This window comes from Aethalodelphis obliquidens, unplaced genomic scaffold (genome assembly GCF_003676395.1).
Source record: "Aethalodelphis obliquidens isolate GAN/ISIS:26980383/991018 unplaced genomic scaffold, ASM367639v1 scaffold65, whole genome shotgun sequence".
Lineage (NCBI taxonomy): Eukaryota > Metazoa > Chordata > Mammalia > Artiodactyla > Delphinidae > Aethalodelphis > Aethalodelphis obliquidens.
In genome coordinates this window covers 5,394,900-5,516,795 of record NW_020838009.1, presented here as the reverse complement: position 1 = coordinate 5,516,795, position 121,896 = coordinate 5,394,900, and the positions used below count along the sequence as shown (strand labels likewise).

Genomic DNA, 121,896 nt, shown 5'->3' with positions numbered 1-121,896 from the left:
GAACCTGTGCCATCCATGTCAGGCGTGAGTGACGTTGCAGCTCGCCCTCCATCTCCTGTTGCTGACGATCCTTCAGCTCTACCATCTCCCACCTCCTCTCCCTCCTCCAGTCAACTCTTCTTGCCTGTTCACTAGATGTCAGCCCCTGCATGCCAGCTGTTGTACTGTGCTACGGTACTTTTCAAGGTACTGTGCTGTAAGAGTCAAAATGTTTTCTTTATTTTTTTTGTGTTTGTTTTTTTATGTATTGTTTGTGTGAAAAGTATTATAAACCTATGACAGTACAGTACTATATAGCTGATTGTGTTAGTTGGGTACCTAGGCTAACTCTGTTGGACTTAACGAACAAACTGGACTGATGAATGTGCTCTCGGAACGGAACTCGTTTGTATGTAGGGGACTTACTGTACTAGCTGCTCTAAGAAATAAACTCCACGATGTCAGTGGCCTAAAATAATAAAAGTTTTTATTAAAAAACCTTTTTCTTGGTCCACATGATGTTCCAGTGCAGGTGTTCAGGGTCAGCATGGTGACATGGTGGTTTAGGGACTCAGCATCCTTCCATCTTGTGGCTCCACCATCTCCCAGGGCCTTAGACCTAAAGGGGGGAGAAAGTGAAGAACACATACCTACTTCTTAACCACCTTGGCCTGAAAGTGCCACCTAGCACCCAAACCCTCTTCCAAACTTTATGAAGCAGAGCCTACCTCCCACCATAAAGCAAAAAATCAAGACTTGCCTTCTCAGACTTACTTGAGTCAAAAGCATGGGCACACAACCTAGGCTCTGGCACTCAGACATTTCTCACCCCCCGGACTTTGATTTGTAAGTTAACTCAAAGAAGCAGCAGCTGAGCAGAATCCGTTCAGGGGAGCGAGGCGGTGGCCGGTGTTGAGAGGCTGTGGTGGCAGCTGTCATAGCTGCAGTATCCACTATTCAGTGTCCGTGAGATCAGTGGCTCAAGACGCTGTGCCTGTGTCCTCTGGTGGCTGTTCTGTGGCTTGACCTTTGCCACTGTTCTCTGCTGTGTTGCCTGGTTGTCCTTTCAGAGATTCCATGAGCTCTTTAATATCTTTTTTTTTTTTGCCATGCGGCATGTGGGATCTTAGTTCCCCAACCAGGGATCGAACCCACGCCCCCTGCATTAGAAGCGCGAAGTCTCAACCGCTGGACCAGGGAAGTCTCTCTTTGGTATCTTTTTAAATGAAGGTTTTTTTCTGCATACATATGCCAGAGGTGTTTTCTGTGGCTTGCAGCTAGACACTGGGTCTCATACAGACTGCGTGGAAATGTGCAGATAGCAGTTTGGATACACAGGTGGAGAGCTCTTGGGAGATCTGGGCCAGAGATATCCGTGGAAGGGTGTGAAGACATAGGAGGGGATAAGATCGCTCTGGGAATCCGTGTCATGGCAATGGAAGAGGGCCTGGCCTGGAGACTTGACAAAGGAGCAGAGGAGAAGGGGCTCCCGAGGGAAATGCGAAGGAACCAAGTGTTCAGCTCTGTTCCTAGCGCACTGTGGCCCTGCTGGAGTTTGCTGTTTTGGGAAATCAATTCCTAGTCTGACAAAATGAATCACTTGATTTTTCAAGCCTTGTTCTTTTTCAGGTGATTTTCTGCTGATTTTTTTAAAATAAATTTATTTATTTTTGGCTGCGTTGGGTCTTCGTTGCTGTGCGCAGGCTTTCTCTAGTTGCGGCGAGCGGGAGCTACTCTTTGTTGCAGTGCACGGGCTTCTCATTGTGGTGGCTTCTCTTGTTGCAGAGATCGAACCCCTCTCCTCCTGTGCATTGGCAGGCAGATTCTTAACCACTGTGCCACCAGGGAAGTCCCTCTGCTGCTTCTTTAATGACGGTCTTCTTAAGGCCACCCCAGAAGACTTCTGCCATTATAATGATAATTACAACACCCACACATCCAGAGTGGTAATGTCAAATAGGTGGCATCTGTGATGCCCTTCAAATGCCAACAATCTCTGGTAATCACAACAGGCATTTCTGCCAGTCAACAACACTGTTTCCCGGTGAGCCCAGACACAGCCTCAGAATCCTTCTCAACCCACTTCTTCAGGCAGTGCTAATAAATTCATGGGAGTTGGCTCATGAGATGAAGCCTACTTGCTAGCTCAGGTCAATAGTTTTTCAGTGTACACAGTGTTTTTATATATTATTATCTTGTTTCCTTTTCTCAACAGCTTTATGAAGTAGTTGCTACCAGGCCTGTTTTATAGGTGAGAAAATTGCTGTCTCATGAAGTTAAATGACTTGCCCAAAATTACACATAGAAATCATGGGAGAGACAGGATTTGAACTCAGAGATCTTGATGTAAATCCTGAGGATGCCGATAAGGTATTCCTCAGCTGTGTGTCTTATGGGTTACAGGGATTTTTTTTTTTTAATGCATTTCAGGGGACAGAAAAAGTCAAGACCAGTTGCTAAGCCTCTTGAGCTGGCCCAGCAGAAAATAATGGCTCATCTAGCTGGGAAATGTGATCTTCTGCTAGATAAGCAGCTATAATCTTAAGTTGGATTTTGCGCAAATGTTAGGTTCTACGTTCTAAAAAGCCATGTATGTGCCAACAGAGGGTAGAGGACAGTAATCTTTAAATGTCCAGGAAGGTGGGGCTTGAGCATCTGGAAAACTGGATCATGGGGAGTACAGCCATAGCCACTGAGATTTAGGGACAGAGAATTTTGTCCAATAATTCACAGTTTTAAAACAGTAAGCATGCTCGGTGCTTTAAAAACATATACTAGGCCCAGTGAACGGTACCAGACCATGTGCGGTGGACACATGGATTAGTAGACACACACACCCATTCTAAATGAGAGGCCGGAGCTAAAAATGGCATTTCCCAGACTCCCCTGCCCCTAGAGTACAGGACGTGAATTACTTTCTACCAACCAGATGGCCGCGCATGTGACGTTGGATTATGTCAGAAGGAAAGTGGGACAGGGATTGTGGGAGAGGCGGTATGGATCTGGTGGCTGCTGGTGGTGGCTTCCTGATTTAGGAAGCAGCTCCTCGGAGATGCCTGCCTCTGAAGCTGCTTAGTCGTGCACGAGCGGAAGGTCCCATGGCTGCACGGTTCTGTGTTGTGGTCTGGGGAGCGCTTCCTGGAGCCTCCTGCTGGTGTCTGTTCCTTGAGACCCTCCACTGATTCTGTGATCTGTCTTTAACCCTGCGTAAAGCTTTCTGTTCAAACTAGCTGGGGTGGATTCTGTGGCCCATAACCTAGAATTCTGACCAACACCCCGCCACCCCCGGGAGGAGTGCATCTGTGGGTGGCTGGGTTCTTCCTGGTAACTCACAGGCCTTCCCACAGGCACCTTCTGCGCGTGGAGCAGGCGTGCTGCCCTCCCCAGAGCGTGTCACTGCTCTGGTTCCAGCTGAATGGGTGTCCTTTTCTGAAGCAGAAGCCCAGGTGCCCTGGGAGTTATACAAGCTTCTAGTTGGGAAGGTGGTTACTGGTCCTAATATCCCTGGTAGAAAGGAAACAAGAAGGAAGAAGTGTCTGTCCGGCTTCTAGAAAGAAAGCAGAGAGCTGTGCTCGTTCCTACTGTCCCATGGTTGGGTATAGAGTATGCGCGCGCGTGTGTGAGAATAACTGAAGGACCAGTCCTCTGGGGGAATTCCTTCAAATTAAATACTCAGCTTGCCCCTTGAATTTGTCACATCTCCTATTTGCTGTACTCTGATGCTCTGACCTCTTGGGGCCCAGCTGACTCTGGAGAGACTGCCCTTCCTGGGATTAGCCAGTTCCTAGAGATGTAAGCAACTCACCTGGGAGTGTACCTTTCAACTGCAAACCAACCAATCCAGATCCCACACCCCCAACTACCTCCTCTACTGGGCTCTTCTGCTCCAGCCATGATCTACCTGCCCTAATCACCCGAGGACCAAGGCCCCGCTAAGGCAACTAAGGACAGCCCCAAATATGCCCAGAATCCAATGAGATTATTCAAACTAACCAATCCTCAGCCTTCTTACCTTGCCTCACCTGTTACTTACTGAGGAAACCTCAGTGAAGGCTCTTGTCCACACTTCCCCCTCACTGCCTCTGACACCTGGCCGACACTGGGGCTTCCCTTTGTGCCCCCAGGGTTTGCCGTGCCCCCTTCTCTTGGGATCTGTGGGTTTAACAAACTATTTTTTCAGTGGTAGTCATCTCCTGATCTGTTGGCCTTGCCATACCTAAAAAAATAATAAAGCCTAGATTTTAAAAACACTTCTCTGCAGTACCTGATAGGCGGTTGGTAAGGTTAAGAGTAGAAGGGAAACTAAGAGACAGTAAGTTCTGTGGGGTTCATGAAGACTACTGACATTTTCACGGGTGGTCCAATGGGGAATCCATGGAACTGGAAGGAGCACGCTGGATTGGGTGTGTCTACTTGGCAGATACTCAGAAATGTAGTTTGCACTTTAGCTGTAATTTTATTTGTTGTCTTTCTGAACTCCATTTTGGATTTTGAATGAAGCAGTATGGAAGCAACCAGCAAAATAACTCATTTAAGTACATCTTTAAAAAAAAAAGCTAAGATAAAGAAAGACTTTGGGGGACTTCCCTGATGGCGCAGTGGTTAAGAACCCGCCTGCCAATGCAGGGGACACGGGTTCGAGCCCTGGTCCGGGAAGATCCCACATGCCGCGGAGCCACTAAGCCCGTGCGCCGCAACTGCTGAGCCTGCGCTCTAGAGCATGTGAGCCACAACTACTGGGCCCTCGCGCCACAACTGCTGAAGCCCATGCGCCTAGAGCCCGTGCTTTGCAACAAGAGAAGTCACAGCAATGAGAAGCCTGCGCATCACAACGAAGAGTAGCCCCCGCTCGCCACAACTAGAGAAAGCCCGCGTGCAGCAACGAAGACCCAACTCAGCCAAAAAAAATAATAATAAAATTCATTTAAAAAAAAAAAAAGACTTTGGAAAGGCTAAACCAAGCAAATTAGGACTTTGGAACAGTATTGGGGGATTAAGCTGAGAGGGTCAGCGCATGGTCAACATGTGATATCACATTTCCTACACAAGGAAGGTTGTCCAGTTCGTATACTTCATTTCAAGGAATGCAAGTAAGGATTGGCTTGAACTCCATGGAATTTCTAGTATGAAACTGTATTTATATTAAGTGGAAAGTAACTCTTTGCACATAAATTGGTATAATAAAAAGAACTACACGAAAATAAATAAATAAATACAAACACTCCTCTATTCATTCATCCATCCATTTAAAGAATATCTTCTTAGGCCTCTTAAGTGCCAATCACGATGCTTGGGCTCAAGAATCCACTGATAAGCAAATCAGATGCTGTTGTTGCCTTTGTTAAGTGTAATTAGGGCAACAGACATGAAACAAAGAGTCACATCAATCAATGTATAATTACAGAATATCACAAAATGTATGAAGAAAAAAATTACAGAGTATTACGTGAGCATCAAGGAGCAGGATGTGGCTTCTAAACTGAAACCTGAAGCACGGGCCAGGCGAAGAGTGGAGGAGAAGACCACGAAAGGAGAGGGAACAGCATGTGCAGAGACCCAGAGGCAGGAAAGAGGGTGTGTTTGAGGAGAGGAGAGAGGGTTAGGGTGGCCAAAGCGTCATGAGTGAGAAGAAGAAGGCATCAGATGGTTCCAGAGAGGCTGGCAGGACTAGATTCTGCAAAGCTTCAAAGGACAGCTTAAGGATTTCGGAGTTCTTCCTAAAAGTAATGACTTACCTTTGAAGGGTTTGGGGCAAAGAGTTATCTAATATACTATTTTTTTTTTTTTTTTTTTGCGGTACACGGGCCTCTCACCGCTGTGGCCTCTCCCGTTGCGGAGCACAGGCTCCGGACGCGCAGGCTTAGCGGCCATGGCTCATGGGCCCAGCCGCTCCGCGGCATGTGGGATCTTCCTGGACCGGGGCACGAACCCTTGTCCCCTGCATCGGCAGGCGGACTCTCAACCACTGCGCCACCAGGGAAGCCCTAGTTTACTTTTTTAACAGATCACTTGACTGCTTTGGATGGAGTGTAGGGAGGAAAAAATGGGAGCGGGAAGAAGAGTAGGGAGATACGTACAAAGATGCAGAGTGCCCTGAACTGGGGTGAGGACAGGAGAGATCAAGAAAAGGGAGGCATTTGAAATGTGCTTGGATGAGGATTGACAGGACTTGGTGATGGGTTGAAGGTGGGAGTGATGGAGAGCGGGAAGTGAGGCTGCAGCTCAGTCTAGACCTTGGCCTTCTGGGGCCGTCAGATCCTGAGCAGAAGGGAGGTGGGGCCTCTGACTCTCGGCCTAAACAGCCTGTTTCTCCCGTGTAACCAGCTCTACCCTTACGGGAGAACAGGCCCTGGAGAGCCCCAGGCCCAGCTCCCGAGTCCAGCTTCTCTTTCTGGGGCTCACACACCTGGCAGAGGTGTGAAAGCATCTATTGCTCCGCTTCCCTGCCTGTCTCTGGAACCTGTGCCACAAGAGGACTCGGACCAGGGACTTTACCTCTGCTGCCCTGACCGCAGCAGAACTGAAGTACCAGAGGGAAGAGGGAGCCGCAGGGTGATAGGACACACATGTTCTCCTCCCGACCCCCCACCCGCCAGATGCCTTAAAGGAGTCATCTGCCCTTTTGGAGGGGTGCGGGGCAGGGTAGAACAACTTTTCCGGGACTCATGAAACAGCTTTCCTCCCAGGGAGCACCATTCAAGTAATTGTGTTTTTTAAAAACTGACACCCCACCCCACCCCACCCCCGCCTACCAACTTTCCTACCCCCTGCCACCCCTGACTTGGAGAACTGGTTTTTCTGTTGCTAAAGAAACCAGATTGGCTGCTTTTTTAAAAAATCAAATGATCTGAGGTAAAATTTACATACAATAAAATGCACCCATTTTAAGTATACAATTTCATGTGGGGTTTTTTTGTTTTTCCGTTCAGTGGGTTTTTACAAGTTTTGAAACCCATGTAACCACCAGCCAGCACAATCAAGATACAGAATATTTCCGTCACCTCAAACAGTTCCCTTATGCCCCTGTGCAGTCAATTCCTGGACCCCAGCCCCAGGAAACCACTGATTTGCCTTCTCTGCCGTTATAAGATTAGTTTTGCCTGTTCAGGAATTTCCTGTGAAAGAATCAGATGGCACAGAAAATCGCACACAAAAAAGAATTTTTGTGTGTCTGTCTTCTTTTACTTAGCATAACGTTTTGAAAACGTTTCCCTGGTGTTGCACGTATTGGCAATCCGTTTTTATCGCTCATCAGTGTTCCATTGCATGGATGTTCCATTTCTTTTATCTGTTCCTCTGTTGATGGATATTTGGGTTGTTTCTGATTTGGGGCTGTTATGAATAAAGCTGCTGTGAACATTTGAGTACACGTCTTCGTGTGGATATAGTTTGATTTCTCTTGAGTGAAATACCAGACGGTGGAATTGTGAGGTTGTATGGTCAATTTGTGTTTAACTTTATAAGAAACTACCAAACTCTTTCCCAAAATGACCGTTCTGTTTTACAGTCCCACCAGGAGTGTATGAGGCCCCAACTTTTCTGTATCCTTGCCACATTTGGTGTTGTCAATCTTTCTTGTTTGTTTCTTTTTTTTTTTAACTTTTTCTTTTATATTGGAGTATAGTTGATTAACAAAGTTGTGTTAGTTTCAGGTGTACAGCAAAGTGATTCAGTTATACATATACATGTATCTATGCTTTTTTCAAAATCTTTTCCCATTTAGGTTGTTACGTAACATTGAGCAGAGTTCCCTGTGCTATACAGTAGGTCCTTGTTGGTTATCCATTTTAAATACAGCAGAGTGTACATGTCACTCCCAAACTCCCTAACTATCCCTTCCCCCCACCCTTCCCCCCGGTAACCATAAGTTCCTTCTCTAAGTCTGTTTCTGTTTTGTAAGTTCTTTTGTATCATTTCTTCTTAGATTCCACTTATAAGTGATATCATACGATATTTCTCTTTCTCTGACTTACTTCACTCAGTATGATAATCTCTAGGTCCATCCATGTTGCTGCAAATGGCATTATTTCATTCTTTTTAATGGCTGAGTAATATTCCATTGTATGTATGTACCACATCTTCTTTATCCATTCCTCTGTTGATGGACATTTAGGTTGCTTCCATGTCTTGGCTATTGTAAATAGTGCTGCAATGAACATAGGGGTGTGCATGTAACCTTTTGGACCATGTTTTTCTTTTTTGTTTCTTTTATTTCAGCCATTCTAGAGGATATTGAGAGGTAATCTCTCAACGTGTTTTATTTTCATTTTTCTTCTAGTTTTATTGAGGTACAGTGGACAAATTAGTAATATATTTAAAGTGTACAATGTGATCATTTGATATACATATATCTTGTGAAATAAATGAGTCCCACAATCAAGTTGATTAGCACCTCCATCACCTCACAGAGTTGTCTTTTTTTTTTTCTTTTTTGGTGAGAAGGCTTAAAATCTACTTTCAGCAACTTGCAAGTATAAAATATTGTAGTATCAACTGTAGTCACCATGTTATACGTTAGATCCCCAGAACTTATTCTTCTTATAACTGGAAGTTTGTAACCTTTGACAAACAAGTTTATCTCCCTGTTTTCCCCAGCTCCTGGCAACCACCAATCTACTCTCTGTTTCTATGAATTTGATTTTTTTTTTTTAGATTCCACATATAAGTGAGATCATACATTATTTGTTTTTCTCTGACTTATTTTACTTAGAATAATGCCCTCAAGACCTGTCCATGTGGTTGCAAAAGGCAGGATTTCCTTCCTTTTTTATGGCTGAATAACATTCCATTGTATGTATGTACCACATTTTCTTTATCCCTCAATGGACATTTCGATTGTTTCCGTGTCTTAGCGTTTGTGAATAAATAGTACAATGAACATGGGAGTGCAGATGTCTCTTCCACATAGTGATATCATTCCCTTTGGATATATACCCAGAAGTGGGATTGCTGGATCATATGGTAGTTCTATTTTTAAACTTTTTGAGGAACCTCCATACTGTTTTCCATAGTGACTGCACTAGTTTACATTCCCAGCAACAGTGTATGAGGGTTCCCTTTTCTCTGCATCCTTGCCAACTCTCTCAATGTGGTTTTAATTTGCATTTCCATACCAATTAATGATGTTGAGCTTCTGTTCATGTGCTAATTGGCCATTTATCCATTGTGAAATGCCTTTTTAAATCTTGTGCTCATTTTTAAAAGTTGTGCTGTCATTTTATGAGTTCTTTGTATATTCTGGATACAAGTCTTTTGTCAGATACATGTATTCTGTTTACTTTTTCTCCCAGTCTGCTATTTGTCATCTCATTTTCTTAATAATGTCCTTTGAAAATTTTAATTTTGGTGAAGCCCAGTTTCTCATTTTTTTTCTTTGTTTATGTGACTGGACGGCTTCCTTGTGAAGCAATCAGGATCTGCCTGATAGGAACTCTAGGCCTCTTGTAAGAAAAAAAATGAGAGAAAAAGGACTTTTGGTCTACAGGGATAAAGAAATGTGGGTGGGAATTTGGAGGATTCTGGGGGAGGAAGGAAGAATTATGAGGGAGGTTTCAGACGCCAGGACCTTGAACCAAGATAGAGGAAACAATAATAATAGTAGCTAGTATTTATTGAGTGTTTACTATGTTCCAGACCCTGTTGTAGGATCTTGTTTTAAAATTAATTTTGATTGGGGTATAGTTGCCTTACAATATTGTGTTACTTTCTTGCTGTACAGTAAAGTGAATCAATTATATGTATACATTTATCCCCTCTTTTTTAGATTTCCTTCCCATTTAGGTCACCACAGAGCACTGAGTATAGTTCCCTGTGCTATACAGCAGGTTCTCATTAGTTATCTATTTTATACATATTAGTGTATGTATGTCAATCCCAGTCTCCCAATTCATCCCACCGCCTCTCCCGCCTTGGTATCCATATGTTTGTTCTCTACATCTGTGTCTCTGTTTCTGTTTTGCAAATAAGTTCACCTGTACAATTTTTCCAGATTCCACATATAAGCGATATTATATGATATTTGTTTTTCTCTTTCTGCTTACTTCACATAATAATAGTACCTAGTATTTATTGAGTGCTTGCTGTGTTCCAGGCCCTGTTGTAAGATCTTCATGTGTATTAATCATGAAATCTTTACAACAACCCTGTAGAATACGTACTATTATTATCCCTATTTTACAGATAGATAGGGAAATTGAGTCACAAGGTAATTAAGTAACTTGCCCAGGATCGTGCAGCTAATAAGTAGCAGAGCCAGGATTTGAACCCATCCAGACTGGCCCATGGCTCTTAACCACCATGCTTTCCTATGACTGCTCAAGCAGGGCTGGTATAAGGCAAGTAGGCTGAAAAATTCTGCCACAGTGGTACTGTTTGAGTGTCCGTTGGTATCCTCACCAGAGTACCACCCAGGGTTCTGTATCAATGAGCTGCTCAGTCATCACATAAGGGAGGGAGCTGACCTAAATTTCTGGTTCCCCCAGATTCAAGGCAACATTTGGTGCCACACAAAAATAGAGGGTGGGGAGACCAAAGCCCTCTGATGCTGCTTGTTGACCTGCCCCCCGGGAGTGTTCTTGTGGGATTTTACCTCTCACCTCCCACATTCCGAAGTCCGTTCCCATCCTTGCTGGGGATCTCCCTCAGTCCCAGATATCCCCCCTCTGTTTGCATCTCCCGTCTCTACTTTCACCTCCAGCCTTTTTATACCATTTGGTCCATTGGCCCCATTTGTTCTCCAGTTCTGAGGGACCTCCTCCAGAATCCCACTACCCCCTGCTCACCCCCCACTGACTGGGGGCTGGGAGGAGTGGGGGAATGCGGGATATATTCTGTGCTTCCACTTCTGCAGGTGGAGTTCTGGCCACTCTTTATAAATATGTGAGAACATACAGTGTAAACATATTTTAAAAGATTACTTGAAGGACTTCCCTGGTGGCACAGTGGCTAAGAATCCGCCTGCCAACGCAGGGGACACGGGTTCAATCTGTGGTCTGGGAAGATCCCACATGCCGCGGAGCAGCTAAGCCTGTGCACCGCAACTACTGAGCCTGCGTTCTAGAACCCACGAGCCACAACTACTGAGCCCACGTGCCGCAACTACTGAAGCCCGCATACTCTAGGGCTTGTGCTCTGCAACAATAGAAGCCACTGCAGTGAGAAGCCTGCGCACTGCAATGCAGAGTAGCCCCCGCTCGCTGCAACTAGAGAAAGCCTGTGTGCAGTAACGAAGACCCAAGACAGCCAAAAAATAAAGATTACTTGAAGAGACACAATTTTTTCCCCACACTTTTTTTTTTTTTTTTTTTTTTTGCTGTACGCAGGCCTGTCACTGTTGTAGCCTCTCCCGTTGGGGAGCACAGGCTCCGGACGCGCAGGCTCAGCGGCCATGGCTCACGGGACCAGCCGCTTCGCGGCATGCAGGATCTTCCCGGACCGGGGCACGAACCCATGTCCCCTGCATTGGCAGGCGGACTCTCAACCACTGCGCCACCAGGGAAGCCCTCCCACACTTTTTTAAGCCGTGGGAAAAACCTGTATAGTTTGAGATTCTTATAGTATGAGGATAGTTTCTGGCTTCTTCAACCTAGAAAGAATAGCTGTGTCTAAGCATTTGCCGATAAATAGTTGACAATAAGAGAGACTAGAAAATGGGAACTGAAAAATTATACTGTATAATTAAAATATGGCTCTGTCCAAAGACCTGGGTTTAAAAAAAAAAGACTTTAAGAGGTCCAAATCCAGCAAACAGTTAGATGTAATGGAGCCTGAAGGGCTTAAAATGAGAGAGATGAGCTATTGAAAATATTAATGAATTCAAGGCTTTGATAAAGTTTGAAGCTAAGATGAACTTTTAATTGAACTCACCTTTGGTGAGGTTTAAGCGAGACCCCTAGGCCACTATAAGCCATATGTTTCATGAAGATTTATTCTTAATGGAAGAACTCTAACTCTCAATGCAGACACTTTTTTTTAATTTAATAGTTTTAAATTATATTCTTTTCATTGCATGGTAATTATACATGACCGAGTTTCATTTTGAGCCACTTAATGCCTCATCTTCCTAACTGTCATGCAAAATGTATTCGTGCATCACATTAGGATGGCCAGCTTTTGAACTATAGTTACCTCACCTCCGGGTTTTTTTTTTTGTGTGTGACGTGGTTGAATATGGAGCAATTAACTCCAGCTAGATGAAGTAGGTCAAAAGGGCCAAGAACCTGCAACTAGATGTGCCCATTGGGCTCTTGGTGTGGAAACCAGAGAGCACGTTGTCAAGAGGTGTGGATGGGTCCAGGTGAATGGTTGGCTTCTAGGAACAAGGGTATAGCATGGATGGAGGGATTCATATCCCTGTGTACATAATAACATGCCTCTCTCCCAACATTTCAATACCATTTACTCATGTCACCCCAATATCCTGACTTTCCAGAGCACGGAAGGAATGTATTGGCAAAATAATATAATTGGACATAAAACAAGATAGAGTATGTTATCGGCTATGAAGCTGGATTCCCATGTTTTCTTCTTCTGCTATAAGGTGAACGTCCCATTTTTGCCATTCAATCAGTATAAAGACTAAAAGCAAAGATGCACTCTGAGTATTAGCTTTTGCCCAGGAGGTCCTGCAAGAAGTGGCGGGAGGGGACTTCCCTGGTGGTCCAGTGGTTAAGACTACACACTCCCAATGCAGGGGGCCTGGGTTCCATCCCTAGTCAGGGAACTAGATCCCACATGCATGCTGCAACTAAGAGCCCTCATGCTGCAACTAAATACCCCGTGTGCTGCAACTAAGACCTGGCGCAGCCTAAATAAATAAATAAAAGAAATGGCAGGACTCCTCACCTCAGCACAGGGAATGGGACAGGAATGGGAAAGTAGGAGACGGCACGAGCTGGAGACCCAGGCAGAATCCACAGCTTCTCGGAGAGCTGAGGCCCAGGCAAAGAGATTCAGGTCCCTGTGACACGGGGACTCTGGGTTATACGATCAGCAGCCAGACTGCCTTGTTGCTGAAGGCCCTCAATGCCCCTGGGGCCCCCTAAGTCTTGTCTAGGAGCCTGGGGCAGATGGGAGTCAGAGAGCCACAGAGAGGAAAGGAGGAGAGCAGGGAGCATGACAGGTGCTGATGTGCTCACGAGGGACAGTCAACATGACATGGCTTCCTACCCATCTTCCTTAGCTCACCTTCAGCTGGCTTGAAGAATGTTTGTTTATACTTAGTTTCCTTACCCATCTAATGATGGGGAGAGGAGGCTTTCCAAGATTTCAGCCAATACAAGAACTTTGTAGCGAGGAGCTGGAAGTGCAAGGGAGTAGGGTGGGAGGAGGGATTGAGGAAATTCACCTGCATGGCCCCAGGCCGTGGGCACCTCTGTAAGACTCTTCACTGGTCCTTTTGACACCACCATCCACAGAGTAAAATCTCTGCGAACAGTCTGGCCTTCGCGTATTTTGTATTTTGTAGCAGCTGGGACCCGCCCCCCACCCCCACCCCGTGAGATCGCCTCATTCCACTAATGATTATAGTGGCTTAATTCTTCTGCCATCCTTGGGGCTCAGCCTCCGTAATGATGGGAAGTGGAGGCGTGGAGCCCGTCAGTCAGCGAAGTCTGCCGTGTTTGAGGAACCCTTGCCAGACGCAGAGTGCTCTCTAGGTTGTTGGGAACGGCAGGGGCAGGGGTGGCAAAGAAGCCAAAGTCTCCTCTTCGGGAGCCCCCTCCTTGGACCACAAGGCAAGCGTTGCACAGACTTGAGGAGTCTGATGTTGGTGCGTGGAGCACGTTATCATGCGCTGTGCCTCCTGAGTAAAGTTCCATGTCCTTACCATATTAAAAAAAAAAAAGCTTCACACTTACAGGAGGAGATAATGGAAGGAGATACTGCGTCCTCCAGGAGGTGGAGCTTTGTGCAGAATAGAGTCCCCTCCTCCCCGCAGCACACGCCAGGCTGGACCCCTTGCCCTCTTGGGTGAGTGGAGCACAGCCTCACAGGCTTACGTGGCGGCAGTATTCAGGGTCCTTCATCGTCTAGTCTCGAATTGTCCTTCTGGCTTCATCTGCCATTGCTCCCTTCTTTGTTGTGGGACCACCAGACAACCCTACTGCCCCACTATGGCGTGGGCTCTGCGGGCCCGTATCTTTCCGATGCTCTTCTCCCTTCTCTGCCTGGTGAAGTCCTCTATACTCTTTTTTCCCCGCAGTAATTTTTGTCTCATCTTAAAAATTATTGTGAAATGTGACACACACAGAAAAGTGTAAAAAACATAAATTCACAGCTCTGTGAATTATTATAAAGCAAATATCCAAGTAACAACACCCAGATCAAGAAAGAGAACATTCTCAGTCCGCCAGCGTTGCCTCCTCCCACTTCTACTCCCCTCCCCCAGAGGCTCTTCTAATTACAATCCTCTCTCTCCATCATTCTGATGTTTATGCAAACGTCCCTGCGTTTTCTTTTTTCTTTTCACCACATAGGAATGCAACCCTAAATTCTACCGTTTAGTTTTGCCTTTTTTGAACGCTGTATAAATGGAATCATACAGAATGTACTCTTGGTGTTTTCTTTGCCTCAATTTTGTCCTTGTGAAATTCATCCAGGTTGCTGTGCGTAGCTGTAGGTAGTTCACTTACAATGTTGTATAGATTTCCTTTGTATAAATACACCACAAATCATTTATCCACTCTGCTGTGATAGACATTTGGATTATTTCTAATTTTTGGTGATTATGAATAATGCTGCTGTGAACATTCTTTTGCATCTCTCCTGTTCTATATAGGCCTTCATTTCTGCTGGATACAAACCTTGGAGTGGAAGTTTTGGATCTTAGGATATGCATATTGTCAGCTTTAACAAATCCAGCAGACTGGTGATTGTATCAATTTATGTTCCCATCAGCAGTTTATGAGAGCAGTGGCTGCTTTATATCTGTACCAACACTTGGTATTGTTGGTCTTTTAAATTTTAGCCATTCTGGTGCGGGTAAATGGTTTTAATTTGCATTTCTCTGAAGATTAGTGAGATTGAACACCTTTATATCTATTTATTGGCCATTTAGTATTCTCTATTGCAAAGTTCTTATTCAAGTCTTTCACTAATTTTTTTACTGTGTACTCTTTCTTTCCTTATTCTGGAGATATATATATATATATGTATATGTATATATGTATACATATATATTTAAAATATACATGTATGTATATATGTGCCTTCATATACACATACCTATATATAAAATAAACACATAATAGAATACATGTATATTTTATTCACATATGTATGTATATACGTACATATATAAATGTATATAGTACATATATAAATGTATGTTAAATTATCTCTATATAATATGTACACATATACATATATGTATATATAATCAGTTCTTTATGTAACATGAATGTGATGCTTTTTGTCTGTTACATGTATTGCAAATCTCTCTACCACTCAGAGGCTTGTCATTCTCTTAACAGAATCCTTTGATAAAGAGAAGTTTTTAAATTTTATGTGGTCGAATTTATTAGTCTTTTCCTTACTGTTAGTGCTTTAATTTTCTACTTAGGAAATACTTGTCATGAATATGTTTTTTCTAGTATCTAGTAGGAACTTTAAACTATTTTAAATTGAGATATAACATGCATAAAGTATATAAAGGACTGGAGCTTAAGTGTACAGCTCAATGAATTTTTACAGATGTATATACCCATGTAACCACCACTCAGATCAGGATAGAAATTTACGGCAAACCAAAAGACTTTCCAGCGCCTTTTCCAATCACTTATAACCTCCTCCCTAAGAGAGCCACTGTTCTAAATCTGTTTATCTTTTCTCCTGTTGTTGGATATCTGAGTTGTTTCAGTTTTTGACTATTATAAATAAGTTGCTATGAACATTCTTATACACATTTTTTGTGGACATAGCACAGATTTCTGTTATATATAGATAGATACACACACACACACAGACACACACACACACACACAGACACACACACTTAGGAAAAGAATAGTCAGGTCATGGTGTTGACATATGTGTAGATATCACCAGACCTTTTCCAAAGTGATACACCAGCTTACACCCACAAAAGCAATGTAAGAGAGTACCAGTTGCTCCACATCCTCACCAACACTTGGTATTGTCATTCATTTTAATTTTAGCCATTCTTCTTCATGGCTAGTAGTATCATATTATAGTTGAATTCACATTTCCTTAACAAGTAACGATGTGGAATGCCTTTTTATATATTTATTGGTCATTTGTATATCCTCCTTTATGAAGTTCCTTATCAAATCCTTTGTCTATTAAAAAAAATTGGGTTGATTTTTTTTCTTATTGATTTGTGGAAGTTCTTTATATACTGTAGTTATGAGTCCTCTGTTGGGTATATGCTTTGCAAATATTTTTTTCCAGTCCATGGTTTGTCTTTCACTCTCTTAATAGTGCCTTTTAATTCAGAGAAGTTTTAAATTTTAATGAAGTATAATTTATCAATTATTTATTATGAATAGAGCTTTTTGTGTCCTGTTTAAGAACTATTTGCCTACCCTGAGGTCTTGAAAATATTCTCCTGTGTTTTCTTCTAGAAGCTTTATTATTTTACCTTTCACACTTAGGTTCATGATTCAGCTCAGATTACTTTTGTGTGTGATATGAGGTAAGAGTTAAAGTTCTCTTCCCCCCCCCCCCCATGTACAGTATCCACTTTACCCACTACTATTTAATGAAAAGATCATCTGTTCCCTCATTGAATTGTAAGTCAAGGGATTATATGTATGGGTTAATTTTTTCCAACTTTATTGAGGCATAATTGACAAATAAAAATTGCATGTATTTACAGTGTACAATGTGATGTCTTGATATATGTGTACATTGTGAAGTGATTACCACAATCAAGCTTATTAACATATCCATTACCTTCCATATTTAATCTTTTTTGTGGTAAGAACATTTAAGATCTACTCTCAGTAAATTTCAAGTATACAATACAATATTATTAACTATAGTCATTATGCCTACATTAGAACTTCAAAACTTAATCCTGCACACTGAAACTTTGTACACTTTGATGAGCATCTCCCCATTTCCCCCACCTACCCCAGCCCCTGGCAACAATCATTCTACTCTTTGTTTCTTATCTAAAAGACAGAAGATAGCAAGTGTTGGTAAGGACGTGGAGAAAAGGGAACTCTTGTACACTGTTGGTGGGAATGTAAATTGGTACAGCCATTATGGAAAACAGTATGGAGGTTCCTCAAAAAATTAAAAATAAAACTACCTTATGATCCAGCAATCCCACTTCTGGGGGGAATTTATATCCAAAGGAAATGAACTCAATATCTTGAAGAGATATCTGCACTCCCATGTTTATTGTAGCATTATTTACAATAGCCAAGACATGGAAACAACCTAAGTGTCCATCAGTGATGAATGGATAAGGAAAATATGGCATATGCATACAATGGAATATTATTCAGCCTTATAAAAGTAGGAAATCCTGTCATTTGTGACAACATGGATGAACCTGGAGGACATTATGCTAAATGAAATAAGCCAAGCACAGAGAGACAAATACTGCATGAACTCACTTATATGCAGAATCTAAAAAAGTCAAACTCATAGAAGCATAGGGATCTACTTCTAGACTCTATTCTGTTCTGTTGGTCTATTTCCCTATCCTTGTCCTAAAATCACACTGTCCTAAACTAATGTAGCTTTATAGTAAGGGTTGAAATGTGGTAATTCAAGTTTTCCAGCTTTTCTTTTTCAACATTGTCTTGGCTATTTAGGTCCTTTACATTTCCATACAAACATTTTGGAATCAACTTGTCAATTACTACAATAAGCAGTTGAAATTTTTTTCAAGATTACATTGAATAGACTTCTTTAACAGATAGTCTTCCAATCCATAAACACATTGTATCTCTCCATTTATTTAAGTTTTCTTCAGTTTCTCCTAATAATGTTTAATAGTTCTGCAGAGGTTTTGTACATCTTTTCTTAAATTATTGCTATATTGATATTTTTTAACGCTAATGCAGATCATGTCTTTTTAAAAGTCTCTTATTATGGAAATAATTTCAACATATGCAAAATAAACAGCACAGTTTAATGAACTCCCATCATACAGCTTTAATGCGACTCAACATCCTGCCTTTCTTGTTTCAAGTATACCTCTGCTCACCACCCACCTCCACTCAATTATCATTTTATTATAGTCTTTTATTCCTGATGTAAAATGTATATACATTGAAATGCACATGTCTCAGCAGTACAAATTTTACAAAGGGATATTCTTGTGTAAAACAGAGCCACGTCTAAATGTAGAACATTTCTACCCCAGAAAATTCCCTCATACCCTCTCCCAGTCAATCTTCCCCAGACTCCAGAGCAACCACTCTTGTGATATCTTTTTCACTTTAGAGTAGATCTGCCCATGTTAGAATCCCATATAAATGAAATTATACACTACAAACTCTTTTGTGTCCAGGTTCCTTCTCTCAGCAAATATCCGTTAAATTCCTCCACTTTGTTGCATGTACCAGTAGTTCATTACTTCTTATTGCTGATTAGTTTTACATTGTATGTATGGATAAACACTCTTTATACATTCTTCTGTTGATGGACATTTGGGTTGTTTCCCTTGTTTGGTTAGAATGGATAAAGCTGCTATGAACATTCTTGCACCAGCCTGTGACGTGGACATATGCTTTCATTTTTCTTGTGTCAATACCTGGGGGTGGAATTCCTGGGTCAAAGGGTTTCCCCTCCCTAACATTTTATTATGAAAAGTTTCAAGCATATGCAAAAATCAAAAGTCTTTTATAGTCAGTGAAAACTTGTGTATCCATCGAAACTTATATACCTATTCTACCATTAACTTTGTACTCTACCGGCTTTATCACATAACAATCCATCTTTTCATCACTCTATCCATTGATTAACCTATTTTATTTTAGTCAATTTTCAAGTTAACTGCAGACATCAGTACAGTCCTTCCGGATAGTTCAGCATACACATTATTGACTAGAATTTAATATTTGCTTATAGTTTTTCATTTGGATGTAAAATTTACAGTCAGTTAAGGGCACACGAGATTCTTCATGATGCATGTACGCTTGCTCAATTTTGATAATGCATATATCACCCGAACCCCTATCGAGATATAGAATATTGCCATCACCCCAGAATGTTCTCTTACAACCTTTGCATTCAGTCCCCACTTTTGTCCCTTAGAGACAACCACTTTTTTTTTCCACTGTAGCTTAGTTTTGACTGTTCAAGAATTTCATATAAATGGGATGATACAGTATTTACTTTTTTGTAAGGTTTTTTTTTCACTTAGCATAACGTTTCTGAGATCCATCCCTCTTGTTGCCCGTATCAGTAGTTCATTCTTTTTTATTATTATTATTACTGAGTAGTATTCCATTTATGTATGTACTACAGTTCGTTTTTACAGCATTCTGTTGATGGGCAACTGATCTGTTTCCAGATTGGGGCTATTATGTAAATTTCTGCTAAGAATATTCATTATAAAACTTTGTATAGAGCATGTATTTTCATTTTTCTTGAGTAAATTCCTGAGTAGAATTGGATGTCATATGGCAAGTGTACTTTTAACCCTAAAAGAAAATGCCAAACTGTTTTCCGAAGTGGTTGTACCATTTTACATTTCTACCAGCAAGTCATGAGAATTCCGGTTGCTTCACCTCCTCACCAACATTTGGTAAATGCTATGTTGTGTGTGTGTGGTAAAATATACGTAACATAAAATTTATTATTAGTTATATTTAATATATTCACAGTGCTGTGCAACCATCACTACTATTAAGTTCGAGAACATTTTCGTTACCCCAAAAGGAAATCCTGTACCCACGAAGCAGTCACTTTCCGTTCTCCCCTCCTTCCAGTCCCTGGCAGTCGCTAAAATGGACATACAATACGTGGCCCTTTTGTGCCTGACTTCTTTCACTCAGCATAATGTCTTCAAGGTTCATCATGTTGTAGCCCGTATCAATGCTTCGTTCCTTTGTGTGACTGAATAATATTCCATTATATGGATATACCACACGTTGTTTATCCATTCATCAGCTGATGGATGTTTGGATCGTTTCCACCCTTTGGCTATTGTGAATAGTGCTGCTATGTCCACATTTTTGTTTGCACACCTGTTTTCAGTTCTTTCAAGTATGTACCTAGAAGTGGAATCGCTTGGTCATGTAATAATTCTGTGTCAGCTGCAGGTATTTTTTTGTAGATATTCTTTATTAGATCAAGGAAATTCTATTACTAGTGTGTTACCTTTTTAAAATTCAAAATACATATTGTGTTTTATCAAAAGTTTTTCTACACTTCCTGACTTGATCCTACCATTTCCCTTTTTATGTCAATTTGGAAAATTATACTGAATAACTTTAAAAATACTAAACAACTTTTGAATTCTGGAGTCAGCCCAACTTTGTCATGATGTGCATACATCAGAAGAGCTTGTAGCATCTAAGCAGTACCACTGAGAACCAGTAACTGGCCCTGTGGGAGAAATGGCCCCAAATGCTGTCTTCCTATCTCACTCCTGCCTCGCTCCTGGTGAGCAGGTGTTCAGGTCGGCCTCAGGAGAGCTGGTCTAAATCACTTAGTGCACCATCACTGGACGTGGAGATCCTACTCCTATATATTCTTCAAAGTCTATGCAAATGCCATGGTAACAGGGAAGAGCCAAATCCGACTACATGTTGGATCTGTTTCTTCTACTTTAACCTTTGCTTTCTGCTGCTTTTGTTCACTAAAAGGATACATAATGGCCTGCCTCGGGGAACCCTGCCCCTCTGCCTGAATGTTAAACCAAAGTGCCTTTGTTCAGGGAAGCATCCTGACCCTGTCCACCTGTGGATGGCTGCAAGAAAGAAGAAATTAACACATCCTCTCCGGGAGGCTGGCCATTCCAGGGTATGTTTCAAAAACTCATGGCCTTTTTACTTTACTTCCTCATCTCCTCCCACTCTCTTTGCTGTAAAAGAAACTGGCATCCAAACCCCGAATAAAGTCATACTCCTTTGCCTCAACAGCTCATCTCCGATTAATTGGGCTGTCATGCGGCGATCAGAGTGAGCTTGGACTGGATAACACCATCTCCTCTTTAAAATCCTTCCCTATTTCATGTTCTGTGTGATCGCCCCTTCCCCTACTGTCTCTTTTGCCAGATTCTAAGCCCTTTGAAGGGAGGGGCACATCGTGGTTATCTTCAGGTTTCTAGTTCCTGTCATTATATAGTATGTGTTCCATGCATGTCTAGGGAATGAGTGAATAAATCTTTCAAGAGAAACATAAAGCAGAACAGAAAAAGCCCTAGAGGTCACCAGGTCTTGCAGTGAGCTTTTTTTTTTTTTAAAGCAACAGAACCCTTTTTCCAATTGAACTCCTATGCAGAGCCCACCACTAAGACATACAAATGGAGGTGCTCTGATGGAGGTGGGGGGCGTTGGGGGAAAGCATAGAGCTCGGATCCTTTTATTTATTTATTTGTAAAATTTTATATTTTGGCTCTGCAGCATACGGGCTCTTAGTTCCCCGACCAGGGGGATTGAACCCGCCCCCACCCCCCCTCCTCGCATTGGAAGCATGGAGTCTTAACTACTGGACAGCCAGGGTAGTCCCAGAGCCCGGATCCTGTAACTCCCCCTCTCCCCGCCAGGAGTCCTCCAGGCACATCTCTCCTGAGCTGTAGACCCGCTGGACCACCTCCCTAGAATATTCCGTCGGTGCCTCCAGCATGTCCTGGGCGGGTCTCATCCTCTCCACCGAACGTGCCCTCCTTCTTGGGTTTCTTACCTCAGCAAGTGTGTCCTTGTCCTCCTTAACGCCTCCAGCTTCCTCACTGCCTTGTTGCTAGTCACTATGGGTCTGCTTCTTGAATGCCTCTCATTCATCTTTTCCTCTCCATCCTCATGATCTCTACCTTAATTTGGGTCCCAAGCATGTCTCTCCTAGTTACACAAGCATTGCAGAATTACAAAAGCATCCCCCCCAGCCTCTATCATTTCCAATCCTCTCCCAGCCAAAGTCTCCTCTGTTCCTGAAATGTTCTTTCTCAAATGCACATCTGACTGAGTCAGTGCCTTGCTTTAAGCCCCACTATCCACAGGGTAAGTACTACTCCTGTTAGCCCCTGACCACGGCTCACCTTTCTTCCCCTGGTTGTTGGGCTCTGGTTTATATTGAAGTTGCAGTTACCCCGAACTTCTGTTCCCTTTCTCGCCCCATCTCTCCATGCCTCCTTCTCAGCCTGGCAAACTCCTACACATGCTAAAGCGTCAGCTCCGTTGTCATCTCGTCGGGAGGCTTTCCTTCTCACCCTGTGTTCCCCTGTATCAGAGCACTTGGCCCAGGGGATTACGATCATCGTGCACTTGGCCGTCTCCTTCACTAGACTGGGAACAGCTCAAGGGCCAACATCTTCCCTGCCAAATCTCCGGTGCCTACCAAAGGGCTGTCACAGACAAGGGATTTCTTAAAATACAAGGGACGTGTATTGCAAACAAAACAGACGTAGCCACACTGACTTGCAGGTGCTTCGCCATGAGGAGTTGCTATTGCCGCTTGCCAGGGGCCTCTGAGTTTTCTCAGTCCAGGCCAAACCTTTGGTAACGGGGACAGCAGCGCTTTCCACTCCGATATTAAACGGAGAGGCAAAGGCTTCTGTTCCTCTGCTGCAGTTCTACCTGGAAACACGAGGTGGCGCTCTGCGGAGGCCTACGGAGGTAGGTTCTGGGTGATCAGCCTGCCCAGCCCAGCAACAGGGGAGCCCCGATTATCCAGAATCAGTGGCAAGACTGACACTTCACCTGTTATGATGAATAGAGCTAACGGATGTTTGCATATATTCATCTATGTGCATATACGAATTTAAGAAAAACTTATAAGTAGCATTTTATCTACGTATGTTGGAATCAGTGCTGGGTTTTACTCCTGGCTCTGCTGCTTCTAGCTGCGTGAACTGTCAAGTTCTGGGTGTCAGATTCCTCCCCTGTGGAATAGAGATAATACTCTGTGAGCTTTAAACGAAATGACGTTTGCAAGGTTCCTGGCATCATTCCTGGCACATGCTAGATGGTTGAGGAATATTCATTTCCCCTTTTAAACGTTTTGTATCACCTTCTATGCCTCCTTGACACTGATTGCTTTCTATTTTTTTTTTATAGCTTCTGTACCTGTCTTGTTGCTACTTATTCTGGTCTGGGAACTCCCTGAGGGCAGGACTTGTCTGATTTTTGTTTAGCTTCAGCATCCAGCTCAGAGCTAGGTACCTAGCGGGTATTCAGTAAATATTCCATGAAAGGACGATGACTAAATACAGCAGTCCTCTCCTCATGCCCCCACCCCAGGGTCCTCTTCCTGGGCCAGATAAAAACCTAAGTTATTTAGGTCTAGGGTGGTGGCTGTTTCTGCATAAAACACACAATTGAGAAAATCTGGTAAAATCTGAGCTGTTACTTTTGCTGCCAGTGATCCCAGAGGCTTGTCTGCCTGCACGCGCCATCTGGAGAGTCTGGAAAGCCTGCCTGCAATCCTGTTAGAAAAGCGGCCCTTCTGGGCTGTGAAGAGGCGTGCAGCTCCTCAAGGTAGACACAGGATCACCTGTTGTGGGCAGAGCCAGCAGGCGGCACTTGCCACCCTGGCTTGGCAGGCAGAGAGGACACAGAGCCAGAGACGGTGGGTGGGCTGGGGTTCCTCTCCTTCTGTTTGGGGTTCTGTTTGAGTCCCAGTAATCCTGCCAGCCCTTCTATTCCTGGGGGAATAGGTCAGGCATCTCCCTGGGAGTCGTTTCCTAGGCCTGGGAGGAGCAGTACATTCCTTGGGGCTTGCCAGCCCAGCCAGGTTGGCAAAGGAGAGAGACCCCAAGTTCCTTCTGGCTGAGGGAAGAACTGAGCAGGTGACCCTAAACTACAAACAGTTCAGCAGGGAGGAGCTCCACTGGGAGCCTTCCTTAAAATCCCTAACTTGGCCAAGGATTTGAATTTTCCCCTGTTTGTGACTTTTTTCTTTATGTATGTGATAGTTCGTCTCTTAAGAAATGGGAAGTGGGAATAGAAGATTCTGGAAATTCCCCAAGCTTTTCTAATGCTGGAGCAGTATGGCTGTTGAAGCTCTCTGTTGCAGGGATGGAGATGGGGACAACAAAGATGACAATGGGAGGGAGTTTCCTTTGGAAGGTACCTTTTGTTAGGAATGGTTACTTCTTGAGGGTGCCAGAAAGTAAAGGTCACAAAGACCCTCAAATGCAATGGAGCTTCTATTAAAAAACAAAAAAACCCTTTTTTCAGCATGGAAAAAAAATGGTTTTTTTTTTGTTTTTTAGGCCACACCATGTGGGATGCGGGATCTTAGTTCCCCATCCAGGGATTGAACCCGTGCCCCCTGCATTGGAAGCACAGAGTCTTAACCACTGGATCGCCAAGGAAGTTGCAGCATGGAAAAACTTTAACATACACAAGATAAAGAGAATAGAGAGCCCCGACGTGCCCCTCACCCAGCTTCACAAATTTCCAACATTTTGCCCAGCTTGTTTCATCCTTTCCCAACTTTTTTTTCCTTTCTGTTAGGGTAGAAGCTACTCAACTTATTTTAGGAGGCTAATAAGCCCTTATAAGGATCTAAGATAAGGATCGAAGGACTTATGGAGCTGGGAGGGAATCTGGAAATGTTTTGGGGACTTCCCTGGTGGTCCAGTGGTTAAGACTCCGTGCTTCCAGTGCAGGGGGCACGGGTTCTATCCCTGGTCACAGAACTAAGAGCCTGCAATCCGCATGCCGCATGGCATGGCCAAAAAAAAAAAGAAAAAAAAAAAGTTTTGCTCCAGCTTTCTTAGGTTACAGGTGGAAAAACTGAAGCCGAATGAGGAAAATGGGACAAGAAACCAGGCCTCAGAACTCCCAGCATCATAGACTCTTCCAGCTCCAAGCAATGAAAGGCCACAGAACATTGCAGCAAAATCTCTTGTGTAGGAGGGAAAATGTTAGGAGAACTCCGAAAGACCCCACGCTCCTTAGAAGTGCAGTGAAGCGGCTCACACTGATACGGCGCTTCTGAGTTTGTGAAACACCTTCATTCTGATTAGTGCATTTGATCCCCCCAACATCTATGACGGTAGGTATTATCGTTGTAAACCCATAGGAAATTCTGGAAGGTAAAGGGATTTAAGTTAGTGGCAGAGCCAGGACTAGCACCCAGGTCTCAGAACGTCTTTTCCTGCCCAGGGCCTTTCTCTCAGCTGGGCTGTGTCCCCGCTGGAAGGGGGTGTGCTTTACTGCTGGGCCCCCTGCTCTCTGGACCCCGATGGCCTTGGGCCTCCAAGCGCTAATTACAGCCTCACCCTGAAGAAGAAAAACCACAGAGATGGTGGCTTTTGAAGGGAGGGATCTGTTCTCCTTTATAAGATCCGCTCATGGCTGGTGCCACTGTGGCTTCTGACTCAGACCAGGGTGCAGGGAGTTCCCCGTCAAGCAGGAGCATCTTCCTGCTTCCTGGTTTGGCTCAAGGTGATATAAGCAGAGCAAGGGGAAGAGCATTCCAGAAGGCTTTGGGCATGCGAGACTACAGGTTTGATCTGGAGTGAGTCTTCTCCCTCACTGCCAGTTGGGCAGCATCTTGAGGGGCAGGGGAGGGGTAGCACCATAGCCCTTCAGGTAAAGGGAGGACCCTTTCTGGGGGCTGAAAAAGTCAAGCCAGCCCTGTCTATACTGTCCTGCAAAAATATTGGGCTGGCCAAAAAGTTCGTTCAGGTGTTTCCGTAACCTCTTAAGGAAAACCCGAACAAACTTTTAGGCCAAGCAGATACTATAATACATTCACATGTGCTCTAAGCCCCAAATGCCTACCTTTCAAAGTCTTGGGGCACAAGCAGAGCCAGCAGAGGAGGACCCTTAGGGGGTGGAGGAGCCCTGTGCTGACTGAGGGCTTCCTGAGGGCAAAGTCCTGCGCAAAGTCCTTTCGTGCTGCTCTTTGCAGACGGGGAAGGCGAATCATCCTCAGAACACACCTGTTATTGCTAGTATTCAGTTAGGAGATGTCTCCGAGATCACGGAGTTGGAGAGTGGCCGAGCTGGGATCAGAGCTCTGTTCTCTCTGGTTCTTCCCACCCTTGCCACCTGGCCCCCGAAGGCAGAACGTAGATCCCCCTCCCTGTCTGCCTCAGCTCCCGGGGAACAAGGCTGTGCCACCACTGCTGCTTGAACATGTGCCCAGGGCTGCCGTCCTTGTCTGTCTCCTCCTGATGCTGTCTCCCGGGGCCCCGCTAGCACTCACACGGCCCTCTTGGCCCACCTGTCTCTGCCTCTGACCTCCATCACCACTTCTCTTAGGACAGCTTCTTCTCTGTTTATTTAGTTAGTTATTTATTTTTTTTTTGCAAAAGCTTTCTTTATGAACCACGTGACTCTGATTAAACCACTGAGATTCTTTAGGCCTCAGTTCCCTCTACCATCTGTAAAATGAGACGTTTGGACCTAAGGACACCTTTTCCAGTTCCCTTCCCTCTCTGCCATTCTGTGATTCTCAGAGAGAAGCCCCTCGCCTCTTCTCTGTTACTTTAGCCCAAAGTTTCACGTATATTTGCCAAGACTTTTAAATTACCAAGTGACAGATGCTCACTGAACGTGATAAATTGGATTATCGTTGCCAGTTGTTCACTCCTTCCCTGTAATGAAGTCATAAATCCACACCTTTTTTCCAGAAGGCTTTACAAAACTTCCCACTAGAGTAGGCAGAGTATATTTCCCTGCCTCGTTGGGATTTGGCTAAGCTAATAGAATGTTAGCAGATGTGACGTGAGTAGAGGTTTTATTTTATTTTATTTTTTAATTTTTATTGGAGTTTAGTTGCTTTACAATGTTGTGTTGGTTTCTGCTGTACAGCAAAAGTGAATGTCATACATATACATATATCCCCTTTTTTTAAGATTTCCTTCCCATTTAGGTCACCACAGAGCACTGAGTAGAGTTTCCTGTGCTATACAGCAGGTTCTCATTAGTTATCTATTTTATACATAGTAGTGTATATATGTCAATCCCATTCTCCCAATTCATTGCACTCCCCCTTAGCCCCTTGGTATCCATACATTTCTTCTCTATATCTGTGACTCTATTTCTGCTTTGCTAATAAGTTCATCTGTACCATTTTTCTAAATTCCACATATATGTGTTAATATACAATATTTGTTTTTCTCTTTCTGACTTACTTCACTCTGTGTGACAATCTCTAGGTCCATCCATGTCTCTGCAAATGAGACCGTTTCATTCCTTTTTATGCCTGAGTAATATTCCATTGTATATATGTACCACATCTTCATCCATTCATCTGTCAGTGGACATTTAGGTTGCTTCCATGTCCTGGCCACAGCTATATAGGACACACTTTTCTCATGACAGATAGCAGAAGCCCAAGAGGCCACACCAAACTCCGAAGCAAGTTTAAAACCTCTACTCGCTACAGCATTATTTACAATAGTATGTAGCTGCTGGTCCCAGAATAAGAGGCATGTGGAGCTAACGGGCATGTGGACTCCCCCCCTCAACACCTTGATGACACCATTTGAGCCCCCGAATCCAGCTATACCTGCACTAGATATATCAATAAAATTCTCTGTTTTGTTTAAGTCAGTGTTTAGTCAGCCATTGCTGTAATAATGCTGTGTAACAAACAATTCCCACATCTTAATGGCCAAAAAAGACAATTCTGTTGGTTGACGTAACTGAAAAGTCCAGCAGGGTATCTGGCACAGGTCTGGCTGGATGCAGGGGCTCAAATGGTGTCATTGAGGCTCTGTCACTCTCCAGATCTCAAACAGGCTTTCTCCACTCATTCGTGGATTCAATCAACAAATACTGATGGAGTGCCCACTATGTTCCAGATGCTGAGGTTACAGTGGTGAAAAGAGAGGCCTCTGCCCTTGGAATGCTTATGTTTTAGTGGGAGAGACAGACAATAAAAACGGAAGCAAACAAATAAGTAATCTAGTGCCAGGTAGTGATAAGAGCTATAAAGTAAATAAGGTGAGGAAGAAAACCATGCAAATACCTGGAGGGGAGGATTCCAAGTAGCACAGGACCATGAGTGCAAGGGCCCTGAGGGGCAGGATGTGCACAGTGTGTGCCAGGTGTGGTCGGAGTGAGCTGAGCAGTCGGAAGGGAGACCGGAACTAGGCAGGAAGGGGAGTGGCCAGATGGCCTGGACTATTGGAGGTATGGTACAGAGTTTAGAATCTTGTTCCGGTGTTAAAGGAAGCCGTAACAGGGTTTCAAACAGGAGAGTGTCATAAATTATAATACATGTGTATTTTAAACCTTGACCCTACATAAAACCTGTTAAAGTGCCAGTTGTTTTTTTTTTTTCAATACAAACTATTTAGTAAATAGACTTTAAAGTCTGCTTTGAAGTAATGAGGTTGATATCTTAAAATTCAATATGGTTTCATTTGCCTAATGGTAATCAAGTATTTAATCTTTAGTTTGAGGGTTAATCAAACTAGGTTATGGGTCTCCCCTCTTATAGCCAGGATTGCTGATGGTACAGTTACAGAAAAGTCATCAAAAGTCAGCCTGCTTGCAAAAGCCAAACACTGTCAACACTTTCCCAAAGTTTCATAACAATCTAGCTTTTGCCTTAGATACCTCATGTCCTAAGTGACACCACTAGTAACACCACAGGCTGGTTTCGAGGTAGTTTCAGAGATGCCAATAATGGACATTTTCCCCATTATGGTCAATTCATGGTCTAGCTTCTTAATACATTTAAAGTAGCTCTGTGTATGTGTGTGTGTGCATGCAGGTGAGAGGGAGTGGGGAAGGAAAAAGAGAATCAGTGAAATAAAAGCATGTCTTCTGTTATTTTATAAGGTAAAAGAATTATCTGTTGAACTTGACATCATTTTCATCTGCTCTTACTTTCCTACACTCCAAAAAGTTAGTCTTCTTTTCCAATGAACATATTCTTCGTAAAGTCAAATGAATATGATCCAGTAATTCCACTTATATTCCACTTTTGGATATACTATATCCAAAAGATTTGAAAGCAAGGATTCAAACAGATATTTATACACCAATATTCATAGTAGCATTATTGACAATAGCCAGAAAGTGGAAGCAACCTAACTGTCCATTGACAAGTGAATAAACAAAATGTGGTATGTACACGCAGTGGCATATTCAGCCCTAAAAAGAAAAGACATTCTGACACATACAACAACATGGATGAAACTTGAGGACATTACAGTAAGTGAAATAAGCCAGTCACAAAAGGACAAATATTGCATGATTCCACTTAGATGAGGCAATTCAAATTCATAGAAACAGGAAGTAGAGTTGTGGTTGCCAGGGTCTGGGCGGGGAGGGAAGACGGGTGTGGAGTTTTAGTTTGGGTTGATGGAAACATTCTGGTAACAATTGCACAATAATGTGAATGTTGTTAATACCACTGAACTGTATTCTTAAATATGGTTAAGATGATAAATTTTATGTTATGCGTGTTTTACCACATACACACGAAAGTCAAACGGATCTTCTGCTCCAAAATCTTTCTAAAACCCAGGTCTAGCATAAGTCTGTCTGCTACAGACGCCAGCTACTGCCTCATTAAAGTGCAGTTCACTCCAATAAACCTCAAGGCAAGGCCTCAGGAGCTCTCATTCCATCTTTTTTTTTTTTTTTTTTTTTTTGCGGTACACGGGCCTCTCACTGTTGTGGCCTCTCCCACTGCGGAGCACAGGCTCCGGACGCGCAGGCTCAGCGGCCACGGCTCACGGGCCCAGCCGCTCCGCAGCATGTGGGATCTTCCCGGACCGGGGCACGAACTCGCGTCTCCTGCATCGGCAGGCAGACTCTCAACCACTGCGCCACCAGGGATGCCCCTCTCATTCCATCTTAATAGCGCTGACAATTATTTCTTTGTATAAACAAGTGTTTAAATATTAGGTAAGCAAAGTCACTTGTGTAAACCTCATTGCTGCTAGGAAATTCACTGGAAGATGTGATCGCAGGCATGGATCCTCATTTCTTGAGGCGCAATGTTAGTGCAGAAGCTCCTCCACAGTCACAAAGGTACAACCCATTCTCCATGGCAGCTTCTTTGTCCCCAGCCAGGCCCAGATGGCCTTTTTACACAGGGCATCATTTCAGTAGCCTTGAAGAGTAAGGCCTCCTCTTTCCAATCTTTAATGCAAGTGTCAATTAGGAAAATCTACGTGTCAGAATGCAAGCTGTCCATGTCACTTTAAAAGCCATAGAAACACCACACTTCTGTAATTCATACTTTTGGTCTAAATCAGCACACCACATTTTTATATCCAGCTCCATCACTTGCTGCAATGAAAGCTGGAAACTCTGATACAAAAATCTCTCTCCACAGGCTTCAAGGTTTCTGGTGCTAAATGTCCTTGTAGAGAGCTACCTCCTCAAGGAGGTGTCTAAGAGGTTGCCTCGGCCTTCTGGTACCCCTGCCAGGTACCATGCTATTCGATGGGAAAGATGGTGCACAGCTGTGATTTTCTCTCAGAAGTTCATCTTCCACACAGGTGGCAGGTACTTTTGTTTCAGTGAACTCAAAAAACTCCTGGAAGATCTTCCTCTTGTTCTCACTTCTTATCTGCCAGGCTGAGCCTCTTCAAGGGAGAAAGGTGACCTGCTATAGCTGGTGGTTAGGTGATAGTGGCAAGCCTGGTGTGGACAGAGAGAGTGATGACTCGAGAGATGGTGGGGCGGGGGTGAGTGCAAAGTGAGTGAAGGGAACTGGTGGTGCTGAGAAGTATAGACTGCAGGGCAAGAGTGGAAGCAGAGACATCAGTTGGGGGACTGCTGTGTTTTTTAGGCAAGAAATGATGGAGGTTTGCACTAGGTTTGGTGGCAGTGGACGTGGTGAGACATGGTCAGATTGGGGAGATATTTTGAAGGTAGAGTTCTGAGGCTGTGCTGATACATTGGACGTGGAGTGTGTGGTCGAAAGAGAAGACAAGCATGGTCCCAAGTGTTCTGGACTGAGTGGATGGTGAGGCCGTTTGCTGAGATGAGGACTACAGCAGGAGGGGTAGGTTAGGGGGCATGTGGGAAACTCAAAACTTGATTCCAACATGATGATGTGAAATGCCTGTTAGATATTCAAGGGCAGATGTTAGGTAGGCAGTTGGGTATATGAGTCTGCAGTTCAGAGGAAAGGCATGCTGGAGAGATAGACTGGGTGGGAAGAAGAAGTCCCAGAATTCTACTTTCTGGGTCAGACCACACCACTCCACCCCTGCCACATCTACACTGAGAGGTGTGAAAGAGAGAGTCTGGAAGGCTCTTTGGTGCCCTCCACTTCCGCACTGGCCGGAGGGAAGACGGTCATGCCTCAACAAGGACAGTTGGGGTGGAATCGTGAGGATAAAGGGCTAGTTGGAGTGGGTTCAAGGGAGAATAGGATGGGAGGAAATGGAGACAGAAAGTATAGAAAATTCTTTTGAGGAGGAGAAAAATGTGGTAGTAATTGTAGGTAGACGGGAGTCAAGGGGGGCTTTTTTCTTTTTCCTTTAAGATGAGAGGAATTCCTAAATGTTGATCTTGCTGATGAGAATGATCCAGTAGGGAGGAATAGATTTGCCGGTTCAGGAGACTGTGGAGGTAACTGAGGGAGCAAATCCTAGGCAAGAAGGGGCAGGAGCTAGTGCCTTCACTGTCAGGGGGCAGAGGAAACAGGAGGAGAAGGCCAAGGACAGTCCTACCCAGACCACATGGAATCGTACCTCCAGCAAAGTGCAGTCCCATGAACTTCAAGAATGGAGGTCATGAGACCACCGTCCCATGCTGGGAAGGGAGAAACCCCTGACACTCACTATGCATCCACCTCGTGGCAGCCACTGTTCACCCCACTCTACTATGAACAGAGTTTCTCAGGAAACTTTAATCCTGACCGTTTTTCAAGAATGTTCTCAGTCGAGCCAAAGCCTGTTCTTCTCCTGATGGCACTGTGTTCGGGAAATACATTTGTTTTGAAGCCCTTCCACGAAACAACTCTAACTTTGACAAAAAGAAGAATTGACCGGAAGCATTCTGAGAGTCTCAGATACCTAAATGTGGGATGGAACGATTGCAACCAAGGACTGGAAGGCACTAGGACCCTCTCCCCACTCGTCAGCTCCCCTCCTTTCTGCACAGGGACTTCATTCACTTTTACCAACTGCCTTTCCAAAGAGAGAAGCATGGCCACTTCCCAGCCTCCTCTGGGAAGTCCTTTCTTTCTTCTCCAGACTGAACTTTGATGTCATTTAGTCTTGTGGCACTTATTCTGCATTTGAATTTTCTGGTGGTTTGTGTCATATCCCCTCACACCTGTGTTAATGAAACAAAACCCCTGCATACGCATCCCCGGACCCAGCGCAGGGCCAGGCGTGTGGTGGGCACTCAGTAAAGTTGGTTGAGCAGTTGGCCGAGTGAGCGGCTGTTGGCCGTCTGCACTTTGCTCTTTGGGGAAATCTGAATTCTTGCGTCTCCAACAGAGAATTGCCCTTAAGGGGCCCAGTTTCACTTGCTCTTACCGAGCACACTTCTGCTTCCTTCATTTGCCTTGTGTCTTATTGCCATTCCATTTAGGGCAGTGGAAAGTCCGAGGCCCTCTGCCCAAGTCACTTGAAGGTCCTATTCAAATAGGGTTTTCTCTTGTACTTCCCCCAAGATGACATTTGGGGAAAGAAGAGATAATTTTACTTTCGCTTTGCCAAGTAAAACTTAACCGAAATACTAATATAGCTTCAGCCACAGTATCAGTCTAATTGTGAAGTAGGCCGTTTGTCAAATACTCAACATTACTGGCCATGATAATAATAGGATCCAGTCAACATGTGTCTTGCACGTGTCAGTCCCTGTGCTGGGCCTGCTGAAGAAATCAAAGATGAAAAGGCAGCTCTCTTCCTAGGAGAGCTGCCAGCCAAGGGCACCAGACAGCACCACAGCTGCCGTATAAGACACGCCAGATGTGTTATTGCTCGGGCGCAGGGTCCCGTGGAAACACACACTGAGATCTCTCTCGGCTCAGGTGAGTAGGGAAGGTTTGGTTTGACTGGGCCTTGAAGATGGAGAAGGTTCGGCAACACACGGATGAAAGAGGAAAGCCGCTGCCGTGGGAGACAGCAGGAAGAACAAATTCCTGGAGCAAGGAGAGCACGCCACAGAGTCAGGGCAGGGGGCAGGACTGGGGTGAAGTGAGGTCGAGTCAGAGCACGAAGACCCTTCGAGGAGTTTGGGCTCCTCTTCAGAGACAGCAGGAAGCCCTTGGAGGATCCTGATCTGGGGAGCGGGATGAGCAGTGGGTATTCAAGTGAGATCCAGAGAGGGTGAGGAAAGATGGTCTGAGCACACACCTGTCCACACAGGTGTGCAGAAGGGATGAGGGACAAATCAGTGCAGGAGGACATGTTGCACTCAGACATTCTGTCTTATGTGGGCCCATTTATAATTGCCACCTCCCCCTGGCTTCAGCACCCCCTACTCTTTTTCCTCCTCCATCTCCTTTGTGGCCTCTATAACCTTAGTCAAAACCCCACCCCACAAGCCGCATCTGGTGATACCTCTCATCTTCCCTCCCTGCCTCTCAGCTCCCTTGGTCCACAGCTGGTTGTTCTCTCCAGGGCCCAGTTTCAGCCTTGTTCCCAAAGACAACAGGAGAACTGGGGGAAGTCCCACCTGCTTATATTGCTCCTAGGACTTCCTGGAAATTCGTCTCCTCCGATAGGAACCAAGCTCCCACCGGGAGCCCTGTCTCGCTGGGCTACTGGCTTTTCGTGACAGGGAGGGGACTTGCCTCCACTGTGTTTTCTGATTATCGAGGCTTGGCTCCACCAGACCAAGGGAGATGACGGGGCGGGGTGGGGGGGGCACCCAGGTGGCTTCTATTTTCCCCCCTCCCTTTTGTGTTACGATGGTGTTCCCATTGAAGACTGTTGCTCTCTGCAGAAAATTTGCCCCAGCCGGAGCCTTGGAAAAGGGAAGCAGTCATGATAAGCTCAGAGGAGCTAAAGAGTAAACCACGGTGGGAGTTCCCCTGGGCCACCTCCTCCGAAGCAGCCAAAAGCTAAGCAAGTTTCCGCCCAAGGTCTGCCTTTGGGGAAAAGAGAAGTTGACCTCGGCAGCCTCTCCCTGAGGTCATGCACGCAGTCCTCGAGCCAGTCATCAGCCAGGGTGGCCTCAGGCTTCTTCCCTCATATTCCCCATCAAAACTTAACCTTTGTCAGTCATTGCTTTCTGCTTCTTGGTCAGAGCAGGAGGTGGGCTCATGGCATGATGAGATCTCTGCCATCAGGAAGGAGATTAAATGAGGTCTTCTCCAGGCAATCGTGCCTCAACCCACTTAGAAGACTTCTGGCTTCCGAGGATCTAATCCAGAGGATTCTCAGCCCTGCAGTAACCTGATGGTTGTAGAGGTGGGCAGGATCACCCCGAAATTAGAATTGCCTCCCTGATTTTCCAATCCAAAGGATTGTATGAGGATGATATTGGTTACGTTGTACACGAACATGATTGTGTCTATAAGTGACTTTGCGTGTGAGTTGCACATTGTGGCAATTTTAAAACATGTCTGCAAATTCTTGACACTCTTCTTATCAAAAAAAGTGTCTGTGTTTCCTTTCCTTGAATTTGAGCAGGCATGTAATGGCTTCTACCACTAGAATATGATAGAAATGATACTCTGTGAGTTCTAAACTGGGTCATAAGAGACCACTCGGCTCCTACATTTGTCACTGGAATGCTTGCTCTTAGGATCTTCAGCCACCATGTGAGAAGTATGACCAATTTGAGATTGCCACACTGGAGAGACCACGCAGAGAGATCCTGAGACTACGCGAAGAGAGCTGCCTGGCCAAACCCAGCTGTTCTAGCCGCAGCTGTTGAGACATTCCAGCTAAACCCCAGACATCGTGGAGCAGAGACCAGTTATCCCTCCTGAGCCCGGCCCACGTTTCACATTCATGAGCAAAACAGATGATTATTGTCTGAAGCCACTAAGTGTTGGAAGCCGATTTGTTAGAAAGCATTTAGAAAGCAATAGACAACATACGTGTATGGATGTGGCAATTCATGTAAACACCATGGCTAGACACGAGGTTGTAGTTCACATATATGTTTGTGATAATAATTGCAACATTGCAGCCCCCAGTACTTTACAACTGGAAGAAGTTGTTAATTAGTTCTTAGGAGGCTTCATACTCTTCCTATTCTTATTTTCATGACAAACACTAGTAATTCCCTCAGCCCTAGCCAAGACGCCATGCTTCTTCAGTAGAAACTTCTGGCAAAATGAGTGCAGTATGGAGAACACTTTCATCAGGACATAGGTGCTTACTAGGTGTGCACAGATTTGGGAAATCATATTCTACTGTCAACCCCCCTCCCCTATCCATCTGCACCCCTCAGTCCACAGTAGATCAGTGTCATACGTGTGCACTTCCAGACTCTCAGAAGCTTGGCTCCATGGCCTTAGGATGGGTTCCAGGAAGGATCCCCATATTTGAAGCTATACCTCTGCAACTTCCTCTAATTATTCACTCTGCAGTTCCTTTGATGCAGTTCCCTATAATGTGGCATAGTTTCTTCTAGATTAAAAATTCTTTAGGGGCAGAAAGTTTTCTCCAGCATTTAACACAAACCCCAGTACTCAGTAGCAGCTTAGTGTGTGTTTATGGAATAATTAGGTACACATATGGTAGAGACATGGTTGGACACAGGGTCATGGTTGGACCTAGAGACTGTCATACAGAGTGAATTAAGTCAGAAAGAGAAAAACAAATATCATATAATACCACTTATATGTGGGATGTAGAGAAATGGTACAGATGAACCGGTTTGCAAGGCAGAAACAGAGGCACAGATGTAGAGAACAAGCGGATGGACACCAAGGGGAGAAAGGAGGGGGTGGGATGAATTGGGAGATTGGGACTGACATATATACACTAATATGTATAAAATAGATAACTAATGAGAACCTGCTGTATAGCACAGGGAACTCTACTTCACTTTGCTGTACAGTAGAAACTAACACAACATTGTAAAACAACTATACCTCAAAAAAAAAAATGTACACATATGGTTTCCAGACCCCACCCATTCTGGCTGACTCCGTCAGACTGTACTCAGGTGAACCCCTGATTTCATACAAAGCTCCTCATGGGGACAGAGCTGCTCAGGAGATAGGGAACCATGTGCTGGTCCTTAATGGCCTAGATACAGGACCCTGGTGAATGCAGACTCAGGTGACAGTGGCATTGAGAAAGGATACCTCCCTTTATCCCCCGCCTGGTTCCTGGTCAGCTACTTGTCTCTGTCCCACACTTTGCTCCACCGCAACACACCCCCACTCCAGTCTCTGCACTTTATATACAAATAATTCTTTTTGGAAAAGACTTTGTCTTTCTTCCACCTATCCTTGAAAAGTGAGTATTTGGAAATGCTCCAAGATAAACTAAAGCAGGCTACCATACTTCAGAATTTTTAAAATAATTCCTTTTCAGATCCAGAAGGTCAGGAATATAGAGCCTTTAACGTAGTTGGCCCCAGTTGTGACATCAGTGCATTTCATTTGTTCAACAAAGATCAACTACCTGGCTTCCCTGGGTCCAGGCTTCGACACTGGCAAGAGAGAGAAAAAAGGTAGACCCTGACCTTGGAAGGCTTAATTGCCACTCTTAAACCACATGCTTATACTACTTTTCCAGAAATGCTCATCACCATGGGAATGTAATGGTGGGAGAAAATAAATTTTCCCATCCCTGTGGTGGTTCTTACGATGCTTGGAGGAGAGAAAGCCGCCTGCCCTTGGCTTCCTGTGAACCCACAGGCATCCTCTAGGAGGGGAGGGGGCGACTTCCCCAGGGGACATCCTGGAGAAGTGGCTTGACCACGTGTCTGTACGCTCCCTTGTTCTATACAGGTCCCGTGTCAGTTTAGAACTCCACGGAGAAAATGCCAAGAGAGGATTAGATGTGTGAGAGATTTAGTGGGGGGAAATGCCTGTGGGGGGGGGACGGGGAGGGAGGTGGAAGAGGCTGGGAGAGCTGTCAGACCACAGCGCAGGGCTGACCTGGCAGAAGAAGAGCCAGGAGGAAGGAAGATTGGGCAAGAAGAGCCTCAGGCTGGAGTGCAGTCTAAGCAAGGCTTCACAAAGCTGATGGCAAGTCACTGAATCAAAGTCACCTTTCGAAGGAGGCTGACCTACAGGAATCGCTCTTCCTATTCCTGCCTTGCCCAGTCATTGACCTGGGACTGCCTGTGGGTAGCGCGGCCTCAGTGCAGAGGCGGGTAGGCAGTAGATTCAGGGCCCGGCACCTGGGGCCCTTAGTCAATTACATTCTCGTGGTATGAGGTCTGAGAGGTGCGTTTTCATGGCCCACAAGTTCCTATGAACCAGCACCTTAAGCACCATCTCTCCCTTCCTTCTCTGGAGATAATTCAGAACTACAAGTTAAATGGATTTTTTTTTTCCTATTTGCAGCTCTTCAGAGACACTGATGCAAAGAATCAAAGTTACTCCATAAGTGGATAGAAAACAAAAAAGTGAATTCCGTTTCTCAAGGGACCCTGCATTATCTCCTCTTTCTCCCACCCACTACTCCTGCCTACTAGCGAGACTGGCTCCTCAGTCGACAGTAAGACGCAGCCAGCAGACAGGGATATGGTTCCCTAACTGCCTTAATTGCCAGGTACTCTGGTGAAGAGACTTGAAATCCGCCCCCAAACCCCCAGTGCTCTTCTTAGCCAGTAATTTCACCACGTCTGCCAGCTGTTTCCCAGAATTGGTGCCAAAGCTAAATAAATGGCAGATTTGCATTTCACTTGAAACTGTGCACTTAGGAAGTTATGCCTTTCCCGGGAAGCCCGATTTCTCATTAGTCCGTAAAAGAATGATGGGGAACCAGGGCTGATTAGGCCCCCACACTGCACCAGGTGTGGTTGTAGGCGCTACAGGGGTCATCTGTTTCATACCTCACCCCTCTGAGGTCAATGTGTATGGTCGCATTTTACAAACCCGGGGCACATAGTAAGGGAGCAGGGATTTGGGGAGGACCGAGGCTGGGTCCTCTGACTCCAAGTCTAGTGTTCTTTCTGGCTCCTAATTTCTATCCACACATTGGACAATTTGGCTGACTTAAGAGGAATTAGAGGGGGACTTCCCTGGTGGTCCAGTGGGTAAGACTCTGAGCTCCCAATGCAGGGAGCCCAGGTTCGATCCCTGGTCCGGGAACTAGATCCTGCGTGCATTCCGCCAACTAAGAGTTTGCATGCCACAACTAAAGATCCCACGAGCCGCAGCTAAGAAGTCCGCATGCCGCATCTAAGACCCAGTGCAGCCTAAATAAATAATTTTTTTTTTTTTTAAAAAGAGGAATTAGAGGTATTGGCTTATAGCAGGTTTTTGTCTTCTATCAGAAGTTCTTGGGTTGTAAAGATTAACGTATTTGAATTACTGTGAGTAAAATGCTGTCAAGAGAGCTTGGAACACCGTGATCACACCTTTAGTGGCTGTGACCACAACTGCCACGAGGATGATGATCCACCTGAAAGTCTAGATCAGGAAATCTATCCTAGGTAAATTCCTTTGGGTTAAGGAGTCCTTTCTAATCAACCTCTTCTATAATCCTGGTGCTCGGGAGTAGAATATCAAGCTACTAATTTCCTAGTGTGACTTTTTAGAGGATCTCTTACATTTAGGGCAGCCATAGATACTAGACTGTTTTGACAGGAGACTGGACTTAGGAAATGAATAACAGAAAGGAAAGGGATGGAGAAGCTTGAACCCCTTTAGTTTTTTAAAATAAATTTATTTATTTTATTTATTCATTTTTGGCTGTGTTGGGTCTTCATTGCTGAGTGGGGGCTTTCTCTAGTTGTGGTGAGTGGGGTCTACTCTTTTTTGCGGTTCACCGGCTCTAGGCGTGTGGGCTTCAGTAGTTGCAGCACGCGGGCTCAGCAGTTGTGGCTCGCAGGCTTAGTTGCTCTGTGGCATGTTGGATCTTCCCGGACCAGGGATCAAACCCCTGTCCCCTGCATTGGCAGGCGTATTCTTAACCGCTGCACCACCAGGGAAGTTCCTAAAATGATCCATTTTAAAGTGAACAATTTAGTGACGTTTAGTATCTTCACAATGGTGTGCAGCCACCACCTCTATGTGGTTCCAAAACGTTTTCATCACAAAATAAAAGCCTGTACCTACTAAGCAGTTACTCCCCTCTCCTCTTAGCCTCCGGCAATCATCAAGTTGCTTTCTGTCTCTGGATTTACTTATTCTGGATATTTCACATAAATGGAATCATACAATATGTGACCTCTTACGTTTGGCTTCTTTCACTTGGCATCATGATTCTGAGGTTCATCCATGCTGTAACATGTATCCGTACTTCCTTTCTATGGCGGAATAATCTTCCACAATTTGTTTATCTCACCATCTGCAGATGGACATTTGGGTTGTTTCCACCTTTTGGCTATTTTAAGTGATGCTGCTGTGAACATTCGTGTGTAAGGATTTGTGTGAGTCCCTGTTTTCAGTTCTTTTGGGCATATACTTACAAGTGGAATTTCTGGGTCATAAGGTAATTCTACATTTACTTTCTTTTTTTTTTTTCTTTTTGGCCGCGCTGCACAGCATGTGGGATCTTAGTTCCCCAGCCAGGGGTGGAACCCGTGCCCCCAGCAGTGGAAGCGGAATCTTAACCACTCGAGTGCCAGGAAAGTCCCTATAGTATTTAACTTCTTGAGGAACTGCTAAACTTTTCACAGGGGTTGCACTGTTTTACAATCCTGCTAGCAGTGTATAAGGGTTCTAATTTCTCCACATCCTTGAATTTAAAACTTTAAATACTGCATTAGGGCTTCCCTGGTGGCGCAGTGGTTGAGAGTCCGCCTGCCGATGCAGGGGACACGGGTTCGTGCCCCCGTCCGGGAAGATCCCACATGCCGCGGAGCGGCTGGGCCCGTGAGCCATGGCCGCTGAGACTGCGCGTCCGGAGCCTGTGCTCCGCAATGGGAGAGGCCACAACAGTGAGAGGCCCGCGTGCCCCCCCCCAAAAAAAACCAACCAAAAAAACCTGCATTAATCACTTACAGGATGAGGAAGTGGCCTCTCTTTGAAACATTTTCTTCTTTCACATGTTAAACTTTCTCTTTCACACAGAGCCTACGTATGAAAGTGACAAGGAGGAAGGATACTATCAAGTGATGCAAACAGAAATTCCACCAGCCTCCAGATACCATGTGTCATATTACGCGAAGCTGCGTGAGTTTGTGCTTCAGACTGCCTTGGTCACTTCCAGGTGAACAAGCTCAAGACTTTGCTCTCCAGCAGGAAGAAGATGACCGACAGCGAGTTTGGCTATATTCACATGCTGGCCCAGGACTACCTGAAGTACGTCTTGCAGATACCGCAACCTGGATCTGGTCCAAGCAAAACATCCAGGGTGTTACAAGACGTTGCTTTCTCAGTCCAAAACGAAGTTGAAAAGAATTTGAAACCATGCTTGGACAATATTGATGTTGTGTCCATAGACACCGCCAGAACAATATTCAACCAAGTGATGGAAAGGGAATTTGAAGATGGCATCGTTAACTGGGGAAGGATTGTGACCATATTTGCATTTGAAGGCATTCTCATCAAGAAACTTCTAGGAAGGCGAATTGCCCCAGATGTGGACACTTACAAGGAGATTTCTTACTTTGTTGCAGAGTTCATAACCAAAAACACAGGAGAATGGATAAGGCAGAATGGAGGCTGGGTATGTGTGATGGAAATATTCTTCGTTGTTCTTTACTTTGAAATAGGAATTGACAGTTTCCTTGCTGATTAAAAAAAAAAAAAAACTACGTAAGGATTATATTTTCCTTGGGTAGTTTGTTTTAAAAGTTTTAAAATTTTAAAATAAAATTTCTAGCTCATTTCCAATGAATCTTAAAACTTTATAGTTGGAAAACTCTTGTGGTTTCAGTTTTTATTCCTAACCATGTAAATTGCAGGAGTGAGTTTTGGGGATTAATAAAAGATGCACCTCCCTAATGCATCTTTAGAGTCAGAGTCTAGTCTGAGACTTAGCTCTTGTTAGCGTTCTCATGACAATGTAGAATTAGTACAGAAAGAGTTGGTATTAGATGCTGTTATATTTAGATATTATGTTACAAAAGACAGGTGTAAATTTTTGCAAGTTCATTGCTTACAAATTGATTCTTTTTTCAGTTTTCTAATATGACAAATTCTGGCTGGTAAAGCTTGGTGACTAAAAAAAAAATAATGTACTGCACCACCAGCAAGAAACTATTCAAGAATCTCCAAATAAAAATTCACTTTATTATCAGTGTCTCAAAAAGCTAAGATCGTGCAGGGAGCCTATATTACAACTCATATTGATAAGGGGCCTTTCCCAGCTGGACCTATATGCTTTTCTTTATATCCCAATACACTGAATACTTATTTTTTACAGCACTTATGTCCTCTCTTCAACACAAACCCTGGCCTCCCCTCTTCCCAGAGCTATCCACTGGTATCAATTCTTTTACATGCAAAACATGCCTGTTGAACATATCCATAGAAAATATACTCAGCACTTCTTTGTAAAAACAATTGTTATAAATTATTAAATACTATGTAACAATACTAATATAATACTAAATAATTTATAGTATTTATAAATTATTTGTATAAATAGTACATGGTATTCTTTTTTTTTCATCCAAGGGCACTTTATTTTTTAAAATTTATTTATTTTTATTTATTTTTGGCTGTGTTAGGTCTCTGTTGCTGTGTGCAGGCTTTCTCTAGTTGGGGTGAGTGGGGGCTACTCTTCGTTGTGGTGTGTGGGCTTCTCATTGCAGTGGCTTCTCTTGTTGCAGAGCACGGGCTCTAGGCGCATGGGCTTCACTAGTTGTGGCACAGGGGTTCAGTAGTTGTGGCTCGCGGGCTCTAGAGCGCAGGCTCAGTAGCTGTGGTGCATGGGCTTAGTTGTTCCACGTTAATAAGTATTTAAAAGAGTACTACAGGGACTTCCCTGGCCGTCCAAGGTTAATGAAGACAACGAGCTTCCACTGTAGGGGGCTCAGTCGCAGCATATTCAAAAAAAAAAAAAAAAAAAGTACTACATACATATACGCTGTTGTATGTAAATGCTGTTGAATGGTTATTTCTAGCTGATGGATATTTATTTAGTTCCAGAGCTATCACAAACAATACTTCATTGAATATCTTTAATCATGTCTTCCCTTGTGTGTGTGTTTTTCTAGGATGGATATTGGGACATAGAATTGCTAGGTCATGGTGTAAACACTTTTTAAAATTTACTAGATTCTTGTCCTCCAAAGTGGTTCTACCAAGTCATGCTCCCGTCACAGCTTGTTCAAATATCCCACACTTCCTCCCTTCCTGGCTGACTAACATTAGGTTATAGTAGTCTGTCATAGTTTCCCTATTCCGCTGGCTTAAAAATATATACCTAATTTATCTTGTTTTAATTCTTGTTTCCTTGATTACTAGTGAGGTTAAACATCTTTTCATATTGAGCGTCTTTACATATGTTTATTGACCATTTGTAATTCTTATTCAGAGAACTGCCTATTTATATCCTTTGCTGTTTTCCTATTATTTTGTCTTTTTCTCACTGATTCGTAGGAATTCTTGGAATATTCTGGACACAAATTATTTTTATATATGTGGTAGATATCTTCTAATTTGTTGTCTTTTAAAACTATAGATGTCTTCGGTGCTTATGTCTTAAACGTTGATGAAATCTTTTACTTGATGTTTTTTGCATTTTGTTGAGGTCTTTCTGCATAACGTTAGGGCTTACTGCAGCCACTCCCCTTTCTCCATCACCTTTTCTTCCTGGAACTCAGCCTGACTTGGGGCTAGACAAAGCATGTGAGATATTTGGTCGTGTTTTTTTCTGGTTGCTGTGGAAAGCTATACTGAAGGACGGGTGGAAATTTCAGCTATTACGCTGTGTAGGTTTCAAGTGAAGGCAGAAGTTTGTTAGCACGGAGGCCCACGTATGAGCATACTAGTTTACAAGCTCTGCATGAGTTTGCACTGTATTTGGAACACCCAGAAAATGAATAAACGTTACTGAAAATTTTAACTTCTTAATAAATTTTGTAAGCTCCTGGAACTCATAATTGGTGGAGGGTGTGGAATTGTCTCTGAGAAAGTCTAGAAGTGTACTCATCTTTTGGGGGTGGTACAGGTGTAAGTGTGAGTGAGTATGGCAGGATATAAACACACATGTGCCCTCCCACACACACACATCAGCCTTCACCAAGTCCTTATGTAGGTTTTAAGCTCTTGACTTTTCCACTTGAACAGCTTAGACAGAATAGAAATGCCCTTTAAGATGTCATTTCAAAGCAACCTCAATAGTCCTTTCCCAGCTCATAGGAGACACTGAATCTGTTCAAGACGGGCAGTGCTTTTTTGAATCAGTACAGACCAGCATGGCAAACCAGTATCTTCTTTGTATACTGATGTGGACAAATCTGCTCGAATGAATGAACCTACTCTTGACTGACTTACTTCCAGGGAAAGGGTACAATCCCATGCCTGTGCTAGTGGAGTCAGGTGGCCCATAGGAAGAGAGGAAGATGAGGAGGCATTTTACAACGTCATCAAGAAGCAAGCACCAACGTCTGACTTTCTACCATCCTGGAAAACTCTCCAAAAAAATCACTGATCTCTTGTCCTGTCCACAGTCATTCATATGTGCTCGTCATTGGCTCCAGATTAAAGATGCATGCCTATAATGAGAGATGAGAGGGGCATTTCACCTACACCTAGAGAGTACCCATATTTAATTAAATTTTAAGTGTGCCCAGAGATTTTATGAAAACTTTTGGATCAAGAATGTGGTAGGTGAGGACAGCAGAGATAATAAGAGCACCAACTCTGAATCAGACGGACCTGAGTTCATTTCATGCTTACTACCTGTGTGACGTAAACAAGTTATTTAACTTCCCTAAACCTCATGTGTAAAATGGGGACACTATTGCCGTCTATCTCCCAGGACTGGTGTAAGGATTAAATCAATTAATATCATATATAAAGCACCCAGAACACAGTTTCTACAAATAAGAACTCAATACAAGCTTAGAGCTATTGTTATTAGTAGTAGTAGTATTGCCTAACTTCCCTGAATAGATTTAATCTCCAGAAATTATATCATCAACTATAGTTAGATATTAGCCACCATCTAAAACAGATGCCCTAAAGGTTAAAAAATAAGACCAGTGTATCAAAAATGGGGTCATAATCTCATAAATTAGATTATTTATGACATTAAGTGAGTTACTTTCCTTCCTTTCTTCCTCCCCTTTTTCCTTCCCTCCCTCCCTTTCTCCCTTCTTTTCTTTCTTTCCTTTTTTCTTTGCTGCTTCTCATCTCGCTTTCTATTCCTCTTCCACATTTACCGTTATTTCCTCCTGTCCCTCTGCCAATTTGACGTGCTGAAAACGAATAGGCTCTCATAGATCTCACAGGAGAGCTAGTGCTATTTGTTTTTTATCAGTCTTTGGCATTCATGAGGAAAGGCTGGTTCTTAAAAACCATTAGAATGTGCCTGGGATGAAATTCATCTCACCCCTTGGGATTGCCTTTCCTTTGCAGCTAGGTGGCTTTCTTACTTTTGCCCTCTTCAGTTAAGCATTCTCCTGTGCCTGTGCTGGTTGAGTGGAAAGGACACTCAGCCCTCAGCTCCACACGGGAGGAATCATGTCTACCTAATGCACCACCGAATACTGCATGCTTGGCCCAGGGCCTATGGTATAGAAGGTAGCCAACAAATATTTGTTGATGGAGTGATTGAATGAACTAGCATAGAAACTGAGATTTGAACTCTGGTTTTCCCATTCACTAGAAGTGTGATCTTGAGTGAGTTTCAGAAGTAACTTGAAACTCAGATTCCTAATGTAATAAATATAATAAATATTATATTATGTTATATGTAATATATAATGAAGACAGTAATACGTACCTTAGAAGGGAAGTTAAAAGATTAAAGGACATTTCTGTAAGAGTGCTTTGTAAACTGTCAGATATTAATACAACTATGAAGGTTATATGGGAAATTCCAGAAAGTTTAAATATGTAATTCTTAAAACTACTCTAATACCAAAAGAAAGCCCCTTTTGAAAGTAGGGATGTACAGTCAGAATTGGTGCTTTCCAAGTGACCAGTATATTAAAGTCTGAGTCATAAGAGTTAGGCAAAGTAGGTTGTATTTTTCTATGATCGTCTTGCTTTAAATAATGGTCTGGTGAAGGCAAATAAAAGGACACACAGGCATGTAGACGACTGACTAAGTATTCAATCCGGCAAAGGCATCTCCAAAAGGCGTAAAGATCTAGCAGCAATGAAATACAATCTCAAGAATTCTTACATATCCTTTGATTAAATAGATTTGGGGGCCAGATTCGTCTTGTATTTCTTTTGAATTTTAACTTGAGATTTAAAGATCATTTAATGAAAACTAAGGTGAAACGTAGTTCAAGTCTTCCTGTGGGTCCTTCAGGAAACCTAAGTTCAGCTCTCTAACTCTGGGAGTCACCCGGGACCCCTTTCCCTCATACCCTCTGTCCAACTCATCAGCAAATTCTGTTGGGGGCACCTTTGAAATACTGCATATCCAGTGCCTCCAGGCAACTTTCCTCTCTCACTTGACTATGTCAAGAGCCTCCTATCAGTGTCCCTACTTCCATGCTTGCCCTGCGATGGTCTGTTCTCCACATAGCAGTCAGAGTGATTTTTTAAACAACTTGCCTCACTTATTCCATGTTAACACTTTCAGTGTCTACAGAATATCCCTCCAGTTTTAGGCATCATAATTTACTTAAGCCACTCCCAACTGTTAGACATTTGGGTTGGTTTCTGTTTTCCCTTCTTAGAAATAATGCTTCAATACTGAACATGAAGATGGTTTTCCCCCCACATTTTAGAAGACCACCTCATGATCACTTTCTAACACTAGAATGATTGGTTCATATATGAGTATAATTACACTACTTATACATATTGGAATACATATTGCTTTCAGAAGGTTTGTATCAATGGGACAATGTCACAACTTTACCAGCATTGGGCGGAACCATTAGATATAATTTTGAGGGTTTAATAGGCTTAAGATAACAAGGTCAATTTAATAGGTCTAAAAAACAATAACATATATTAAAATGTGAATTTATTTAACTGCTAGTAATGTGGAATTTTTTCCCATATACTTTTTTAAAGACAATTCTATTTTTTTATACAGCAGGTTCTTATTAGTTATCTATTTTATACATATTAGTGTATATATGGCAATCCCAACCTCCCAATTCATCCCACCCCCTCTTCCCCCCATATACTTGTTAATGATTTATATTTCTCTTTTTAACAGCCTTTGCCTTTTTTTTTTTTTTTTTTTTTTTTTGGTACGCGGGCCTCTCACCGGCTGTGGCCTCTCCCGCCGCGGAGCACAGGCTCCGGACGCGCAGGCCCAGCGGCCACGGCCCACGGGCCCAGCCGCTCCGCAGCATGAGGTATCTTCCCGGACCGGGGCACGAACCCGCGATCCCTGCACCGGCAGGCGGACCCCCAAGCACCGCGCCACCAGGGAAGCCCAGCCTTTGCCTTTTTTAACTATTAAGGGCTTGATGATTTTTCTCTTACATTTCAACGAACTCTTTCATGGCAAATGTAAATAGTCTCCTGGTCTGTTGTTCTTATTTTAGTTTCTTATCGTTTTAAAAAAACTTTCATCTTCATATTGCTGAATTTGTCAGTTTTTTCCTTTGTTCACGCTTTAATATTTATTCATTTATTTATTTATTTTGGCTGCGCCTGGTCTTAGTTGTCGCATGCGGGTTTCTTAGTTGTGACATGCATGCGGGATCTAGTTCCCCGACCAGGGATCGAACCCGGGCCCCCTGCATTGGGAGCACGGAGTCTTACCACTGGACCACCAGGGAAGTCCCTCCTTTGTTCATGCTTTAGTTTAGAACTTTAATATATATGAGGATGACATATTATCTGCCTAATTGTAATAGATGGTGATCATTGTAACAATAATAAAAATCATTTTAGAGTGCCCCATTAACACGGGGTTTGTGAAAATTCTAGGAAGGCGAGCACTGAAGTGCATGCACACCTAGAATGTACGGGAAATGTGTGAGTGTGTAAGGGCAGGGGACAGAGGAAGAAGAGAAGGGGCAGTCTGTCTCCTCTGTTAGCATGTGACAGCATGCATCTCCCAGCATGACTCCACACTTCACACAGAGGCTTAGTGGATGCTGGCTTTCTTGCTGAGTCTTTTCAATGGAAAATCCACCTGACTGGTGTTTGTCTGCGCTGCCAGTGATGCTCAAAGACAATTCCAAGGCACTACAGAGTTCTCTGTCAAAGAAATATGCTTGGTTTACATTTTGATGTTAGTCACACTAGACTGTGAACTACTTGAAGGCATTTGTAACCCCCAGAAATGGAACTTGCTGGAGGTAGAGCAAATGTTTACAGGACGAACATTAAAAAAAAATTATTTTAACTATTTTCTAATCTTCTTGGTGGTGGTTTGAAAATTTACGGAGTGCAAAGAACGGTGTCTGCATCCCAGTAGAGGTCCAAGCACTAAGAAGTCAGGTAACCTTATGTAACTTATTTTTTTCTGGACCTCAGTTTCCTCATTTGTGAAAATAAGAGAGGGCATTAGGCCGGGTGATCTCATAGGTACTTTTCAGTGAGGATGCTCTATAAGAATAGATTATAAATTAATTACACACAGTGTCCGGTTTATACTCTTATTTTAAAAAAAAACATGTCTAATCAAAAAGAGAATGAACTGTAATGGAAACCACAATGTTCTCACAGGCTCAGAGGCACTGATTTAATCTCGCTTTCCTGTTGAGTCCTTATGACTCTCAGCACAATGGGGTTTACAAATATAAATGCATATTTCAATACCAGACATTTGAAAGAAAAAGAGGGAAAAAGAAGATAGATTTTCTGTCCTCTAGAGCTATGCCATCCAATAGAGCACTTGGCTGTCACTTGTGACCCTTGAACAGTTGCAGTGTGGCTGGTCTGAATTAAGAGATGCCCTAAGTACAAACACACATTGGGTTTTAAAGATTCAGTACAAAAAAAAGTAAAATATCTTGTTTCCATATTGATTACATATTGAAATCATAACAGTTTATTTATTTACTCATTCATTCATTCATTTATTTTTGGCTGTGAGGCAGGCATGCGGGATCCTAGTTTGGCAAGTAGGGATCGAACCCACGCCCCCTGCAGTGGAAGTGCAGAGTCTTAATCACTAGACCGCTAGGGAACTCCCCAAATCACAACATTTTAGATGAACTAAATATATTTGAAAAATTAATTTTGCCTCTTTTTACTTTTAAAAATGTGGCTACTGGGAATTCCCTGGTGACCCAGTGGTTAGGACTCTGCGCTTTCACTGCAGAAGGTGTGGGTTCAATCCCTGGTTGGGGAACTAAGATCCCGCAAAAAAAAAAAAAAAAAAAATGTGGCTACTAAAAAAAATTACATAGGAAGCTCGCACTATATTTTTATGGACAGCGCTGCTCTAGAGCAGTCTGGAATGGGAGATAGAGAATGATAATAGGATGAATAGAATAAAACTGGTGAAAGTACAGAGAAGATTGACTACCTGCATTATTTAAATGAAAGTTTCTTTGCTTTTCATTCCAGCAAACTTAGTCTCCACTAATTGTTAAAATGTTAAATTTGTTCTCTCATAGGAAAATGGCTTTGTAAAGAAGTTTGAACCCAAATCTGGCTGGCTGACTTTTCTGGAAGTTACAGGAAAGATCTGTGAAATATTATGTCTCCTGAAGCAGTACTATTGACCAAAAAGGACACTCCGTATTGTGAAATCTGCCTAATTTTCTTGAATCGTACAAGAAGCACTTGCCAACACTTACTTCTACTTCTAAACAAATAACTTTGATGATATAACTTGACATTCCAGAGTTATGGGAATTTTGTCCCCATTTTAATGAATAAATTGTATGTATTTGTTTCTATACGTAATTTGTGTCCTGCCTGCGGGTCCAACAAAAGGGTAAAGCTCAATACAGGGTACAGAGATTGAATTAAGAGAATGATGACCAGGAAGGTGATGTCTTCGGCAGATTTTCTTAAGGGTGTGTCCATTACCCAAAAATCATTTTCGGTGTCACCAGTCTAGACTGATGATGGGTGAGGTCTGCTTCCCATGTACCTCTGGGCTCCAAGCTTTCTGGAGTCCCCAGTGCCCCTAGATGCTTGCGTAGGGTTTTCCACCAATGCCCTCTCTGCCACACTTTAGAGTTGCCATGTAAAGTTGACGAATATGGCAACCAGATATGGAGGAGACTCCGGGATAGTCTGAACAAAGACAGGTAAACGATTCAACATTGGGCCACTGTTAAACTCTCTATTTAAAAATTTCACAAAGTAGAAAATTATGTCATTTATTAGCCCCTGTGTTCTGATTTTTAGGTCAGCAAATCTGGTTGCAATATGGGAGCACAGTACCCTGTTCTCGACTTTCCCACTCTTCCTTTTCCTCCCTCAATACAATATCTGCCCCACTGGGGCTTGCTTTTCCTTTCCTAGGAAGTTGTTGATTGATCCAATAAAGAAACCAGAGCGTTCCCTCCCCAGCAACCCCCTTCAGGCTATGGGCATTTTCACAGGGGCTTTCAGTTAATTCATGCTTTACCTCTCATAGTGATTCTTAACGGTGGGGATTAGGACTTTGGGGCAAGTCAGCAGGGAAATATTTTTGACAAAAGTAGCTTTGGTTACTTATCAAATCACATCTGAGAGGCAACTACCTAGGCCACCTGGGCTTGTGTCTGCAGGAGGCAGGGAGCATTTTCTTCTTCCTCCTTCAGCCAAGTGCCTCCCCTCCCCCTTCTGAAATGTGTTACGTTTTAATTCATTTTTGCATTAATCAGAGCTAAGTGGTGGGAATGAATAGTCACGAACGGACATAAACAGGAAGCATGTGTAAGGGTACTGCTACCTGGAATACACTTGCACAAGAAACCACAAACCCTGGCTTTTACACTGCCATGATCTATTTAACAAAGTGACACTGGGATATCACTCACCGTTTCTGTTTCTGGCTTGGTTGGTGACCTGGTCTTTCAAAGTGCAGCTCACTGTGTGTTCTGTTTAGCACTTTGCTTAAAAGAAAAAAGACTTTTATGAACCTCAACTCCTACCTCAAGCCAAACACAAAAATGAAAGTGAAAACAGATCACAGACCTAAATGTTAACTATAAAACTCCAAGAGGAAAACACAGGAGAAAATCTTCACAACCTTGGAGTAGGCAAAGATTTCTTAGCTACAACACAAAAAACCTGAACCAGAAAAGAAAAAAATGGTAATTTAGAAATCACCAAAATTTTTAAATTCTTTTAAAAAGACACAGTTAAGCACTCAAAGAGAGGGTATGTGAATTATATTTCAAGAAAGCTGTTTAAAAAAAAATCTCAAAGCAAGCCATGGAATGAGAGATAATATATGTCACATTATTATCTGACAAAGGACTTGTATCCAGAATAAATATAATACTCGTACAATTCGATAACAACAAGACCATCATCCTAATTTAAAAATTGGCAAAAGGGCTTCCCTGGTGGCGCAGTGGTTGAGAGTCCACCTGCCGATGCAGGGGACACGGGTTCGTGCCCCGGTCCAGGAAGATCCCACATGCTGCGGAGCGGCTGGGCCCGTGAGCCATGGCCGCTGAGCCTGAGCGTCCGGAGCCTGTGCTCTGCAACGGGAGAGGCCACAACAGTGAGAGGCCTGCGTACCGCAAAAAAAAAAATTGGCAAAAAATTGGAACACACAAAAGTAGATGGTCAACAGACATGGAAAAGATGCTGGACACCATTAATCATGAGGAAGATGCAAATTAAAACCACAATGAGACCACTGCACATCCTCCAGTATGGCTAAAATAAAAAAGACTAATAATACCACCCTTGAGGAAGATGTGGAATAACTGGAACTCTCATCCACCACTGGTGATAATGGTAAACTGTACAACTGCTTTGGAAAACAGATAGGCAACTTCTCATATAGTTAAACACATACTTGCTGTAGGACCCAGCAACTCCACTCTTAAGTATTTATTCAAAAGAAATAAAAACATAGGGACTTCCCTGGCGGAGCAGTGGTTAAGAAGCCACCTGCCAATGCAGGGGACATGGGTTCGAGCCTTGGTCCAGGAAGATCCCACATGCCACGGAGCAACTAAGCCCATGCGCCACAACTACTGAGCCTACGCTCCTGAGCCCGCGAGCCACAACTACTGAAGCCCGTGCGCCTAGAGTCTGTGCTCTGCAACAAGAGAAGCCACTGTAATGAGAAGCTAGCGCACTGCAACGAAGAGTAGCCTCCGTTCACTGCAATTAAAGAAAGCCCACATGCAGCAATGAAGACCCAACACAGCCAAAAATAAATAAATAAATAAATTTATTTTTTTAAAAATCACTTCCTTACTCTATGGCCCTACAATTTGTTCCAGGCCCATCTTGTTCCTGCCTCAACTCTAGAATCAAGAAGCCCTGGTTGTTTATCAGAGAATATTTAGAAATCAAGATCTGGATGCTATATTTCATTGCTACTGCAGTGTCACTGCTTCTGGCCCTCTCCCAAACAGAGCTAGGAAATATATGTGTGCTTTTAACATACATATCTCTATTTATTTCTGTATCTATCCATTTGTTTATATATTTAAAATCATGGGTTCATACTGACGCTTCGTTTTCTTTTGGAGTATAGTTGATTTACAATGTTGTGTTAGTTTCAATACTGACACTTCTAATTATCCAGCACCACAGGGTTCATTCCCCAATTCCCTTTCTTTATGTGTAACTTGTTTTTCCAACAAGGAGAAACCTGACTCATTATCCATAATATCTTTCCTTATTTGTTTAATTCTAGAATAAAGTCGCTTCACAATTGTTAATATACACCCCTGTGAAAAATAAACGTACTAACTTGAGTGCAATATTTGTATAAAGTTATTTTTGTCTTTGGCCTTACAGTATACAGTCAAAATACTGTTTTCCAAACTTACTTAACTTAGTTTTTTTTCTTCTCCACCCACTTGTTGTGGTTATGCTAATCACTGACAATACAGTTCAGTTTGTTTGTCCCTGCTTGTGTTCTATTTTGGCTTCTCTCCACACCCTTCTTGTATGTATATGTAGAACATTATAAGGGTTCCCATCTCCCCACACCCTTGTCAACATTTATCTCTTGTTTTTTTGACCATAGCTACCCTAGTAAGACGTGGTACCTCTCTGTGGTTTTGATTTGGATTTCTCTAATGACTAATGGTGATCTTTTTAAGTGCTTATTGGTCATTTGGATATCTGATGTGGAGAAATGTCTATTCAAGTCCTTTGCGCATTTTTAAATTGGATTATATATATATATTTTTTTAATTGTTGAGTTCTTTATATATTTTAGATACAAGTCCCTTGTCAGATATATGACTTGTGTGAATATTCTGTCCCAGTCTGTAGGCTGTCTTTTCATTTTCTTGATAGTGTCCTTTGATGCACAAATGTTTTTAATTTTGATGAAGTCCAATTTACTTTTCCTTTCTTGCTTGTGGTTTTGGTGTTATAAGAAACCACTGCCGAAGCCAAGGTGATGAAGATTTATGCCTATGTTTTCTTCCAAGAGTTTCATTTTAGCTCTTATATTTAGGTCTTTGATCTACTTAGAGTTAACTTTTGCATGTAGACATTTAGTTGTCCCAGCATCATTTGTTAGAAAAGACTATTCTTTACCTATAGAATTATCTTGGTACTTTTGTCAAAAAAAAAAAAAATCGACTATAAACGTAAAGGCTTATTTCTGGACTCTCAATTCTATGACATTCTCCTATCTATCTTTAAGCAAATACCATACTGTCTTGATTACTGTAACTTTGTAGTAACTTTTGAAGTTGGAAAGTGTGAGTTTTCCAACTCTGTTCTTCTTTTTCAAGGTTGTTTTGGTTATTCTGGGTTCCTTCCATTTCCATATGAATTTTAGGATTGGCTTATTGATTTCTGCAAAAAGGCCAAATTTGATAGGGACTGCATTGATTCTATAGATTAATTTGTGGAGTACTGCTATCTTAAAAATACGAAGTCTTCCGATCTATAAACATGAGCTGTCCTTTCACTTATACAGGTTTTCTTTCTTTCAACAATGCTATGTTGCTTTCAGAAGTTTAACTCTCCCTTTGTTAAATTTATTCCTAAGTATTTTATTTTTCTAATGCTCTTGTAAATGGAATTTTTTTTTAAATGTCAGATTATTCATTGTTAGCATATAGAAATCTGTATTAGAGTTCTTCAGAGAAACTGAACCAGTAGGATATATCTTATTATATATACCTGATAATATATCTCCTATTAATATTTCCTGATATATGTGTATGTGTGTGTGTATATATATATATGTATGTATTGATACAGAACAAATAGACAATATCTATCTATAAAGAGAATATAAAGAATTGGCTTATGTGATTATGGAGGCTAGTAAGTCTGTTCTATGTCTCCTTCTGTTCTTTCTATCCTATTCCACTGGTCCACTGTATATTCAAGTGGCAGTACCACACTGTTTATTTTCTCTAAACTTCCAACAATTTCAGTTTATTTTCTTTACCCACCGAATTATTAACTTTCTCACCTTTTCATCAGATTACTGAGCCTTTCTCCACGCCTAGTTATTCCCTTGAGCTACTATCCTCTCTCCTCCCAATCCAGGTCACATGCCCTGCAAGAGAAAAAAATTCTTGGTGTCTCCACTTCCTCAAGTCTTCAGTTTCTGAAAGAACAGAACTTTCTTTTTTTTTAAATTTAATTTTATTTTTTGGCCATGCGGCATGTGGGGTCTCAGTTCCCCCACCAGGGATGAACCCGCACCCCCTGCTTTGGAAGCGTTGTCTTAACCACTGGACCGCCAGGGAAGTCCCGAAACAGAACTTTCATAGTAGGAGCAAGTTCCAGTTATTCTACAGTGAAAATATTGTTGGACCTTGAGCCTGTAATGAACTAACTTTCAGTCCTGAGTTCTCCAGAGGTGAACAGAAGAGACATGCTGACAGTAAGAGAAAATCACTTGCTTCATCAAGCATCTGTCCCGCCCATCGGCAGTAAACCAGCTCCCTCCCAGCTACTGGAAAAGAAAAAGAGGAAGGCGTTATTACAGACAAAAAAAAGTCATCTTCCCTTTAGCTAACAGGTCTGTGTATCACGTAAATTTCTCTATTCGGCCTGCCTTTGCCTTTTCAGGCCCCAGAGAGCCCCAGTACTACAGGACACGTGGCACCCAGGGAATCCTGAGTCTTTATAGAACTCCTTCCAGTAGTACCGCCGGCCCAGGGAGGTCAGGCGTGCAGATCTGTCACGGCTGCCCTCGACTTGCTGGGGGAGGGGCGTACATTGACCGCGAAGGTTGCACGTAGTTCGGGTACCAAGGGCGGGAGGCGTGGTGCGTCCGGCGACCCGGAAGCGGGGGGCCAGCGGACCCGGCGGCCTGCAGACGGGACCTGGATCGCACCCGCGAGATGGCGGCGGCGGCGGCGGCCGTGAGCAGCGCCAAGCGGAGCCTGCGGGCCGAGCTGAAGCGGCGTCTGCGGGCGCTGAGCGCCGAGGAGCGGCTGCGCCAGTCCCGCCTCTTGGCCCAGAAGGTGGGAGAACGCGACAACAGCCACCGTAACGACGGACCCGGAAGCCTCCAGGCCTGCGGATTTGCGCAGGCGCAAGCCTCCGGCGCGCGCACGTCCGTCCGGCGCGCGCACGTCCGCCCCGGCGCGCGCACGTCCGTCCGGCGCGCGCACGGCCGCCCCGGCGCGCGCACGTCCTCTGAGGGCGCGCAGTGTTCCTCTGAGGGCGCGCAGTGTTCCCCTCAGCGCGCGCAAGTCCTGTTGTGGGTGTTGGAACGCTGTTGGGTTCAGTGTTCGCGCCGTGGAGAGTTATGGGGTTTGTGAGGGAGAGGATGGAAGTGGGTGACAGACTGCTGAGGTAAGAGCAGCGTGAGAGCAGAAAGATCTGGAGGGGGAGACGGGTGGACACCTGAGCGCCAGTGTGCCTTCAGTGAGTCTGAGAGTCTTAATGAATTACAGGGGACTTCCCCCCGGCGGTCCGGTGGTTAGGACTCAGCGCTCCCGCTGCAGGGGGCGGTTGGCTCCCTGGTCGGGGAACTAAGATCGCACATGCCACGCAGCGCGACCAAAAAAAAAAAAAAAAAAAAAATTAGAGTCCAGTCATTGCAGTAAAATGAACAGAGAAAGATGCAATTACTTCAGACGAGGGAGCCCAAAATGGGGTGCAGAGATGCTCAAGGATGGAAGCCCTTCACTGAGCCTGTGGAGGGCAGAGCCCTGTCTCCGTAGCCTCAGGGCCTAGCCTTCTCATCACTCAGTAGGTGAACATTAAATGCTTTTTTGAATTAATGAAAGAACTGATTCTCATACTTAGGCTGCCCAAGAAGATAGGAAGCAGAAGAGAGAAATTGGGGGAATGAGTCCAGTTTCGTGCCTGTTGGTTATAATACCTCGATTTTGTTACTTTCGCAGACTGACTTGTTATATACTACCTTGTAGTATAATACAAGTTCATGTAATGCCAGTTTTCGTATCAGTAAAATGGCAGACAGATCCTGTCCGGAAGGCACGTGTCTGGTAGACTGGTTTTTGTTGGACGCACGAAGGAAAAAAAATTGATGTCCCGTGAATAAGTAAATGTTAGTAATTCTAAGTCAAACTAATGATCCCTCTTCCCCAGCATCCTGTCTCTGACATAGATACCAATGTTATATTCGGAAATTAGCATGGGAGTTCTTTTCCTTGATGTCCCTTGAAATTAGATATGCCGTAAGAATTTCTTAATTATCCTTCACTAGTCTATCATCCATTAGTTTCTCAAATTCAAGGTTCCTATGGGTTAAAGCAAATACAAGCATTTCATTCCCCTCTCCATATACACAGGTGTGCGGGAGGGGATCTATGCAGATGTTAGCTTATTTATTCAAACTCAGTACTTTTAGCTATATGAGGAAGGCATTAGTTGCTTTAGTAGATGTAGAGAAGTATAGGATCTTATCCTTACTCTCTAGGTGCTTAAAGTTTAGCTAATTAATTCACATATATTGAACTCATACCGTGGGCCATACTTTGCTATGTAGTGGGTTGTAGGAATGAAAAAGATAGGCTTATTGGACTTCCCTCGTGGTCCAGTGGTTAAGACTCTGCGCTCCCAATGCAGGGGGCCCGGGTTCAATCACTGGTCAGGGAACTAGATCCTGCATGCTGCAACTAAGAGCCCATATGCCACAACTAAAAGATCCCACGTGCTGCAACTAAAGACCCAGCGCAGCCAAATAAATAAATATTAAGGTAGGATTGTTACTCTGAAGGAGCAGAGAGTCTTCAAGAGGAAACAGACATGTGAATAAAGAATTGCAGTGCTTTGAGATATAGGGTAAAGGTAAACACCAAAGCTGTAGAAACCTAGCTTAGGGGAGGGGGAATCAGAAGGCTTTCTTTCTATAGGGAGAAGTTTGAGAAATATTTTGTAGTACAAGATGAATTTTGTCAGGTGAAGGGAAGATAGGGTGGGTGAACATGTGCAGGAATATTTTGGCAAGAGAAGGAAAGACAATTTAACATGGGTTTTGGAACTCTTTAGCTCTGGATTTAATCTGGCTCCACTGTGTTTTAGCTGCATATGGCCTTGGACAAGTCCTCTAACCTTTCTGAGCCTCTGGTTCCTTATCTGTAAAAGGATAATGTCATCCTTGACATTATTTTGTCATCCTTGACACTATTTTGAAGGTTGAAGCAGTGTGTTAAGGGATGCATTGAGTGCTTCACATATTTTTGATATATCGTTTAGGAAGAGAATATTGGCAGCATTTTTGGAAAATGGGTTGGGGGTGGAAGAATGAGAAAAAAAATACGTGGAGACCAGTAAGGGGCTGTTGTGATAATTTGGGTGAGAGGTAATAAAGATGTAAACGAGGGCATGGGCAGTGAAGGTGAGGGGAAAAAGCAGGTGAATGGGAGACTATGTAGTGAGAATCAGCGGGACTTGGCAATTAACTGGATGGAGATGAGAGAGTACTGGAAAAGGGGAACCACCTATGATTCCAAACTTTAGAGCTGCGGATAAAGGGTTTTGAACATTACTAGCCACAAGGAAGGTAAGAGTTGGAGCAGATTTTGGAGGGGCATGGGGACAATAAAGATGAGTTCAGTTTGGTTTGTCTATAGTAGATTAGAATTAAAAAAAACTCCAGGTGGGAATAGTAGCCATATAGAGACAGAACCACTGATATCAGTAGATTGACAACTGAGAGCTGGCATCAGAGAGAGAAAAATTCAAAAGCAGACCCATGACTCCCAGTAATAAACAAATTTTATTCCATACAAATAAATGTACTCATGTAAGAAATCTGTTTCACAACCAGGTGTTTGACAACTCTTACTATATACAACAAACTTTAATATTTTCTATTGCATTTGCTGATTGTAACCTACTGTTGATTTCATGACCAACCAATGGATCAAGGCCCAAAATATCAACATACTGGGACTAGAACAATGTTTTGCCATAGTACATGTTCAATACAGTAAAGGTATTAAATGATGCCTTTCTCCCAATAATTTAAAAAAAGGCAAATTTATTCTTATTGACACAGCACTTTTTTAATAATTTACAAGTTTATCAGAAAAGTAATGTATGGTAAAGAAATGATACTTTATGCCATATCTTGACTCCTCAACAAATAAGTTGAGGAAATTAGTGCCAAGTACTCATTTTGTTTTCCATTCTATCTGCCAATTTGTGACACCTTTATCGTTATATTTACATTGCCAAGTTTTTATAATATTTGTGCTCTGTTCTGTAACTGTAATGAGTCTACTGAGCATTTTCTGTGCCTGATTTCCAAACTTGAAATTCAAGTAAATAGTATTTACAGTATTGTGGTTATATATATAGTGTTCACTACAGAACCAAATTGTATCATTGAATGTGTAAGAAAAGGATATACAATTCAATGTCACTAGACGTGTGTGGCTAGGAGGGGAATATTTCAAGTGTTAATATCAAATACTTTCTTATTTCTTATGCTTTATAATTGCTTGAAATTATGGCATTCTTAATTTTCCTATTTGGAGTATAAATTTCTAATTTAGCTCTCTGTTCAAGTTTCCGATTGTCTTTGTTTTTCCTTTTTGGCAAAATAAGAATATGCCTTATCAATAGATTCTTTTTCATTTTGTTTGTTAAAATAAATCCACTTTCTTCTTGAAAGCACTCTAGTCCACTGCTCCCTCTGGTCTGGTCGACTTTGAGTCTGTGCTATAGCCATTGCCCTGGGGTTCCTCTTTCTCTGCTTTTAAGTTAGGGCTGTTTTTTGAATCCAGTATCTTCTCTCTTAGACCTCTTCCTTCCTTCTTCTTTTTCTTTATTTTCTTTCTTTATTTTTGGCTGCGTTGGGTCTTCGTTGCTGTGTGCAGGCTTTATCTAGTTGTGGTGAGCGGGGGCTACTCTTTGTTGGGGTGCACGGGCTTCTCATTGTGGAGGCTTCTCTTGTTTCAGAGCACGGGCTCTAGGCGCGTGGACTTCAGTAGTTGTGGCTCGCGAGCTCTAGAGCGCAGGCTCAGTAGCTGTGCGCATGGGCTTAGTTGCTCTGCGGCATGTGGGATCTTCCCGGACCAGGGCTCGAACCTGTGTCCCCTGCATTGGCAGGCAGATTCTTAACCACTGAGCCACCAGGGAAGCCCCTTTTGTTGTTGTTGTTATCTTATTAGATTGTATTCTCAAGTAACTTTTGGGGAGAAAATATCTATGAGGGTAAACTCTTTAATACTTTATACATTAGGAAATGTTTTTACCTGATTGAGAGTTTGAATTTCAAGTTTAAAATTATTTTTCCTTGTTCTGCTCAGCATCCATGACCTCCATTCAATCTGAAGACTAGTATCTTTACCTATTATGTCTTTGATTACTTCTTTTCCTTTCTTCAATTCCTGTTAATCAAATAATAAAAATCCTAGATTGATCTTCTATGTCTCTTAATATTTTTTCTTATTTTCCCCACGTCTTTGTCTTTTCCCCCTACTTGAGGCTTTCTCCTGAATTGTTTTAATTTTGGTAATGTTAATTTTAATTTCCAGGTATTTTTTAATTCTCCGATTGCTTTCTTTCCAAAGCAGCCTGTTGTTGTTTTATAGATGCATCTATCTTCTTGAACTTGTCTGAGAAAACTAATTAGAATTTTTAAAAATCCATGTTCTCTGAATTATAATGATCTCACTTTCCTGCTGGATCACTCCACCCACCTCCTCTTTTATTTTCATTTATTTATTTATTTATTTTTATTGGAGTATAGTTGCTTTACACTGCTATGTCAGTTTCTGCTGTACAGCAGTGAATCAGCCATGCTTATACATATATCCTCTTTTTTGGATTTCCTTCCCATTTAGGTCACCACAGAGCACTGAGTAAAGTTCCCTGTGCTATATAGTAGGTTCACCTTAGTTATCTGTTGCATATATAGTAGTGTATATATGTCAACCCCAATCTCCCAATTCCTCGCACCCCCTCCCCCTTTCCCCCTTGGTATCCATATGTTTGTTCTCTACATCTGTGTCTCTGTTTCTGCTTTGCAAATAAGTTCATCTATACCATTTTTATAGATTCCACATACATGCATTAATTTGTTTTTCTCTTTTTGCCTTACTTTGTATGATAGTCTTTAGGTCCATCCACGTCTCTGCAAATGGCACAATTTCGTTCCTTTTTACGGTTGAGTAATATTCCATTGTATATATGTACCACATTTTCTTTATCCATTCCTCTGTTGATGGACATTTAGGTTGCTTCCATGTCCTGGCTCTTGTAAGTAGTGCTACAATGAACATTGGGGTGCATGTGTCTTTTTGAATTATGGTTTTCTCTGGGTATATGCCCAGGAGTGGGACTGCTGGATCATATAGTAGTTCTATTTTTAGTTTTTTAAGGTACTCTTCTCCATAGTGGCTGTATCAATTCCCCTTTTAAAAAATCCTTCTGATTTGTGTTTTGGCTTTCTAAAATGTTTGATGAACCATTACTGTCTGTACATATTTATGAAGGAAGGTGTGATAGCTAATGGGGATTTCCTTTGCTTTTTAGTCACTTTGGAATTCCATGGGAAGAATGGATTCTGTCTGACCTACACCCATGTTCCCCAAGTGTTGTGATCTGCTACTCTTTTGTCTGTAAATACTGTCCCACCCACTCTGTCTTGCAGAAACTAGTCAAATCTCTATCCTCTTGTTATCAGGGCTATCATGGCTTTCTTTTTTGTGTGCTTTTTTACTGTCATATAAGTGAGATTTGAGGAAGAAAGAAAGATAAGTGTGTATACATAGTCTCACACTGAATTTTAACTGATGTTTATTACTGCTTATTCAGCTTCTGATTTACTGTGTTCTGCTTTAAACAGAACAAGATAGACATTTAACTTTCCCAGAAAGTACTTGGGCGCCAAAAGCCTCAGATCTGCCCAACATCTGGGTTTCACAGTTCCATTTGCTTTGCCCACTTCAGGCCTGATAATAGCTATGTAACTGCTCGGAAAGGTAGAGATAACTTCCTTCATTAGCACTGGTTTGGTGTGCTCTATTTACTTAACTTCTGTGTCCCTTTTTATTAGGAATAACTTGACTTTCTGTGCCTGTGTCTTTCTGGCACTCATATTTATGTCACTTAAAAAAAAATAAATTTATTTATTTATTTTTGGCTGCGTTGGGTCTTTGTTGCTGCATGCGGGCTTTCTCTAGTTGTGGCGAGCTGGGGCTACTCTTTGTTGTGGTGCGTCAGCTTCTCATTGTGGTGGCTTCTCTTATTGCGGAGCACAGGCTCTAGGCACACGGGCTTCAGTAGTTGTGGCACATGGGCTCAGTTGTTGTGGCTCGCGGGCTCTAGAGCGCAGGCTCAGTAGTTGTGGTGCACAGGCTTAGTTGCTCTGTGGCATGTGGGATCTTCCCGGACCAGGGCTCGAACCCGTGTCCCCTGCATTGGCAGGTGGATTCTTAACCACTGCACTACCAGGAAAGCCCTATAAGTCACTTCTGCAGTAACTTTTCCTTCTTAGCTCGGAGAACGGGGAAGAACAGAAAAGGAAGAAAAAAAAAAGAGAACTAAGAGCTAACTTCTGAGACTGGGGAAGTTCTGAGATTATTAAAATTTCTAATGTGAGCAAAGCTCAGCCCGTTTCTTCTGCCTCATGAATGATTAAACTGAGTACAAAGGGAGTACTTTCCCTGGCGGTCCAGTGGTTAAGACTCCGTGCTTCCACTGCAGGGGTCACGGGTCCAATCCCTAGGCGGGGAACTAAGATCACGCACGCCAGTACGGCCAAAAAATTAATTAATTAATTAATTGAACTGAGAACAAAGGGATGCTTTCCCCCAGGTGCACCTTCTTTACAACATGGCGCTTGCTCTTAGAGGGCCTTTGCCTCTCCAGGATCCCCCTACCTTCCGTCTTTGTGAACATTTTAACATTCATTTGAACAGAAGAGCTTATAGCAGATGGGACGGAGGTGGGTAGAGCTAAGAGAACTGTATGGCATGTTGTCCGCCACGGGGAGTTTACAGACTGGCCAGGATGCTACATTTAGGGCACACCAAACAATTAATAATCAAATTATGACAACACATAATTGTTAGGTTGTATAGTGACTCTAAACATAGTAAGGGTTCTCTAGGAGTCAGGAAAAGTTAGGCCTTGAGTTGGGCTTAAATGGGTAGAATTTGGCAGGAGAGAAGCCTGACCATCCAGGGAGTAAAGAAGCTTGTGAGAGCTTCAGAGTTAAAATAAAGAAGAGACTCTCGGGGAAGTGGGTGACAGGATTGAAGTCTGCTAGAACGGGTAGATGGGGTTCAAGCTTGGAATTCCTGATGTAGACAGCAGGGCCTCACAGTGACTTTTTTTTTTTTTTTTTGGTGTACGCGGGCCTCTTACTGCTGTGGCCTCTCCCTTTGCAGAGCACAGGCTCCGGACGCGCAGGCTCAGCGGCCATGGCTCACGGGCCCAGCCGCTCCGCGGCATGTGGGATCTTCCCGGACGGGGGCACGAACCCGTGTCCCCTGCATCGGCAGGCGGACTCTCAACCACTGCGCCACCAGGGAAGCCCCTCACAGTGACTTTTTAATGAACTGTCACACTGCCAGAGTAGGTGTGCCAGAGAAGTGTAAAGGGATCAGAGAAGTAAGTGTTAGGTCCAGAAGTTCAAGTCAGGCTTCAGGATGCGTATTATTTGACCTATTATATACTAGTCTGCTGTTTTTGTTTGTTTGTTTTTGGATAAAGAGGTTGGAGAAGGCTGAGAGAAAAGGGAGAAAGCATTAAAACTGTTAAGGGGAGCCACTACTTTTTAAAAGTATAACCTTGGAAATTATAACCGCCATCATTTCCCATTTAGGTGTTTACCCATAGTCAATATCAAAAGTCCAAAAGAATCTCCATCTTTCTGAGCATGCAAGATGAAATTGAGACAGAAGAGATCATCAAGGACATTTTCCAACAAGGCAAAACCTGCTTTATCCCACGGTACCAGTTCCAGAGCAATCACATGGATATGGTGAAATTAGCATCGCCTGAGGAAATCTCTTCACTTCCCAAAACATCCTGGAATATTCATCAGCCCAGTGAGGTCGAGGTTCGGGAGGAGGCCTTGTCCACAGGTGAGTGTTATGGTATTAGAATCCGCACCTTAGGATGCTCTCAGGCTGTGATGGGTTGTTAGACCTCTGATCCGCTTGTTATGGTTGGGTCTATGGGGGTCACTTTTCCTACAGGGATGAATTTGTATTTCACTTATATTCCAAGACACCGACCTAACCTAGTTCAGGGTGCGATGCCCTCTGTAAACTGTGAAGTGTCAACTGTAATAGTAAGGTATTAAGGTATTGTTGCCTTTTCAGACTCCTGCCCTGACCTTGTGGGTTGGATTATACATTTTCCCTGAATAATATTGCATTTCCCATGGTTTCAGTTATGGTCTGTATGGTAATGAGTACCTTATTATTAATGCTATAAGCATTTATATCTCCAGCTCGGACCTGTCAACTACTTGGGTATCACGTGGTCATCTCCAACACAACATGTTCCAAACTGAATCATATTGCCTCATGCCCACTATCCTGTGTTTCTCTTAGTGTATAGTACCATCACCACCCAATTCACTGTGCCAGAAATCTCAAGATCATCCTTGACTCTTCTCTTTCCCTCATGTTCCATGTGTGCCCATTGCTGAGCCCTGGTGATTTTACTTACTGAGTTATTTATTGAACCTGTCCACTCCTCTCTAATCCCACTGCTACCACTGCAGTCTAAGCCACCATCTTCCCTTGCTTGGGTTATTATAACAGCCTCCTAACTCTTCTTCCTCTCCTCCCTCTCAATCTATTATCTATGTAGTAATTGAAACAAGATTTCTGAAATGCAAAGCTGACCATTTCTCTCCCCTGTTTAAAGTCTTTCAGTGACTTTCTGTTGCCCTTAGTTTGAATCAAACATTCCTTAACAAGGCTCTTCCTGATTTGGCCTTGCTATTCTTTCCATTTTTACATCTTTCTACTCCCTCACTTTATAGTCTGAGTTTCAGCCACTCTGAATCTCTCCCAGTTTCCCAACCCCATTTTTAAAAAATTGAAATATAGTTGATTGACAATATTGTGTTAACTTCAAGTGTATAGCAAAATGATTCAGTCATATATATATGTATATTTTCCATTATAGGTTATTATAAGATATTAAATATAGTTCCCTGTGCAGTACAGTAAATCCTCGTTGCTTATCTATTTTATACATTGTAATTTGTGTCTGTTAATCCCATACTCCTAATTTATCCGCCTTGGTAACCGTAAGTTTGTTTTCTATGTCTATGAGTCTGTTTCTGTTTTGTATATAGATTCATTTGTATTATTTTTTTAGATTCCACATACAAGTGACATCATATAATATTTGATATTATATCCATCCATGTTGCCACAAATAGCAACGTTTCATTCTTTTCTATGGCCAAGTAGTATTCCATTGTGTGTGTGTGTGTGTGTGTGTGTGTGTGTGTACACACACGTACACCACATCTTCTTAAACCAATCACGTGTTGATGGGCCCTTGGGTTGTTTCTATGTCTTGGCTATTGCACATAGCTTCTGTGAACACTGGAGTGTATGTATCTTTTCAAATTAGGCCAACCCCATTTTGCTTTTTCTACTGCTGGACCTTTATACGTGCTATTCCCTGGCCAACAGCCACTTGGGAGATTTAATCATTATCAAGCAGTCGAAGAGCTGGAAGCAAAACAAGCTAAGGTACTATTTTGTACTACAATGCCTCAAACATGTCTTAGAGGTATGTATTTTTGATTAAGACTTAAACAGTTGCAAAGAAATCCCAGTGAAGCTTTATGCAATCTTCTCTCAATTTCTGTTCCTTTTCATTTTTACAACATAACCTGTAAAATCAGTATGACAGCGTGGGAAGGGACAGAGTCAAGGTCTCATGGTAGTAGGGGGATTATTTACTTTGCTACCTTTTCTCCTATATTATACAGTCCTGTGCTTTGCTAGATGTTTAGACACCAAAAGTACACTCAGATCTACCTCCTAGACCAGATGAATGCCAACATTATAAAAATTTTAAGACAATGAAACATAAGGGAATGTAGTGTATCTTGGGAGGTAGCCCAGGCTTATAGATAAGGAAAGATAGGAATTGTAGGCTCTGGCATTGCTCACACTTCATCAGCTACTTCTCCAGACTCACGGGCTTATGGGTGGAGCCCAGGGCACTTTCCTAATTCTGGTTGACCATATTAACATCTCCTTCCATGCTTGCATCACTCTGTGATGTCCTGGCTAATTGAAATGCTACTTGGTATCCTCCAGTAACCAGTTTCTCCAGAGGCAGCCCATTGTCTTTGCAGAACAACTCTGCTCCTTGTAGAATATATTCCTTTGGTTGAGCTAAAATGTGTCACCCTGAACCTTCATGCATTAGTTCTATTTCTGTTTAAGTATGATAGCGGGGAAGAGTAAGGAAGAAGCATGATCTTTCCTCTTAATTTAGCTGTACTTCCTGGTTAGGATAAACTCAGTTCAAACAAGTGAGGTAAATCATTTATATATAGGTTTTAGCACATCATTTGGCACATAGGAGCTATTCAGTAAATGGTAACTGTTATTAATTTTAAACAAGGAAGGCAGGATTATTCATTATGCAGTCAACTCAATGCTACCTGAGTGTTTAACATTTTGATAATTTCCAACAAACATTTTCTGAACATCTACTTTGTATCAGACACTGTATTAGCTCTGGAACAATAAGGTCCTGGACTTCAAGGCGCTCACACTCTAGCTGGGGAGACAGAAAACATATGTAAGTAGAATGACTATCCCAACCTGTTGTATATATCAAATATAAGTCAAATGAAAAGAATATTAAGAATATAGAAGTTCAGGGCTTGGCCCTGAATGGAAAAAAGTTCACTCACAAAACTGCTTGTTCATTTTTTTTCTCCTCCATACCATTTATTCATGCTGTATTTGTGGGACGGGTTGCTTTTTCTCCCCATGTGTTTTTCTTTGCAGATGCTTGCAATTGGCATTGCAAAGGGTTAGGGAATTATACCTGTAGTTTCTTGCAATTGCAGCCTGGGAGCTAATGCTCTTTGCTGTTGTTTATAGAATGTTCGATTTGCAGTCTCTGCTGTTTGTTATCTCCCAGCATCACATTCTGCACCGTGGATTTTTGCTCACATCAGCAGTTTAGAATGTGGCATCTTCAGTGCTACAGCATAAATCTAGCTTCATCGTGTTTGTGACAAGCTGACTAGAGCTCAGATTGTTCCCAGTATAGCTTATGTAGCCTGCTTATCTTTCTGGTTCGCTCACGTTATGGCAGGTTAGAAAAAAGTGAGCTCTGGTGTCCTCAGTTGCAAATATAAGTTCGTAAGCAAAAATTTCACATGGGCTATTTTTGTATTATGTATATAGCAAAATAACAGAAGTGTAAAAGAAGTGGAGGGGCTGCCTCTTTACTGCATTTGTTCTCAAAGTGAGGGCGGCTTGGGCAATTAGATTAGCCAGCAGTCCTTCCACTGAAAGGCCATAATCTAATTCAAGGTGGCTTAAGCAAAAATAGGATTTTATTGGCCCAGAGACTGAAAAACCCGCAGCAGGGCTAGCTTTAGACATGGCCAGATCAGAGTCATTAGGATCTACTCTGTCTCTGCCTTTTGACTCCGCTTTCATCTATATTGGCTTCATTTCTTGGTGCCACAGGTGGCCGTGGTAGTTCCAGGTTCCACAGCATCTTTACTGCTAACAGTCCCAGCAGAAAAGAGCAAGTCTGTTTTCTAACGGTCCCAGTAAAGCCCTGGTCTTAACTCTTATTGACCCGAATTGGGTCAAGTGGCCATCCTGAAATCAATCACTGTGGCCAAGGACATGGACGAGGCTGAGTGACCTAGGCCTGGGTCTTACTTGTCCATCCCTGAGCCACACACTGTAACCAGGGAGAAAGGATGTGTTGACTGACTGGACACGGTCCTGTGCCCACCTGTGCGGCCCTACCCAAACCACTGAGCTGAGAGTGGGCTGGGAGCGATTCACCACAGGAAAACGAAGTACGGTTTCCAGAACAAGGGCAATGGATACCGGACAGTCCAAAATCAAATTCACCTATGCTGTCAATCATTTCTGAAATTCTATAGAATATAACAGGCTCTTTGCAGTCATAACTTTGTCAGAGCTGATTTTTTATTTTTGATCTTTCTGGAAGCTCTTTAGGAATTCATACCTATGTGTGGGTGCCTGACACATAACTGAAATAAATAAATGATCATAATGAAGACTTTCTAGTCCTCAACCAAAACATTTAAAAATGACTGAATGGGGCAGTGTCAAGGACAGAATCTTTGAACCTGACATGTGTAACATCCCTCTAGGTTGTTCATGATCAGTACTTTTGGGAGTGTTAGGATTGGTTTATTGAAGTCATTTCCATTAAATTGAGCTCCTTTCTTTCTTCAGTAGGGTTGCATGGCACCTGCAAGAATATAGTAAAGAGAGTGGGTATGAATTTCATCAAGGCATTTGGCAGAGTTGTGATATCCTTGAGGATAGGGTGGAAAAATTTGGGTTGGATCGTAATACTTTATTCAGAAGATATTTCGTGAGTGCTCGTCTGTGGGAGGCGTAATGGGGTATGCAGCGGGGAACAGGGTGGACCTGGTCCCTGCAGTTGTGGAGTTAACCAACCTGTTGTCCTCTGGAGGCAGGTTTGTGCCAGCATATCACAGGGCCCTCTCCTTTGTGCTGTCCTGTTCAGCTTTTTGTTGTCACTTAGATGTCCCACTGTCCCTGGATTTCAGCATGTCAAAATTCATTCTTATTGTGCTCTTTGTGTTTTTCACATTTCAGTTAGTAGCCAGTTTGTAAACATAGACTTATTCTTGTCTCTTTTCTACCCATCCAGTTATCAAGTATTACCAGGTTTTTCTTTGTAATGTTTTTATCACCTGTCTTTCTCTAATTCCAGTTTTAGAGGATCCTTTGTCTACAGTTTTGATTCTTCGTATCTGTTCCATTGGAATACACTTCCAGTTGGTTTTCTGGCCATATTGCCTTTCCTAAAGTACCTCTTTTTGTACAGGCCATCTACCCTGTTCAAGCCTTTCCCGGTACCCAGCATAGATCTGTGTGCCTGAGCAGACTGAGGTTCCTGCTAGCTAACTGTTGCCAGGAGAAGGGATACTGGATAACATGTAAACATTCAGGCCACTGTCTGGGCCGCTCTGTCTTTTTACCTTGACTCCTTCTTCCGCCTGGTGCAGTTCCTCTGCTTCAGCCAAAGTAGTCTGCTGGAAGACAGTATTTCGTAGCAATCGAGAACCCAGACTTGGGAATCAGGTAAGCCTGGATGTGAGTTCTACTTTTGCTACTTTCTAACTATGTGACTTTGGGGAGGTTGTTGAACTCCTCTGAGTGTCAGTCTTGTCACCTGTGAGTGGATGAAGCTACCTCACAGGTCTGTTATGAAGCTTGAATGAAAAGTGCTTGGCATATAGTAGGTGCCCAGTAAAGGGGCTCTTGTTGCTGATGTGGATTCTGTTGTTTTTGCAGTGGTTGAGTTGTCATCTGAGAACACACTATGTGCATTACTGTGAAATTTGGTTACACCTACTGTTTTTCAAGGCTAGAACGTCTTCGGTGTTCCTTCCAGGTGGTATCTTTTAGTCTAGCGCTTAATGTCATTGCCTTTTGAGTCAGACTGATCTGAATTTGAATCTAGGCTTTACCATTTGGGGAAATTACTCAACATCACAAAGTACACATTTTTCCCTATGAAATCAGGGATAGTTGCAGTGGCTACTCATTGTGCTGTTTAGAGGATAAAGTAAGATGATGTAGGTGAAGTGCCTTGTAGTGAACTGGCTCATGTAGTGAGGGATCAAGAACGGCAGTTACTGTCAACAACAAGCTGTTCTCACCTTCTCTAACCCTTCCTTGACTGCCTCCAATCCTCAAGTCCCTTTCTTCTCTAATTCTTACTCACCCAGCACTTAACATATATCCACCTGTTGTACAAATTCTCCTAGGGGGTATATTTCTTTTCTTTGCTGAGAGACTTTGCGGTATTGTGATTTATAATAAGAAATACATATTTGGTCTTCATCCCAGTTTCTGGCAGAACTCCTAAAATCTTTTGAATTTCCCAAGTAATAAGAGCCATAAAGGTGTCTTGATATTCATAGCACACCCCTTTCAACCAGACCTGAGTTTATGTTGATATGGTGACTTTGGAAAGCAACCAGGGGAATCAACTTTTGAATAGAGGGTTGGAATTTTTAGTCTCCCCACCTCACTGACTTCTGGAGAGGGGAGAGGGGCTGGATGTTGAATCAGTCACCAGTGACCAATGATTTAATCAATCATGCCTTTGCAGTGAAGCCTCTATAAAAATCCAAAGGATGGGGTTTGGAGAGCTTCCTGGCTGGCAAGCCTGTGGAGCTGCTGGATGCTGTGCTCCCTTTCCCTGTACCTTGCCTTGTATATCTCCTCCTGAGCTGTATCCTTGTACAGTCAACTGGTAATCTAGTTAGTAAAATGTTTCTCTGAGTCCTGTGAGCTGCTCTAGCAAATTAATCAAGTTAATCCAACCCAAGGAGGGAACCTCCGATGTATAGCCTGTAGGTCAGAAGTACAGGTAACAACCCGGACTTGCCATTGACATCTGGCATGGGGGTTGCAGGTAGGGCAGGCAGTCTTGTGGGACTGAGCCCTTACCCTGTAGGATCTGACACTGTCCCCAGGTGGATTGTGTCAGAATTGAGTTGAATTGTAGGACACCCAGCTGGATGTCAGAGAATTGCTTGGTGGCCCAGGAGAAAAGCATTGGAGACTTGGATTCTTTATTTATTTTTTCAATTAATTAATTAATTTTTATTTATTTATTTTTGGCTGCATTGGGTCTTCATTGCTGCACGCGGGTACTCTCTAGTTGCAGCAAGTGGAGCACAGGGCTCTAGGAGCTCAGGCTTCAGCGGTTGTGGCTTATGGGCTCTAGAGCATAGGCTCAGTAGTTGTGGCTTGCAGGCTGTAGAGCACAGGCTCACTAGTTGTGGCGCATGGGCTTAGTTGCTCCACGGCATGTGGGAGCCTCCTAGACTAGGGCTCGAACCCATGTACCCTGCATTGGCAGGCGGATTCTTAATCACTGCGCCATCAGGGAAGCCCCGACTTGGACTCTTTAAGAGCAGAGCCCTTCTCCTAAATCACCTGTACTCTTGGTGCCAGCATCATGTTTTTTTTGTTTTCTTATTTTTTAAAAAATATTTTATTTATTTATTTATTTGGTTGCGCCAGGTCTCAGTTGCAGCCGGCGGGCTCTTTTGTTGTGGCTTCATGCAAACTCTTAGTTGCGGCATACATGTGGGATCTAGTTCCCTGACCAGGGATCAAACCCGGGCCCCCTGCATTGGGAGTGCAGAGTCTTAACCACTGCGCCACCAGGGAAGTCCCCCAGCATCATGTTGTTCACATCAGACTTTCGGTGAAAGTGTCTTGAGGTAAAGCCAACACTATTATGAATTCAAAGAATGCTTATATAAATTTATGGATGATCAGTATTTTATAGTCATTAAAGGAAAGCTGGATTTAAAAAATAATAAGCATCTACCTAGGGGCACTTTAAAAAGTATATCAGAAATAGTTGTTTTATAAGATGCTGTGACACTTTTATTTGGTATTTGGGAATAAAGGGTTCACGTTAGACCTGGGCTGGAATAACCTTGCAGTTGACCTTCTCCCAGCACTCGCTTTGGGGAAGCTGTAGCGTTAAGATCCAGGTGGAATGTTGTACCTGCCGTGTCTGCTGTGTGCCGTTGCACCTGGGTTGGGAGCTATGAGTTGGTGCATAGGCCTTGGGTCTCTGAGTCTTGACCCATGTAAAAACCTGGTAGGAACTCACAGGTCTCAAGGGGACCTGCACACACCTTGGCTCTTGATGCACCCCATGTGGATGAGGGAGCAAAAGAAGCTGCATGCTGGGGTAGCTCCTGGGCCCAGGAGGAGGTGGAGATGCTGCTCTGTGTCCTTCTATAATGCCAAGTACGCACAGTCATACCTAGACTGAAGTCGGTTGCATCTCCTGAGTCAGCGTGCCCGGTGAAATGTGTAACAGCCTCTGGGTCCCTGCTGCGTTCATAATCCAGTCTGTGGGCATTAACGTACCACGTTCTTCTGCACACTCCACAGGCCTTCGCAGGAGTTTTGGGTGACCTCTCCCTCAGGACAGTTGAGAACGTTGCCTTCGGAGTTAGGCACTGGGGGAGGTGGAACAAACACTAATGGTCCTCGTTCCATCTTCCTTGTTTTCAGAGGGGATCATGGAAGCCCACAGAGGTCAAGTGACTTCCCCAAGTTCATACAGGCAGTTAATAACAATGCAGTGGTCACCCAGTTCTCCCGTTTTCCACTCCAGTGCCCTTTGAAGTGCCATTTCTTTTCTTAACACCTCATTCATTAACGTTGCTTTACCACCTGGACTTTCCTTCTCTCCTGACAGTATACTGCACCAGAACCATTATTCACGGAACAGGTACTGTTGGTAATTGTATGCATGGGAACATCGTCATATTTTCCCAAGGAAGAACTTGTGCTAAGTCACATGTATCTGAAAGTACACTGGTTGTGAAGTTAAGCTTTTTTTTCAGTCATTTTATATTCAAGTAAATGCACAGGAAGAACAGCCTAGGCATTCACTTGTAACAGGGCCTTTCATATGAATGATAAGTGTACACATGGTAGGCTTCCTTGGAGCTGTTCCAGGATTGTCTATTTTATCTTTTGCAGCAGCAACTTCAGACTATATTCTCATTTCCGAGAGTGGTGGTTTACTTTTTGTTAACTCCCAGCCCATTAAGATGAAAAGATACTTCCTTAGGGATTATGGCCTATTATTCTTGCCAAGATGCGTTAGTCTGCCAAATGTTCTGTTCAAACATAGTGATTCATTGAATGTACTGTGGAACACTTAAGTGTCATTAAAAGGGCTAACCTAGGTGACTTAAAACTCTCTACCTATAGAACTTCAGGTTTTTAAACTCCTTTTCCAATTCAGTTTTTATTTTATTACCTTTAATCGAGACATTAAAATGTCTATTAGGTTTATGTATGTTTCTGTATATGTTATATTGAGAGAAGAGGCAGAATTTTTAAAATTATTTATTTGGTTGCGCTAGGTCTTAGTTGCGGCACATGGGCTCCTTAGGTGTGGCAGGCGGGCTCCTCAGTTGCAACTCACAGGCTCCTTAGTTGCAGCTCGTGGGCTCCTTAGTTGTGGCTCGCAGGCTCCTTAGTTGTAGCATGTGAACTCTCAGTTGCAGCATGCATGTGGGATCTAGTTCTGTGACCAGGGATCGAACCCGGGCCCCCTGCATTGAGAGCACGGAGTCTTATCTACTGTGCCACCAAGGAAGTCCCGAGGCAGAATTTTTAAGAGGAGTTTGAATTAGAAAAAAATAAGTTGTTTTTAGTTGCGTCTTCTGATCCTTAAACCTCAAGTCGGAGTGGTGAAAACTGGTTTGTAAATAAATACCACCACGGGTGTCCGTGCCCCACTCCTGCTCTCTTCATCGGCAAGTCCTCTCTCCTTTTCTCTCACTCCGTCCTCAAGGGTTAATGGAACAGTTTTGGGGCTGTTGATGTCCTTTTTTTTTTTTAATATAAATTTATTTATTTATTTTTGGCTGTGTTGGGTCTTCATTGCAGCACACAGGCTTTCTCTAGTTGCGGTGAGCGGGTGAAAACAAAGTTTTCAAGTGGTGGAGTGATACAATCCAGGTGAGTTTTAAGGTCACTTTGGCAGGGACATGAGACAGAGAAGTCAAGTGTTTGGACAGGGGTGGCCAGTTAGGAGGTCACCACAATAACCTAAGATAGAGAATTCAGCCCTGACATTTGCCAAGTGGACAAAGGCAGAACTTCATTTCACCTTACTGGCCCAGCTTCCTTGAAATCATCTCTTGTCCTCATTTTTCAATGGAGAAAATTCCCTAAGTCACTTCCCTGGAAAGAAGAACAGGTTATAATTCATCATAAAGAAACATCCCAGTCTTGTGGACTTTCAAAATGCTTTTTTATTTTTTTTGATGTGGACCAATTTTAAAGTCTTTATTGAATTTGTTACACTATTGCTTCTGTTTTATGTTTTGGTTTTTTTGGCCACGAGGCACGTGGGATCTTAGCTCCCCAACCAGGGATCAAACCCACAGCGCCTGCACTGGAAGGCAAAGTCTTAACCACTGGACCGCCAGGGAAGTCCCCTCAGAATGCTTTAATGAAGAATTTTAAAGGGCTGTTTTCACTGCTGAAGGCATTTGAGGAAATAGATCCTCTGGGCTCCTGCCCATAAAACGGATAAGATGGAGGCTATCCCTAACCTGCGGTTAGACATTCTCTAAGACATCAACAGCCCCACGCTTCCCTGGTGGCGCAGTGGTTAAGAATCCGCCTGCCAATGCAGGGGACACAGGTTCGATCCCTGGTCCGGGAAGATCCCACATGCTGCAGAGCAACTAAGCCCGTGCACCACAACCACTGGAGCCTGCCCGCTTTAAGGCCCGTGTGCCACAACTACTGAGCCTGTGTGCTGCCACTACTGAAGCCTGCACGCCTAGAGCCCGTGCTCCGCAACAAGAGAATCCACTGCAATGAGAAGCCCGCACGCTGCAACGAAGAGTAGACCCTGCTCGTTGCAACTAGAGAAAGCCCGCGCGGAGCAACGAAGACCCAACCAGCCAAAAAAAAAAAAAATTCTATAAGCCTAATGATTGTATGTTGAATGAATGATTGATAGTAGCTGCAAAGAAATGCGAACATAATCTACCAATGTTTATTTTTTTATCCTCATCATCTATAAAATCAGGTATGTATTAACTAATTATCCACAAATAAGCAAGCAGAACAAGCCAATATTACTATTGGATGAAGTGGGCAGGGAGCTATGAGATGGAAATTGAACAGAAACAAAAAATGTCTTCCTAACTGCCCATCTCATTACTTTGGTTTAAAGCAAATACACATAATATATGTGTTCTTTGGGTGTAGTGATGCTGGAAGCCAGAATCACTTGTAAGAAGTCCTGGGATGAATTAGTTTATCTGATTGTCTAGACCATTTGTTTTCACACTTCAAGCCTGACTCATTGGGGCTTTTAAATTCAGTTTAGTAGCATTAAAAAACAAACAAACAAGAAAGACATAGAAAAAAACCTTTTATTTAAGTAAAGATTTGCATGTGTGTCTGTGTGTATCTGTGTATGTGTACATGCATGTGTATATGTCTGTGTCTATGTGTATATAAAATGGGTCACGGTGTTTTTCTTACTGTAGGTTCCAGAAAGTTTGAAAGCCACTGGTTTATGCATCTACTTCTCAAAAGGGGGTGTATCTTTTAGTTGGCCCCTGGTGGAATATCAGTGGACTCACTGAGCAATAGGACAAACAGTACATTTTCTTCAAGTGTTAATTTTACTTAAACATTTTGGTGAAAACAAATGCAAGTTTTGTTAATTTCTCTAACTTTTAACATGTTTTATATGCTTCAACACTATGTTTCTTAGCACTGAAGACTTCTTAACTATTGTGTTTAATTGTGGATTTTGTTAATGGATATAAACCAACCTTGTTTTTCCATGTAAAGCTCTATGTCTCGAATTCTACCTTATTATCAATTTTGCTACCTCTTTGTGTTTGAATATGCCTTTGACTTTCTCCTGAATCTTTGGTGCCATTGTCTGTGGGCATGCCTCTTGTAAATAGCATACAATTGGATTTTTGTTTTTACACCCAACTGGGAGTCGTCTTGTATCAGAAGGGTTCAGCCTGTCCTCTTTTTGGTGATAACTGGTGTGTTTGGCGTTCCCTTCTGTTACTTGTTATCTTGGTTTCTGTTTTTGGAAAAAGAATTTTTTTTGCCATTTCTTTTTCCTTTGTATCCTTTTTTCTCTTTAGTACTTCATAGTCAGGTATCCATTTCTATTACTGGTTACATTAACATGTTTTTGAACCTCAAATTCTCATTAGCATTATCAATATAGTATTGATTGACTTTTTTACTCCTGTAAAAGATAAGAAAGTGAATGTGCTTTTTTGTCCTAGATTTTAATAAACATAAACTAGGATTTAAAATCAATAATAATAATTTTAAAATGTGTATCTATTCTTTAAGGAATTTTTTGACATTTGATTATTTTCTTACTATATTTATTAGGAACAGTCATTTAAAGTCAACTCTAAATTTTCCTAGGTTCATGGTTCATTGCTTCTGCTTTTTAAATCATGTCTTCCTCATTCTTGACATGTATTTTTATTAATTTCTTGGTCAGATGGAGTATTCCTTTAAGTAATTTTTTTCAGTATGATCTGTGGGTGGCATATTTTTGGAATGCTTTTATTTATTTTATTTTTATTTATTTATTTTTTTTGCGGTACGCGGGCCTCTCACTGTTGTGGCCTCTCCCATTGTGGAGCACAGACTCTGGACGTACAGGCTCAGCGGCCATGGCTCACAGGCCTAGCCGCTCCGCAGCATGTGGGATCTTCCTGGACTGGGGCACGAACCCGTGTCCCCTGCATCGGTAAGCGGACTCTCAACCACTGTGCCACCAGGGAAGCCCTGGAATGCTTTTATTTTTGAGCCTGTGTTTGTATATGCAGTGAATTCTTGAATGGAGTAAGAATTCTTGGGTCACACTTTTTTTTTTTCACTCAAAATTCTAGACCAGGGGTTGGCAAACATTTTTTGTCAGGTGCCAGATAGTAAATATGTAGGCCGTGGGATCTCTGTAACAACAATTCAGCTGTGCTGTTGTAATATAAAATAGACAATATTTATATAGGGTATGGCAATGTTTCAGTAATACTTTATTTACAAAAACAGACAGCAGGCCAGATTTGGCCCTGGGGCTGTAATTTCTTGACCTGTTCCAGACAATTGATCCATTTTCTTGTGGTATTTAGCACTGTAGATGAGAAGTCTTGTGTCATATCCATTTTTTCCTTAGTAAGAAACTTGCTTTTTCGTTGCTTGGGTTCTTTTAGGAATTTTTATTATCTTTGAAATTTACAAATTTCATACTCATTAATTTTATGAATTCATTGATACTTAGTGGAATTCCCTGGTGGTCAAGTAGTTAGGACTCAGTGCTTTGATATTTATATTACCAAATAAACCAGCAACACTCCCCATTCTTTCATTTTTCATGAAAAGATCTACATTCTGAAAAACATACCTAGAAATATCTCTCTCCAAAGCCTTCAAAATACAAGTTATATTTCACTTTGAATCTAAGAAGATTATCTTCTGTGAAGAAAGTGTCTGCTCTATTCAGAAACCCAATAAAGAGCTCCTTCAATGATGACTCATTTTCACATCATAAAATTATAACTGGCAGAAAACTTATTATAACATATTGAAATGGGAGAGAAAAAGTTAATATAAAGTACAAACTATTACATATTTTGTCTTCCTCTCTAATCTCTTTTATTCAATTGAATTGAATACAGTTTCAGTGGAAATTCCTATTTAAGTTTAGAGTGCTTAAAAACAAGCTAGATACTTCGTTCTGCATGCAGCGCCTTGCTTATTGCTTTTATGTCTCCTGGCACTGCGCTACAAATCACAAAGCATTTAGGGAACATTCAGACCTCACTGAAATCATAAATCAAAAATTCCAGAGCGCCCCGTACTGACCTTGGATAGCTGATTACTGGGGCAGCTCGGAACACACACACACACTCTCTCTCTCTGTCTCTCCTCTCCTCCCCTCTTCTCTGTCCCACATACACTTGTACCAAAGCTTCAACATGTCTTCTCCTATGTTCTCACTAAATTGTAGGTCTGTGTGTTAACTGGAGATACGTCTCCAAGTTGAAGAGTTTGAAGACTTCTATGGATTTAAAATTTTGCCTCTTTAGTGCTGGTTCTTAATCTTCTTATTTAGAAACATAATTTTTAGATTGGACAAGTTACAAGTTCCATAGTGTGATAGAAGCTTTCATTAGAAAAAGTTCTTAGAACTTTCATTAGGTATGCCCCTCTCCCCACACTTGTTCTAGTTGCTCACTGGTAACTAGGTGTCTTTAATAAATGTGGTTGGAAAACTTCTGTTGGTTTTTCTGACCATCTTACTTTTTCCTACTCATTATACTTTTCACTAATCCACATTAAAAAAACTTAAGAAATATTTCTGAATTTGATGGTTATAACAAGCTTCAAGGGAAAAAGAGACTTAGCTGCAGTAAAAATGTAAAAAATTAATAAACACAAGCCTCAGTTAAATAGTCAGGAGACCAGAAACGGGGAGCGCTCATGCCCTGGGGTGATAGCAGAGCCCAGTGGGAAGAATAGACTCCTTTCCTGGCAAGGACTCAGCCAATGAAAGGCATGGACTCTTTGTTTCCTATAGTTCCCCACTTCCAGCTTCCTTTTCCCCTTCCATAAAAGTGTTCTCTTTCCCTTGCCGTGGGGAGACTTGCATGTGGCTCACCATGGTTGCAGACCCCTAACTGCAATTCTCTGCAGATCCTGAATAAACCCGTATTTGCTGGAGAAATATCTGGCAGTCTATTTATTTTGGGTCACCATAAGAAAAATATCTATCAAAATAATGAATGAAAATGATATTATATATTTGGCATATGTGACATACAGAAATGTACATAAAGAGGCACACAGGAAACCTGTGTCCCTTCACCATTTTTAAAAACGTGGTTTTTTGCTATGCAATCTTATGTCTTTGGAAAGAGCATATTGATTTTACTCCATTGAGAATCTGGCTTTCTACAATCACCTCAACAGTTAATTGATGATGGGAATCAATCAAGAATTGTACTTCATTTGCATAGTTTGCTAACTTTTACGTTTCTATTGAGTTGGGAGAGTTAGTGAGGAGCGTGGTGATGATATACCTGCACTACCTTGAATAGAAATATTTAACATCGTCTTAAGCTGTTTCAGAGGAGAGGTGAATTAGACGGAGGCTGGGGAGTGGGGGAAACTGTGGGAAGTAAAATAAATAGTTGATGCACGTGGTTTTGCAGGTTTGCCTTTTTGATACTAAAGGAGTATTTTTTTTAAAAATAAATTTATTTATTTATTTGTTGGCTGCGTTGGGTCTTTGTTGCTGCGCGCAGGCTTTCTCTAGTTGCGGCGAGCGGGGGCTACTCTTTGTTGTGGTGTGTGGGCTTCTTGTTGCCGTGGCTTCTCTTGTTGCGGAGCATGGGCTCTAGAGCGCAGGCTCCGTAGTTCTGGCACATGGGCTTAGTTGTTCTGTGGCATGCGGGATGTTCCCGGACCAGGGCTCAAACCCGTGTCCCCTGCATTGGCAGGCGGATTCTTAACCATTGCGTCCCCAGGGAAGTCCCAGGAGTATGTTTTTATTATTAGAAGTTCTTGCAGAAAAATGTTCTGGAGGTTGTATGTTTGCATTCACATCCCTGTGTATGCACACTCACTGAGTAGATCACATAGCCCCAGAGTGTTGCCACTGCCTAGACCCTGCACACCTAGAGTGCAGTGCTTTATATGGCCTGTGTATCTGTTTTATCAAGCTGCTGTCTGTCACCCCACCACACTGTAGACATATCCACATCAGCTCCCCTTTTGTTTTTGGGTTCTGCCCCGATCCTAACTTCCAACAAGAGGTTTTTTTATTCTGCTGTATCCAGGACTCTTTCTCAGTGCTCTTTTTAAATGCCATTGGGTAACCTCTGGGAAGTGTAGATTCAGACTCTCTGTCAAGGTAAATGTTTGGACAGTATACCTTACAGGTAAAGCTAATATTTACATAAAGAGACAATCATGAGAGACAGTGAAGGGAGAACTTAGAGGCTGAAAGGAAACTGTGGAACTCAAAGCAGTGGTCTTCTAGACCTATGATCAGGGCCTCCCTTGGACAAAAATACAAATCCTTTTATTCATGAGGTCTGCCTGTATTCCTTCCACTGTATTTATCCTCAGGCATTAGCCTCTCAAAAGCCATCATAGCTGTCACACAGGCAAAAAGGTGCCCCTGTTCCTTCTCTTCTTTTTAATTAAACTTCTAAAACTTCAGACTGCAGTGGTTTTTCCTTCTTCACTCCTCTGAAAGAAGTTTAGGTCTGTCCCATATTGGTACTTCTGATGGGCTCTGTTAGAGATTATGTGCCTGAATATTCAGGCCCAGATAGAGAAAGAAGGGAAAAGTTTAAATGTGCTAGTTTATTTTCCTTGATTAGAGATGTAATAAAGTGAGGGGAGCAGGGAGCAAGTGTGTTGTAGGCAACTGCTGGAGAGAACTTTGCCAGTGTATGAAGTTTGTTTTAATTTCCAGTTACAAAAAATAAGTCACAGGGATGTGATATACAGCATGGTGATTATAGTTAATAATACTGAACTGTATATTCGAAAATAGGTAGGAGAATGGATCTTAGAAGTTCTCCACAAGAAAAAATATTTTGTAACTATGTATGGTAACAGGTATTTTTATAATTAATTTTTATTGGAGTATAGTTGCCTTACAATGTTGTGTTAGTTTCTGCTGTACAGCAAAGTGAATCAGCTATAAGTATACATATATCCCCTCTTTTTTGGATTTCCTTTCCATTTAGGTCACCACAGAGCACTGAATAGAGTTCCCTGTGCTATACAGTAGGTTCTCATTAGTTATCTGTTTTATACCTAATAGTGTATATATGTCAATCCCAATCTCCCAACTCATCCCACCCCTCCCTTCTCCCCCAGTATCCGTTCTCTACGTCTGCGTCTCTATTTCTGCTTTGCAAATAAGTTCATCTGTACCATTTTTCTAGATTCCACATATAAGTGATATTATACGATATTTGTTTTTCTCTCTGTAACTTACTTCACTCTGTATGACAGTCTCTAGGTCCATCCACATCTCTGCAAATGGCACAATTTCGTTCCTTTTTATGGCTGAGTAATGGTGACAGATATTCACTGGACTTATGGTGGTGACCATCTTGCAGTATATACGAGCATTGAATCATTACATTTTACATCTGAAACGAATACAATGCTATGCCAATTATACCTAAACTTTAAAAAAAAAGAGTTTGTTTTCTGCATTGTAGTGACAGCCCTAGATTTGAAGGGGCAGAAACTCTATGTCTTGGAGCCTTTGTTAGGAGCTGTGGCTGCACCTACACTTCACTCATCACACTGCACCAAGTGTAAGCTGGGATGAGGACCCAGGCATCTTTCTTATTAAATTGACTTTGCACTGGGTGTCCAAGGCCCTAGAAGGGTCAAAGTTTGCTTCCTGGTTGCTTGCTGCCCAGAGACCTACCATTACATAACATACCTGCTCTTCCTGGCCTGTGACTTGACCGAGGTTCTGCTGTGGTTTCTTCCAGCTGTTCCCAAGGCAGGCTTTTCTTTAATAGGTGATTCATTATCACCTTCTTTTTTTCCTAAATTTTACCTTGTAAAAATACCTCAAAGTTTCTGACATAGACATGGCATCCTTTCCTGGTTTCTAATACTAATAGATATTTTCTCCCAAGTTTATTTTCCTTTGTTCATTTCACTGGAAGTATAGAAAGTCAGATAGGTGTGCTGAGGTCCTTATCTTGAATTTTAAGACTTATTTCTTAATAATGGTAATTTGGCAAGTTCAGGTTCGTTTCTACCTTGTCTCCTTGTAGTAGAAATTGTGTATCTTTTGCAAATCAAGATTTTTCTTTGTGAACTGTGGCAGTTATATTACTGATAACATTTTGGATTTATCCATAAAAGTTGCTACAGGATTTTGTTTTTATGAACCCCTCCCTTGAAGCAAACAAAAACCATATCACAATATTTGGAAATCTGCGTGGACTGAACAAAATTCTTTTGTGTTTTTTTTTTAACTCTAAGAAACCGTTAAGTGCCAGCCATAAAGACATTCTCTAAATGTCCAAAAGAAGTCAGAATTAGGCAAGTAAAAATCACAAATGGAGCCCAGTGATCAATTATATAACTTTGCCCTTTTCTTTTTCTTTCTAAAATGTTTTATTTGCTCAATCATTTATGCAGCACATATTTTCTACGCCCTCTATGTGCCAGGCTTTGTGCCAGGAATGAGAGTACTAAGTTGGCATAGCCCGAGGCCTGCTTATAAGGGTCAAGTATCTTAGACTCTACAGGAGGAAACACCATGAGGTGTGTAAAGGACTCTGAGAGCTCAGAGTCTGGAGATTTAATCGTAGTGGGCACAGAAGGTGAGGCAGCAGTCTCCCAAGGAACTTTATGTTCAGAAGCAGAGATACTGGTAAATTATGAGTAGCTACCCTTTGAGTGTCTTCGTACATACTAAGCATTATGCTAACTGCTTTTATATAAGGAACCTCATTATTCATCATGACAACAATATTGTCAGTTTCACAGATGAGGAAAATGAGTCTCAGAAAGGCCGTTATTTGTAGACACGCTGCAGTTAAGAGGCAGAGCCAGGAGTTCCTGCCAGGGCTGCTTTCCCCAAAGGCACGCTCTTTGTGACACAGCACAGTGCCCTTCCTTGCTGCCATTGTGTGCATGGCTGAGAATAAGAGGAGGGCATGTTGAACCTATCAGTTAGAATTAGGTTTGGCTGTATATGGCAGAAAACCCTAAAGTGACAGTGGGTTACTTGGAAAAGAAGTCTGGGAGTAGTGTTAGAAGTCTGTGGCTGCCGTGGAAGCCCCACAGTCATCAGGGACAAGTCTTGTTTCATCTGCCACATGGTCCAGCATGGCATCTCAAGCTTTTGCTGCCAACTTTGCATTCCAGGCACCAGGAGGAAAAAGAGGGTGGTGTGGGAAAAAGAGCACCCCTTGTGTCGTCAACCCCATTTGTTAGAGCTTGGGCACGAGGCCGTATGTGGCTGCCAAGGAAGCTGAGAAATACAGTCTTACAGTGGGATTCATGGCCTCCTGAATAAAGTCCTAGTTCTGCCACTAAGAAGGAAGGGGAGAATGGATGTTTAGGTGGGCCCCCAGCAGCCTGTACCATGCTCAGCCAGAGGCAGGTTGTGACTCGGTTGGTGGTCGTGGGCTGACCCGAGGCTGGAGGAGCCTGGCAGGTCCACATCACAGAGGGTTGTATGTCATACCTAAGGGGTTGAACTTTGTTCTTTCGGTGCTGGGGAGTTGTTGAAGGACTTCAGTCAGGGCAGTGACATGACCAGTTCTGTGTTTCGGAAAGATTGCTCTGCCAGCTGGGGGGATGAAGGCCAAAGGAGTGAGGCATCAGATGGAATCGGATGGAATAGAATAGATGAGAAATGATGACCACCTGATTGAAGAGGAGGGGTACATGCAGGTACAGGCGGGATGTAGAGCCTGCTGGCCTTGGTGACTGACTGTCTGAGGACATTGAGGGACAGTCTGGCTTTGCCATCTGCGTGTGAGGCTATTAACTGAGGCAGGGGGAATGCAGGAGGGAGAGCAGGTTTGGTGGGGTTCAGGTAGCAGAGAATGAATCCCAGTTGAGGTTTCTCTGGGGCCTCAGGGAGTTTCTGGGAGATGGCTAGTTGGATGTATAGATCTGGAGGTTAGGAAACAGGACATACTGATTCAGGAGTCATCAGAGTATGGTTATGGGGTGAATCCTGAGATTACAGACAGGAGCCTGGTAGCTAGAAGATGAGGCTATGACAAATAGGGCCAGACTAATATTAATTCCTCATTCTAGATGAAGTTTCTAGGTCACATTTTGATTTTGAAATTATTTCTTAGACTAGGATAATTGTAAAAGTGGAGAGAAACTGTAAATATAAATTTGGGAAGGGTTAGTTGAAAGGAGAAAACAGCAATCCTTACGTATATGGAAATGAGTATGAATTATGGGCTAGAATTAAGAGACTACAGTTAAAGGTAGTTTTTTTTTGGTACCTCTGCTTTTACTGTAGAAAGGGAAGGATAAAATGATAGAGGCATCAGGACTTCCCTGGTGGTGCAGTGGTTGGGAATCCACCTGCCAATGCAGGGGACACGGGTTCGAGCCCTGGTCCGGGAAGATCCCACATGTCGCGGAGCAACTAAGCTCGTGCGCCACAACTACTGAGCCTGCGCTCTAGAGCCCGAGAGCCACAACTACTGAAGCCCAAGTTCTCTAGGGCCTGTGTGCCGCAACTACTGAAGCCCGTGTGCTCTAGGGCCCGTGCTCTGCAACAAGAGAAGCCACCACAGTGAGAAGCCTGCCCACCGCAACAAAGAGTAGCCCCTGCTCGCCACAACTAGAGAAAGCCCGTGTGCAGCAACAAAGGCCCAACAGAGCCAAAAAAAAAAAAAAAAGAGTGGGGTTTTGGTCTCAGATGGAGCTGGGTTTGTTTACTGGTCCTGTTGTGTGCTAGCCAAATGGACGTGAGTGAACCCCCTCTTTCTAAGTCTCTGTTCCTTCATTTGAAAATGGGTATCTGTTTCACTGCATTGTTATGAAGACGAAATAAAATTTGTATAAAGCTTTTAGTACAATGCCTAGTACATAGTTAGTGCTTGATGATGAGGAGGATCACGACTCTTTTACATGAAATAGCGATTTCAGTCCTGATTGTAAGGATCACTGGGGGTGGTATGCGCCCAGAGTGCTCTGGGGACCCAGGACAGGGTTCTCTTTGCCCGGAAGTGTTTGGGAAGAGAAGTACTATCTGAGCCGAGTCTTTAAGTGTGAATGGTAGTTTGTTATGAGGTTTTATTGGGAGGAAATATATCCTTTTTAATAAGTTTCTCAGAAAAGTGCATTGCCACAGGAAACCTGACTAGTATATTGAAAGTATACTCAATGTATAAATAGATTGAAAAAGTTGGTTAACAGTCTCTGAAGAAATTCATTTGGGTCATCTTATGAGCCCTACTGCTTGAATTTTTTCAACCTTAGAAATATCTTAGTTTTGATTTATCAATGTTTCTGGTTTTGTTTTGAAGAATTAATCAAAAGAGTAATCCTCAATTTTATTTTAATTTCCTCCTTCAGAAAATTAACAGTGGTTAATATGTGTTCATTATGGAAAATGTCAAAATATATAATAAGCTTTTGTATTTTTTTTATTGAAGTATAGTTGATTTACAATATTATATTAGTTTCAGGTATACAGCATTGTGAATCAGTATTTTTACAGATTATACTCTATGAAACGTTATTACAAGATAATGTCTATAATCCCCCGTGTTATATAAAATATTCTGTTGCTTATCTATTTTATACGTAGTAGTTTGTATGTCTTAATCCCATACCCCTAATTTGCCCCTCCCCCCTTTCCATTCCCCTTTGGTAACTACAAGTTTGTTTTCTATATCTGGAATCTGTTTCTGTTTTGCACATACATTCATTTGTATTATCTTTTGGATCCCATGTATGAGTGACATCATATAATATTTGTCTTTCTCTGACTTATTTCACTAAGCATAATGTTCTCTAGGTCCATCCATGTTGCTGCAAATGGCAGAATTTCATTCCTTTTTATGGCTGAGTAATATTCCATTATATATATATATATAAATACACACACACACACACACACACACACACACCCACATCTTCTTTATCCATTCATCTGTTGATGGGCACTTGGGTTGCTTCCATATCTTGGCTATTGTAAATGTGCTGCTATGAATATTGGTGTGCATGTATCTTTTCAAATCAGTGTTTTCATTTTTTCTGGATCTATACCCAGGAGTGGAGCTGGATCGTATGGTAGCTCTATTTTTAGTTTTTCGAGAAACCTCCATACTGTTTTCCCTAGTGGCTGTACCAATTTACATTCCCACCAACAGTGTACAAAGGTTCTCTTTTCTCTATATGTTCTTTAACCCTTCCTAATTTGTCTTTTATAAAGTGCTTTTTTGGCACCATTTCTTTTGGAGAATTTATCTTTTTTTTTTTTGTATTCATCATTTTCTTTCTGGTTGGTAACAATTATTTATATATTAAATTTAATCATTAGTCTGTAATGTATGCTGCAAATATTTTTATCCATTTTATTATTTTCTTTTTAATTTTGTATATGTTTTTATTTTGGGGGGGATACAGATATTTTAAAATTTTATTAGTGAAATCTGTCAGTCTTTTCCTTTACTATCTTTACCTTTGGCTTCTTTTTAGGGAATCTTTATTCTTGAGAATCTGTAAATTTTCATTTTATCCTATTATTTCATGTTTTTTAATATTAAAGTCTTAATCCGTTTTGAATGTGCGTTAACGTATAGAGAAGGAACCTAACTTTTTATTAAAAAAATAGCCAGGGGCTTCCCTGGTGGTGCAGTGGTTGGGAGTCCACCTGCCGATGCAGGGGTATGGGTTCGTGCCCCGGTCCAGGGGGATCCCGCGTGCCGTGGAGCGGCTGGGCCCGTGAGCCATGGCCGCTGAGCCTGTGCTTCCGGAGCCTGTGCTTCGCACCGGGAGAGGCCACAGCGGTGGGAGGCCCGCGTACCGCGAAAAAACAAAAACAAAAACAAAAACAAAAAAATAGCCAGGTGTCCTAACACCATTTAGTGAATAATATACCCCTTTCTTGCTGGTATGAAATGGCACCATTTTCATGTATAAATTCTTGTATATGTTTGGGTCTGTTTTTGGACATTTTAGTTCTTTACCAGTGATCTGTTTGCTTATTCTGGCACTAGTGCTATGGTGTTTTGATTAACATAGCTGTATAAAGGTTGTTTAATGTATTTTAATACCTGGTAGAATAAGTCCTAATTATTCTTATTTTTAAAAAACTTAGCTGACTATTCTTAACATTCATTTTTGAGATTAACTTTAAAATTATTTTGTCAGTTTCTCCCCTCAGATCCTCTAGAGACCTTGGTTGGAATTGTGTCAGATTTTTAGATTAGTTTGGAGAAAATGGATTTCGTTACATTAGCCTTCTCCTGGAATATGGCATGCTTCCCTAATCAAGACTTTTTCTTTGCTCCTTTATAGATGTTTTTGCTTTTAATCATGTTGTTTCTGCACATTTCTTCATAAGTGTATTCCTAATCAATTAGTATTGTTGTTGTGAATGGAATTTTTTTCCATTATATATATTTTTTTATTTTTATTTATTTTTATTTTTTGCGGTGCACGGGCTTCTCACTGGTGTGGCCTCTCCCGCAGGCTCCGGACACGCAGGCTCAGTGGCCATGGCTCATGGACCCAGCCGCTCTGCAGCATGTGGGATCTTCCCAGACCAGGGCACGAACCCGTGTCCCCTGCATTGGCAGGTGGACTCTCAACCACTGCGCCACCAGGGAAGCCGTATTTTTTTTAATTTTTGAATTTTATTTTATTTATTTTTTTATACAGCAGGTTCTTATTAGTCATCAATTGTATACACATCAATGTATACATGTCAATACCAATCACTCAATTCATCACACCACCACCACCCCCCCCCTGCCGCTTTCCCCCATTGGTGTCCATATGAATGTTCTCTACATCTGTGCTCAATTTCTGCCCTGCAAACCAGTTCATCTGTACTATTTTTCTACGTTCCACATATATGCGTTAATATACGATATTTGCTTTTCTCTTTCTGACTTACTTCACTCTGTATGACAGTCTCTAGATCCATCCACGTCTCTACAAATGACCCAATTTCGTTCCTTTTTATGGCTGCGTAATATTCCATTGTATATATGTACCATATCTTCTTTATCCATTCATCTGTCAATGGGCATTTAGGTTGCCTCCATGCCCTGGCTATTGTAAATAGTGCTGCAGTGAACATTGGGGTGCATGTGTCTTTTTGAATTATGGTTTTCTCTGGGTATATGCCCAGGAGTGGGATTGCTGGGTCATATGGTAATTCTATTTTTAGTTTTTTAAGGAACCTCCATACTGTTCTCCATAGTGCCTGTATCAATTTACATTCCCACCAGAAGTGCAAGAGGGTTCCCTTTTCTCCACACGCTCTCCAGCATTTGTTGTTTATAGATTTTCTGATGATGCCCATTCTAACCAGTGTAAGGTGATACCTCATTGTAGTTTTGATTTCCAGTTCTCTAATAATTAGTGATGTTGATCAGCTTTTCATGTGCTTCTTGGCCATCTGTATGTTTTCTGTGGAGAAATGTCTATATAGATCTTCTGCCCATTTCTGGATTGGGTTGTTTTTTTTTTAATATTGAGCTGCATGAACTGTTTATATATTTTGGAGCTTAATCTTTTGTCCGTTGATTCGTTTGCAAATATTTTCTCCCATTCTGAGGGTTGTCTTTTCGTCTTGTTTATGGTTTCCTTTGCTGTGCAAAAGCTCTGAAGTTTCACTAGGTCCCATTTGTTTATTTTTGTTTTTATTTCCATTACTCTAGGAGGTGGATCAAAAAAGATCTTGCTGTGATTTATGTCAAAGAGTGTTCTTCCTATGTTTTCCTCTAAGAGTTTTAGAGTATCTGGTCTTACATTTAGGTCTTTAATCCATTTTTGAATTTATTTTTGTGTATCATGTTAGGAAGTGTTCTGATTTCATTCTTTTACATGTAGCTGTCCAGTTTTCCCAGCACCACGTATTGAAGAGACTGTCTTTTCTCCATTGTATATCCTAGCCTCCTTTGTCGTAGATTAGTTGACCAGAGGTGCGTGGGTTTATCTCTGGGCTTTCTATCTTGTTCCATTGATCTATGTTTCTGTTTTTGTGCCAGTACCATATTGTCTTGATTACTGTAGCTTTGTAGTATAGTCTGAAGTCAGGGAGTCTGATTCCTTCAGCTCCGTTTTTTCCCCTAAAGACTGCTTTGGCTATTCAGTGTATTTTGTGTCTCCGACAAATTTTAGGATTTTTTGTTCTAGTTCTGTAAAAAATGCCATTGGTAATTTGATAGGGATTGCATTGAATCTGTAGATTGCTTTGGGTAGTAGAGTCATTTTCACAATGTTGATTCTTCCAATCCAAGAGCATGGTATATCTCTCCATCTGTTGGTATCATCTTTAATTTCTTTCATCAGTGTCTTATAGTTTTCTGCATACAGGTCTTTTGTCTCCCTAGGTAGGTTTATTCCTAGGTATTTTATTCTTTTTGTTGCAATGGTAAATGGGAGTGTTTCCTTAATTTCTCTTTCAGATTTTTCATCATTAGTGTATAGGAATGCAAGAGATTTCTGTGCATTACTTTTGTATCCTGCAACTTTACCAAATTCATTGATTAGTTCTAGTAGTTTTCTGGTGGTATCTTTAGGATTCTCTATGTATAGTATCATGTCTTCTGCAAACAGTGACAGTTTTACTTATTCTTTTCCAATTTGTATTCCTTTTATTTCTTTTTCTTCTCTGATTGCCATGGATATGATTGCCAAAACTATGTTGAATAATAGTGGTGAGAGTGGACATCCTTGTCTTGTTCCTGATCTTAGAGGAAATGCTTTCGGCTTTTCACCGTTGAGAATGATGTTTGCTTTGGGTTTGTCGTATATGGCCTTTATTATGTTGAGGTAGGTTCCTTCTATGCCCACTTTCTGGAGAGTTTTTATCATAAATGGGTGTTGAATTTTGTCAAAAGCTTTTTCTGCATCTATTGAGATGATCATATGGTTTTTATTCTTCAATTTGTTAATATGGTGTATCACATTGATTTGCGTATTTTGAAGAATCCTTGCATCCCTGGGATAAATCCCACTTGATCATGGTGTATGATCCTTTTAATGTGTTGTTGGATTCTGTTTGCTAGTATTTTGTTGAGAATTTTTGCATCTATATTTATCAGTGATATTGGTCTGTAATTTTCTTTTTTTGTAGTATCTTTGTCTGGTTTTGGTATCAGGGTGATGGTGGCCTCATAGAATGAGTTTGGGAGTGTTTCTTCCTCTGCAACTTTTTGGAACAGTTGAGAAGGATGGTTTTAGCTCTTCTCTAAATGTATGATAGAATTCACTTGTGAAGCCATCAGGTCCTGGACTTTTGTTTGCTGGAAGATTTTTATTCACAGTTTCAATTTTATTACTTGTGACTAGTCTGTTCATATTTTCTATTTCTTCCTGGTTCAGTCTTGGAAGGTTATACCTTTCTAAGAATTTGTCCGTTTTATTGGCATAGAGTTGCTTGTAGTAGTCTCTTGGGATGCTTTGTATTTCTGCGGTGTCTGTTGTAACTTCTCCTTTTTCATTTCTAATTTTATTGATTTGCGTCCTCTCCCTCTTTTTCTTGATGAGTCTGGCTAATGGTTTATCAATTTTGTTTATCTTCTCAAAGAACCAGCTTTTAGTTTTATTTATCTTTGCTATTGTTTTCTTTGTTTCTATATCATTTATTTCTGCTCTGATCTTTATGATTTCTTTCCTTCTACTAACTTTGGGATTTGTTTGTTCTTCTTTCTCTAGTTCCTTTAGGTGTAAGGTTAGGTTGTTGATTAGAGATTTTTCTTGTTTCTTGAGGTAGACTTGTATAGCTATAACCTTCCTTCTTAGAACTGCTTTTGCTGCATCCCATAGGTTTTGGATCATCGTGTTTTCGTTGTCATTTGTCTCTAGGTAGTTTTTGATTTCCTCTTTGATTTCTTCAGTGATCTCTTGGTTATTTAGCAATGTATTGTTTATCCTCCATGTGTTTGTGTTTTTTACGTTTTTTTCCCCCTGTACTGTAATTTATTTCTAATTTCATAGCATTGTGGTCAGAAAAGATGCCTGATATGATTTCAATTTTCTTAAATTTACTGAGGCTTGACGTGTCACCCAAGATGTGATCTATCCTGGAGAATGTTCCATGAACACTTGAGAAGAAAGTGTAATCTGCTGTTTTTGGATGGAATGTCCTGTAAATATCAATTACATCTCTCTGGTCTGTTGTGTCATTTAAAGCTTGTGTTTCCTTATTTATTTTCATTTTGGATGATCTGTCCATTGGTGTAAGTGAGGTGTTAAAGTCCCCCACTATTATTGTGTTACTATCGATTTTGTCTTTTATAGCTGTTAGCAGTTGCCTTAGGTATTGAGGTGTTCCTATGTTGGGTGGATATATATTTATAATTGTTATATCTTCTTCTTGGATTGATCCCTTGATCATTTTGTAGTGTCCTTCCTTGACTCTTGTAACATTCTTTATTTTAAAGTCTATTTTACCTGATATGAGTATTGCTATTCCAGCTTTCTTTTGATTTCCATTTGCATGGAATATTTTTTTCCATCCCCTCATTTTCAGTGTGTATGTGTCCCTAGGTCTGAAGTGGGTCTCTTGTAGACAGCATATATATGGGTCTTGTTTTTGTTTCCATTCAGCAAGCCTGTGTCTCTTGGTTGGAGCATTTAATCCATTCACGTTTAAGGTAATTATCAATATGTATGTTCCTATGACCATTTTCTTAATTGTTTTGGGTTTGTTTTTGTAGGTCCTTTTCTTCTCTTGTGTTTCCCACTTAGAGGAGTTCCTTTAGCATTCTTTGTAGAGCTGGTTTGGTGGTGCTGAATTCTCTTAGCTTTTGCTTGTCTGTAAAGCTTTTGATTTCTCCATCGAATCTGAATGAGATCCTTGCCGGATAGAGTAATCTTGGTTGTACGTTCTTCTCTTTCATCACTTTAAGTATATCATGCCACTCCCTTCTGGCTTGTAGAGTTTCTGCTGATAAATCAGCTGTTAACCTCATGGGAGTTCGCTTGTATGTTATTTGTCATTTTTCCCTTGCTGCTTTCAATAATTTTTCTTTGTCTTTAATTTTTGCCGATTTGATTACTGTGTGTCTCTGTGTGTTTCTCCTTGGGTTTTTCCTGTATAGGACTCTCTGTGCTTCCTGGACTTGGGTGGCTATTTCCTTTCCCATGTTAGGAAAGTTTTCTACTATAATCTCTTCAAATATTTCCTCAGATCCTTTCTGTCTCTCTTCTCCTTCTGGGACCCCTGTAAGGCGAATGTTGTTGCGTTTAATATTGTCCCAGAGGTCTCTTAGGCTGTCATCATTTCTTTTCATTCTTTATTCTTTATTCTATTCCACAGCAGTGAGTTCCACTATTCTGTCTTCCAGGTCACTTATCCGTTCTTCTGCCTCAGTTATTCTGCTATTGATTCCTTCTCGTGTAGTTTTCATTTCAGTTATTGTATTGTTCATCTCTCTTTGTTTGTTCTTTAATTCTTCTAGGTCTTTGTTAAACATTTCTTGCATCTTCTCGATCTTTGCCTCCATTCTTTTTCTGAGGTCCTGGATCATCTTCACTATGAATTTTCTGAATTCTTTTTCTGGAAGCTTGCCTATCTCCACTTCATTTAGCTGTTTTTCTGGGGTTTTATCTTGTTCCTTCATCTGGTACATAGCCCTCTGCCTTTTCATCTTGTCTATCTTTCTGTGAATGTGGTTTTTGTTCCACAGGCTGCAGGATTGTAGTTCGTCTTGCTTCTGCTCTCTGCCCTCTGGTGGATGAGGCTATCTAAGAGGCTTGTGCAAGTTCCCTGATGGGAGGGACTGGTGGTCTGTAGAGCTGACTGTTGCTCTGGTGGGCGGAGCTCAGTAAAACTTCAATCTGCTTGACTACTGATGGGTGGGGCTGGTTTCCATCCCTGTTGTTTGTTTGGCCTGAGGCAACCCAACCCTGGAGCCTAACCAGGCTCTTTGGTGGGGCTAATGGTGGACTCTGGGAGGGCTCACGCCAAGGAGTACTTCCCAGAACTTCTGCTGCCAATGTCTTTGTCCCCACGGTGAGCCACAGCCACCCCCCGCCTCTGCAGGAGATCCTCCAACACTAGCAGGTAGGTCTGGTTCAGCCTCTTATGGGGTCAATGTTCCTTCCCCTGGGTCCTGGTGTGCACAGACTACTTTGTGTGTGCCCTTGAAGAGTGGAGTCTCTGTTTCCCCTAGTCCTGTCGAAGTCCTGCAATCAAATCCCACTAGCCTTCAAAGTCTGTTTCTCTAGGAATTCCTCCTCCCATTGCCGGATCCCCAGGTTGGGAAGCCTGACGTGGGGCTCAGAACCTTTACTCCAGTGGGTGGACTTCTCTGGTATAAGTGTTCTCCAGTCTGTGAGTCACCCACCCAGCAGTTATGGGATATGATTTTACTGTGATTGTGCCCCTCCTACCGTCTCACTGTGGCTTCTCTTTTGTCTTTGGATGTGGGTATCTTTTTTGGTGAGTTCCAGTGTCTTCCTGTTGATGATTGTCCAGCAGCTAGTTGTGATTCTGGTGTTCTTGCAAGAGGGAGTGAGAGCATGTCCTTTTACTCCGCCATCTTGGTTCAGGGCCCCCCATGATGAAACTTTTTAAAAAGACCTTTTGGGAAGTCTGAGTTCTTCTGCCAGCACTCAGTAGGTGTTCTGCAGGGGTTGTTCCACATGTAGATGTATTTCTGATGTATTTGTGGGGAGGAAGGTGATCTCCACGTCTTACTGTTCCGCCAACTTGAAGCTCCTCCTCCATTATATTTTCAAGTTGGTTATTTTTGTCATATAGGAAGGCTTAGGAACATAGGCTCAAATTTCCAAATGGTTCTATTTGAACCAGACTTCTGGTTCCAGAAGTCTCTGAAGTAATTTTAAAGTTATTTCCTTCAAAATTTTAAGTTCTATAAAATGAAATTTTAGAAAACTTAATTTCATAAGAAACTTGCATCTTTGATAACATGTTTTCAAAGTGAGGTATCTAAGACTAGGTTTTTAAAGGCTGCTATGTTTTGGATGGGCTGAGTAGTTTCACCAATTTCCAGCAGATGTCAGTGTTTTATAAATTTATTAGTCTGAGGTGGAGGTTTTGTCTCCAGTTTCCCACATTTATATATTCTTTAGTCATTTAATTAGCATACTGGGGATTATTTGAACTGGAAGAGATTTTGGAGATCATCTAAGTCTGTCCTTTGATTTTGCAGAAGAAAGAACAGGTGTAGTAGATGGGAAATGACCTGTCCAAGGTCACACAGTCACACAGAGTGAGGCTGAAACTCAGGTGTTCCTGTTTCTGAAACACCCTCTCTCTGAAAGACTGGTAAAAGATAGTCACCAAAACCACAGAGAAGAAAATGTGTAGAGTCCAGTATAGAAGCTGTATTTGGGAGAAAGGGAAGCAGATGCTCTTCCATTTGTTTGGGTAGGTAAATATTAAAAAATTTTTATGAACAAGATGTTAGATTCTTAGATTATAATAATAATTGGGTGAAATGAACAGAAAATAGTTGGCTTTTGTTACCTGAATGTAGAATTATTGGATGTGAAAGTGACCTTTGATAGAATGTCCTGTTCTTCATACTGTAGATATAACATCAGAACTTGTATACGGCCAATGGAATAACTCCCTGCCCACTCTCTGCACAGCCTATTTGGTTATGTTTAAGAGAAATGATATAAATCATTCAGTACCCCCTGTGTCAGAAAATATTATCCAAGAATCTATAATCTTTTCCAGTAAATACAGCAAGTAATAGAAAAATGTTTTTTTATTCTGTCTTATGAGAATTCAGGGTAAAGAAACCAGGGTAACTCTTAAGGGCAGCTTTAGACAAAGTTATGAAGTAGGCAAAGTGACAGTTTCAGAGAAATAGCCTTCCTTTAATCAGCTGACTCTTCCCTATCAATATCTGCTTATAGAAAAAATATGGGCCATTTAATCTTCATCACAGAGGTGGAAGCTTCCAGGGTACATATGCTAAGTACCTACCCCTCTGACATCAGCGCTCACTGGATTTTGGAGGAGTGAGAGCCCGTGTGGATTGGTGTGAAGGTGAAGGAAGTACCCATGGACTGAGTCTTAAAGATGGGGTGGGACTTCCACAAAGTACAGAGACTCGAAACATGGGACAAGCCTGTGAAGGCTAGAAAGTGAATCTATCAGGACACCTGGTGAAAAGGTGATTATGTTTAGAGTTTAAGGTCAATGAAACGAAGGTAAGATTGAGGGTAGATTTGGGCTGGTTTGGCTTTAGACTTTTTTTTTTTTTAATTTTATTGGAGTATAGTTGATTTACAATGTTGTGTTAGTTTCAGGTGTACAGCAAAGTGATTCAGTTATACGTATACATATATTCGTTCTTTTTTAGATTCTTTTCTCATATAGGGTATCGCAGAATATTGAGTAGACTTTCCTGTGCCATACAGTAGGTCTTTGTTGATTATCTGTCAGATATAGTAGTGTGTGTGTTCATTCCAAGCTTCTGATTTATCCCTTCCCCTCCAACGTTTCCCCTGTGGTAACCATAAGTGTGTTTTTGATATCTGTAAGTCTGTTTCTGTTTTGTAAATAAATTCATTTGTATCATTAAAAAAATTAGATATGACATATGAGAGATAATCATATGATATTTGTCTTTCTCTCTCTGACTCACTTCACTTAGTATGATAATCTCTAGGTCTATCCATGTTGCTGCAGATGGCATTATTTCATTCTTTTTCATGGCTGAGTAATATTCCATTGTAAGTAAGTACCACATCTTCTTTATGCATTCATCTGTCAATGGACACTTAGGTTGCTTCCATGTCTTGGCTAGTGTAAATAGTGCTGCAGTGAACATTGGGTGCATTTATCTCTTCGGATTATGGTTTTCTCCGGATACGTGCCCAGGAGTGGTATCGCTGGACCATATGGTAGTTCTATTTTTAGTTTTTTAAGGAACCTCCATACTGTTCTCCATAGTGGTTGTATCATGGTTTTAGACTTCCTGAGGTGGAAGTCACAGTATGTGATGCTTTCCTAAAGGTTTATTGTTTTGAAATAATAAGTTGAAAAAAAATAGTACAGAGAGGTCCTAAGTAGCCTTCACCCATTTTCCCTTGATAATAATCTCTTACACAAGTGTAGTACAAGGTCGAAAATGGGATATTGACTTTGTACCATCTACCAACCTTATTCAGGTTTCAACATCTACTCATTTATATGTATGTGTGTGCATATTTCTATGCAGTTTTGTCACATGTATAGATTTGTGTAACCACTACAACTATCAAAATACAGAACAGTTTCTTGACTACAAAGGAACGTATTTGTTTTACCTTTTCTAAAGATTTTTAAAAGCTTCGAAGGAAATCCAATTTTCTATGGCTAGGGAGGGCTAAAACTGTGGTGTCCAGAGTCCTGGGTCTTGTTTGCAGCCCAGAGATCTGGCTGACAAGGGCCCTCTCAGGAGTCCCTTCTGACATATCGTTGGTAGTGTGTAGGAAGAGCGGGCAGTTTTGTAATAAATTTTATAAGGAACGAAACCGCTTAACTAGGAATATTCTATGTCGAGTTTTTTTAAGTGGCAGAAAAGATCTATTTGCTTTCTCCCCTGTCTGTAATCTTGAAGATACTGCCTGCTTGTTCTCCATGATTTGCCCACCTGCCAGTGGAGTTCTGATTTTCCTGAAGACTCAGCCTGGCTCTCTGAAGCCGCTGATCTTTCCTTTGTTTTCCTCTTAACCATCTTTAAGTGTATAAGTTCAGTAGTGTTAAGTATATTCACATTGTTGTAAAACAGATCTCCAGAACCTTTTCATCTTGCAAAACTGAAACTGTGTCCATTAAACAATCCCCCTTTCCCCCTCCCACCTGCCCCTGGTAACCCCCGTTCTACTTTCTGTTTCTGTGAATTTGACTATTTTAGATACCTCATATAAGTGGAATCATTTAGCATTTGCTTTTTGTGACTGGCTTAATTTATTTATTGATTGTGTCACACAGATATACAGGGAACTGTCCTTAAAATTCTCAGAATCACTAAGCTTTGAATCTAAAGAGATCTGGGAAATTGAAGGTTTCCATCTATCCATTTTACAGATGAGAAAAATCAGACAACCAGACGTTGCCTGAGGTTAGTGAAAAATCGTAGGAAGTTCTATAATTTCTTCTCAGTTTTGTTGAACTTTTTAAGGTCCATCTGATTATGAACAACGGTGAAAGTATCCCAAACTCAGAGCCAAAGTAAACATATAGAAAATGCCATTTGGATAAAGCTACTGCTGCTGTTGATCTATTTTCTGCAAAGCATTTTTGCATATCTGCAATAAAGACAGTTTAATTCTTTTTTTCCAGTAAGATTTATTTGGTCGATATCTGCGAAGGTAGGATAAGCTGAAATATAGTTTTGTTTTGTTTTCTTTTCTTTTTTAACCTATGGTAGATGCTCCAAATAAGGGCTTTGCAAACTTTTTCTGTAAAGGGCCAGATAGTAAATATTTGGGGCTTTATGTGCCAAACAATGTCTGTTGCAACCATTCAGCTCTGCTTTTTTAGTGTGAAAGCAGAGCATGGCTGTGTTCCATTGAAACTTTATTTACAAAAGTAGGCAGCAGGCCAGATTTGGCCCATAGGTCATAGTTTTCCAGCCCCTATAGTAAAGTATTGGGACCTTCACTTTCACTTTTTTGGTCTTTAGCGTCTAACTTGCTCTCTCATATAGGAGACAGTTGTAGTTGTTTATGGTGATGGTGATGATTTAGAAAATAACGTGTATCAAATTATCATTTCCTATTGACATAATTTTAGAGTTATTTCCTATATATCTTGCTAGCCTTATGATAGAATAAAAAGCACTTAAGGAAATAACTAACTTTTTTTTTTTTCTGCGGGACGCGGGCCTCTCACTGTTGTGGCCTCTCCCGTTGCGGAGCACAGGCTCCGGACGCGCAGGCTCAGCGGCCATGGCTCACGGGCCCGGCCGCTCCGCGGCATGTGGGATACTTGCGGACGGGGGCACGAACCCGTGTCCCCTGCATCGGCAGGCGGACTCTCAACGACTGCGCCACCAGGGAAGCCCCATAACTAACTTTTAAAAAAATAAATACATTTATTTATTTTTGGCTGCATTGGGTCTTTGTTGCTGCGTGAGGGCTTTCACTGGTTGCGGTGAACGGGGGCTACTCTTCGTTGCGGAGCGTGGGCTTCTCTTTGTGGTGGCTTCTCTTGTTGCGGAGCATGGGCTCTAGGCGCATGGGCTTCAGTAGTTGCAGCATGTGGGCTCAGTAGTTGTGGCAGATGAACTCTAGAGCGCAGGCTCAGTTGTGACACACAGGCTTAGTTGCTCCGCAGCATGTGGGATCTTCCCGGACCAGGGCTGGAACCCGTGTCCCCTGCATTGGCAGGCAGATTCCTAACCACTGCGCCACCAGGGAAGTCCCAACAGCTTCTTTTCAAAGGATCTCTGTAAAGGGAAAGGCCATTTGTAACAGGCGGGATCCTTTCCATGACATCTATTTCAGAGACTTCGTGTTTCAGAGAGTCCACGTGGCCCCCTGCTTTGCTCAGGGCTCGGGCACTCACTTGTGGATATCTCTGGCCTGCACACAGTTGGCAGTAGAGAGTCTACCCACCATTACAGGTGGTTTGGGCTAATTGGAAATCTACGTACCGTAACTGTTGGAGTATTAGTGCTGGGACTGTTTTGATTATTCAACAAGAGCTAACTTTCAGAGTTCACAGAAAGAGAATAAGTATTATGCATACCCTAAGTATAATAACAGCTAACACTTATTGAACATTTACTAGAGCTTTTGCATACCTGCCTTTATTTATTTATTTAGTCACTCTGTCAAAGGAGGTAGTAGTATTATTTCCGTCTTAAGGAGAAGAAACTGAGAATTATGAGAGAGTAAGTAACTTGATTAATGTTTCTTAGCTAGTAAGTGGTAGTTAGGGGATTCAAACCCAGGCAGTCTCTCTAGAAGCCGGCACACTCAATTGCTGTGTTATATAACCTCCAAGGCTCTTGTCCTTGAAACACTAGAAGGCTCATGTTTTGAAAGGTTTTAGCAGAATTTGGTTATATAGGCACATGGTAAAAAATACAAACTGTCCAAAGGATAGAGTGAAAGTGTAAAGTGTCCTTCCCACCCAAGTAAGTCGTCCTGTTCCCTGATTCCTTTCTCCAGAGCCAACCACTGTTACTGTTTTTTTTTCGGATCCTTCCTGAGATATTCTTATAGGGGTTTACCAATATTTATTATAGGTAAAAGAGTGATCGGTCTTTATAATCCATCTTAGCTCAAATTCTGTCCTGTTGTCCTCGATATTTTTCAGGGCTCTCTGGGTTAGGAGGAGGAGGAGGATGTTTTTGGTAAGATACTCAGCAGCTAAGTCACCAAATACTATTCATGTTTCTTATTTCTTTGCTCTCAGCTTTACCTAGAAGAATCTAAATTTCTATCATCTCCTACTTCCTTCATTTAAACACATAATCAGTGTTTGCAGGGTTTACAAGCTTGAACTTGGAAACACTTAGATTTTAAATATAAGACACACAGAAATTGTCTTACATTCCGAATACCTCATTAGCTGATTAGTGGAGTGACCTGTCATACCTGGGGATCCTAGGGGAACGGATGCCTCACATGGTGTTGGGTGCTTGTCCCAGTGCTCTTGTGACAAATACAGTTCCTGTATTTTGACATGAATGTTAGTTAGGACCTGTGCTAAAAGAAAGGATCTTATAATAACAACACAGAAATATCAATCATATGATAATCGTGTCTTTAATAGATGGTTTTTACTATAGTGCGTTTGATTCTATATGGAGATTCCCAAGTGGGCAGAATACATTGTGACCAAACATAGCAGAAAGAGTGGAGGTGCATTTACAATGAGATTTTTAAAAATAGCTGTCTGCGTTAGGTGGTTTCATTGAATACTCTTTAAGAGCATTATGGATTTGCAGGGAAAGACATTTTTTGAAAACCCAATTTTTATATATAATCAGAACTTGAGTATATTTTATGACTATGAGCACATAAATGGTTTTGTTTACTAGCTTGTATGCTCTCCACTGTTTTACAATGAAGAGAGTGTTGACTTAAAACAAAATGCACAATGTGAGAGTTGCGAGTTAGGTTGTATTTGGGGCAAAATGAGGACTGCAGCCCAGGAGGCAGCATCTCAGATAGCTCTTAGAAACTGCTCCGAGGGGGCGAGGGAGGAGCCAGGATATATAGGAATTTTTCAACAAAGGGCAGGTAGTCGGGAATGTCAAAAGATTATTGTTAAACAAAGAAAACCAGATATCTGAAGTTAAGAAAATTAGCACTTTTCTATGTATGGGAAGATGCAAGAGTCTGGGCTCACTGAAATCATTCCTTTGATGTGCACCTCAGCTATCTGGGGGCTGTATCCTGTATTTTCACATCCCGAGTTTCCTCAGGGCTCACCGCAGGGAGTGGCTGCAGTCTGATGGCTGCTAGATGGCAAGTATTCTTTTCAGCCGTGGCTCACCAGCTCACGCTGGAGGGTTGCAATCATTGGTGACTGTGACATCCTTTGTTTATTGATATGGCAGGAAATATTCCATTTATAAATTTTCCATTTATCAAGTGATTCAAGGGGGTCGTGCTTCAATCTGTTCTTTCCGAGGCAGGCATTAATGAATTCAAAGCATGTGGTATTGATTTTTGAGAGTTCTACCATAAGAGCTATTAAGAATTATTGATTCTGTATTTTATTTTAGGGTTTCAGCTTCTTCATGTTTGAGCGGCGTGTTTAATGGAAGCGCCCGTGTCTCTACATGGCCTAAGGAGTATGCATGCAGCAATTGATTAAGTTGACATTTGGTATTAATAGCTTAGAGACTCTTTACAGCATAGTATGCTTATCCATTTTAGGTGAAGGCAATTTTGACTGATGTTTCATAGCTAATAAGTGGTAGTGCTGGGATTCAGACCCAGGTAGGCTGTCTCCAAGTCTGCACACGCCACCCCTCTGCTCCACTGTCTCTAAGGCGCTTCCCCTGGTCATGTTTCCTCTGTGCCTTTGCCTAAGGCCACTTGTACTTTTGGCAGTAGGAGCACTGTGTGCTGTCAAATCGTGATCCATCTGGGCAGCCGGCCCGCAGCTTCATTTCTTATAAGCTGAATGCCTTTAAGGAGCAATTTGACCTCTCTGAGCACTGTGTATGTTTCTTCACCTGTGAAGTTTCAGGGGAGAGTAGTAATCCTTGCCCTCCTGCCTCACCAGGTAGATGTACTGAGCAACTGATTTAATTCATCCTTCTATCCCTGGGGCATAGAATAGTGTCTGACAAATTGTAGACTTAACAAGTGTTAGCTTCTCTGCTTTCTTCTCCTCTTCCAGAAGCTGGATTTTGGATGAGAGTTAGATGCTGCGTAGGATGGTCTGAACAGGTAACTTCTTTTTTTTTTTTTCATGCAAGGATATTTTATTGAAGTGCTCTCTTCTTGCATTTTTGCATTAAGCTCAGTTAGTATTTTTATAGATTATTGCTCCTGCTCTGCCTTCATATAATCTATTTGTTCTTTTTTCTTTAACATCTTTATTGGAGTATAATTGCTTTACAGTGTTGTGTCAGTTTCTGCTGTACAACAAAGTGAATCAGCTATATGTATACATATATCCCCTTATCCCCTCCCTCTTGCACCTCCCTCCTGCCCTCCCTATCCCACCCGTCTAGGTCGTCCCAGAGCATCAAGCTGATCTCCCTGTGCTATGCAGCAGCTTCCCACTAACTATCTGTTTTACATTTGGTAGTGTATATATGTCAACGCTATTCTCTCACTTCGTCCCAGCTTCCCCTTCCCCTCCTGTGTCCTCAAGTCCGTCCTCTACGTCTGCATCTTTACTCTTGCCCTGCCACTAGGTTCATCAGTACCACTTTTTTAGATTCCATATACATGCATTAGCGTATGTTATTTGTTTTTCTCTTTCTGACTTACTTCACTCTGTATGACAGACTTCAGGTCCGTCTACCTCACTACAAGTAACTCAGTTTCATTTCTTTTTATGGTTGAGTAATATTCCATTGTATATATGTGCCACATCTTCCTTATCCATTCATCTGTCGATGGACATTTAGGTTGCTTCCACGTCCTGGCTATTGTAAATAGTGCTGCAGTGAACATTGTGGTACACGTATCTTTTTGAATTATGCTTTTCTCAGGGTATATGCCCAGTAGTGGGATTGGTAACTTATTATTTTTTAATAAATTTACTTACTTTATTTATTTTTTGGTGCACTGGGTCTTCGTTGCTACACGCAGGCTTTCTCTAGTTGCGGTGAGTGGTGGCTACTCTTTTTTGTGGTGCGTGGTCTTCTCATTGCGGTGGCTTCTCTTGTTGCGGAGCATGAGCTCTAGGTGCATGGGCTTCAGTAGTTGCAGCACATGGGCTCAGTAGTTGTGGCTCTTGGGCTCTAGAGCGCAGGCTCAGTAGTTGTGGCGTACGGGCTTAGTTGCTCCACGGCATGTGGGATCTTCCCAGACCAGGGCTTGAACCCGTGTCCCCTGCACTGGCAGGCGGATTCTTAACCACTGTGCCACCAGGGAAGCCCTGGGATTGGTAACTTCTTGAATATAGTCAGGGAACTAAGATAAATATGGTCACAAGACATCTCATTCTGTCTTTTACTTTCATTCTTCCCTTCATAGTAAATATAACTGAGCTCAGCATCTCTCTGGGGAAGCACAACAATTCTGCTCCCAGAGGTAGGGGAAAGGATTCATCCTACTTAATGGACCATGGGCACCTCGCAGTGTAGGATAAGAGCTGGTCACACTGAACTGCATGGGCAGGGAGGACTAGATGGAGGTTTCACTGAGGTTTGTTAGGACTGTTGTGATTAGACAAATTAATAAAAAGATTAGAAGGATCTTACAGGCATGGAAAATAGCGTCACAAGAGCAAAAGCGGGAAGTTGGGGGGTGGGCTTGTGGGATAACAAGTCCATCCATTTAACTAGGATCTCCCAAGTATAACTGAACGGGAGGTACTGTTGGAGAGGTGACTGGGGTGAGAGTGTAGTGGGCTCCGCATACCCAGTTTGATGTTATCTTTAAGAGATCGTTAGTGACTAAAAGTTCTGGGGCATGGGGAGTCATGATGAAGGCCACGTTTTAGGATGGATTGGGACCGGCAGTGTCTGGAGGTGGGGTGAGTAGTTGGACTTCTGGGAGAAATGGCACCTTCGGAATCACAAGTGGAGCTGAGGACTCTGGCAATAGTGCAGAGAGGTGCCTGGAGAAGGAGTCCCTGAGTAATGAAGTTCCTGAGGAGGACTTTGTGGGAGACATGGCCATGACACCCGACTTAGAAAGAAGAGAGAGGAGAAAGAAATAGAAGGCTCTGCACAAGACATGTTGAAAGTAGGGTTAGAAAGCTCTGTTTAACTGCTGGGCTCTCACACTGACTGTTTTCAGCCTTCTCTTTAGTATTAGGGCAAAGATAGTCCACTGGCTGAGCTGATTATATTCTTCTGCAGAACCCAGGATGGGGAGTCTGAATTCAGAGCATCCTAAGAGGTGTCTGTGGCCCAGCTGCTGCCTCCTTGGCCAGAGTTAAAAAGAATGTTTTGTGAAGGTGAACTGAATCCTCAGTGCCTAGCACAGACTTTCAGTCTCAAGAATAAATAAAGGCCTTTGTAGAAGCCTCTTTCCTCATTTTTTTTTGGTCAGTGAAGATTCTGCAGCTCAGCATCTGTCCCCATCTCCCCACTTAAAGTATCCTTGCCCTGCTGATTCCCTTGTTGCTGAATCTAATGATATTGTCTTGTCCTCACCTTACTCCCTGGTTGGGGAGCTAAGATCCCACATGCCTCATGGCCAAAAAACCAAAAAAAACATAAAACAGAAGCAGTATTGTAACAAATTCAATAAAGACTTTAAAATGGTCCACATAAAAGAAAATCATTTATATATATATATATACTCATCTTTCAGGTTGGCCTAGAATTCTATTAAAATTCAAGCATGGAGGATGACTTGGAAAAAATTATGGTCCTCAAGGAAATTTTCGATCTGGTAGGGCAGCCAGAGACATATACAAACAGCTGTAGTACAAGGTAGACTTCCAGGAGAGCTATAATCGGAGTACAGAGAGGAGCAGGAATAGAGGGGGCAGCATTAATTCTAACGCGAGGGATTTGAGAACATTGTTTTCATAGCTTTCTGTTTCCTTCCTTCATTCTCGTCTGCCAACTGCCCACAGGTGAATGCTCTGAAGTTCTACCTTCTTTTTCTTGTGTGTTGACTCTGATGGAAATTTTCCTGGCTGTCCTTTTGTTACCTTTGCCTTAAAAAAAAATTATGGTAAATAACACATAACATGAGATCCACCCTCTTAACAGATTTTAAAATATATGGTACAGGCTTGTTAATGTTGTACAGTAGATTTAACTCTTCATTTACCTCTTCCGCCAGCCCCTGGCAACCACCATTTTACTTTCTGCTTCTATGAGTTTGGCTCCTTTCGATACCTTCTGTAAGTGGAATCATGCAGTATTTGTCCTTCTGCAACTGGCTTAGTTTGCTTCACCTAATGTCCTCAAGGTACTTCTACGTTGTAGCGTATGACAGATTTTCCTTTTTTTGCATGGTTGAATAATATTGCATTGTATGTACCACATTTTGTCTATCCAGTTATCTGTTGATGGACATTTAGGTTATTAACAACTCTTGGCTATTGTGAATAATGCTGTAGTGAACATGGGAGTACAAGGATCTCTTCAATACCCTGACTTCAGTTCTTTTGGGTGAATACTCAGAGACGTGATTGCTGGATCATATGGGAGATCTATTTTTAGTTTTTTGAGGAATCTCCATACTGTTTTCTACGGCAGCTGCATCTTTTTATATTCCCAGCAACAATGCACAAATGTTCCAATTTCTCCACATCCTCACCTCACTTCTGTTTTTTAAAAATATGGCTGTCTTAACAGGTGTGAGGTGATGTCTCATGGAGGTGTTAACTTGCATTTCTCTGATTATTTAATGATGTTGAGCATCTTTTCATATACTTTTTGGTCATTTTTTGGTCTTCTTTGCATAAATGTCTATTCAAGTCTTTCATCCATTTTTTTAATTGGGTTACTTGTTTTTGGGTTGTAGGGGTCTCTTTGCCTTTATCTCCTAAATCTTTTTGCCCCTACCTGATGAACTCCACATGCCTCTGCTACTCCTCAGCCTGGTCCTTCTGCCCTATTCCCTCCTCATCACTCTGCTCCTGCCATTCTTCCCTTGGTTTCTTTCTTTTTCTTTTTTTTTTTTTTTTTTTTTGCGGTATGTGGACCTCTCACTGTTGTGGCCTCTCCCGTTGTGGAGCACAGGCTCCGGACGCGCCGGCTCAGCGGCCATGGCTCACGGGCCCAGCCGCTCCACGGCATGTGGGATCTTCCCGGACTGGGTCACGAACCCGTGTCCCCTATTTGGCAGGAGGACTCTCAACCACTGTGCCACCAGGGAAGCCCCTTCCCTTGGTTTCTGAAATACACTCAGATCCAACTCTGGCACATTCTTAAAAACCTAGGTCAAGCCAAAGTTGCCCATGGATCCTTCCCTGACCACCCAGCCATGTCGCTGTCCCTCTGCTGAAGTCTCTAGGACTTCTTGTCCCTAACACTTTTTGGGCAATTGGCAGGCACTGCTGCCTTACGTTGGAATGGATGTTACGCGTGTGCATTTTTTATGTTAACTGAACTCCGTCTCCTGAAGGGCAGGGATGTATCTGTGTATCCCCCAGAGGACTTTACAAAGCACCTTTGCCACACTGTAAAGACGCAAGAAACCTAGGAAAAGCTGTGTGCGTGTGTGTTCTGGGTATAATGACGGAGCTGAACTTTAAGCCCAAGAGTGCTCTGGCAACAGCAGGAGGACTTGGAGGAAGCAAAGTCAAGTGCACAAGCCACCATTATTCCCAAGAGAGATGAGCAGGGCAGAGACAGGGAGGAAAGATGAAAGTCAGAGACCAGGGCCTCTTAGCAAGTTGGGATTGGAGTAGGTGAGCAGGTTTCCATGAGAAGGTCAGGACTGTAATCTGAGGCATGCTCTGCCAGGTTTTTGCAGGCAAGGGATTACAGGTGTGTGCTGGGAGCCGGAGAGAAGCTGAGTTCACCTCATGGCTCTGCAGGGAGTCGTAACAGCTGCTACAGTGGGGGCCAGCCTAGCTGGCAGTCTGAATACCTCTACTCTGAACACTCTGTTCCAGAGAATTCATGGCTTCCAACCCTGGTATGTGCTTGCCAGCAATGCTGTATGAGTGGTTAGCCCTTGCTAAGCTGTAGGTCACCCAGAAGCCCCCAGGACAGCCCTCAAAAGGCCAAGGCTCAGTACAGGAAGGCTCCAGACAGACTGCTGCGTTGCGTAAGCGATGTGCCTCTTGAGTAGTGCTGGTGCGTCATGCTCCCTGCAAGGGGCTGGAGGACCATTCCCTGGACCTCACAAAATCCATGGACATCCTCGTGACCTTTATAGCATTCATCACACCTTTCACTGTGGTCAGCTTTTTATAACTTTCAAGACCCTGCCTTCTACCTTGAGCCCCAGCAGCCAGCTCTGCCCTGATGATGCCATGGCCAGTTCTGGTCCCTGTGTTCCCTGGGAGAGTTCCAGCCAGAGGACCAATTATGGGTCCCCATCTTGTACCTTTGGAATGTTCCTGAGTGGGTCGAAGGTTGCTCTCACATGAATCCAGGGAAGCAGGACAACCCGGCCTTCCCTCTCCAGTAAGAGGGGAAATGAAGAGGGTAAGCTTGGTCCTCTTAACAGCTAACCCTCCTTCTGCTCATCGACTTTGAGAATAGCTCCGTCCTTTCTGGCTTCTTTCTGACCCTCTCCCACTCCTTCAGTTGTCAGTGTCCTGGGACAGTATGTAGGGTCAGCTGTATGCTTAAAGAAAGAAAATTAGAGAAAAAGGAATTCTTAGGCCCTATCCCTGGAGATTCTCTTTAACTAGGTGTGGACGGGGCCTGGGAATCTGGCATTTCTGTACAGGTATAGATGAAAGAACGGCTAGGGGATGGATGACGGACTTACTAGTTGCTGAGTAATTTTTACTGCTTTCTTTGTCCAGCTCTTTACTGTTAGGATTTTTCTAGAGTGATCATGTATTTCTTTAAAAATCAGAGAAAATGATGTCATTAAAAAACAAAAACCAGATCTGGAAGCGATCAGTCTTTTCCAGACACCATTAACCTTCGTAACTTTATTCCTCATTTCCGCAGGGGGACTTGATCTCATCTTCATGCCGGGTCTTGGGTTTGACAAACACGGCAACCGTTTGGGGCGGGGCAAGGGCTACTACGATGCCTACCTGAAGCGCTGTCTGCAGTCCCAGGATGTGAGGCCCTACACCCTGGCCTTGGCTTTCAAAGAGCAGATTTGCCTTCAGGTCCCTGTGGATGAAAATGACATGAAGGTAGATGAAGTGCTTTACGAAGACTCCTCAGCATCTTAAATCCTGATGACCACAGCCAAATAATCAAGGTTTTGTGCCAGAGAAAAGCCAAACGTGTATTTTCCCTTGTCAGAAATTAGTGGAAATTGCACAATAATGTGAATATGGGCTGTAGTGTTTTCAGTGTAATTGTTAGATACCGAACATGAAACCATTTTAAAAAATCAATAGCAGTGTGTGTAATAGAACATTAATTAAAACGGAGGCTATCACCATATGATTTTCAGCTTAACTTTCTGTCCCAGGTTGATCTTTCTGTTTTATAGTTTAAGTTAAATATTTATGAGGCACTATGCTCCAACTCAGAGCGTGAGGGGAAAATAAACTCATCTGTAGTGGACACTTTCATTAAGTCCTGTCATGGGCCTGGGTCAGTCTGGCATGCATATGGAGATTCAGCAATTATTAAATGATTTATTGGTGTTTGCTTTGTGTACAAAGTTCTCCAAGAATATTATACCCTTTCATCATGGCTTCACTTGCTCAACCTGAAATTTTATGTCTGACAGTTTGGAGCTTTTGATGGTTAAAGGACTGAAACCTTTTCTGATTTAAATATTTTAATTTCGGCCGATTTGTTTCCATCTCTGCTGTTCTGTGTGTCAGTCACTTACGAGTTTAAGATCTGATATCCTGTAAGTTAGAAATTATTTCTGTTTATGGGTGGTATCTGCTTTGGAAATGAAATTTGGGCTGAAGGTTGGCAGATGCCATCACAGCCAGGGAAAGGGAATTTTGTGGGGGGAAGATTTGGTTATAACCAGAGACCCAGGGGGCTTCCTGGGTCCTGCTCTCTCACTCACACCCCACATCCTGCCTCTCACCAGGTCCTGTTGATTCTGCTTCTGGAAACCCTCTTATATCTGTTCCCTTCTCTCCTCGCCCTGTCGTGCCTTTTGTCCAGTCTCTCAGCATCTCTAAGCTGAACTGGTCAAGAGCCTCAGCCGTGGCTTCCTTGCCTTCAGTCTGGTCCTCTTCATTTTATTTCTCAAACTACAGTCAAAGTGATCTTATCAAACATGAACCTGATCATGAAGGACCCCTACTTGTCTCTTTCTAGCCTCTCTTCTCCCCGTATTCTTCTTCTGTACAACTTATGCAAACGTTCACATAGCTCCCTAAACACTGCCAGCTGCTTCTGCCCTTTGTGCCTTGTAAGTGTGCTTTTCCTCTGGCTGCAGTGCTCTTTCCTCTTTTGTTCATTTGGAAGACTCCTGTTTATCCTTCAAGACTCAGCTCCAATGTCACCTCTTCTGTGAAGTCTTCCTGTGTTCCTTCACTTGTTTAAGTGGCCCTGGTCATTGTCCTCCTTATCACATTGTCCTACATGTCAAATATTAATGGCCATGTCTACCCTTTCACCAGACTGTGAGTGCCAAAGAACAGGGATAATCTTTATACTTCCCCCTTTCGGTAGACACACAGACAATGGTGGGTGTTAGATAATTTTTTAAAAAATCCAAGGTACTAGAATTTATTAGATTGCTAATTGTAATTTATATTGACATAAAATATTTAGGCTAGAAATTAATACTTGTTAGTTTGGAGGAAAGACTTTACTTCTTCGGCATTGTTTTCGACTCCAGAAACATATTTTCTAGTTTGTGAAGAAACAATTTATTTAGTGACCTGTGTCTCTCCTCATTTGATACTCTCATCCACATGAACAAATCGGTTTTCTAGAACTGGCCAGCATAAGCGCTACATGTGGCCGTTGAACTCTGGACGTGTGGCCAGTCTGAATGGAGAAGTGCTGATTCAGATTTTGACTATCTAGTATGACAATGAGAATTTTTTTTGAATGAGTTAGTTGAATACATTCAGATGTGTTTCATTTGAAACACGCATCCCTGTTCATAATACCATATGATTTGGTGTTTTATGCACAAAAGTAAAAACACTTAAAAAATGTCAATTGGGCTAAAATCAAATGTTCACAATATAGTATATACAGTATATACAGTGAGAAATGGGAGGGAGACAGAATTTCTACAAGCTGTGAAACCACATTACCGTACTGGTGAGAAATCTTAAGGGTAACTTCAACCATAAGGTTAAGGTGAAAGTTAACATAGCTGACATGGCTGTTGGTCTGAAGTGGTTAAACAGTAAAATTCCTGGACGGCTGCAGGTCTGGAAACTTTAGAACTTTAACACGTTAGAACTTAATCTGTGTTGTTCTTCTGGCAAAGGAGAGCATTGAAAAGCCCCTCCCCAGCTCCTCAAGTGCAAACAGAACACAAAATCAACTGGCCAGAAGACCCAGGGGCTGAGATTCAGGAAAGCCCGAGGGCTGCAGGGTCCCTTGCCTGGAAAGAGGACCTTTCCCTAGTGACCATTAATGGGCAGTGGTCATTGCGCAGAGGGTATAGGAAAGGGGAAAAAGCCCTGACGGTGCAGGTGATGATGACACAAGCAGAGGCTGAGAACAAGGCCTCAAATTCAGGAAGAAAGCCAACATGAAAGAAGAATGATGATAGTCTTAGGTGAGGGGACAGTCCAGGCAGAAGAGAAAGAGCAACAAGATCTGAACAGAACAATCCTTATTATTGGAGAATTGGAAATATATGTATGTCTATAATTGCCTATTCTATAGAACTGTGCTTAATTTAACCAGAAAGTAAACCATTAACTTCAGTTCATCTAACAGATATCAGCAAGAACAGTACACTAATTACAGAATTCTACTAAGTAAGAGATGGATAACTGTGTCTTATGTCTAGGCGTGGGTGACATGGTGCAGAAGCTTATTGGTTTCTGGTCCCAGTTCTTTTTTTGTTTTTTTTTCCTTTCAGAGATCATTGAAATTCAGTTAATCACATTGCATTTAGTCATAAGTTAATATGCTTATTTCCTGCACTTGCCTGTCACCTCCTCAAAGGAAGATTTTCTGCCAAGTTCATGGTTTACTCCAGTACCTATCACAGTCCCTAGCACAAAATAAATGGCCTATAAATCCTTGATGAAGGAATGAACCAATGTGTTTGTTGCCCTGAGTGCGTGGTGACCTTGCCGGTTTTTACGTTGGTTGCTATTTGCTGCTGAGATTCTCTCCTTTCAGCATCATCTCAGGGTTGGATTATTCTGGAACACATTTTCTATTACTGCAGTTGCAATTCTTTCCTTGGCCAGTCCATATGTGTGTGTTGCATTATCTGTGCTGTTTGGCCTTGTTAATACATTTCTTCTTTGCATCTTTATGGTCATCTTTCCTCCTATGTCCAGGCAGTCTTAGGCCTCCTGCCCTGTAAGGGTGATCTCTAATCCCTGCAAGCCCCTGCCCCAAATATATGTTTATTTATGTGCTTAAAAATAAGTGGAGAGATGTTCAAAATGGCGGAGGACTGAGATGTGGAGATCACCTTCCTCCTCATAAATACATCAAAAATACATCTACATGCGAAACAACTACAGAACAACTACTGAACGCTAGCAGAAGACATCAGACTTCCCAAAAGGCAAGAAAATCCCCGCATACCTGGGTAGAGCAAAAGAAAAAAAACAGAGACAAAAGGATAGGGACAAGACCTGCACCAGTGGGAGGGAGCTGTGAAGGAAGAAAGGTTTCCACACACTAGGAAGCCCCTTCGCGGGTGGAGACTGCGGGTGGCGGAGTGGGGAAGCTTCGGAGCCGCGGAGGAGAGCACAGCAACAGGGGTGCGGAGGGCAAAGCGGAGAGATTCCCGCACAGAGGATCAGTGCCGACCAGCACTCACCAGCCCGAGAGGCTTGTCTGCTCAGCCGCCGGGATGGGTGGGGCTGGGAGCTGAGGCTCGGGCTTTGGTGGATCCCAGGGAGAGGACTGGGGTTGGCTGCATGAACACAGCCTGATGGGGGCTAGTGCGCCACAGCTAGCTGGGAGAGAGTCCGGGGAAAAAGTTTGGAACTGCCAGAGAGGGGAAAGACCTTGGTTTCGGCGTGCATGAGGAGAGGGGATTCCATCCCAGTGTGCCCACAGAAGGCAGAACACCACCTAAGCAAGCTCCAGAGATGGGCAATAGTAGAGGGAGATCAGCTCGGTGCTCTGTGACCACCTAGAGGGGTGGGATAGGGAGAGTGGGAGGGAGGCAGAAGAGGGAGGAGATATGGGGACATATGTATATGTATAGATGATTCACTTTGTTATACAGCAGATACTAACACACCATTATAAAGCAATTATACTCCAATAAAGATGTTAAAAAAATAAGTGGCAAATTTCTTTTTAAATAATAATTATGTATGTTAGGAAACATATACATAAAAGGAAAAGATGAGATCATTGAAACAGTTATATCTATAATTTATAATATAATGTACTCAATTTCTATAAAGGAGAGCAACGTGATGGACGTTTTTTGGAAATTTACTATTTTTGAAAACCTTATTTTAACCCCTTTTGAATGATTCAAAAGTCTGGTTCTAATTTCAGTTTATTTTAGTATTTGGTTTTAAGGGCTTCTATAGCTGAAAAAGATGCCTTCCAGAAATAAGCAGATCCACATGGAAGCAGTACTGCCCTTACACTAAAATTTGCAGTTCTGTCAGTTTTGCAAATTTTTTAAAAAGTTGAAATTGGGCGAGTAAGTATCCATATTCTTGAGGTGGATTATTCTTGCATATTAATCAGAAGATGCTGCACATTTACTTTGTTAGTAAATGGGTTTTAAACTTATTGAAACTCCTTGAAAGATTTTAAACTGAGTTAGAAAAATTCTGCTTCCAAGTTTTTTAGTTGTGCAGATACGAAAGTGTTTATAGGTGTCAAGCATAGTTTATCGCAACATAATCATATAATGATGAAAATATTTCCAAATAACCGTTTTCAGTATGCTCTCTCCATATCATGTTTCTTTCTGAAAAAAGCTCCTTTCTGTGTCTTAGATGATATATGACTTTTACCCTGAGGATTCAAATGAGATGTATTTGGTGTGGAGGTGTGGAATGCAGGGAGATATTTGCTTAGGTAGCAATTTACTGGTGGCCATTTATAATCATAGAAAAGTCAAAAAGTTTTGAACACTCAACCTTTGTGTAAAAAAAACGTGCAAAATTCATCTTTTTTTTTTTTTTTTTTTAGGGTTTATTTATTTGGTTGCACCAGGTCTTAGTCCAAGCAGGCAGTCTCCTTAGTTGTCGCATCTGGGCTCCTTAGTTGCAGCTTCTGGGCTCCTTAGTTGTGGCTCGCCAGCTTCTTAGTTGTGGCACACGGGCTCCTTAGTTGTGGCATGCAAACTCTTAGTTACGGCATGCATGTGGGATCTAGTTCCCTGACCAGGGATCGAGCCCAGGCACCCTGGCAGTGGAAGTGCAGAGTCTTAACCACTGGACCACCAGGGAAGTCCCAGCAGTGCTTTCTACATGGTATCCAATAGTATATCTTGACAAATGTGCCCAGATATTTTTACCCCTAAATTGTTTTATGAGTACTTCATCCATATTTCCATGGCAGGAAGAACAAGTGTTTTCTACATGGTATGCTACATTTTGGGTTTTTACTATTAAGGAAGAAAAAAGACAAACATTTAGGATTATATTTAGGGAACATTGTTTAAAGTATATTAGTTAGTAATTCATGATATTAAATATTACTGAAAACATTATGGAGGTTTGTCTTCATCTTCTGGACCCATATCTTCTGCTAACCACAGTGGCTTCACACTTTTCAATATATATTGAAGAGTGAGGTTCATCATTACTATGATGAGCACAGATCCCTGATACAAAATATCTTTGTGATCATTTCAAGTTTGGCGGCTCACTTGCTGGCAAATCTCACTGTTCTTTTTCCTTGTCGTATGGCTGATGAATAGCTTTTACCCGTAGCAGAAGTATATCGGCTGTTGTTGCTCGCTTGTGTTTGCATTATTCGAATTATCTTTGTGCTACTGTTTCTTTGCAAGGATCTTTTTAAGCCACTTTTCCATTTTAAGAGGGTTGATTTAGTAAAAACTACATAATGTAACACATAAATCCATGTGCCTGGAAATATTAAAATAACACAGTACGTCTCAGTATGCTGAAAGGAACGAAACACTTCCTTTCACAGTATCCAACAGCTATTTTCTGGCTTGCATACTAACTGGACATGGGGCCTTCTGATGTGCTGGCAGAGTGAGGGGCCGACATCAGTCTATGTTTTAAGCTTCAGCAAAACTTAATTCCTTGTCTTTTAAAGATAAAAAATAAATATAACTAGAGATTCTAATTTCTTCCCAAGCCCCAGTGGTTCACCTTGCCCACTCCCTGGGGCGTGTCACCCTGTTTGGAGACCACTGCTCTAAGAACATGTCCTCCCAGCTGGATGGGTAGAGGGTTTGGTTCTCTGGTCCCTCCATTAAGAGGCAGCCTGAGCTGCAGGGCACTGACTTCATCCGCCCCTCCTCTCCTTGGCTCTTGTTGACCACATGTTTGTATCTGACCTCCCATGACCCTTTCATCTCGCTGGTGCCCTGTGTACCAATACTGGTCTCCTTGTCTTCTGAGTGCTCTTTTGGGGCTGTTCTCTTGCCCACAGTGTTTTGAGTACTAGGAAAATAATTTCTCTAAGTTAGTCCTTGACAAACAGAGTGCCTTAAAGAACCCTGTCACCTAGGAAACAGCAGATGCCTTTCTTTCGGTTCTTTTCCTCTCAGACTTCGCCTGGCTGACCAGTATCCACTGTTTGGGTGCATCAGAGGACTTCTGAGCCTAAATAAAAGACGAGGAGCACTTTTTAAGTCCTTCAATTCTCTTTGCATTTCATACCTCTGCCCACCCCCCAGTTGCAGCTGTTTTTCTTATATGTGTCCCGTAAATATCTTACCTATACTTTTTTTTTTCACTTGATCAAGATTTATTTCAAGGCCTGAAAACACTGACTAATCAAAAGTGGCCCTACTGCCATTTCTTATAATATATAAACACTTAATATAAAAATTAAAAAATTGTAGACACTATTAACTAAGTCCTAAACCACACACTATAGGTTTTTCAAAAACAATAGTTATTTAACAAAATGTAAGGTGACAATATCAAAGAATTTTCACACTTAATGAGGATATAATCAGTCGCAAGCTACTCAAAGAAACACATCTTTTTTACACCTTCCATGTTTGTTTTTAACTTTGTTTCATAGAACCACTGATAATTGGGGCTTCTTTCAAGTATAGGATTTCTAACATGAAATTACATTTTCTAAGTATTTCTATAAATAAGAAATGAAAAAGACACATACTACATTGTTTGCCGTAAATTCATACACCAAAAAATCAAAACAATCCAACTGAATTTATTCCTGCTTCCCCCTTCTCCAACATTAGCTTTAGATGTTTTTCTAAATATTATATAAACAGTTTTGTTAAAATCAGTTCTCTCATTTATGCAGATTAGGGGAAAATGGTTTTATAATGAGTTATCTTTAAAATTACCTTCTAGATAGCACTCTTTAGCCTTAAATTACATTGTGCACACACAGCTACAACAGTTTGCATTTGCTCACGAACATACAATTACATTAAAAACAAATAACTTTGTATTTCATAGTTTAGTTGGCTCTTAACTAGTTTCCCTAGGGGGGAAACAAGTATTTTGTGTTGTTTAAGAAACTGGTATATATAAATGAACTGCTAGGTGTTCATTTAAACTTTGGGGAAACCTACAGATGAAGTTTTGGGTGTTTTTTCTAAAATGCAAAAGATATGCACTTAATCACTCTTCATATAGTGAAGGGATGGGATGGCAGATACAGACGCAGATGAAACTCTACATTTTGTAAATGCAGAGTTGGATATTCTAAATGGAAAAACTGACACACAATTGTTTACAGAAAACAAAGGTTAAGAAAAATGTTGAAGAATATCTACGCTTAAAGAGGGAAGTGTTATACAACACAAAAATGAGACCTAGAGATTCGAAAAACACTCATTTTACTGTTTTAAAAGAAAAACAAAAAAACTAATAGGGAGAGAGTCTAGACCAATTAGAACTGAGGCAGCTGTAACAAAAATGGAACCCAGTACAATGATTTGAGCCCTTAAAGGAAATGACTAATTGAAATGAAATTTCACAAGTCTTTATGTCTATAATAATATATAAATGCACAAAATATCAAAAATACGAAGTCTGGATTTTTCCCCTTAGGTTTGTAATAAACTGTCAAACCTCTGCTTAATATAGTTACTTTTATAAGCCTTCTGATTAGCAGAGCATGCTACACAGTACATGCATGCTAAAATTTTACCATGAGAATTATAGTTCTCATCTCAAACTAGTGACTTGCCTGTTACCCATATTTATATATATTTCATTTCCATTAAAAAACACTTAAGACCTTTCAAGTGTACATTTTAATCAGCATATTACATAAAAAAGAATCTTGATTTTTAAAATGAACCGTTTTAGTACTGTAACATGATGGGTTTAATTGAACAGTTGGAACATAATATGGTAACTACATTGTACTGTTTAATTCACAGCTGTAGGAAAATGTTTGATTTTTAAAATATAACCAGGATGAGGCTGTAGAGTTATGAGCAGTAAAATATTAGAAAACAGTGAATGAATAAATAAGATGCCTTTGCATCAGTGGCCATTCATTATTTTGCTTTTACGAACCTGGAAGAAATTGTCTTCTTTGAGTTTCAAATGTTCTGGTAAATCTAGTCGTTTCTTAGCTTCCTCAATATCACCTTGAATTGCTGAAATAAGTGTCTCTAAAGAATCAAAGTTCTTTTCTGGTCTGAGGTAGCCGACGACGGCCACATTGAGAACTTCCCCATAGAAGTCCTCTTTGAAAGTATGCATGATACGAGTTTCCATGGACTTTTTCATATTCTTGTAGTATGGGTTCCATCCTATGCTCATCACCATCTTATGGACGTCTCCACTTCCAACACTGACCCAACCATGGTAAATGCCAGTGGATACATCAGCTGGAAGATTATCTATTACTTGTTTAGGAAAGTTAGCTGTAGGGATGCCCAGTTGCTTGGAGCTGTGACCGAAGCCCCGCACCACCTGGCCGCGGCAGAAGTAGGGCAGGTGCCTCATGACGCCGTCAGCTCGGGGTGCGGGCTGCGGTCCAGTCTGCGCGTCCGGCGGAGCCGCCATCGAGGCGGTGCCAGGACCTCCCGGACCCGCTGGGGGACACGGGCGGGAGCTCCGCAGGCCGGCCGGCGGGGCGAGCGCACAGGCGTACAACGGGCCGAGCGGCACGGACGACATGCCCCGGCAAGACCCTCACGCAGCTGACCGAAAAGAAGGTGTTGGGCGACTCAGAGGCTGCGTCTGGGCTCCGGAACGCCGGCGACCTTGGAAGTCCCTACCTATACTTTTAGTCTTAAAATGATATGTTTAAAAAGTATACTTAAGAAGCAAACAATTGTTTCAGTGGTGCATCAGATCCCAAGGAATTCACTATTAGAAATGGTGAACATCTGGTTTATCACTGAGAAATAATCTCTTTAGGATTGAAATGCAAAAAGTGTTTGTTATTTCCTCTCATGAAAAGAGAACGAGTACTATATTATTCTGAAGATCTGGGTTGGATACTTGTGGACGTTGATGCTGGAGAATAGATAGATCCTATAAGTCCTAAATATTTGCTGTTCCTCAAATCTAACAAGAAGGTAAGGTAGCCAATGCTACTCCCTGTAGTAATGCTTAATATTGATATAAGACCCAGTGGACAATGGAGATAGCAGTGTGGGGAGGCACATCCTCCACTCCATCCTCCATGCTTCCGTGCGTTATCGTCGTAAAATATATAACTCTACTTATATCGCTTGCCTGCTTAACAGCTTTTGATGGTTCTCTGTTGCCCAAAGAATAAAATGTAAACCCCTGGCTAGCATCTAGGACCCTTTATAACTTTATTACAACTTCCCTTCTTATCTCTCTCTCCCTCTTTCTCTCTCAACACACACACACACACACACACACACACACACACCTCATTTCTTCTAGACCAATAATTCTAGTTACATCAGAATCCCATATTCTGGGTAAGAGCTAGATTAGATCATTATACAGTTGGCTATTAGAATGCATCTAGAATAAGAGAGCTGTGTTAACAGCACGTAGTTCAGGAATGGGAGATCTCAATGAGGAACCAAAATGTTCTCAAAAGTGACTTATCGATTGCCTGTGGATCTTTTTTTTTTTTTTAATTAATTTATTATTTATTTTGGGGGGCTGCACGGCGAGCAATGTGGGATCTTAGTTCCCCGACCAGGGATCGAAACTGTGCTTCATGCTATGGAAGCGTGGAGTCTTTTTTTTTTTTAACATCTTTATTAGAGTATAATAGCTTTACAGTGGTGTGTCAGTTTCTGCTTTATAACAAAGTGAATCAGTTATACATATACATATGTCCCCATATCTCTTCCCTCTTGCATCTCCCTCCCTCCCACCCTCCCTATCCCACCACTCTAGGTGGTCACAAAACACCGAGCTGATCTCTCTGTGCTATGCAGCTGCTTCCCACTAGCTATCTATTTTACGTTTGGTAGTGTATATATGTCCATGCCACGCTCTCACTTTGTCCCAGCTTACCCTTCCCCCTCCCCGTATCCTCAAGTTCATTCTCTAGCAGTTCTGCATCTTTATTCCCATCTTGCCCCTAGGTTCTTCTGACCATTTTTTTTTTAGATTCCATATATATGTGTTAGCATACGGTATTTGTTTTTCTCTTTCTGACTTACTTCACTCTGTATGACAGTCTCTAGGTCCATCCGCCTCACTACAAATAACTCAATTTCATTCCTTTTTATGGCTGAGTAATATTCCATTGTATATACGTGCCACATCTTCTTTATGCATTCATCTGCTGATGGACACTTAGGTTGCTTCCGTGTCCTGGCTACTGTAAATAGAGCTGCAATGAACATTTTGGTACATGACTCCTTTTGAATTATGGTTTTCTCAGGGTATCTGCCCAGTAGTGGGATTGCTGGGTTGTATGGTAGTTCTATTTTTAGTTTTTTAAGGAACCTCCATACTGTTCTCCATAGTGGCTGTATCAATTTTCATTCCCACCAACAGTGCAAGAGGGTTCCCTTTTCTCCACACCCTCTCCAGCATTTATTGTTTGTAGATTTTTTGATGATGGCCATCCTGACCGGTGTGAGATGATATCTCATTGTAGTTTTGATTTGCATTTCTCTAATGATTAATGATGTTGACCATTCTTTTATGTGTTTGTTGGCAATCTGTATATCTTCTTTGGAGAAATGTCTATTTAGGTCTTCTGCCAATTTATGGATTGGGTTGTTTGTTTTTTTTTTGATATTGAGCTGCATGAGTTGCTTGTATGTTTTGGAGATTAATCCTTTGTCAATTGCTTCATTTGCAAATATTTTCTCCCATTCTGAGGGTTGTCTTTTCGTCTTGTTTATGGTTTCCTTTTCTGTGCAAAAGCTTTTAGGTTTCATTAGGCACCATTTGTTTATTTTTGTTTTTATTTCCATTTCTCTAGGAGGTGGGTCATAAAGGATCTTGCTGTGATTTATGTCATAGAGTGCTCTGCCTATGTTTTCCTCTACGAGTTTGATGGTGTCTGGCCTTACATTTAGGTCTTTAATCCATTTTGAGTTTATTTTTGTGTATGGTGTTAGGGAGTGTTCTAATTTCATTCTTTTACATGTAGCTGTCCAGTTTTCCCAGCACCACTTATTGAAGAGGCTGTCTTTTCTCCACTGTATATTCTTGCCTCCTTTATTAAAGATAAGGTGACCATATGTGCGTGGGTTTATCTCTGGGCTTTCTATCCTGTTCCATTTATCGATATTTCTGTTTTTGTGCCAGTACCATACTGTCTTGATTACTGTAGCTTTGTAGTATAGTCTGAAGTCAGGGAGCCTGATTCCTCCAGCTCTATTTTTCTTTCTCAAGGTTGCTTTGGCTATTCGGGGTCTTTTGTGTTTCCATATACAAACTGTGAAATTTTTTGTTCTAGATCTGTGAAAAATGCCCTTGGTAGTTTGATAGGGATTGCATTGAATCTGTAGATTGCTTTGCGTAGTAGAGTCATTTTCACAATGTTGATTTTTCCAATCCAAGAACATGGTATATCTCTCCATCTATTTGTATCATCTTTAATTTCTTTCATCAGTGTCTTATAATTTTCTGCATACAGGTCTTTTGTCTCCTTAGGTAGGTTTATTCCTAGATATTTTATTCTTTTTTTTGCAATGGTAAATGGGATTGTGTTCTTAATTTCACTTTCAGATTTTTCATAATTAGTGTATAGGAATGCAAGAGATTTCTGTGCACTAATTTTGTATCCTGCTACTTTACCAAATTCATTGATTAGCTCTAGTAGTTTTCTGGTAGCATCTTTAGGATTTTCTATGTGTAGTATCATGTCATCTGCAAGCAGTGCCAGCTTTACTTCTTCTTTTCCAATTTGGATTCCTTTTATTTCTTTTTTTTCTCTGATTGCTGTGGCTAAAACTTCCAAAACTATGTTGAATAATAGTGGTGACAGTGGGCAATCCTGTCTTGTTCCTGATCTTAGTGGAAATGCTTTCAGTTTTTCACCATTGTGGATGATGTTAGCTGTGGGTTTGTCATATATGGCCTTTATTATGTTGAGGAAAGTTCCCTCTATGCCTACTTTCTGGAGGGTTTTTGTCATAAATGGGTGTTGAATTTTGTCGAAAGCTTTCTCTAGTTCTATTGAGATGATCATATGGTTTTTCTCCTTCAATTAATTAATATGGTGTATCATGTTGATTGATTTGCATATATTGAAGAATCCTTGCATTCCTGGGATAAGCCCTACTTGATCATAGTGTATGATTCTTTTAATGTGCTGTTGGATTCTGTTTGCTAGTATTTCGTTGAGGATTTTTGCATCTATGTTCATCAGTGATATTGGCCTGTAGTTTTCTTTGTTTGTGACATCTTTGTCTGGTTTTGGTATCAGAGTGTGTGGCCTCGTAGAATGAGTTTGGGAGTGTTCCTCCCTCTGCTATATTTTGGAAATGTTTGAGAAGGATAGGTGTTAGCTCTTCTCTAAATTTTTGATAGAATTCACCTGTGAAGCCATCTGGTCCTGGGCTTTTGTTTGTTGGAAAATTTTTAATCACAGTTTCAATTTCAGTGCTTGTGATTGGTCTGTCCATATTTTCTATTTCTTCCTGGTTCAGTCTCAGAAGGTTGTGCATTTGTAAGAAATTGTCCATTTCTTCCAGGTTGTCCATTTTATTGGCATAGAGTTGCTTGTAGTGATCTCTCATGATCCTTTGTATTTTTGCAGTGTCAGTTGTTACTTCTCCTTTTTCATTTCTAATTCTATTGATTTCAGTCTTCTCCCTTTTTTTCTTGATAAGTCTGGGTAATGGTTTATCAATTTTGTTTATCTTCTCAAAGAACCAGCTTTTAGTTTTATTGATCTTTGCTATCGTTTCCTTCATTTCTTCTTCATTTATTTCTAATCTGATCTTTATGATTTCTTTCCTTCTGCTAACTTTGGGGGGTTTTTGTTCTTCTTTCTCTAATTGCTTTAGGTGTAAGGTTAGGTTGTTTATTTGAGATGTTTCCTGTTCCTTAAGGTAGGCTTGTATAGCTATAAACTTCCCTCTTAGAACTGCTTTTGCTGCATCTCATAGGTTTTGGGTCACTGTGTTTTCATTGTCATTTATTTTTAGGTATTTTTTTATTTCCTCTTTGATTTCTTCAGTGATCTCTTGGTTATTAAGTAGTGTGTTGTTTAGCCTCCATGTGTTTGTATTTCTTACAGATCTTTTCCTGTAATTGTTACCTAGTCCCATAGCATTGTGGTTGGAAAAGATACTTGATATAATTTCAATTTTCTTAAATTTACTGAGGCTTGATTTATGACTCAAGATATGGTCTATCCTGGAGAATGTTCCATGAGCACTTGTGAAGAATGTGTATTCTGTTGTTTTTGGATGGAATGTCCTATAAATATCATTTAAGTCCTTCTTTTAAAATGTATCATTTAAAGCTTGTGTTTCTTTATTTATTTTCATTTTGTGTGATTTGTCCATTGGTGAAAGTGGGGTGTTAAAGTTCCCTACTATGATTGTGTTACTGTCGTTAGCATTTGCCTTATGTATTGAGGTACTCCTATGTTGGGTGCATAAATATTTACAATTGTTTTATCTTCCTCTTGGATTGATCCCTTGATCATTATGTAGTGTCCTTCTTTGTTTCTTGTAATAGTCTGTGTTTTAAAGTCTATTTTGTCTGATATGAGAATTGCTACTCCAGCTTTCTTTTGATTTCCATTTGCATGGAATATCTTTTTCCATCCCCTCACTTTCAGTCTGTATGTGTCCCTAGGTCTGAAGTGGGTCTCTTGTAGACAGCATATATACAGGTCTTGTTTTTGTATCCATTCAGCCAGTCTATGTCTTTTGGTTGGAGCATTTAATCCATTTACATTTAAGGTAATTATTGATATGTATGTTCCTATTACTATTTTCTTAATTGTTTTAGGTTTATTATTGTAGGTCTTTTCCTTCTCTTGTATTTCCTGCCTACAGAAGTTCCTTTAGCATTTGTTGTAAAGCTGGTTTGGTGGTGCTGAATTCTCTTAGCTTTTGCTTGTCTGTAAAGGTTTTAATTTCTCCATCAAATCTTAATGAGATCCTTGCTGGGTAAAGTAATCTTGGTTGTTGGTTTTTCTCTTTCATCACTTTATGTATGTCCTGCCACTCCCTTCTGGCTTGGAGAGTTTCTGCTGAAAGATCAGCTGTTAACCTATGGGGATTCCCTTATGTGTTACTTGTTGCTTTTCCCTTGCTCCTTTTAATATTTGTTCTTTGTATTTAATTTTTTTTTTTTTTTTTTTGGTACGTGGGCATCTCACTGTTGTGGCCTCTCCCGTTGCGGAGCACAGGCTCCGGACGTGCAGGCTCAGCGGCCATGGTTCACGGGCCCAGCCGCTCCACGCCTTGTGGGATTTTCTCAGACCAGGGCATGAACCTGTGTCCCCTGCATTGGCAGACAGACTCTCAACCACTGCGCCACCAGGGAAGCCCGGTATTTAATTTTTGATAGTTTGATTAATATATGTCTTGGTGTGTTTCTCCTTGGAGTTATCTTGTATGGGACTCTCTGTGCTTCCTGGACTTGACTATTTTGTTTCCCATATTAGGGAAGTTTTCAACTATGATCTCTTCAAATATTTTCTCAGTCCCTTTCTTTTTCTCTTCTTCTTCTGGGGCCCCTATTATACGAATGTTGGTGCCTTTAATGTCCCAGAGGTCTCTGAGACTGTCCTCAATTCTTTTCATTCTTTTTTCTTTATTCTCTTCTGCAGTAGTTATTTCCACTATTTTATCTTCCAGGTCACTTATCCATTCTTCTGCCTCAGTTATTCTGCTATTGATCCCTTCTGGAGAATTTTTAATTTCATTTATTGTGTTGTTCATCTCTGTTTGCTCTTTAGTTCTTCTAGGTCCTTGTTAAACGTTTCTTGTATTTTCTCCATTCTATTTCCAAGATTTTGGATTATCTTTACTATCATTATTCTGAATTCTTTTTCAGATAGACTGCCTATTTCGTCTTCATTTGTTAGGTCTGGTGGGTTTTTGCCTTGCTCCTTTATCTGCTGTGTGTTTCTCTGTCTTCTCATTTTGCTTATTTTACTGTGTTTGGGGTCTCCTTTTCACAGGCTGCAGGTTCGTAGTTTCCATTGTTTTTGGTGTCTCTCCCCAGTGGCTAAGGTTGGTTCAGTGGGTTGTGTAGGCTTCCTGGTGGAGGGGACTAGTGCCTGTGTTCTGGTGGATGCGGCTGGATCTTGTCTTTCTGGTGGGCAGGTCCATGTCTGGTGGTGTGTTTTGGGGTGTCTGTGTCCTTATGATTTTAGGCAGCCTCTGTGCTAATGGATGGGGTTATGTTCCTGTCTTGCTAGTTGTTTGGCATAGGATGTCCTGTACTGTAACTTGCTGATCATTGAGTGGAGCTGGGTCTTGGCGTTGAGATGGAGATCTCTGGGAGATTTTCGCCGTTTGATATTACGTGGAGCTGGGAGTTTTCTTGTGGACCAGTGTCCTGAACTTGGCTCTCCCACCTCAGTGGCACAGCTGTGACGCCTGGCTGGAGCACCAAGAGTGTGTCCTCCACGCAGCTTTCTGTCCTCTATTTCCACACAGGCATTGCAGTCTACTTTGATATCTGAATGTTGAGTCTGATCAAGGAAGCTGTATGTTCCACTTGCATGAGTTCTTTGAGCAGTTTACTTACTCTGGAGCATCAATCCTTGCTGAGACAGGCAGAATCATTCGTCCATGAGCTGGAGATGGCGAAAGGGGGTGCTGGCTTCTCCCACGCTATCCGCAACTT

At 42.0% G+C, this 121,896-nt stretch overlaps 2 protein-coding genes, 1 long non-coding RNA gene and 1 pseudogene across 13 annotated transcripts; 2 read left to right on the top strand and 2 right to left on the bottom strand.

Annotated features, from left to right (window-relative positions):
* Window positions 1–312: 312 nt before the first annotated feature.
* On the bottom strand, window positions 313–54,570 carry LOC113610725 (uncharacterized). Of its 9 annotated transcripts, XR_003429192.1 has the most exons (6): window positions 54,453–54,570; window positions 54,069–54,187; window positions 53,699–53,785; window positions 50,106–50,180; window positions 22,695–22,999; window positions 21,608–21,959 (listed from the first exon to the last, which is right to left on the bottom strand). It is a non-coding gene; the product is annotated as an uncharacterized LOC113610725 (long non-coding RNA). The 9 variants fall into 9 exon arrangements; XR_003429191.1 differs by lacking the exons at window positions 21,608–21,959; window positions 22,695–22,999 and adding an exon at window positions 313–598; XR_003429194.1 differs by lacking the exons at window positions 21,608–21,959; window positions 22,695–22,999 and adding an exon at window positions 40,713–40,817.
* Window positions 40,085–49,033, top strand: BCL2A1 (BCL2 related protein A1). The gene is made up of 2 exons (XM_027089080.1): window positions 40,085–40,753; window positions 48,747–49,033. Exons 1-2 carry the CDS (start codon window positions 40,334–40,336, stop codon window positions 48,852–48,854), a joined length of 528 nt encoding a protein of 175 aa, XP_026944881.1. The 5' UTR covers window positions 40,085–40,333; the 3' UTR covers window positions 48,855–49,033.
* MTHFS (methenyltetrahydrofolate synthetase) lies at window positions 54,549–109,011 on the top strand. 2 transcript variants are annotated; one of them, XM_027089079.1, is made up of 4 exons: window positions 54,549–54,701; window positions 62,492–62,753; window positions 99,514–99,563; window positions 105,389–105,487. In XM_027089079.1, exons 1-4 carry the CDS (start codon window positions 54,579–54,581, stop codon window positions 105,479–105,481), a joined length of 528 nt encoding a protein of 175 aa, XP_026944880.1. In that variant the 5' UTR covers window positions 54,549–54,578; the 3' UTR covers window positions 105,482–105,487. The 2 variants fall into 2 exon arrangements, with proteins under 2 accessions (XP_026944880.1, XP_026944879.1); XM_027089078.1 differs by lacking the exon at window positions 99,514–99,563 and having other exon boundaries at window positions 105,389–109,011.
* A 4,207-nt stretch (window positions 109,012–113,218) lies between these two features.
* On the bottom strand, window positions 113,219–114,750 carry LOC113610724 (riboflavin kinase pseudogene; annotated as a pseudogene). The gene has a single exon (XR_003429189.1). The product of XR_003429189.1 is annotated as a riboflavin kinase pseudogene (transcript).
* Window positions 114,751–121,896: the final 7,146 nt, after the last annotated feature.

What these genes read in the sequence shown, in the direction of transcription:
- MTHFS (XM_027089078.1), top strand. Translation starts at nt 54,579, where the DNA reads ATGGCGGCGGCGGCGGCGGCCGTGAGCAGCGCCAAGCGGAGCCTGCGG. An exon ending in CCCGCCTCTTGGCCCAGAAG is followed by an intron (nt 54,702 to 62,491) that starts GTGGGAGAACGC and finishes TTTCCCATTTAG; the next exon opens with GTGTTTACCCATAGTCAATA. An exon ending in GGAGGAGGCCTTGTCCACAG is followed by an intron (nt 62,754 to 105,388) that starts GTGAGTGTTATG and finishes TCATTTCCGCAG; the next exon opens with GGGGACTTGATCTCATCTTC.
- BCL2A1 (XM_027089080.1), top strand. Translation starts at nt 40,334, where the DNA reads ATGACCGACAGCGAGTTTGGCTATATTCACATGCTGGCCCAGGACTAC. An exon ending in TAAGGCAGAATGGAGGCTGG is followed by an intron (nt 40,754 to 48,746) that starts GTATGTGTGATG and finishes GTTCTCTCATAG; the next exon opens with GAAAATGGCTTTGTAAAGAA.